The sequence below is a fragment of the Oreochromis niloticus genome, linkage group LG16 (assembly GCF_001858045.2).
Source record: "Oreochromis niloticus isolate F11D_XX linkage group LG16, O_niloticus_UMD_NMBU, whole genome shotgun sequence".
In the NCBI taxonomy this organism is placed as follows: Eukaryota; Metazoa; Chordata; class Actinopteri; order Cichliformes; family Cichlidae; genus Oreochromis; species Oreochromis niloticus.
This window is the reverse complement of record NC_031987.2, coordinates 18,567,241-18,686,077: the sequence shown is the minus strand read 5'-3', so window position 1 is coordinate 18,686,077 and position 118,837 is coordinate 18,567,241. Positions and strand designations below refer to the sequence as shown.

The 118,837-nt window shown below is 41.0% G+C and overlaps 6 protein-coding genes and 1 non-coding gene across 11 annotated transcripts; 4 read left to right on the top strand and 3 right to left on the bottom strand.

Annotated features, from left to right (window-relative positions):
- Positions 1-10,541: 10,541 nt before the first annotated feature.
- Positions 10,542-34,876, bottom strand: dop1b (DOP1 leucine zipper like protein B). 2 transcript variants are annotated; one of them, XM_013264244.3, is made up of 38 exons: positions 34,661-34,876; positions 30,542-30,719; positions 29,907-30,088; positions 29,650-29,820; positions 28,163-28,352; positions 27,949-28,047; positions 27,163-27,286; positions 26,946-27,055; positions 25,404-25,515; positions 25,193-25,313; positions 24,950-25,069; positions 24,678-24,786; positions 24,209-24,445; positions 23,811-24,121; positions 23,329-23,732; positions 22,971-23,242; positions 21,487-21,639; positions 21,223-21,323; positions 20,261-20,451; positions 18,558-20,145; positions 18,343-18,442; positions 18,051-18,242; positions 17,675-17,797; positions 17,453-17,587; positions 17,302-17,357; positions 17,086-17,190; positions 16,840-16,906; positions 16,599-16,758; positions 15,307-15,389; positions 15,112-15,221; positions 14,885-15,034; positions 14,376-14,437; positions 14,041-14,169; positions 13,801-13,937; positions 13,657-13,712; positions 13,423-13,566; positions 13,181-13,313; positions 10,542-11,607 (listed from the first exon to the last, which is right to left on the bottom strand). In XM_013264244.3, exons 2-38 carry the CDS (start codon positions 30,677-30,679, stop codon positions 11,353-11,355), a joined length of 6,930 nt encoding a protein of 2,309 aa, XP_013119698.1. In that variant the 5' UTR covers positions 30,680-30,719; positions 34,661-34,876; the 3' UTR covers positions 10,542-11,352. The 2 variants fall into 2 exon arrangements, 1 of the variants encoding a protein (XP_013119698.1); XR_003216778.1 differs by having other exon boundaries at positions 11,470-11,607; positions 12,642-13,313; positions 34,661-34,875.
- An 11,179-nt stretch (positions 34,877-46,055) lies between these two features.
- slc5a3b (solute carrier family 5 member 3b) lies at positions 46,056-52,560 on the top strand. Of its 2 annotated transcripts, none has more exons than XM_005460016.4 (2): positions 46,056-46,192; positions 48,225-52,560. In XM_005460016.4, the coding sequence occupies exon 2, from the start codon at positions 48,509-48,511 to the stop codon at positions 50,642-50,644; it is 2,136 nt and encodes a 711-aa protein (XP_005460073.1). In that variant the 5' UTR covers positions 46,056-46,192; positions 48,225-48,508; the 3' UTR covers positions 50,645-52,560. The 2 variants fall into 2 exon arrangements, with proteins under 2 accessions (XP_005460073.1, XP_019208659.1); XM_019353114.2 differs by having other exon boundaries at positions 46,105-46,240.
- LOC100710176 (potassium voltage-gated channel subfamily E member 2) lies at positions 46,059-70,008 on the top strand. The gene is made up of 3 exons (XM_003455440.5): positions 46,059-46,192; positions 67,309-67,357; positions 67,998-70,008. Exons 2-3 carry the CDS (start codon positions 67,328-67,330, stop codon positions 68,328-68,330), a joined length of 363 nt encoding a protein of 120 aa, XP_003455488.1. The 5' UTR covers positions 46,059-46,192; positions 67,309-67,327; the 3' UTR covers positions 68,331-70,008.
- Positions 69,838-74,527, top strand: casq2 (calsequestrin 2). The gene is made up of 11 exons (XM_003455449.5): positions 69,838-70,332; positions 71,959-72,043; positions 72,166-72,266; positions 72,367-72,478; positions 72,883-72,956; positions 73,034-73,164; positions 73,258-73,303; positions 73,381-73,435; positions 73,731-73,831; positions 73,960-74,034; positions 74,125-74,527. The coding sequence occupies exons 1-11, from the start codon at positions 70,096-70,098 to the stop codon at positions 74,359-74,361; spliced, it is 1,254 nt and encodes a 417-aa protein (XP_003455497.1). The 5' UTR covers positions 69,838-70,095; the 3' UTR covers positions 74,362-74,527.
- LOC100708288 (vang-like protein 1) lies at positions 74,380-98,952 on the bottom strand. The gene is made up of 9 exons (XM_005460017.4): positions 98,748-98,952; positions 93,034-93,283; positions 91,825-91,996; positions 85,013-85,441; positions 84,444-84,619; positions 83,054-83,187; positions 80,491-80,641; positions 79,386-79,620; positions 74,380-78,155 (listed from the first exon to the last, which is right to left on the bottom strand). Exons 2-9 carry the CDS (start codon positions 93,102-93,104, stop codon positions 77,895-77,897), a joined length of 1,629 nt encoding a protein of 542 aa, XP_005460074.1. The 5' UTR covers positions 93,105-93,283; positions 98,748-98,952; the 3' UTR covers positions 74,380-77,894.
- A 2,094-nt stretch (positions 98,953-101,046) lies between these two features.
- On the bottom strand, positions 101,047-108,606 carry LOC100708558 (helix-loop-helix protein 1). Of its 3 annotated transcripts, XM_019352668.2 has the most exons (3): positions 108,560-108,606; positions 104,425-104,549; positions 101,047-101,871 (listed from the first exon to the last, which is right to left on the bottom strand). In XM_019352668.2, the coding sequence occupies exon 3, from the start codon at positions 101,859-101,861 to the stop codon at positions 101,514-101,516; it is 348 nt and encodes a 115-aa protein (XP_019208213.1). In that variant the 5' UTR covers positions 101,862-101,871; positions 104,425-104,549; positions 108,560-108,606; the 3' UTR covers positions 101,047-101,513. The 3 variants fall into 3 exon arrangements, with proteins under 3 accessions (XP_019208213.1, XP_019208211.1, XP_019208212.1); XM_019352666.2 differs by lacking the exons at positions 104,425-104,549; positions 108,560-108,606 and adding an exon at positions 102,382-104,405 and having other exon boundaries at positions 101,047-102,090; XM_019352667.2 differs by lacking the exons at positions 104,425-104,549; positions 108,560-108,606 and adding an exon at positions 102,382-104,405.
- trnal-cag (transfer RNA leucine (anticodon CAG)) lies at positions 106,431-106,513 on the top strand. Its single transcript has one exon. It is a non-coding gene; the product is annotated as a tRNA-Leu (tRNA).
- Positions 108,607-118,837: the final 10,231 nt, after the last annotated feature.

The window sequence follows — 118,837 nt, the reverse complement described above, 5'->3', positions numbered from 1 at the left end:
AACATAGTTCTATAAAGATATTTCAATGGCCAAAAAGATCTGGATTGGTCATAACGTAGGGGCAATAAGGCAGAGACATAAATGAAAGACAGGTCATTTCTTTATTTTATAAAGAAAATAAAGGTCTTTATTTTATTTTAAATACATGGATTAATCTTTAATAAAGGCTTCAGAGAGCAGATAGACTGTATTCTATTAGAAGAATAGAATGGTACTTTCTTGGATTTACAAAGTTTTTGAAAAAAACAACAACATCTATTTCCGCACAACACCATGTCCTGTTTTATCTAAGACATGAAAACATCAGAAACAATGATTTAAAACATATTCCGATCTACTGAAAGTGGAAATGAAAACAATTGTCTATTATCATTCTGATTTTTATGTAATCATGCGTAAAAACGCAATGCTATATCCTAAAACATCAACAATTTAAAATTATAAATATGAATTCAACACTAATTAACACTAAAACACATTTCTTTTAAAATTGTAAGCTAGACTGTACATTCAAATCTGTGTTATGAAACTTCGCGTGTGCTGGATTTGCATGCGTTTCCCACACTCACTGAAATAGGAGCTCAGGTACCTTTGTAATTTTATGACTTCCCCATCCCTTTCTTTGATCTTGTTCTCAGTTCAGAATAAATGGATTTCAGCTTGTCGTTTTGTTTTTTAATGTACTTTGTGCATTACAGGTAGGATCGTAATTTCATCTACTTTTCTAGTCCCACCGATCACTCAAAGTGCTTTCATCAACAAGTCAACAACTTTATACATTCACACAGCACTCCATTTCAGATTCACTGCTAATATAGAATCAGTGACACCTGCCAGGATTTCGACCAGAAACCTCCTTGCTGTGCGATGTTAAACCCTTTAATACCATGCCAACCTACTGAAGAGCATCTGTCTGTGTCAAGGAATGTACAAAAATGCCTGAACAAATGTATAAAATTTTAAAATATTTCCTTTTTTCTGTAATGTGGTCACTTCACTTGATTAGCCTGTATCACTGTTTTAAAGAGCAAAATGTTGGCAAAAGGCTGCATGAGATTTGTTCATGGTTAACCCAATCAGAAGTTCTAATCTCAAACAGATACTCTTCACAATTCTTTCTTCATCAGCATGTCTTTGGACTTGATAGTCTTTGGACTGACATGCTGATGATGGGCCTGCTGGACAAACAGGATGTCCTGCAGGCCCATTATATAGCCAAAACAAACACAAGACAGGTCATGGTGCTTCATAGGGCTCCATCAGGTCCATCTGCTTTTATCCATCTCAAGTCTTACTGAAAATACTGAAACCTCTCCAAATTATTGAGGTTAAAAACTCCATTCCAGTCAGCCACCACCTCTGCACTGAAACATTTAGTGCATAATACTGTGGTAATCACTGTTTATATGAAACAGTAAGATGTTCTCTTATATTGTGATTTGTCATTCGTAGTCACACCATTATGTAAGGTGCGCGTTATAGTTTCATAATTAGCATCAAATTGAAAATGATGTGAATATATCCAAGTATTGCATGATTGTAACATTGTAAGCATGTTTATATAACACATAACTTTGTCAAAACAGTTTTCTCCCCTCATTTTTAGTCTTTATTGAGCTAGGACAGTGTCTCGACTGTTATAATTGCTGGTTTGATAACAGCCAGAGACATAAATCCTGTTAGCATTGTGTCAGAAAGAACATCTGGTGCAAAACCCTGGCGGCTCAAACATGTGGAGTTACCTGCTGTGGCAACCCCTTGTGACAAGGGAACAGCTGAAAGTCACTCTTATTGAGTTGGACATGGAGGGAAGACAGGAAAGCTGGGATGACACACAGTAAATGGGTAACCTACTCCATCTGGTGAGCTACACCAGCACACTGAGATAGTTTTACAAATGCAAAATAGACAACTAGAGGTTTGCAGTCAGTGTAAAGCCTTACCAGCTGGAATTTCCCCATAACCAATAATATTGGGCAAGCCTGTAACTTTACAATCACGGCTCCACAAACTGTATTTTTAAATCCATTTGATCCATATTTCATATGCCTCGGGGCCACATCAGGTTATTGAGAAATAATGCATTACTGTCTCCCCTGCAGAGTTAAGGCTCCACAACAATTTCCTTTGATACAAATGCGCCAAAACGTGCAACTTAAAGCTGTACAGCAGATGGAACATCCGCAGTCCCTCATTATTATTTCTGGGGACTTCAATCATGCCTCACTATCTGTCACTCTCCCTAACTTCTCCCAGTACGTTGACTGCCATACAAGGGACAGCAAAACCCTGGATCTATTGTTTGCCAACACAAAGCAGGCTTACAGTGCATCCCCCCACTTGGCCACTCAGACCACAACCTGGTCCTTCTCCAGCCCACTTACACTCCTATGGTGAAAAGGAACCCCCCCCCCCCGCGAAGAAGGTGATAAGGGTGTGGTCTGAGGAATGCACTGAGGCCCTAACAGACTGTTTTGAATGCACAGACTGGCAGGAACTCTGCAAGCCTCACGGTGAGGACATCAACGCCCTCACCCACTGCATCACGGACTACATTAATTTCTGTGTTGAGAACACTGTGCCTACCAAGAAGATACAGTGTTTCTCAAACAATAAACCGTGGGTCACCCCAGAACTGAAGGCCCTGCTGAACAAGAAGAAGAGTGCTTTCTGGTCGGGAGACAAGGAGGAACTTAAGAAAGTCCAAAAGGATCTTAAATACAAGATCTGAGAAGGCAAGGAGTGCTTCAGGAGGAAGATGGAAAACCAACTCCAACAGAAAAACGTCAGAGAAGTCTGGAGGAACATGAAAAAAATCCAGGACAATGGAGGAGCCACAGTGTCTGCTGGCCGGGGGTGGGCTAACGACTTGAATCTGTTTTTTAACAGATTTGACAATGGCCCACTTATCACCTCTCCCACCCCTCAGGTTCCATTAACCCCCCTCCAGTTGCTGCCCCCCCTCCGGGTGCAATGCCATTGTCACCTGAGCTCTCTGCTTCACCCCTATCCACACAGCTACCCACAACAAAACCAGCCCCACCCCCCACTCCAGCCCAGCCTCACATCTACTTCACAGCTGATCAGGTGAGAAATCAGCTCAAGAGGACGAAGGCAAGGAAGGCAGCAGGTCCGGATGGAATCTGCTCCAGACTGCTCAGGGACTGTGCAGACCAGCTCTGTCAGGTGGCCCTGTACATCTTCAACCTGAGCCTGAGCCTGGAGAGGGTTCCTGAACCTTGGAAGACTTCCTGTGTGGTTCCGGTGCCAAAAATCGCACACCCCAGGGAGCCCAACCACTTCAGGCCTGTTGCCTTGACTTCTCATCTGATGAAGACCATGGAAAGGCTCATCCTGCACCACCTTCAGCCACTGATGGGCTCAGTGATGGACCCCTTGCAGTTCACCTACCGTTCTGGAATTGGGGTGGATGACGCTGTCATCTACCTGGTACACCGATCCCTCTCTCACCTAGAGCAGGCGGGGAGCACTGTGAGGATCATGTTTTTTGACTTCTCCAGTGCTTTCAACACCATCCAACCTGCACTACTGAGAGGGAAGCTGGAGGGAGCCGGAGTAGGCAAACAGCTGACTGCATGGACCATCGACTACCTTACCAACAGACCACAGTATGTGAGGCTCCATGACTGTGTGTCCGAGGTGGTAATATGCAGCACGGGAGCACCACAGGGCACGGTTCTCTCACCTTTCCTGTTCAGCCTTTACACTTCAGACTTCTGTTATAATTCGGACGATTGCCATCTACAGAAGTTCTCAGATGATACAGCCATCATTGGATGCGTATCAGACGGGAATGATCAGGAGTACAGGGGGGTCATCAGTGACTTTGTTGGCTGGTGTGAGACCAACGTACTCCAAATCAACGCCGGCAAGACAAAGGAGATGATCATAGACTTCAGGAGGAAGTCACCCCCTACAACACCGGTGAGCATCCAAGGGAAAGACATTGAGATAGTGGACTCTTATAAGTACCTGGGTGTTCACCTCAACAATAAACTGGACTGGACTACAAATACAGACATCCTGTATAAGAAGGGCCAGAGTCGACTCCACCTGCTGAGGAGACTGAGGTCCTTCGGAGTCTGCAAGACTCTGTTAAGGACATTCTATGACACTGTGGTAGCATCTGCCCTTTTCCATGCAGTGGCCTGCTCGGGGAGTGGATGCACGGACAGGGACAGGAGCAGGATTGACAAACTGGTGCGGAGGTCTAGCTCCGTGCTGGGATGTCCCCTGGAGTCTGTGGGGGTGGTTGGCGAGAGGAGGATGTTAGTAAAGCTGACATCCATCATGAACAACCCACATCACCCACTGCATGAGTATGTGAGTGGGCTGAGCAGCTCCTTTAGTCAGAGACTGAAACACCCTTGGTGCAGGAAGGAGCACTTTCGCAGATCATTCATCCCAACAGCAGTTAGACTCTATAACTCCTCAATCACAATGTCATAAGTCACTGGACACTGTGAACATCCACGGTCACCACTTCATGCATAATGGACCTTCCATGTGTATGGACATGTGCAGGTATATATGTATGTATATGTATACATATGTATATTTAGTGTGTACATGTGTGTGTGTACATGTCTATAAATAGGAATAGTAGTGGTACAATAGCTATATCAAGCGATATAGTTTATGTCTTCCATATTTCCAACCATATCCATATATATATATATATAGTGTACTATACTGTGTGTGCTACCATTGTATATAGTGTATTATACTGTGTGTGCTACCATTGTATATATGTCTGTGAAGGTTCTCAGTCATCCAGGTCATCGTAGTCAAAGGAGTTTGCAAAGAAAAGCGTCTGGACTTCTTTAAGTTGCTTGAAGACGTTTCACCTCTCATCCGAGAAGCTTCTTCAGTTCTAAGGTCAAATGGCCGAGAGTCCCAGATTTAAACCCAGTGGGAGTATCCCCCCAAAGAGGGACAAAGGACCCCCTGGTGATCCTCTAATCACATGAGCCAATGTTACGGTCCTGAGTCTGTGGACTCAGTGTTTTTCTGTTTGTATTAGTTTTCCTTGATTTCATGATGTGTTTTGATTTCTGTCGCTAGTATCCCTAGTTCCTTGGCATTTCTTGTGTTCTAGTTCTTAGGTTGTGGTTCTGTTACTTTTGTTCAGTTTCCTGTTTTACTTTGACAGTCTGTGTACTATGTCAGTGTGTTGAGTTTTGCCTCCCCTTGTCTTGTCATGTCCGATGAGTCCCAGCTGTGCTCTCCTCCTGTTTCAGATTCCCTAATTACCTCAGTATGTATTTAAGCCCTGTGTTTTTCCCTGCCAGTTGTTGCGTCCTCCACGTTTGTTGTGTGTGTATTCATTGTCGTTTACTTTCAGGTTAGAGTGATTAGCATCACCAGTCTAGTGAGTTTAGTTATTGTTTATGTATCGCCAAGTGTGCCTCACCAGCAAATAAAGCTGCCGTTGAAGTTAATGTTTTGTCTCCGAGTCCTGCACGTGGGTCCAGCCACTGACAGCCACACAACTCATCGTGACAGAAGGACGCAACCATAACATGGACCCAGCGGACTCAGCTCACCTCGAGAGGGAGGTGGACCTCGCTCGCATCCTCGGACTGGTGACTCGCATAAGCCACCCCTCAGATTTGCAGACATTCTCAGTCGGGTTGAATGCCATACAAGCCATATTCGACAGAAGTCCTCAACTGCGCCAGCTGTCTATTGCCTCGGAGTTCAGCCGTTCGCTGACCCAGGCTAAGGAGGCAGTCAAAGCCCGGGAGCTGGCCCGATTCACCCTCATCTCCTCATCCACACTGCCTCAGTCACAGCGAGCAAGCCCTCTCACGCCGCCGCAGCGGACGGAGCTTTTGTCAGCCCCGCTGCAGCAGCCACAGTCGCAGCATCGGACTCTTTCCTCCCTCACGTCTGGTTCCGACCACCCTTCACCTGCCTCATGCCTGGCAGGAATGTGGTCGGAGGATGAGGGTCTGGTCACCGTTGCTCCGACACCTTCCGTTTCCTCTGCCGCTCCCGTTTCCAAGAGAAAGCGGCGTTCTTGTCGTCGCCATCCCTCACCGCAACCCGAGTCCAGTTCCTGCTCTGAACTGCTGGACGTGGTGAGTGAACAGAACAATTCCCACCCAGCTCCTTCCACGCTGGGAATTTTAGGCCCAGAGCCAGTAAAACATGAGTTTGTTAACTCCGAGGCTGTTTACTCTGAGTCTGTTGAATTAGAAACTGATGGTCCTAAGATGGCGGACTCTGAGGATGCCTTTCAGGACTCTGAACATTCTAATGATTTTCCTTTTGTTTCTTCCAAGTCTGAGAAAGTTCCGGTGTCAGATGACCTTATTTCATTAGAGTCGAACGAAGCTTTGTGTTCAGTAACTGAGAAAGGTGTGTCTGAGTTTCATTCTGAAAAGACTGGAGTTTCTGTTTTTACTTCTCTGCCAAGTTATGTCGATCCTGAGCCACCTGTTTTTGGATCAGTTAATAGTACAAGGATGGCTTCGGGAGCACTAGTTAATACTGAGCTTTCAGATGTCATGTGTGGATCTGTTATGGAGATTTGTGACCTTGACAATAATAATCTCACTCAGGATATTAAAAGTCCTGTCCAGAAGACTGTTTGCTGCTCCACACAAAAGACAATCTTTCCAACCACTGAACTAAACATGGACCGCTTAATCTTCCAGCTAAATCCTTTCAACACTGTTCAGGCTACGCCTCTTGAAACTATTGTTGATGTTGCTTCACCCAAGTGCTGTGCGGCTTTCCAGCCAGTTCATTCTGTGACTACCTGTGACAAATTTCATGTTCCTAGAACCTCCCCTGAGTTAAAAATCACTAGCCCAGAGAATGCGAATTCAAAGTCTGTTTGTGTAACTCACTGTGAACTCTTTAACACTGTGCATTCTGTGACTGTCCAGGCTAAGGGCAACAAGGTGTAATCTGCTGTTAACAAGCTGGCAAAAATACTTGGTTTGAACACTGCAGAGTTGGTTGCTCAAGTTAAAGTTTCGGTTCCATGATCATGTCTGTACAACTCTGTGCGCCATGCTTTTCAGCCAGTAGCCCTGGACACTGTGTGTGCAACTTCCCAGGCTGCGTTTTGTAAGACTGTTTAATTTTGCTTCACACCCAGTTTCTTCAGATACTGCTTGTATGATTTCTCCAGCACCTGTGACTGCCCCTAATTACCTCAGTATGTATTTAAGCCCTGTGTTTTTCCCTGCCAGTTGTTGCGTCCTCCACGTTTGTTGTGTGCGTATTCATTGTCGTTTACTTTCAGGTTAGAGTGATTAGCATCACCAGTCTAGTGAGTTTAGTTATTGTTTATGTATCGCCAAGTGTGCCTCACCAGCAAATAAAGCTGCCGTTGAAGTTAATGTTTTGTCTCCGAGTCCTGCACGTGGGTCCAGCCACTGACAGCCACACAACTCATCGTGACAGCCAAGGTGTGAAAACGGGTGTGGGACCTAATCAGCCAGGGTTTCGGGTGAGCTCATTGTGAAACCTGGCCCCACCTTGTCATGTGATTTCCTGAGGTCAGATGGCCCAGGATGTGAGTGGGCATTAAGGCGTCTGGGGAGGGAACTCAAAACTGGATTATAGATGGCAGACAGTTGGTGTCATAAACCACCGCCTCTGTTCAAAGATGGTCGCTCACAGTGGACATAGATGGCCTCTTTCACTCCTCTTTCAAACCATCTGTCCTCTCTGTCCAAAATGTGAACATTGGCATCCTCGAAAGAGTGACCTTTATCCTTAAGATGCAGATGAACTGCTGAGTCTTGTCCTGTGGAGGTGGCTCTTCTATGTTGTGCCATACGCTTGTGAAGTGGCTGTTTGGTCTCTCCAATGTAGAGGTCTGGGCATTCCTCGCTGCACTGTACAGCATACACCACGTTGTTAAGTCTGTGTTTCGGAGTTTTGTCTTTCGGGTGAACCAGTTTCTGTCGGAGTGTGTTGCTGGGTCTGAAGTACACTGGGATGTCGTGCTTGGAGAAAACTCTCCTGAGTTTCTCTGATACACCGGCTACATAGGGGATGACAACGTTGTTGCGTCTGTCTTATCCTCCCTCGCTGGTGTCTGATCTTCTTTTCTGTGACTCTTTGCTGACTTTATGAACGCCCAGTTAGGATAACCGCATGTTTTAAGTGCTTCCTTTACATGTGTGTGTGTGTGTGTGTGTGTGTGTGTTCCTTCTTTTTCCCTTCAGGCTTAGAGGGAACATGTTCTGCCCGGTGGTGTAGGGTCCTAATTACTCCAAGTTTGTGTTCCAGAGGGTGATGGGAGTCAAAGAGGAGGTACTGGTCAGTGTGTGTGGGCTTCCGGTAAACTTCAATGTTGAGGTTGCCATTCTCTTCAATGTGCACGGCGCAGTCCAGGAAAGGCAAACAGTTATCCTTCGCGTCTTCCCTGGTGAACTTGATGTTTTTATCCACAGCGTTGATGTGCGTAGTGAAGGATTCCACTTCTTGTGTCTTGATTTTGACCCAGGTGTCATCTACATATCTGTACCAGTGGCTGGGTACTCCTCCTTTGAAAGAGCCAAGAGCCTTTCTTTCCACTTCCTCCATGTAAAGGTTGGCTACAATAGGTGACACGGGGGAGCCCATGGCACAGCCATGTTTTTGTCTGTAGAAGCCTTCGTTGTATTTGAAGTATGTTGTGGTAAGGCAGAGGTCTAAAAGTGTGCAGATCTGATCGGGTGTGAAGTTGGTCCTGTCTTCCAAGGAGCTGTCTTCTTGTAGTCGTTTTCTGACAGTCTCCACTGCTTCCGTGGTGGGTATGCAAGTGAAGAGAGACTACATCAAAGGATACCATGATTTCATCTGGATCCAGGGTAAGTTTCTGGACCTTGTTGGTAGAGTTCTTGATGTGGTGTGGGGTGTTCCCCACGAGAGGTGCAAGGATGGTAGCAAGGTGTTTCGCAATGTTATAAGCAGTGTTGGTCAAGTTACTTGAAAAAAGTAATCAGTTACTAATTACTGATTACTTCCCCTAAAAAGTAATCCCGTTACTTTACTGATTACTTATTTTCAAAAGTAATTAATTACTTACGTTAGTTAGTTACTTTTTAAAAACACGATTTACAACCTGAATAGGTGATAAAGCGATAGATCTTTCAGCCCAATTCTACTTTTTCTGCATAATCCATCATACAAAATGTAATCAAATGGAAAAGTCTCTTTTTAAAACTTGTTTTTATTAGTTTTAATCTTAACTTTATGCATCAAGCAAAAATTAAATTATATGCAACATTCTCTGACTGGAAGAAATTTGCTTAACATTTAAACCCATTTTCTGCACATTCCAGCATATAAAATAAAATATTTTTTTTGTGTTTACACTCACTCTTTCAAATAGATCCAAGTAAAACACAGCAGAAAATAAATAAAATCAAAGACTCAGCGGTCCTGTTGCTCTATTTTCACCTGTAAAGCAGGACTGGGTTAGGCGGAGGTTTACCCTGGTGCAGGTGTGCCGCAGCGGTCAGTGGAAGAATCCGCGAGTTTCTCTGTGAATTTCACATTACGTCGTAGTACACTCGGTGCTTGCTTGGAAGTTTAGGGGTTTTTTCGCTGTAAAAAGAAGTTTTCTTCCCACGCACAACGGACACTAATGTTTTTGTCACTTTTTATGGAATCAAACTCAAAATAAGGTCAGTACTTCCACGCTTTAAACGCTGCATGCTACACTCTGTCCCGCACTCAATATATTATGATCTGCACATAGCTGTTGTCACGAACGTCGCACTCGCTTACGTCACTGTCATGAGACGTTCTCGCAAAAAAAATCACGGTTTTAGTAACGCAGTAACGCAGCGTTCCTACGTGAAAGTAACGGTAATCTAATTACCGTTTTTGCAATAGTAATCCCTTACATTACTCGTTACTTAAAAAAGTAATCAGATTACAGTAACGCGTTACTGCCCATCTCTGGTTATAAGTGGCTGAGTTTATGCTACTGACTATGGGTCTGAGTGGGACCCCTTCCTTATGGATTTCAGGAAGTCCATAAATGCAGGGTATGGCATCCCCTGGATAAAGGCGGTGATATGTAATGCGGTCAATGATTTTGTCCTTTTCAAGGTCTTGAAGGCAAGCTATAACTTTCTTTTTGTAGCTGCTTGTGGGGTCTCGCTTTAAGGCTTCGTAGGTGGTGTTGTCACTGAGGAGAGTAGTGATCTTTGTGTGATTTAAACCCAGTGGGATACTCCCACTGGGTTTAAATCTGGGACTCTCGGCCATTTGACCTTAGAACTGAAGAAGCTTCTCGGATGAGAGGTGAAACGTCTTCAAGCAACTTAAAGAAGTCCAGACGCTTTTCTTTGCAAACTCCTTTGACTACCATAGTGTATTATACTGTGTGTGCTACCATTGTATATAGTGTATTATCTTACTTTTTTCATTGATTGTACTTATTTGTATTTTTTTTTTTTTTTTGTATTTCCCTCTGATATCTGTACCTGAGCTGAGGTGACGCAAAAATTTCCCCGTCGTGGGATCAATAAAGTCTTATCTTATCAAATAAATAAAGCACTCAATTTTAATGTTTAATTTATTCAATTTTATTTTCACTAAATTAAAACCTGACCTGGTGTTTTAAACATTCAAAATAACTTAAACATTTAGCATTGTGGAAAAAGAGAAGACAATGGTCAGTTGTAAAAACTTTCAGTGAACAACTGCAAAGAAAGGCTAATTTCCCTTGAACACCAAAAATAGCAAAACCAGAGTTTATTTCCCTGTTATACACAAAGCACATTCAGTAACTTAACAATAAAACTCTTAGCATAACTTATTATGAATTTTTACCAAGAGACATTTGGTCTTTACATTCTCTTGAGTCAGAGAGACCTGTGTACAGCTGTACTACAGATTTAAGTTAACCAGTTATGCAAATGAACAGTATTACTCATTAAGATTATTCATAAGGGAACCTGCCTATGGGTGCAAAACGTAAATAATCTTTACGGGCACAATCATTATTATTTTATGCATGCTTTATAAAAACCGTGGGTGGTAACTTTACGTTGGTTTCCATTATTATAATTAATGGCAATTGTTTTTAGTCATAAAGCAAGCAGAAGATGCTAATGGGACAGTCTCATGTGAATCGCTGAGAAAGAAGAATTTTCCAATTATTTGTAATTATTTTCCATAAACAGTTAAGTACCATCATATTAGATACCAAAAAAACGACAGTTGTAAATAACATCCCTTTGTTTTCCAGTGAAATTAAAAAGCAAAATCTCAAAACATTTCCTTTTTTTTTCCTAGTTCACAATACATCGTCATCACTGATTCTGCCTGTTTTACATATTCAGCTTGCATGGCTGGGTTATGAAAGGCTTTCTAGCTCATGAAGTCGAGGAACTCTTCTTCTGTGATGTGCTCCAGCCTCATCAGGACTGCATGTGAACTGGCGGGTGGGTAGTCTGCAACAGGGAAGTAGGTTGCGGGATCACTGGAGGCGGGAGGGCTCTGGAAGGAATGAAAAAGGGTGCGAAGGAAAGGCAACAGCTGGGTGATGGAGGAGAGGGAGCGCTGAGGGAGGAGGGGGAACTCCAAATGCTCAGTAGAAGTTTCCTCACTCAGCTCATCCAGTGTCTGAAATCATGCAACAGGGAAGCATAATCAGAGTGAGATGACTGAACATCACAAATAGCTTCTATTAAACTATTTTTTAAATTAAAATAAGATAACATAAGTTTAAGGTAAACCTCCTCCCTGAAATGTTCACTTTGATTGTGCGATTTTGATTTTCAACTCTGAGAAACTAATGCACTAATTGTGAGGCACTTTTAACCCCTGTTCTGTATTCCTCTTACAACTGTGCCTTTCATGTTTTGTGTTATTTAACACAGCTCTCTTCTGGACGACATAGTAAGCCTGTATGGTTTTGTTGTGGTCACCAGATTTAGAAAATTATTTGAACTTTGTTCCTGATAAAAACTCCAATTCAAGAGTTACTTTGGCATCTGCACTCATGAGCCCCGCTGCCCACAAGACAGAACATCAAACGCCATCTAGGTGACAAAGCCCTTTTGTCATTCATGCATATGCGTCACCAAAAAAGCGTTACTGGCCTGTTAAAAAAAAAAGCTACAAAGCAGGCCTGATATTTGTCACTAAAGCTACAGAATGTGGTGGTGCTGCTGCTGGAGTATAAAGACGCTCCGTCAAGAAGCTGATGCCCACCATCTGTTCATTAATGATGTTTAACAATGTGCTGCTGCTTGTGCTTTTACACTGTTCCACTCGAAATCATGTTGTACATACAGCATTTACATCCAAGTTTGAGATTTGTGAGACTGTGTGCTTACTCAAGAAACATAAGAGACATTTCTGAATGGTTATTATGAAAATCATGGAAAAAGTGGAGGTGTGAAAGACCACAAATATTTGAACTGTGAGGCAGTGATTGTGACCTGGCTTATGACTCGTTAAGCAGGGATTACACGTTCTACATCGGCGAATCCGTTACGGTCTGCTCAGGTCCCACTATGACATAAATTTCGTCATCAGATGTGTGACGGTCTGTGTGCCTGCCTATTTTTTGTGTATTTACATTACAATGCACCAACTATGCATGCACCACAGACGCTGGACTTCAACGAAGTATAACAGGAATGACTACTCACCTGTCCATGTCTGCAACAGAGTATACATGGTGCATTCCTGAATAAGTCGAATGTCGGAAACTTTTTGTGGAACACACCCTCAACTTGGATTTCCCTCTTGGAAAGTCAGAACAGACCAAAATACCCCGAGAACGTAAACAGCAGTAAAACTGTAAACTTTTATTCTGTAGTGCCAATGTTGTGCATTTTTGACTCACTCAATAAGCTATATGCAGAGCACTAATCAGGCTCTATTTATGAATGTGATTTTTAAGCATACACACACACACAAAATAAAAATGCTGTGCTGGTAGTGATGCCTGCATGGCTCTACCCTCCCAAGAACCAAAACAAATCCTGTTTTTCCCTTGTTATTTTCTGGAACATGCTAACTCAGAATGCAACATAATGCGGGCTTAAGCAGGCCTGCCTTCCTTGCATGCTGGAGGAAGATGATAATCTTGTTCCATTTTTTCTCCATTCTAGTGACCCTAATTATGAGTGTTTGACTCCAAAAAGTTCAAAACACTTGAATTTGGGGAAACATTGACTGTTCTTACCCCATAGCGTTGCTGTATTCCTTCTAGTACTCTCACAATGTGTGGTATGCATTCCTTTTCACCTTCTATCAGTGTATTTTCTGGCCCACTGTAGCGGTTTACATCCACCTCAGGGACAAATGCCCAGCGATACCTGTGTGATGAACAGATAGTCATGCAAATTAGTCAAAAACAGACTACATTAATAATTATTAGTTAATCTCACAAAATATCTAAGCATGCTTTAAAATTTCCTCTCTTACATCTGAAAGAGTGGTATCCGCTCTGGGGGAAAAGCCAGCGAGGTGTCCAGAAACTTGCAGGCTGACAGGTACATGTCCAACTCTGCCTGGGAGAAATTAACCTGTCCATTTCTGTCAAGGGTTCCACGCACCACTTTAGCCAGTCTTGGTGATTTACAAGAAGAAAAGCAAAGTTTTTAGACACTCAAAAAGGTGGAATGAAACAGGAATTTGTCAATACAACAATTAACCCACTTTGAGTTGTCTTTGTCCACCTGCAGAGCCTTCTCCAGACGTGTAAAAGTGCGAATCTGAAAAAACAGAGACAGACAGGAAATAGATGCTAAACACAGTTTGCTCCATGTATTAATCCACGTTCTTAGAGAAATTAATTCTTACCAGTTCTGTAACCATTATGGGCCAAAGAGATGTCAGGTGCTGGGTGGAAATCCGCAACAAGAGAACACGAAACATCAGGAACATCTGGGCTGAAACAGCAGGGCTGGGGTTCATACGTAAAGTCTCTGTGAGACGCTCTAGAAGGAAGAGAAAGAACACAACAGTTTAATGCTTGTTTTTTGAGTCAGATTGAGATTGATCACCTTTAAATTTGCAAAATATCCAGTAACAGCAGCTAACCTTGAATGAGGGGCAAATAGAGGTGGTACTGGTCCAGTTCTCCGCTGAACATTGCAAACGCCTGGCGTTTCAGCAGCATGGGTTTCTGGTCAGCGTTAGCAAACAGTTTCAGGGAGCTACTCTGCATGCCTGCAGTGCAAAGAAATGCAGATTTATAACAGCGCTCGTTTAAATTTGTAAACTACATTATTAAAAGTGAAACTGTTCATATTTTTTTGTGTCTGCACATTATTTTGAATCCTTGAGTGTCCTGAACTCTTTTATCACACAATAGCTTCACTATTATACTTTCAGTGTCTTTCCAGAATTAAACAACATCTGGAGGCTGTACTCACTCATGAGGTCTTTAAACATGGTCTTCTCATGAGTCAGCAGGTGGTCAATAATGGATTTCCAACTACAGAAAACACGGAACAGGCAAGCAGCAGACATTAGAGGCTGGTGATGTCAAAGTTTTATGTGTAATATCATTTCAAACTTTTAACAGATTGAATGCTTTAACAATCACATGAAATTTAAACAAGGGAAAAGTTTGTTTTTTCAAATTAATCCAACCTTTTTTATGTTCTTTGAATTAGATGCAAAGTTAAGCATCTGTTTCAAGTCTTAGGAAAGTCTACATGTAGTTAGAATTAAGGTTTGCCCTTGTAAATCTGCTGAAATCTTCTTGCCTAGGTCCACACCTTTGAATCTGTACATCTTGAGGCTTTGTATACAAAATCAAAAAAACTGTACTGCAATAAAAAGTACATAGCTGTTATATGACACTACTGGGGCATCTCAAGGTGAAAGTAAATACTTTTGTGTATTAAAAATTGACATCCAACACACAAATATTACTAACCTGTGTGCACAAGAGGCATCCATTGTGAAGAAGAGGGGGTCCATGAAAAGCTCAAAGACCTCTTTCTTCCAGGCCCTTTTGGTATAGGCATACCCACTCAGACTGCTAAGAAGCTGTGCACCCGCCTCAAAGCTGGGCATGTTGTAGGCACTGCAGGAGAAAAAGTTAAAGTTAAAGGATTCCATTAAGCCCTATGAGACCAAAGGTGTTAACATTGTGCAAGTTACCTGTGGTTCTTCAGGTAGGGGAAAACATAGTACATGAGACGTGAGATGAGAGGAACAGCTTTCTCCTTCTCGTCACTGCGATACACCATGTCCAGAAGCGGTGCCAAGACCTACATGGTTAGAAAGTGTGTTAAATAGTGCCTGAAGCACATGCAAACCATGAATCTGTTTATTTAATAACAAATAAAATCCCACCTCAGCCAGAAGTACAAGAGCCTGCACGCTGTAAACTGAGGGAGCAGAAGAGGAGACCATGGTGCTAGCTTGAGCTGCTGACTCTGGCAAGGACAGAAAGAACAGCAAGATAGTTTGTCAGCTGTACTAAGAGGTGTGTGGGTGCTGTGGCCACTACGCCTGACAATGTGGGTGCTTTGGACCTAGAATGGCAAATCAATGTTACAACAGTATTAAAGTATTAAAGTTCAAAATGAAGTAGACAAGAACCCTCAAGCAATGATTCGCTATCGTGGACCGCAGCCCGTAATGTGAAAGAAAAACGAACACCTGAGTCATTAAAACATGGCCAGATGATGCTCTCCTCCAACTACAGGACTGTTCTGATCTGACAGACTGGTTCATCTTTAACAGCAGGACCTGGAGACCCTAACTGAAAACCTTGGATGACAAGTGAAGTACAGGGTCTGATCAGAACTCTGTACAGCACTGCCAGAGCCAACCCGAGGAGGGGCATCAAACAGGCCAAGGAGGCCTACAGGAGGAGGAGAGAGGGCCTGGAGAGGTACCAGAACTCTCACTAACTACAAAGGCCAGAGCCCTCAAACCTCCGACAGCAGAGGACCTCAACACATTCTTTGCTTGGTTTGAACAGCCTGTAGACAAATGATTATACACCAACCCACCCAATTTCGTTGTACATGTGCAAGGAAAATAAAGGGCTATTCTTCTTCTAAATGAAAACAAACAGAGATGTGGGGTAAGTTTGATACAAAAGGAAGGGGAGTGTTTGGAGTGTGGTCCTGCTACTGAACTTTAGATAACTTATCTACAAGTGAAAAAAAGTGCTCCTTGAAAGACTGCTGACAGGGTGTAGCCCTCCTGTGGCCCTGAACTGGATATAGACTGATAATAAAATACCCATATAACATTTACTGTATGTCTGCACTGCTCCCATAGATTTTGAACGATGATGCCATTTGAGTTTAAACGATTACTCAGTTTAATAAAAGCAGAAAATTATAATAGGCCCCCCTTTACCTCAAAGAAATGTGCCCATTCAGGCAGGAAGCTGGGCTTGGGACATTCAGACATTCAAGGACATTCAGATGTGAAATGCAACAAATAAAAGAAATTAACAAATTGTGAACACAACAGCCTCAAGCTTATTTTATGGTGGTTAGCAATCTCTGCTAGGTCCAGCCTGACTGAGGCCTGCATTTATACCCATGTCTTAACTTTCCTCAAGCAACGGGCAAATGGCCGTATTACAGCCAAGGTGACACATGCATGCATTTGTCAAAGAAAGTTACCACAATGGTCGCCATCCCCGTCACCGTCATCTGGTTCATCAGCTTCCGGGCACACTTGAGGTTGAACTTTGACCTCAAGGCTACGGCTGAGCCAGCTAGTCTGCTCCAGAGATGACCCTGCAATCCCACCTACTGCCTCAAGGATCCTCTGAGTCACCTCCTGTGCAACAATTTAATGATTAAACACTTGCACCTGCTTACTGAGTCAATCCACAGCTCACTTTAGCACACTGCATCTCACCTGCAGATCTCTAGTATCCTTCTTATTGTCCAGGTTAGGGAGCCTGTTGACAAAGTCATTCAGGATTCTGCAAGAGAGAATCTGTTACTAAACATCAAATTATCCCAACTGACTCAAACAAGTTAAATATGAACAAGATTTAATACATCGAAGCATCTACATCAGTTTCTGTGGGAGAATTAATAATCCTACTTTTAAAAAGATGTTATAAATACTACTGGTAGTCAAGTTAAGATGAGAACTGACCCCAGCAGTAAGAAATGTCCAGGGGGGGCCAGGTTAAGCTGAACAGACTCCCGCAACAGACTGAGGAGAGGTGCAATGTTTTCCTGCAGAGCCTGAGCTGAAATACTATGTAGAGAAGAAGAGATGGTTTCAAAATGGGATTATTTTTAGAGCATTTTTCTGATCTATATATATATAAAGCCTTGGTTTGTACTTGAACTATTTTCTTGCTCATACCTCTGGATATAGGTAAAGCTGAACTGCAACATGGGGATATCGACAAGTGTCGACTTCTGATGGAGAGAAAAATGGGAAAGAAAAAAAACGATTCAAGAAATGTACAAATTACAAATCTTAAACGTCTTTCCATGAACCTGTGTTTTTGTACCTGTTCTCCTTTGATCTGATGTGGTTTTTTCACCACCTCTTTGACCAAATGTAGGACAGTGTCTGTGTGCAAAGTGCTCAGTGATTTCACCATCTCCACGATGGTCTGACGAGACTCGCTGGCTACGGGCAAAACCTGAAGGAGAACAGAGTGTGAAGCTGCCACCGAGCGACTCGGATATGAACGCCCTTTCATCGTTTCCACGCACACTGCAGGTCTTACTTTGTTTTTGTGCCTCCTTTTACTCTTCCTGTTACTCCACACGACTCCAAGTGACGCCATTACCTGAACGCCATACTGACCAGTTAGAGGGAGCAGGAACTCCAGTATCCGCTGCCGCAAGACCTAAAAATGGCAACATTGTGACTGGATGAGTTCATGACTTCTTCAACAACACATGCAGCATTAATGACAGAGCTCTGACTGCGATGATGCAGTCTACAGTTGACATAGTTCCAACACTGAGAATGAAACTCAGTGCTGCACAGAAAAGCTTACGACTATTGCCAATTTCCCCAGCCTGACCTTTATAAAATAAAACTAGTATAAAATCTTCAAAATATGCACATGCTCCATGTGTCACACAGCAAATACACACCTTGGTCGTTCTGAAATAAACAGAGGTAGAAGTGTGTCTGCTGCTCTGGCCAGAGTCCGATGCGCGCCGCTGGAACTCTTCCCTCATGACCACGCCCCATAACAATGCCATGCTACTGAGCATCTGCGGCAGCGCCTCAATCACAGCGTTGCGTGCGTTACGGACATCCACAGGGTCGCAGGCTACGAGGGACTGACGGAAAGCCAGAGAGGAAACAGAATGAGCATTAAGTGGTCGTAGATGTAAGAAGTACATACTGTATCTGTGTTTATGTAAGTGCTCTATTTTTTACCCTTTTGTTGTCCAGTAGACAATAATGTGTAATGGTGGTTAGACCCTCCAACAGAGTCAGTGGGTAATCAGGGGCAATGTTCTCCTTCCTACCACTCAGACTGATAAAAAGTCAGAAGAAAGAAAGAAAATGTTGCATTAAATGTACAACTAATATTCAGAAACCCATTCTAGGAATTCCTATGATCATATCCTGTTAAAGTGTATTTAGGTTACCTCTGGTTTGTCTTTCCTCCATCATGCTCATACAGCTTGACAAGCTCGTCCAGGTTTCTGCAGATCTGACTGATGAGCGGAGTGACAATGATGCCTAATGAACGTCCCAAGTATGGCAGAGAGGAGCACAGCAGCGACACCCAGTGGGGGTGCATGGCATAGCCGTATTGTGGCTGCAGAGCCCTGGCTGCAGCAGAAACAAACATCCCTTGGGCTGTGATCGGGTGGCTTTGGACGTACTGGGCTGCTTTGATAGACTGTTGGAAAAGGACTGCAGTCTGCCACTCGCGAGCAAGGGGGGTGCTGGCAGGTGAGGATTCACGATTCTCCCCTGGTTGGCCAGGTGTCCCGCCCGGCCCAGCTGTTGAGGCAGCTCTACCTGACCACACATGGTATTCCAGGACTATTAGAGCCTGGAGAAGGTTGAGCAATTCCATCTGTAATGGGTATTGTTCCTGTCCACTTCCTGTCCCGAGATTCACCAGACTTTCCTCCGACAGGCCTCCCTGCTCCTCTAGCAGCTCCACACCTTTAGATTGTCCCTTGTCTGTCCCCCTCTGGCTAATGTACATAGATGCAGAAAGTGTAAGCAGAGCATACTGCTGCACTTTACAATCAGAGAGGAGTCTGCGGATGGACTCCATATTGGACGCATCCTGTCCTCGCGCTGTGCAGCAGAGCTGGTTCACAATGCGGGTCAACACCGCCACGCTTTTCACCTGAACCTCTCTGTTGCCCTGTAGGTCAAGGGGACTCAGGCTCAGATAGGAAGGGTAATGAGAGCGAAGGAATCGCAGGCACAATGAAACCAGCAGTTCAATGAGCAGGGACGGGGGTGCGGAAGGAGTGGAGGAAGGGGAAAGGAGGCAGCCGTAGAAGTTCTTGCCATCTTGGGCCTGTTGGTGACGCTGCAGAAGGTTAGACACCAGGTTTAAATGTGCAGCGGAGCTCGTGTCGAGCGAGGTGAAGGAGAGAGCATCCACCAGAGGGCACTCAGCACTGCTCCTCATCAAGCTGTCCAGCAGCCCCAAGCCTTGGAGCAGATGGCGCCAACCGCCTGCCACAGGGTACAGCAGCACGTGGCGGAACAGGGAGTCGATGGCCTCTCTCTTTTCGCGTTCCTGTTTTAACAGGCGAGACTTGGCCATGGCCTCCAGCTCCAAGTCCTCCTCATCTTCACTTGACAGTGAATCAGATGCCTGCGTGTGCCCGGACTCAACCCTCCGCAGCCCGTTGACCATGCCTCCTTCCTCAATGCTGGGATATGGAGTCGAGCTTGAGCTGGTGTTCTCTGTGGATACCTGAGCACCGCTGGTGTCAGCTGACTCAGTGTGTTCACTTTCAGCCTCCTCCTGCTCCTCTCCGTCCTCTTCCTCTCCTTCTTCCGTCTCTTCACTCTCGCTCCTGGATGCCACTAAGCTGTCCGGTGGTTTTGCAGGATCTGGGCTGCTGTCCAACTCTGCCCACAAGGACTCTCGGTCCACAATGTTCAGGACATTTAAGGTGGTGACTTCTGTTGCCATTGTGTCCGCTGATCCTGAGGTTTTGCTTGAGCTTCGACTTCTGCTGTTTAAAATCTTCAGATTACCTTAAAAACGATGGACTTGTTAGCTCAGCATAAATGAACAGGACCAAAAGCATAAGACCAACTTCAAAGGTTTCATTTCATCGCCAAAACAACACATGCTGAAGAACGCACTTACCAGCAGTAACATTCTGTTTGATGCTCTGAATGGAGCAGCGCTGAGTGGAGGGATGCAGCAGCAACAACAGAATAGGTTCCAGGATCCGGATGACATCACTGAGGGACAGAGCCCGGACCAGCCAGCACTGAGCTGCTGCACTTATTGAGCCATCGGTACAGCACAGACTGTCCACCACCACACAGAGAGAGCTAAGAGACAGGAAGAAACATGCATTTCAGAATCTTAGTAAGAAACTATGTTTGAAACTTTGTTTCAAAGGGGCAGCAAATCAGAGGAAAGGAATGGGAAGGGAAGTAAACCAAGTGGGTGCAACCAAGTATAAGTTAAATAAGGAAAATTTTGAACTATCGATCATCTAAAGCTGCTCTAGTAGACTTCCAGAATAAAAGCATGGAGCGTCAACGTGAACATAATTGGTCCTCTTTAGGAAGCCACCAGCAACCATTACTCAAACAGTTAATCATTGTCATCAACTGCAAGCCTCTCTCTTTTAATTGAGTAAATCTTATGATCATTCAAGTTCATTTGGCACACGACCATACTAAAAACCGCAGGAGCACTTGAACAACAATATATTTTACACATAAGAATGCAAGAATGTAAAAAAAAATTCAACATCAACACCCACATGACTCACAGAAAACTTACGAAATCCAAACAAACAGGATCCCAGACTGTACAGCTTTCCCACCTAATACCACACTCTCATATTTTACATCGTGCTGCATTACATATTCACATTAGGGAGCTGTCAGTGGCTGTGTAAACACTGTGTGGGAAAAACTAAACTGCCAATGTTCAAGCTGATCTTCCACAGCGGTATTTACATGCTGTTTAACTGTTACTTTTCTCAACCTTGTTGATGCCAAAGAGTGTCAGGTTAATCCACTTTTGAACTAGCACCTATTTCCAGACCATTTATAATCAAACCATCCACTATTTCTGTCCGATGTACTAACCGGTCAAAGGAACGACTGAGGGACATGGTCCTGTTGGTCTGGATCTCCCGGGTGAGGTGCCACAGCACTGTGAAGCGGTGTAGTGCTTCCAGCCTTACTGCCTGAGGAAAGCAAACATACAAAACTTCCACTTATTTGCTCAACTTGTCACATCGTCCATCGGGCGCATTTGCATGATGAGCTAGTTCAACTGAAACATGATAAAAATGTAAATATGTGAAGGGAAAAAAAAATGCAGCGAAGCAGGTCTGCAGGCACAGATACCTTGTCCTTGTGCAACAGTGCCTGACAGATGATGTCCTCACAGATGGATGCTGATGGAGCCAAACAGTGCAGCCTGTAGAACAGTTCCACACAGGAAATGTGCTGCTCTCTCCTCTCCGTGTCCAGCTGACTCCACAGCACCCGAGACACCCTCTGAGTAAAAACGAGCAAAAAGAATCCAAAAATACGTGCTGATGATATGGTGATTAGACTGAATTTCATTCAACGTTTCGATGAGGGTAGCTTCTTGAATTATCTGTTGATTACAGATACTTTGCACAGTTTTGTATTTTGTAATGAGTTCAAGTTGTATCGGTTTCAGTGTTATTTTTAGTCTTAATTATTATTGTATGGAAGACATATGTCAGAGGCAACTCAGTACGAGTATATAAATTTAAAAACCACGTAATTGTTTTGAAAGCAGTTGACTGTCAGTCTTGTACACATCCAAAGCCTCAATAAACACATCCATCAGTGCATCATCGGGCAGGCAGTAATTATGCAGTGTGATAGAAATTAATACATTTCTGTGATACGTCTGAGATCCATGATGGTGAATTGCCTCACAGTTTAAAAAAAAAATATCAAAGGTTGATAAGCACATGGCTTAAAAATCAAAAACAAAAAACAGAGCACAGAAGAGCTCGAGTACCTGGGACTCCTAACATAAGAAAGAAATACAGCCTGCAGTGTTGACAAGTAATGAAAACAGAAATGGACTGGCATTCATAATGAACCTTTCTAGTCACTCAGCTTTAGACTACAAGCTACCCATACATTCACACAGTGCTTTATTATATGCACTTCTACCTCACATCCACAGCTAGTTTGACTCAATGACCCAATAGCCTAACAAGCATGTCTTTGGACTGCGAGAGGATGCCAGCATACACAGGAAACCCACACGGGCACAGGAAAAGCTCTTGCACTTGCAAGTACTTGCACCTCGAAGCTTCTTGCTACAAAACTGACTCTGCAACACCACTCTGTACTGGGGAGTCTGGCTACTGGGTTGCATTTAGGCAGCTTAGAAACAAATGAACACGTGTAATTTATTATTAGTTTATCCAATTATCTCACTCAAATCCAGCAGATTTCTTGAAGGCAGTTTATTCTCTTAACTCTAAGTTTTCCTTCACATTTCCTCCTCTCACCACAGCTGCCCTTACAGAGATTTTGGTAGCTAATAATAAACACTTTGCATCAACTTGAATGATGTTGGTGTAACATAAAAACACATGCAAATGAAGTCTAATTCAGTCTTGTCTTACTATGCCTTACATTGTTTCATTTGACTCATGGCATGGAATTGGAATACATTTCATTATTTTTGCAATTTTATTTATTTATAAATTTGCCTTTTTAATTGTTTAATAATACTTTTACTGCTGAGGATCTTTCATCTGTTTTTCCTACTTTCTTATAATGTAAATCGGCCTATTTACGCTAAGTTAGGTTTTCATACATTCGAATCTTGTTCTAACCTGATAGAAGTCGGTGCCCTCCTCTATGGTGCGTAGCAGGGCAGGGTAGATGGGTGGCACAGTGACCATCTGCAGCCGCCCACTCAGTGGGTTAGACTCAGAGCTCTGGTAGCGTCTCTGCTTGTCCTGAATAACCAGTGCTAAGGATTGGGAGTGGTTGATCAGTTCCAGTAGGGAAGCCACTGCAGTGTGCTGGATGTTGTAGTCTCTGGACAGGCAGCACAGAGTCATTAAGGACCTCAGCCACACTGGGAGGCTGTCCACTTGATAACCTGTTGAAAAAGAAGAGTTGTTAGTCACTTATCCCTCTTTGTAGGATAACTGACAGCGGTATTAACACACACGTCTATGCGCTGACCTGTGTTACCAAACATGTCTGTGTGGAGAGCTAGAGTCTCCTCTTCACTTAGGTAAATGGGGAAGGTAGTGCACTCCAGCAGAAGGTGGCAGGTGGCGATGAAGGCCTGTCGACAGGCCTCAGAGATCTCTGCCTTGCTGCGGGGCATATAACCGGCTGACCAGTCCAGCTGCCCTGAATGCCCATGATCCCTTTTCTTCTCAGCAGAGGCTGCTGTGACCCGGGTGTCAGAAGAGGAACGGGATTTACGTTTATTTGGCGTGAACAGCTCCGTCAGTTTGTCTTTGATTTCACGCCCACCCACGTTCACCAACAAAGACTTCTGATCCACAGAGGAAGCACGTAGGTCAGGATGAGGCTCTTCAATTGGTCCCCTGACATCCTCCACTTGCACCAACAAGTATCTGCGAATATTTAGAAATCACAGTTAATAAAAGCGGCCCGTGATGATCATTTAGACTACAACCGGCTCAGATGTTCACCTTGTGGTTATGAAGGCCAGGATGTCCTGCAGACACTGGGCCATGGTGTCTATACTGCCCCCCCTTCTCCACACTCCTTCGCCTTCTTTGAAAACTCCATTCTCCTCAATCCCCATCGTGACCCCTGGTGGCAGGTGCTGCTCTGAGGGTGAGGCGCTGATGCCTAATCCGCTGTCCTCAGACCTGAGTGTTGGGTAAACACCGTTTGCGGTCTCTGCCTCAACGGCTCCATCTCTGTTTATCTCTTCATCCTCGTGATTCCCGTCAGCCTGACCGGGGGAGCCGCTTTTCTCTCCTTCATTCTCTTTATCCTAGACAGAGTATAACTGACATGATGAGGCACAGTCAAACTTCACGGGTGTAATTTTTAAAGAGACACAATATCTTGGATCCCAAACCTGAGTCTCTGCGGATTCCTCTTTCAGTGACTGTAACTCTGTCTCCTCTGCCTGCGCCGCTGCCTCAACATCCATGTAAGCCACAGGCATCTGGATCTTACTGAGGACCTTGAAGCATGCGCGCAGTCCCTGTGTGACGTCTTCCAGGCAAACAGCGTCGATGTGACTGCACAGGGTTCGCAGCATGGTGCCCAGCATCTCAGGGAGATAATGTGACTGGATGTCTGCATGGAGCTCCTGTTGCAAAGCACAAACATGATGATTGTGCTGTTTATGAATGGGTGTATGCGTGAGACTGACTTGCGATTGCTTTTTCAGTGAATTTCTGGCAAATAATCCAATCAGTTCTAAAATACCTACTGGCTGATGCTGACTCTGATCTAAAATTCAGATCACATCTCCCTGAGCTGTTGATGACAGCCTTACAGAGCTAGATCAGCAATGATGTGCAGATGTTTGTGCCATTTACCAGAGGAAGAACATCAAGCAGGAAAATGATGAGGTTGGACATCTCTGAGACGGAGGGAGCGGGATGACTGCGGTCCTGTTCAGGAGGCGTTGGTGGGTCATCCTTGTTGCTGGAATAGAGCGAGAAACAACGATCCTTGTAAGGTGATGTTGGACAGCAAAGAAGAAATCTTCACATACACTCTGCATATAATCTTGGCACTTGTTATTTGTTTGACTCAGCCTTTGGCTTTTTAGAATTTCCCATTTAAGAATTCGGCGTCATCCTCGTACCCGAGAGAGGCGCAGAAGCGTCGAGTCATGTACTCCCACAGATATTCGCTGTTCATGGAACTCACGAGCATGTTCACCGTCTTTATGATTTCTGATGCATTCTTATTCTCTTTTATCTTACTGTGGAGGGAAAACACAAGAAAGCATGTTTTTGGATTCATCTGGGCATTTGAAGTTTTGTCACATGCTCTTTAATCAGCAGTGAACATGCAGTTCATGCGCTTTACCAGTTACTGCTCTTACCTAGCTAGCTGGCTGCCTGAGAGTCCTGAGCTGGTGATGGTTTCCTCTCCCAGCATTTCTCGACAGTAGCTGTAGAAAGCTCGGACCACCTCCAACAACACACGGCTCAAGACAGGCGGACCTGAGGAGAAATATGACTATTATCAAATAAGTGGCCGATAAAGTAATTCAGAATTTCGACGTTTTTGTGTACTGGACACATGATCCTTACCTATCTCCGGTTTATCGAGCAGGCTGATAATGATGCGAAAGGGCCTGAGGTAACTAGTCACATTTTCCGGGTCACTATTCACATCTTTCTGTTTGAGGATGTTAATCAGAGCCTGAAGTCAGAGACATAAACAAATGAGACTTAGAGAAACATATGACAAACATCTATTGATGCACAGTTTAAACAGGTTACCTCACCTGTTTAAGTCATGTGGGAAAAAGCAGATGCTTAACCGACGCACACCTTTCTTTGATGGAGAACACATATGTTATTGCTACTTAGTGAGAGGTTTGAACAACATGTGACCTGCAAATCAAGTCATGTCAGAGATAAACCGCAGTATCTCTTACTCTTATTCTGTCACCCCTTGTTTCACTATATCAAACTCTGGAACAGGATGGTCCAGGGTGCAATTTGAGGGGAAAAGAGTAAAAACGCATGGAAAAAGTGGTTTTTGTCCTTGAAATAATTCAGGAAGCGCATGGCGCTGTAACAGCCTGTGAAGCCTGTTAGCACATTTATCATTTACTGCTTTTGAATCATCATTTTCAATGAGATATGAACTGAATAACTTTTTCATTTAAAATTAAGTAAGTTACACTGCTTAATATCCTCAGTCTCTCTTGTATAATCCTTTTGTTCCTTTCCTCCTGGGAACACATGGGATGAAGTAAAGATGATACAAATGTATAAATGCTATTTTTACTTCTAAGTATTCACCCTCTCACAAACCACGGCATGAGCAGGTGTGCCACTTAGCTTCAATATTTAATGTAAAATAATCTTAAAATGCATAACCAGAAAAAACCCAAAAAGGCCACTACAATACAATCCTACTTGTCAGACTAAGAAAACAGTCTGTTTAGATGATGGACTCCTGCTTTCCTTTCAGTGCTGAAAACTCCAACACAGTTTCAGTCTCAGTTGTAACATTGACCTCAGCTGACTCGGTGGCTCATGACTTTATTAGTACTATACATCAGGCTAAGGGGAAATCACACCCGAGTGAGACCTTCAACACATGTAAATAACAACTTTGCTCCAAGTTTCACTACAGGAATCTCTGCGGTGTACCAGCAGAAGCAGTTTGAAACTACTAAACCTCCATAAAACAGTCAAACAACCACTCTGTACTCATTCTTGCTTCCTTCTCATGAGTAACTTCCTCTCATTTATGGTTATTTTACAGTTTGTAAAATACACTACACATCTGCTTTATTGCAGTTAGTTAAACAGAAGTTATGTGGAGGACTGTTTGCAATCATTTTTAGAAGACTCCATAAAAAACTGTTTAACACAAGACCTAACATGCCGGTCAGTGATGGTTAGATGTAATTTGTGATATGGTTGTGGTACAGTAAGAAACATCCACACCACCTGTTTATTTTTGTTTACCCCCAAACTTTAGTCTAAGTAAACCAGCTACTGGATTCAGAAACATATATTTGATGTTTAAACTAAAACGCAAACATGCATACAATATTTTTTGTGTATTCTTGATGTTTTTTTCTGTGCCTATTTGCTATTAAATGCATTAGCTACCTTCACAAGGAAATCCCTGGAGTAGGTGCTGAAGTAAAATGCTGTATGCTCCTCCATGGTGGTGGAGAGCTCGGGATGTGGAGCTACCATCCCTCCTTTTATATCCGTCCCTGGAAACGACACACATATAAAGACGAAAAGTATAAGTGAACCAGGAAATTTTGCCAAACGGTTGTATGTATGAATTTTCACTCCGGTATATTCTGATGACAAGGACCTAGAAGCCAGGCGTAGAGGCGTCTGTTGAGGGACATGTCTCTTCTGAGCAGCGTGAGTGAGGCTGCAGAGACGACTGTGATCATGTCTTCAAAGCTCAAAGCAATGGTGGGCTCTGCTGGGTTCTAGCCAACAACAGGAAGATGCACAGTTAGCCAAGTAACAACAAAAAAGTCCTAATACTATAACAGTATTACCACGAACATGATACACATGTTTTGGTATGCTCTGTCTTTTATTTTAGAGTCTGAAAAGTCGAAAAAGACATCACAGGGTGCAGTTCACGCTGGCTTTCCCCCCCCCGCCCAACCCCAAATCTAATATATTTGTTTTTGCCTTACATCTGTGTTGATCATGAAAACATTCATTGATTGTAATGCTTGAAATTTTCAGCCAATGCTGGATCATGAGGATAAAGGAGCATCATGTTTTACAGTTTAACTCAATTATTTCAACTTAATTATTTGGAAGGAAAAACAAATCACTAAAATGCCAACATCCGATGGGCTTTTTCCACAAGTGAACGGAGAATGAATACGACACAGACGCGTGCTTGCTGTGTTTAGATAACTGGATTAACTGACTGTCTCGCCGGACTGTTAAGCACTGGTGCACAAAATGCTGTGATAATGAATAGAAACAAGCCTGGTTATAAACAAATTGTTTTCTTTGGACATAAAACTGGAAACGGGTCTTAGATTAGGATAATAAATGCACTTAGTTTGCTTAGTGTTAAAGATATAAAGTAAAAAAAAACAACAACAAACAAAACACAAGGAGTGCCTACCAGGCATGTTGCAAATGGGAAAAAGTAGAGCAGGATTTCAAGTGTGTTCCTCTGCACCAAGGCATTTGAATCTTGCAGAGATAGACAAAGTGACTTCACCTGGAGACAGAAAGAAGTTCAGACATTCGGTAACATGAATTGTAAAAAATAAAAGGGGAGAAAAGTGACATGAATTGTAGCCATAAGTAAGGATTTCGTGTGCAGAGGCACTCACCACTACGCGCTGATCGTAGCCTAGCATGTACGCTTGTTGGCTCAGTGAGGCCATGCGGTCAAAATGTGTGACTATAAAGACGGACGCAGGCAGCCGCACCATAGGGGTGACCAGCATGCTCCCCCACAGGGCACCATAGAAGACCTGCTGACCCACGAGCAGTGACAACTTGACCAGCAGAGCATCGGTCCTTGACAAGCAGAAGGGCACAAAGTGGAGATGACTCAGTGACACGCACAAAGCAACACGTACAATTATAAATCTATACTTCTACACTGCAGTCAGTGATCTCACGTCAGTGGGTTGTCAGTGCTGACCAATGATATCCACTGACTGAGTATAGAAAGAATGATTAGTCAGGACACGGTCCTGTGGATCCCAGTGACTCAGAACATAATTTTCACTTGTGAAACTTTTGCTGCAAGTCCTGAATAATTTTTGACAGTTTTTCCTGTCTACATGCAGTGCTGTGTACATTAGTGCAAAACAAACAATAAAAAAGGCATTTATGGTTAGGCTAAAGCTGAAATGTTGACAATGCATGTCTGAGTGAGCAAACAGAAAAAAGGTAAAGTGAGGACTCGCTCTACTGCATTAGGTCAGCATCTCAGCTGAGAAGCAAAAGTGTTATGACAGCATGCATAAAGAGCAAACTTTAATTACTTAATTTTTATATTGTTTTGTTTTTTTGAAGAGCCATCCTTGCGCTCACCACTTTCAGCATTCCTGCCATTTTTGGATCAGTACTTAAAGATTTATTTATTTGTTTTTCATGACCCATGCTGGATTTGATCCGCTGTATCGGGACGGCGACCACGTTCAGCTTGAATCTCACGTTGTAGAAAAGGAGACGGTCACAGGTATCCATATAAAATTGTGAGGGACTGTGGTTAGTGATGATTGTGTTGGTGTCTCCAGAAAACTATGAACAGGATGCAGGATGGATGAATTGCAAATTTGTTCCTAAAGAGGGATCAGATTGGAACTTCCAGGCAGTGATCCAAATGTAGCAGGAGCGCTGGGAGCGGTGAACAGCTGCACATGGAGGGAAATTTCTAAGGAACAACAACCAAACTTAAATCACATATGGGGTTCTTTTTCATTTTTTAAAAACTTTATGATTGTAAAATATTTGATAGCATCTCATAACATAATTCCAGAATTATACTAAAGCTACCACCTTATTCACGGGGCTCGCCACGATGGCCAGATCTGGATGGTTGGTTTGGCAGATAAATGCTGTTCCATTTTAAAAGCAAAATGTGTGGTACAACAAACACCATGAAAAACCCTGAAAATGTCTTTGTTCCTTCACTAATCAATCTGTATTCAGTGTTTGGAACAGTACTTTTTTCTAGACTTGTACCCACACAGGTGCAAAGGGATGTCTTGAATTTCTAGTTTCATCTTTGGATTTGGTGAGCTTGCAGGTATTAACAGCATACGTGGAATTCAGTCATAATAAACTGTCTTTTTATGTTACGTACCTGTCATAGACCTCCAGTCCTTCTTCCAGGCCTGGTAGGAGACCTGTTACGAAAGCCTGAAGACTGGGCAGCAAAGCCTTCTGCAGCGGGAGATAGTAACGCTCATACAGCGTCAGCAGGACGGGCTTTACTGCCATGGCTGCGTGGGCCAAAAGTGGGAACAATCCTGAACTGAAAAGCACAAAAACACACAGGCTCAAGTAAACTTATGAACTCTTTATGTTTTTCTTTAAGCATCAAAGGTTTGGTTTTTCTACCTGTAAATGAACAGATCCTTGGCCAGCCATTTTGTGCCAATGATTTTGAAAATGACCTCATAGGTCTCCAGAGCCTTGAGGTGTACACCGCTGGGCAGGGCCGGGTGTAAACACTGAGCCAGACGCTTCCCTATGATCAGCCTCTTGGGCAGGAGGGAGTATCGCAGATTAGTCTGTAGGGCCTGTTTCAAATGCAGAGAAAATAATAAGAAAACTCTTTAGATGACGGAGAACACCGTTAAGAGGAAATGTGAGAACCTGTCAAAACACGACGACTAAACTAAACCCCCACACAGATTACACTTCAGAAAAAGGATTTTGTGCTTAAAGTCATTTACAGTTTTAAATCGATCAGGTAAATTTCTCCCTCGCATTCCAACTGTTCGACATCAGCACACACAGACACTCCAAAGTCAACATCTTGCTGTACTGAAAAAAAGGACAGTAGCTCATTTATTACTAGTTATAAAGCTGTTAAACACACAGGGAGAGTTTTTATGTGGGAAATGAGAACTAATGCATAACTATAGGGAACTGAAAGACAGGTAGCAGAGGTGAACCAAAAATGTCAAGACCAGGAAGACATGAAAAAAAAGAAGCTAAAAGCATGTCATCTCTGCACATTCAGACTGTACCTTATTGAGCTTTCCCAGGGACGAGATGAGATCTGCCCACTCACTCGAAGACTCAAAGTTTCGCAGCGCTTTCTCGATGACTGCCGCATAGCTACGATAACGGTAGTCATTCTGAAGTTCCAACTCCTCAGGGTCCATGATACTTTAGTCTGATCCCAGCATCATCAGCATAATATCTCTGGTAAAAATGGCAAATGAGAGTTTTTGAGGTAAAAAGGTAAAAAACAAAAAAAAAACAGTAGCAGCATAAATGTGTGTGAAACCTGCTGGATGTCCTCAGCCTCTGAGGCTTGTTTATTCCAAATAAAATTATCCAATTAGCTCTGTTCACTGACATACACGAGCTCTGAGGCAACGAAGACAAATGCCCTCATTCATGACTGCTCAGTGTTTGGCTGTCTGACCTGTCTCTCAGTCTGAGGAGGAGGACTCTTTCTAACACGAACTGTGCAGCCCTGCGAGCACAGCCGCAGAAAAACAAGCAAAGAGCTGAGCTTAAAAACACACAAAGAGATGCACTTTGCGTCTCTCTTGTCTACAGGAAAATTTAGAACAGCATTAATTGATTTTGGGGCCTCTGGGGAAGCAAAATAAAAACGGGGCAACATTGCAGCTCGCTTAGCTTTTAGGCTCAGCACAGAAAACTTGCTAGCAAACAGTGGCCTGCAGACACAAAGGAAGATTAAGATTTTCTTTTTTTTTAAGAGTTTGATTTTGGACCACCTGTTGAATAAATACACTCATCTTTTAGCCGTGTTTCAGTTTCCACCAACTTTTGAGGGAAATGTCTGGCCCTTAGGTTGATTAATGCTCCACCGGTAAAGCCCAGTTATTACCTGCTTTGTTTTTGAGGTAAAGACAGTGGCTAGTGAATACGTGTGCATATTATGTATTCAGATATAGCTAAACAAAGGGATGGGTGGGGGAGCAGGAAGACAGGATTAGAGAAGCACGGGCATCTGGACTCCCTGTGCCTGATCTAAGAGGGCTTTACCACTGTAAACACCCTCCTGAGCACATGCTCAGGACGGCAGTTCATCCACGGGGAAAATCACATGTCATTTGGCAGATTTATAACCTAGAAAAATGTAGGAATTGATTGAAAGAATTCAAATCTAATAAAAGACAAAATGTTAAAGCCTACCAATACTACTCTGCCTACAACAGAATATTAAAAGGACACCAGTGAAAAAGAGACAAACCCAGCTCTAGACTGAGTGAGTGAGGATGTGAAAGAGTTGAGGTTATTTCATGTCCAGAGGAGGCCGTGATCACCTGAGACCCTGCTTTCTCATATCGTCCTGACAACGAGCCTACTCATTTATGTCCTCTGTAATTGACGTTTGTTTTTCTGTCTATATCTTTTGACTTATTTGAGCCACCCTACTAAGTCCTGATGTACTAAATAGAGGACACTCTGGGCTTTCCATTGATATCTCATGTGTTTGGGTGGCTTTTTTTAGCTCCAAAGAGGAAGGAAATGACAAAAACAGTTCAATGGGAAGATTCCCCTTTCCTCGGTTCTCAGGAGGATATGGGCATATTACATTTTGGCTTCTCTTCACTTCATACTTCGTTCTGATCAGTAAAGTGTTTTACACGTTGTTGGACAACAGAGTCTTCACTGTGTAAGGCTATTAAATAAACCCACTGCCCCATATTTAAATTAATTTCTGGAAACAAAGAATAAAAACTTTTTAAAGTCTCTTCTTTGAACATTTAGCCAATTAAAAAAAAAAATACACACAACAGACAAAGAGAAAACACTGGCCCCTCCACAAACGTGTGTAGGCTAACTGGCCAATAGATTTGAAAAATGAGTAAACCTTATCCTACATATACAAATATTGGTGTCATCCTTGAAGTTTTGGCCTTACAAAGAAAAAACCCCCTGGTTGGTGATTTTTACAATTAGTTTAATAAAGCTAAAAATGCATTTCTTCTTTAAACTGCAAAAAACAAACAAAACCCAAATCTTTCAATTGTGCCTTTTTTGGTCTCTTTAAAAATGCTCTTGGATGAAACTGGTGAATTCATCTATCCACCCATGCTCCTCATCTTATCCAATTTAGGTTTGAACGGTGGGGGTGTTTGACCCAGAACCAGCGGTGGGCAATTAATTTTCCAAGATGCCGCATGAGAAACTGGGTAGATCTGAGCTCACCTTATCAGTGTGGCCCTCCACAATAGTCCCAGTTTCTCATGAAGCCCTTTCGCAAAATTGGTCCCGATAGATCACCACTCAGCCACAGGGCTAACACAGAGACAGACAACCATTCTGTTGTCCATATTCACATCTGCAGCTAATTTAGAGTCATCAGTTAGCCTAACATAAGAGTGTTTGGACTGTGGAGGATATATGCAGGCACAGAGAGAACATGCAAACACAAACCAGCGTCTACATATTATAGTTGTGTACTGTAATTTGGGAACAGTCACAAAAATATGTGGAACGGAGTATTAAAAGACTGAAGTCACTGCAGCCATTGTCTGTGCTTCTCATCTGAGCTTTTTGTGGTCTTCAATGTTTGTTTGTATTTTGAACTCTTCCTCTTCTGTGTGAACTTTGAACAGGAAACGGAGTGACAGCAAACTTCTCAAATAACTGTAATTCTACCTGTGCATTAGATCATCTTGGTGGAATGGAATGCAGGAATGCACTGTCCTTGTGCATTCCCACAATTGCCTCCCTCTGCATAGCCAAAACGCTATGCAAAGTGCCCCCAGCATAGGATCTTCCATCAGTCTAATGTCATGCAAAAAGTAGTGACACGTTTTAAATACATAGTGTCCTGCAGTGGTGCCAGGTTTGCTAAATGACCTCAGACATTGCAATTTCTGTAGTGCGGATTCTTACTGCTGGTCATAAAAACATTGTGTACATCTGTGACAAGAAAATACAGGCTGTCATGTATTAATCTAAAAAAAAAGGGGTCACATCTTCTTTTTGTGTTTTTTTTAACTGTAATGTGCTATGAATATTGAAGAAGAGCCGGTTCAAAAATACCCAGAGCATTCATGCATGAGTGTGTATGTGTGATCAATGACACGTGCACGTGACACATGTCAACTCTGTTCACAAAGACTTTTCTTGACCTATGCACCAGCACCACGGCAACTATGAGGTTAGACAGTCTTTCATCAAGGCTTACTCGCGAAACCAGCACTGTTTGTAAAATCCAGGCTATCATCCCTGTCACGGGTGGATTGGACTGATGATATGTTTCAAAGTGGGGGTTTTTCTCCCCACTAACAGAACTTATATAGAAGGGTTTCAATTAAAAGACAAATAACTCTAAACACTTTGACCAGTTTAACATGTTTTTAGTCATACTTCTGCCTGCAAATACCCTGAGTGTGTGTCTGTGTGCGTGTGTGTGTGTGTGTGTGTGTGTGTGTGTGTGTGTGTGTAGCGACTGGGGAAAAAAAAGCATTCTAGAGAATCACAAGTGACAGCTTGATAACCAAATTGTGCAGGCCGGGCACAACAAAGTTTAAATTATCACTTCCTTATTCTAAGTATCGGCAAAAACAGCAAGTGTGATAAACCCGTGCATTTCTACAGGAGCAAGAGTGTGTGTGCTTTGAGTGTGTGTGCTTTGAGTGTGTGTGCTTTGAGGGTGGACGCACGCTCCAAGGCACACAACAAGCCCCGTCAGCTGACTAACACCACCACCAACACTGCCACAGCAGGCTTTAACGTGATGGTGCTGGCGCATATGATGATGATGATGATGATGAAAGAGGCCGTGGATGCAGCACGAAATGTGGCCAAATAACAGTTGGCTGCAGCAGCCTTTAGCCTGTAAGTACACTGTAGCATTAAAGCCTACAGATTATGTAACAGCACGACTTCAGACCACAACCTGCATGATACTATCACTACCTCACAGGCTAGGAAATATATTAAAGAGTAGTCAGACACGTTTTTTCCCCACAGGTAAGCAGATAAAAATCCTAAAAATAGGATTTTCCTATTTTTCCTAACGTCACAGGAAAATCACATTTGTTTTCTTTGGTTAGGGTTTCTTTGGTTACAATAACAGAGCGCATAGTGTTAAAGCAAAAAACCCCGCCGCAAACAAAACCAGCTAGCTACGTGGTGCATGAATGACTCACCGACAGAGAAAGCAGCACGAGATGCGCGGGGTCACGCTCGCTTCTCAGCACTCAGACACGAGCGGCAGACAGTCCGGTCCTGATGGTGCATCCTCCAGGCAAAAGCCGCTCACAGAAAAAAAAGGATGTGAGCGTGAAAACAACCACAACCGGAGCAGCAGGGCTGAGTCTCGCAACGGGGCGGGGATCTCCTATGGCAGATCAGCTGATCCAGAACCAGGCGCTCACTTCCTCAGAGAGAAGAAGAAGGGGTGGGAGCCGGGAAAGTGTAGTCGGTAAATGTAAATGTTTGCCTTCTTGCTGCCTTAAAGAAAAGTCAATACACGACAAAATGTGTGCTAAAAGAAGCATAAACTAAACACTTTGTGCAGTTGTGAAATTGAGATGTAGACGGTAATGAAATTTCCTCACCCCCCCTCTGCTTTGGTATGTTCCAGGATGTGCAGTGTTTACAAACCTCTCACCTCGCTGTCAGATATCTGACCACGGGGTGCTTTCGGTTAGGCCGCATTGCTAGTGAAGGTTCCTTAAATGAGTGAAGTAACCCGGAAGTATCTGCGTGGCGGCCATAATAAATCTCCGAGTGTGAGAGTCAGTGCGTCCTTTATCATTCCTCATTTCATGCTTCTCATCCCGTTGTTCTCCTGTATAAAGAACATATATTTATATAAACTCTCTAAATTAACTGATCAAAGTGTGCTGAAAATTCTGCCTTGTTTATTGTAATGTCCAGTTTTGCCAGTTTTATCATTATTATTATTGGGATCAGCTGGGATGGATAGAGAGAATTTGACTTTGGTCATGGAAAGCCTAAACAAGAAGGAAGACAGGAGTTTACAGTGCATCATCTAAGTTTTAATTGTATTTTATTTTGGGGATATGTTTAGTCGCGCAAAGCTCGGGAGAAGACAGTTCAGTTTATTTCTGCTCTGTTTCAGCAGAATGAGGAGCAGGAATAAATAGTGTGAAAAATGAGTTAAGAGTCAGAGTTTTGGCACTGCGCTCCCAGTTTTGAGCCATCCACCCAGTGTGCCATTTACGCAGTCGTTCTGATAACATCTCTCCCTCTCACTTCAAACACAAACAAATACGCCTAGTAGCAACTATCACAACCACCATATTCACAAGACATGCTATTTTTAAGCCTCACATTTCACGCAATTTACAGTAAATTGCATGTTGCATATTTTAATAAATTACATTTGCACAGTTCATTTGAATATTCTCCTCTTGCAAGAAAAAACTTGTACAACTAAATAATCCAGAAGTCCAGCCACAAAAATATCCCTGTCCACAACTTTCACTCACAAAACTGACACAGTGCCTCTTTATTAAATCCAGTGTTTTTAACAATAAACAAAAACCCCATGCTCCTTTAACATTCCAAACTTTGTAATAAAGGTTTCGTTTGTTGTTTTTTTTACAGGCTGCTCTACTTACTTTACATAAATAACATAAAACAGGAAGGTAAGAACATGTTGTGGTGAACTAAGATGCGCATTTTGTAGTCCAATTTCTGCACATTGTAGTTTCAACAAGAAGAACATCATTCGCACTCCTTATCTTTTCTCACACCACCAAACACACCAAACATAATTAGGAAAGGAAACAGCAGATTGTTTTGGAATGCACCCCATTCATGTTGGAGCGTGTTCCCAGATAGTACAAACACTACATTATAAGTAAGATTACTGCAAATTAAGCATTCTAAAACACGTAAGTACTGGAAACAAAAACATATTTTATTTCTTATACACAGGCTACTCTGTAGCAGACATAATGTTGGTGCTTACTTTCCACACAGTACATGCATTATCCTACTTTTATAGAAGAGCTTTTGTTTACTAACTTTCCATAAATATATTGACCAAATTAGCTGGTAATTCATCAAGAAAACATGACGTGCACCGCCATCTGTGCAGATATGGTGCTACTGTACTGGAAGCAATGGGGTCAGTGCAAGATCTGTTGGACACACTGTGGAAAAACTGTTTTTTTGTGTTATATCCTGGAAAAAACAAAACAAATGAAGATGCTGATATCAGTGTATCTGAGACAGCCCAGTAATACAGTATACAGATCAGATCCAGGTTCTAATGATAACTGTCGTGAGTTCGTATGCAGTGCGTTTCTTTTCTGTTTTTGCAGCTTTACTGTAAGCACTGCTATATTATGTTCAGACTGTTTCAAATTCAGTGTAGTGCGAAGGACATTTTCATGTTGAAATGTAGTGAAAGCTGATAACAGCTGAGCAGGCTATTTTACAAATCGAAAAAAAATATTAAAATAAAAGTGCCCTGCTAGGGACTTTCATTTTACTATTATGAACTGCCATAAACACCAATATATATCCAGCTACATTATTACCTTGCTTTTAACTTATAACAGTAAATATAACTAATGTTATATTCCATTTAGGTGCCATGGCCCTGACATAGGCTCTTTTCACAGAAAACACTTTGACCTCTTACAGCAGAAGCAGGACAGATGTCTGTATAATGAATGGTGGCTGATGCTGTGATTTAAGGGTTTTGTTATTGCATCCAGGCTCACTGTCACTCTGACGTGCCCTTTTATAAGACATGACATGACATTGTAGTTGCTGGTAATATGCTGATATATCATTTTTTACAAGTTATAGTTTTTCAACTGCATGTTCCAACCACAACACCAAACTATATAGTTTCATAAACAAGCAAGTTTATGAGTTTCATCATAAACGTGACTTTCACTTGCCAAGGTACCTGTCAAGCATTATTATTATTATTATTATTATTATTATTATTATTATTATTATTGTCCAGATAAGAGGAGTAGGCTATAATTTACAATCCAATATTATTTCAACACAGACTGAGTTATATCTCCACACTACACATGAATCTGCGCTAGCCTCTCAGACCAAATTTAAGACCTTTCTACGTCCAGCTGTTAGATCAAGACAACCCCCCATCTTACTGGACAAATGGACCAATTCATAAAATTGATGTATTATATATTGCATAATAAGTCTTAACTGTGACTTGTGCAGTTATATAATGGCACTGCTTTTGCAGATGCTTCCACGCATTGAAACCTGTCAAATCGAGTTTACGTCTGTAGATGGAGCTCTTGTAACTGTAAATATCTTTTTTTTCACCTGCCGCTAATGCAACTGTCACCTTACTCAAAGACCATGACAATGCTTCACGCAGAACTACAAGTGAAGCATTTTAAATACTACAGTTTCCTCATATTGCAACATTGAAACATGACACATACAACATGCGTGTGACATAGACAAGCACCACACCCTGCACTATCTCTGACGTCCCAAGTTTTAAACAAAAACGGCAAAAATCTTGTACTGTGACAGAAAGATGAATGTTCGGATCATTCTGATAAGTTTTTGAATATGTGTGAGTTGCTGTAATCGGGCACAGTTGTAATGAGAATGCTCTCTTGTGCACTTAAGAGTGGTTCAAGTTTGAAAAAATTCAATGTATTTATAAAACTAAATATGTTAGCAGCCCTATTAGTTTTACCTCCATGTGCCAAAATTTAGTATGCAGATGTTTCACAAAAAGTCAGTTGCTTTGTCATTTTTATGCAACTTTTTCTTCCGTTTTGGCCATTTGCTATTTGTTTGACTCCTTTTCGGCTGTCTTATCTGTACAGGAAATCTGAAATGTTTTAAATTCAGTTGGGGTTACACAAACACGTCTCCAGGCTACTTAAAAAGAATGTGACTTTCATTGAATGGAATAAGTTAGGCTTCATACAGTGCTTCATGTACACTCTGCTCTAAACTTCACACATGTGATTACAGTCCAGAGCCTGAAAGTGGCTTTCTTATTTGACAAACATCTACACATCTCATACAGGACAGCGGATGTTCTCCGATGTCACATGGCAGAAGATGACTTGTAAGTCCATTGGGCAACATCTGATAAGAATCCAGGCCTGGACGCGTCTACACGCATGCAGTAAAACTTCAACTTTAACTATGTGGCCTGATGTGTGTGAAAGTTCAAGGACGTAATCATCACCGTCTAGACTTTATTCTTTCTCATGTAAATGTCAAATAAAATACATTTAAAGCAGATACACTTCTATCATTTCTTACAGGTTTTTGGGATATATTTTTTCAGTAATATCCCTCGCGATGTAGAAAAGAAGAAGTTTTACACTATTTGAAATAATAATGATAATTTAAATTGTATTGTTTAGGCAAGGACTGGAGGATGAACACCGAACACAGAAGGAATAGAGGTGGTGAAGTTTAAACGCTTGGGGTGACTTGTGACAGAAAGATTGCAGCAAGAGTTTAAAGATGCTATAAGACCATCCTATGTTCATTGGGACTGACCGAGATGGGCAGGATTAGAGATGAGTACATCAGAGGTACAGCTCAGGTTGGGTTTGGAGATATGCAGAGGACGGATAGTGGATACTCTATATGAAGGATGTTGACGATGGAGCTGCCAGACAAGAAGAAAAGAAGAAGAGGACAGAGAGGATTCATGGATATGGTGAAGGACGAGGTGCTTGATGTGACAGAGGAGGATGCTAGGGAAAGAGTGAGATGGAGGTAAATGATCCGCTGTGGCGACCCCTAAAAAGCGCAGCTGAAAAAAGAAGATACAAATTCCTCTTTCTAACACAGCGAGCTATAAATAGATGAATACTGACCATTCTTTGCTTAAGACAGTTCACAGTTTAGAAATAAGGTGGATCTTATCACCACAGTTACTTGTACAGTGAGTCTGAATGAGCTGAAGGTCTTGTTTTCATGTTATGTGGAAACCAGTGTTATCAATAATCACTAGATTTGGAGAGTATGTCTAATAATAGAAAAGATTTATATGGGTCGAGTGAGAAAACCCAGTATTGGAAGTGCTTGCTCACCGTGCCCCAAAAGTGGATCAGTGAGTGATAAACATCTTATTTGCTTTGTACACACAGTTCATGCCAAGTCCTGAGAATTGGCCAGGCTATTTTTAACACAAAGATTTCTGAGGACGTTCAATTCACGATTCAATTCGATTCAATTCACAATTCCCCACAAGGGTCGTTTGGAAAGCTTCAGCAGTGTTTGTTGAAGCTCCTCCTCGTGGATTTTGAGTTCTGCATTTTGGGTCATTGTCCTGCTTTAGCATTCACCCTGCATAGTATTCACATACATAGTATTTCCACCCCCATGCTTACTAGTTTTCATGATGCTACTATCAACAAGTGCTCTTCCTTCTTTCTCTAAACATATCTTTCATGACTCTCAAAGAGCTCAATTTGAACTTTATCTGTCAACAGCACTTGTTTCCAAAATGACTCTGGTTTATTATTGCTTTGAACGCTTCAGACACTGACTTTTGCGAGGAGACCGCAGAGAAAGTTTCCTTTCCTCCTCGACATACATCCCCATTGTGCAGCCTTTGCCAGCCCTCCTGAACATTCCTGCATTGGCTTTGCAGTCACTTGGGTAACTTTGTGTTGCCTTTCTGCTCAGTAGGCTTGCAGTTGTTCTTAGTCCTCTGAATCTCGTGTGGATCCCCTTAACTGGTAACTATTAATGACAGTTAACTTCATTTTAGATATCTAGTCAAGCCTAGAAACACCCAATGTAGATGACTGTTGCCATGAGGTTTAAAGAGAATTTAGCAGGCTCTGAAAGCCTCACCAGCTGACTCCTATAGACATTTTTAACAGGCCTACCGAGTTAATGAGGTTTTGTGTGTCTTACAAGTTGAAGGTCCAAACTTTTGCATTTGTCACAAATAACTGAATTTAAAATTATGTTTAAATTAGAATTTGATTAAAGGTCTGGTGTAAGTTTGCTTGAATTTACAAATATGCACTCGGAAATGAGCAAATTGAGTATTTTGTGCACAAACCTTTAAATGCTCTTTAACTAATGAATTCATTAGTACTAATGCAGTGTGTGGAAACTTGAAGATCTCTGTTACTATGGACATAAATGCAGATGCATATTAAACTTCATAATGAATACTTTCTAAACTGCACTGTTTAGCCTTTGTAGTTCTGATGCTCTCCGAATTCTTTCAGGTTTCAAATTTGTGAGCCAAGTTAACTAATTTAAAAATAGTTTGGCCTCTGTACTCAACATGCTTTATGACAAAAACAGGGATACTATAGCTATGTTTCTACTCTAAACACAAAAGTTGTGCTACAGTATTTATGATCAGCCACACCAAAGTTGGACAAAGAGGAGGGGAAAGATTTGATTTATTCTTCTTGTTAGTCTTCTGCCTCTCTTTTCTTTTTCCTCTCTGTTTCCTGCCCTCACAGTCTGTTTCACTGATGACTGGTTTCTCATTAATACACTGTTAAAACCTCACATATATTGTGTAATTTCAGCTTAACTGATATTACATCTGCTATGGATGAACTTTCCTAAATGGCACATTTGGGATAGTTCTGTGCTTCCTGGCCTCAAGGTGGCTCCACAACTACACAATAGATTTAAATAGAATAGAATAGAACACAATAGACAACACAGAGTAGTATAAAATAGAACTTTATTGGGGTTTTTTTGTTTTTTTTTTAAAGAAAAGGACAGTTTAGCAGCTCTTGGATTGCCAGCAAAAGAAAAAAAAATCCAACAAAGTTAAATAAACTAAAACATAGCGAGGTCTGTAACATGATAGTAATAAATAGTACACCATGTTGTCCTTCCAGGTACACCTGGCTGTCTTTGGGAGTCGACCAGTCTGAATATTTCTGAGGAAATGTTAGTCATTCTGATAGCAGACACGTCTCTGTGATCTTGATTAACTGAACTAACATTTTACACATACAATCCTTCCACATACCACACCCAAGATACAGGTGCCTTCTGCAAAAGAGGTCTGTGGTCTGTCTTTCTTAGAATCTCTGAATCCGAAGAAAGATGTTATCATAAAAAAAACAAAAAACCATGAAAACAAACTTAGAAAGTACCAGCCTCAGTCAAATCAAATCAAATGACTTTTTATTGTCACATCACAGTGCTGAGTTCCTTACGATTACACTTTAACTCCTGAGTTAACATTTGTTATGACTTTGACCATGAATTTAAACAATACAGCAGCTGCTGAGACGAACAGCGTCAACCTTAGATGTAGACACCTGCCAGGCGAAGGACTTTTCTTTGGATATTGTGTCCTACATTTCTCTTAATGTGCAGTGTTGGTACTAACAACAAATTCGAGTGACCTAGATTACACGAGACACCAGAGGTTTTCCCATAAATACATTTTTGGGTTAATAAAGAAAGTATTCACAGCCGTAACGATCCAGCACAATCTCCCAAAGTGCTTGTTACTGGTGTGAACGTGAGTAATTCTGCACCCCATTTCTCCTTCTAACATTTCCTCTCTTTTGCTTGAACATTGAATGAGGTAGGGCAGCAATGTGTGGATAGAATGAACGACAATGTTAATGCACTGCAGTGTGAGTCATATCAAACCAGTTAGGCGGGATAGTTTTTGTTTTTTTTAACAAGTTTTTAAAATGGCTGTTGCAAAATAGTGTACACATATACTTCTAACCTTCAGCACTAATCCAACAATACTAGGAAGTCAAACCTACAGTGCAGGAACAACCACTAAATAACTGGGACTATAAAGTGTCTTGCTACTCTCCATTTGTAATGCCTGTCTTGTATAACAATATCTAGATGATTGCAATCTCATTTGGCTTTTAAATGTGGAAGGCTTGCAAAGTGAAGAGTGTATCTTCGTCTTTTGTTTCTGTGTGCGCAGATGTGCTGTTAAGTGCAATGAGCCTTTTCTGTGTTTGATCGATCTGCATGCTGACTTCAAACTCTGCATCAAGTCTTATTCAGAAAAAAACAAAAGTGTCTTACTATTGCTAATAGGCTGAAGTTCCATCTAATAGATGGCAAAAATAACAAAATAGGACTTATTTGTAGTCTATTTATAGTCACTTCTATCTTAATTTCACATTAATTGATCTCTATACTAGTTGCAGGTTTAAGAAAAATTGTAATCTATAATCGCTTTGTCACTCTTTGGGATTTAAAATGCCACGACGACAAGCACAAACGTTGTAAAACTGCCACTGATATAGAAGCTAAAAAAAAAGCATCACAATAAAAATGTAACTACTGTTCATATAACAGATGACCCATTACATTGCACACCTACTGTTCTTTGACCTGAAAATGTTTTGAAATATAGTGATTAAAACATGCACTTTAATGGGCAACTGACCAGGCTGTTATTTTAAGGTTCAGTACTCATCCTAAGCAATTAAACCACTTCAGGGCATAAAAGCCTGTTTATAAATAACCTCACAAGCAACAGGCCACAACCAAAATTGTCTGTTTGTTTCTAATTCCTACTTTAATCCCCCCCCCCTACATTCGCAGCTGTTCAATCTAATTCCGATCAACACCACAGGTTTTATGACTGCGACGATGAAGCAATACAGAACGGCCGGCATACACTGGAAACTCAAAGAGCGTCTCTTCAGATCTCTTGGGAGAGGCTTGTAAAGGATTACTCATTCAACACATGACACTGAGTGGCATTATTTTGGCATAAATATAAAAAAAATCATATTGGTATTTCAAACAAAAATGTTTTGGGACACTTCTGAGGTGCTTTTCGTGGGAAAATTTAGATAAAACAATTCAAAACAATAGAAAAGAAAGGACACTAAAAGTGAAGAGAGGAAAAGAAAATCCAATATGTAGGTCAAAGGTTAGAGAATTTTAAGATCAAAGTGCAGACTCTTTCACTGCTCTCTGAATAGATTTTAATGTTTTGAGTGGGATGGATTAATGAAAAGGCTTATTTGAGTATATATACTTCCAAAAGTGTGTATTTATTGAAGTTCAAGCAAAGCATCAGCATCAGCTGCTCCTGGTGGTGTAATAGTGTGGGGGATATTTTCTTGGCACACTTTGGGTGCCAAAGTAACAACTAAGCCTCATTTAAACACCACAGCCTATCTGAGTATTGTGAGAATGTCCATCCCTTTATGACCACATTGTATTAATCTTTTCATGTCCCAGCAGGAACTCACACCATATCACAAAGGTCAAATCATCTCATACCAGTTTTCTTGAACATCAAAATGAATTGTCTGTACTCAAATAGCCTCCACAGTCACCAAATGCCAAACCAATGTGTTTCTAGCACCTTATAGAATCCATGCCATACAGAAAAAAGCAGTTCTGAAGCCAAAAAGGGGCTGAACCCAGTACTGGCAAGGCAAAATCATTCATTCATCCATACACATTAGTTTACTGCAGTAAAGTTTCCTACCTCTTCCTCATCTCTTCAATCAGTGATGCTTACTGGGTACAAAAACCATGAGGCAAATAAATTAATTTACTATTCGTCTCCCATATGACTTAAGACTGTAACTAAAGAAAAAAGGGGAAAAGGAGACCCTCTCTAAAATCAATTAAGCGCTCAGGTGATAGTCTGGTAGGGAATATAACTAGGTTTTACCAGCAAAATAAAAAAGCATAAAGTCCAAAATAGATTAAATTAAAAAAACAAACAAAAACACACACACGCTCACAAAAGTCAATCAATTCCTACTTCCTGGTGAAATCGAAACACACCGCTTCCATAGAGCAACATAGTGTCGCGCAACAAAAACGCAACCGAAACAAGCACAATGCCTGCTGGGAAATGTAGTCTTTCGCGAAATGGAATTTTCCAACATATCTGCGCGAGATGAGTGAGTGGAAATTTACTCCGTTTCCCTCCCTCCACAGTGTGCAGAGCTGTGTCTGCCGCGCAGGATGTTTTCTTGAAACTCAACCAGTAGAATCATATTCTTATCTGTCTGCTGAGGCTGTTGATGGTTATTATCATGGTCAGTGCAATATGCCTGGTTACAGCAATATCTTTTGGTTTATTATTGTTATAATATTGTTATGCTCTACAACCTTCTGGTACATTCTTTATATTATTTGCTCAGTAGTAGTGCCAGCTGTTTTAACAGAACCCAAGCTGTGCGGTTGATTATAGTGAGTCTTTTACCTTGCATTGCAAGCCTATTCTAAAATAATCTACACTATGCAACACACACACACACACACACACACACACACACACACGGTAAAATCTGTACTGAAAAACTGGAGCATGCAAATATTTGCAGGTGGTAACATTATTGCACACACCTACTTCACATGCACACACTATTTAGGGCCCACTCAACACAAGAGGTGCTGCTGCCTGATAAGAACAAGACACTTGCTTTTCTCCCAACTGGATGTAATGTTATTATGATTGTTTTTAGAGAGCAAAGCTCATGTGGCTCAACTCTGTGTTGCAATGCGGTGATGGCACAACAGTCACTATAAATTAGGTGTTGATGATTGCTGGCGTTTTCTCTTGTTGCTCTACAATGACAACTATTTCCTCCTGATTGCAAGCCCTATGCTCTCCAACAAATAGCTCCGTCCGTGCCAGGTCACTTGGAAAATGAAAACATGTGTTGTTGCAACAGCAAAGCATGCATAACTTTATTCCTCTGATGGGCATTGTTGTTGGCATGCGGGCCAAAAATTCCTTTCTGGGGAGACTTCAGTAAAAAAAAAAAAAAAAAAAGTCAGAAGACTGATTTAACCATTATTAAAATGAGCATTAATTGGCTGTTTCTGGACTTTTCCAGATTACCAAGGCCACTAGCAATCTCATTAGGAGCTACACTTCAGTGACCAGGCAATGAATGGGTTTCGAGCAGTTTCCCCGATTGGCAGCAGCTCGGAGACCTTCCAGGTGTGTTATTTCAGGTTAAGCAGCCACCTTGGTATCTTCCATAATCTTATATGTACCCGTAATTATAATTACGGGTACATATAAGATTATGGAAGATTTGGCAAGCTTAGGGATACTTTGTCTGATCAGCAGTGGAAAGTTACTAAACATTTAGACAACTTTACCCAGTTAGACAAACCAGTAAATACTAACATCTATTCTTCATTTTCACGTTTAAGTAAACCTTGCTTAAACACTTTTTAATTTTCACGAGTTCGTAAAAATGCATATGCCTAACCTACTTATTTTGTTTAAGGACAGGCAAATGATCTTCCTCATTCAAAGCACGCTGAGGAAAAAGGTGGGCGTGACCCGCGGACTCTTCACTTCCCATTAAATCGCTCAGTGTGCACCTGCCTATCTTCCTAAGCTTACATAAACAGACAGGTGACCAGGAGAACCAGTAGCCTAGTGATAATAAGCCGGAGCAATTTCTAGTAGGCGGTATTTTGCGCCGTGTAACACGTCACGGGTCTGCTACACGTGTGGGGCGTGGAATCGAGCGGATGCCTATAAGGAGCAGGGGCAGCATTGTTTGACGGGCATCACAGCTCTCTGTGAAAGTCGGAAGAGACACGCCGGCAGTTAATGTGAAGTCCACAACCTGGAGAGGAGAGCTACGTGAGCCGAGGAAGCTGCGAGCCTTCAGTACGAAGACGCTTCTTCACACACATCTCCGCCTATGGGGTGTGGAGAGAGACGGTTGTGCATCTCGTTGCTTTTGGCGCGTTCGCGAACACTAGCGATCCAGGTACATGTGTAGCGACTTGTTTTGACTTTTTTTTGGTCAGCGGAACCGGTGAGTGTGTGTGTGGAGGCTGAGCTTTTCTCAATAAACCAAAATATCCGAGCACGTGCCAGCGGGAAGTCCATTGAGGCTGCTTTTATTCAAAGCTACGCCAGGTCTCATTCAATGGGTTGCCAACTGACTGTTGAGCCACCAGACTCCTGTTTTACAGGGGGAAATGACGGGTGTTTTAAAGGGTAAAAAGTGTGAAGGAGTACGCGTAAGAGCCGTACGAGTGTGTTTGGAAACGCGTCCCGCATCTCGAGGATGGCTAATGATGACGACTGCTATCTCCTGGAAGATGCGCAGTTTTTGCAGGCGGATGAATGAGTGACTGTTCTAGAATTTTCCCCCCACCACTTAGGTGCAGTCGGGACTACATGCCTGACCGTGGTAGACTGGTGTCGCCCTCCTCTCTGTATTCACAAAGGCACTCTCAGGCTGTCAGGCACATCTGGCCATTAATTAAAGCAGCATTGTTCTGTACACTAACTATCCATTATACCACAGCTCTCCACGATGGCGTCAGTCGGCCTTTGCTCCAAAGCCCTTTATCTCTTACTGTGTTATTAGACATTTAAAGCAGAGGTGGCACATTTAGTGTCTCCCTGTAGGCTGCTGTGACCGCTGGCAGAGAGCGACATCCATCTGAAATCCGGCTGCGCAAAGTAAGCTACTCAGCATAAGTTTAGTCCTTAACGACTCCTTAAATAAATTGCAGCTTCTGTTTATCCTCAGGGTTTATAAATTTTTATTGTAATTCATATTCCCAATGTGGTACTGGCACATGCCAGGGCACGTTTGTCTTGGCGTGCTTCTCTGCTGTCAAGTAACTGCTATGCACTTGCACACTAGACCTTCTTAGAGAGAAACTGTAACTACACAGATTTATTAATGTGTTATGTCTGTGCTAAAGTCTGCCCAGTGGCATTATTTAACCCCATGATGTCAGTATTTGGGAGCATGCTGAGCAAGTCCCCATCCTGGCATACCGGGGTGACGGTGATCGAGCTTGACTCTTGCATTAAAAAATGATATTGCAAATACAATTCTATTTGTCTGCTGAATGAATGCTATATTTCAGAGTCAGTCTCATGGGCAGTTTGTGGTGAACACATGGAGCGCAGGCCTTGATGATGAGATGGTAAAATGAAAACAAAGGCTTCTTTTACAGAGAGGGATGGTTATGCATAAAGCATGGTTGTGAAGTCCGATGCGTGGGGCTATTTTCTCCCATGCATGGCAAGCTGAAACCTCAGGAGGGGCCTGGCAGCCAAGTGTGTGTTTGTATGTTTGTGTGTGTGTGTGTATGAGACTGACACAAAACAGATGTGCTCTGACATCCCCATGCGTATTACTTTTTGCTGACACAAGAATTTTATTTTAATCCATCCGTCTTGTAATCTTGTGTTCCTGCAGAATTTGGAATATTTAGCATATGCAGAATGCAGTTAGCTATAAACTTTTAGTGGCTCAACTTTTGGTGCAGTTAAATGTCCTTCTAATTTCAGGAGTGGAATATGGCAATGCCAGTTTAACAGATTCAGGTGTGTGTCCATAAAAGCAGACATTGTGAATCGGTCCTTGTTTTGTGTGTTAATGGTACACAAGTCAAACTGCACATTTGGTAGCGGCGCAGCGGCATGGTCTTTGCTACATTTCATGATGTCTTACATAATGCTTCTTTGAAGGTTTTATAGTTGTGCGGCTTGAGTCCTTTTGTGTTTAAACAGATTAACGAGGAAAGTCATAGGAAGTCTAATCCCACTGGAAAAATACTAGAATTGCAAAGCTGGAAATGAGCAATAATATATTGAGCTTCATGTAGTTTACTGAGCGTATTTTCATATATTTTCTTTTATTAGTGATTTTTGATAATTTTATTTTTGTTGTCAAACGTAACACATTTCTGTAAAATTTAATTTAATTTATTTTTTGTCCCCACTACACTTTAGATCAGACCTCTAATGTGGTGTTTTTCTTTGCTGTCTTGCAGGAATTTTAACTCTTGGCTTTTCTAGACCAGAGACGTGCAGCATCCTCCGCTTAAAAACTAGAACGACCTCAGTGCCGGTGGATAACCCCATCCAAGTAGTGTATTTGACCAGACAGTGGATCTTAACAACTTCCATCCAGACAGCAAACCAAAGCACAACATTTCCATTCCCTTTTTTTTTTTAAAACAAGTGCAAAATAGCTATATTTCCATTTTTCTTTATTTTCTTTTGTTTTTTGAAAGTTTCCTGTAATACATTTTTTTTTTAACATAATCTCTAAAAGATGGCTGGTGGAATGGAAGCAGCAGACATAGCTGTGGTGGCACTGTATTTCGTCCTGGTGCTAGCCATCGGGTTTCTTGCCATGTGGAAAGCCAATCGCAGCACTGTGAGTGGCTACTTCCTGGCTGGACGCTCCATGACATGGATTGTGATAGGTGCCTCACTGTTTGTTAGCAACATTGGTAGTGAACATTTCATTGGCCTGGCTGGGTCAGGAGCAGCAAGTGGCTATGCTGTAGGAGCGTGGGAATTTAATGCACTTCTACTTCTGCAGCTGCTTGGCTGGGTGTTTATCCCTGTGTATATCCACTCGGGAGTCTACACCATGCCAGAGTACCTATCAAAACGCTATGGTGGCAAACGACTGAAGGTTTACTTTGCTTTCTTGTCTGTGCTGCTTTACATTTTTACCAAACTGTCTGTGGACTTGTATGCTGGAGCTCTCTTTATTCAGGAGTCCCTTGGATGGAATCTCTATTTATCTATTGTTCTGCTTATCAGTATGACTGCTCTGCTCACTGTCACTGGTGGATTGGTGGCAGTGCTCTACACCGACGCCCTTCAGGCAGTGTTGATGATCAGTGGAGCCCTTACCTTAACCATCATGAGCCTGATCAAAGTCGGTGGGCTAGAGGGTGTCAGAACTAAGTACATGCAGGCAGTTCCTAATGTTACCGCTATACTAGCCACTGGAAACTACACATACTCTCCTTCATGTCGCATTGACCCTAAACCAAACTCGCTGCGCATCCTTCGAGGTCCCCTGGATGAAGACATTCCTTGGCCAGGTTTTATTTTTGGACAGACGCCTGCATCTATTTGGTACTGGTGTGCAGACCAGGTCATTGTCCAGAGAGTACTGGCAGCAAAAAACATTGCTCATGCAAAGGGCTCAACACTCATGGCTGGATTTCTCAAAATCCTGCCCATGTTTCTAATAGTCATTCCAGGAATGATATCCCGCATCTTGTTTGCAGATGAGATTGCCTGCATCGGGCCGGAGCACTGCATGGCTGTTTGTGGTTCCCAAGCTGGCTGCTCAAACATTGCCTACCCGCGTCTGGTCATGGCGGTGATGCCCGTGGGACTCAGGGGTCTTATGATGGCAGTCATGATAGCTGCCCTGATGAGTGACCTTGACTCGATCTTCAACAGCGCAAGCACCATCTTCACCTTGGACATCTACCAGACCTTTCGGACGAAGGCATGCCAACGCGAACTGTTGATTGTGGGCCGCATGTTTGTTGTGGTCATGGTGGTCATCAGTATTGCCTGGGTGCCTGTCATTATTGAGATGCAAGGTGGACAGACATACCTCTACATCCAGGAAGTTGCTGGCTACCTCACTCCACCAATTGCTGCCCTTTTCCTTCTAGGTGTATTCTGGAAGCGATGTAATGAGAGAGGTGCATTCTGCGGAGGCATGACGGGTTTTACCCTAGGTACCATACGACTGATCCTGGCATTTATCTACCGCCAGCCTCGCTGTGACCAGCCAGATAATAGGCCTGCCTTCGTTGTTCGAATTCACTACATGTATTTTGCTGCTGGGCTGTTCTGGATTTCAGGGTTGGTGGCAATTGTGGTCAGTCTCTGTACTTCTCCACCAGATAAGGAGCAGGTTCGCACCACCACCCTCTGGGGGCTCTACAGCATTGAAATGACTCCCCCTAAGAACAGAGAGGAAACGTACCGGCTGACTGAGAAGAACCACTGTAATGGTGACACAAGCCTGCGTAAAGAGCTGCCCCCAGACGTTAAAAAAGAGAGGTGCGTGGACGGGATGGATATCAAACTTCTGGTCCCTTCCACAGACCATGACCCAGCAACGCCAAGTACAGAAACTTCCCCTGCCACCACTCCTGGAGCCCAGATTGGTAACAGAAATATGGAGACTATCAGAGCAGAGGAAGGCTGCCGCAGTGGTGCAGAGACGAGCAGGTGCATGCGTTTGCTGGACTGGGTTTGCGGCTATAAGGGAGAATCGCAGAGCGCTCAGCAAACAGGGGCGAAGGAGGACGCGAGAGCCATCGCAGAGATGCTGTACGAGCCACCTCGAGTCAAACTTCTCCTCAACCTGGGCTTGGTCTCAGTCTGCTCTGTGGGCATCTTCATGTTTGTTTATTTTTCACTGTAGTCACACCCTACACTGAAGTAACAGGGACCGAGTGGGGTGGGAGGTGTTTGGGGCTTTTAGAAAGAGTTGAATTTTCAGAGATTTATGAAGCTCTGTCTGTAATATTTACAGTTGTATTTTGTAGCTCTCTAACAGGGATCTAAGCTTAGTGTAATCATTTTTTTTAAATGATGAAAGCTTCTCCACATTTAAAAAAACAAAACAAAACAAAAAACTATGACTTCTCTATGACTCTGAATCTTATTTGACACTAGCGTGTCCATTTTGTACAGCGCTTATTGTTAATCCTGCATTCAAAATATCTACTGGGATTTTTAGACTTGTTGTACTCTAAGTGAATTCAATATTTGCCTTATTTGACATATGCACTTGTCTTTTTTTGTATTGTGAAAATAAATGTATTCTGTGATTTTTAAGCTTTTTATTTTACTCTTGTTCTCAGTGACTGTAGCATTAGTTGCTGGTGTAGCATACATATATCGGATATTAACAAATATCCGTTTATTTTTAATTTTTTCTTTTTATTTGTTTGGTTGAGGGGCCATTATGAACTTTGGGGGGGGGGCGAAAAGAGAAGAGTTAATGCTGCGAAGCATTGCATTCGCTGCTGGTATTGCATATTACCATTATATTTATTGCGATTATTATATCTGTTTGATTTAGCCTACTGAAGGTGTTGCATCTAAATTTAGTGAAACTTACAGTTAATATTTAATGTTTTTAATATATACATCTTTTGCAGTAGAGCGAGAAAAGAGAGGAGAAAGAAGCACAAGACTAATAATGTTATTATCGCTACTATCATTTCCCCTTGCAATGAATAACGTGATGTAAATGGTACATTTGAATTGGCTGTTTACTATGTTGTCACTGATGACCTAAATCGGGGCATAACTGGAGCTGTCCTGCTATTTTTATTTTACATTTCCTAGTAGTGCGTTTTCTTTTTTGTTTTCATTATTTTCATTGTTAATTTTTATCTTTCTGTGACTGTATTGTGTTGAAAGTTTAATGCACTAATATTGTAACAAAAAGTCACAAGTACCAACAATGAGTTTATCAGATTGTGTTTTATGCAAATTTCATTTTGTGTTCTACATTACTGAAATGTGTCTCTATTGCATTATGTCCACATTGTGTACAATATACTTCAGGGCTCACTGCATCACCTACAATGTACATTTCTTCTATAGCAGGCTATCTGTTGTGTATCTACTGTGTGTTAATGTATTTCTAGTGCACTGCAGTGCTGAAATGTCATTTAATCTTGTTTGAAGTGCATCTTTTATGAACCTCCTACCGAATGTGTCTTAGTGTGCAATGTTAAAGTGACAAAACATCGACGAACACAGACTTTTAAGTTTTTTACATACTGAAACTTTGTGCAGTAAATACCACATTTCTTTTTTTTTTTTGTTTTTTGTTGTTGTTTAAAGCCATTTTCAGGATTTTGTTTTTCTGTTTCTTAGCAAATGACATTTCAGACATTTGTTGACAAAGTAGCACTTTACTGGACGAGCTTACTCGTGACATTATTGAGAGTAATTCAGCCAGGGTGCTTGAAATCCTTGACCTTCTAGATTGTGGTCATTATTCCCACAGTGTAACGTGTTCACGCATCAACACCTCATCCCCAGAAAACAAAAATAAGCGAAAAGTACTGTGTTTGTATGTATTTTTGACACCAATGTTGAATGACCTCAGTCCAAAACGTCAGTTTTATAATGTGATAGGCCAATCCTTATCAGTGTCAGGCGTGAATGATGCATAACATGGAGGATGGTTAAAAGACGATTGCTGTATGAGTATGGGGAAAGAGCTTTAAAACCCTTTCTTTCTTTCTGAAAGACTATACATTGTTATTTTTATGGATTTTATTTTTAGAGATTGAAAATAAAGTTTTCGTGGAGACTAAAGTCAAATGTGTTTTCGTTCTTCATAGTCAGAGAAATGAAATGAGAATGAAAGAGTAATGAAGTCACCATAAAGTCATTTCTGGACAATAATAGCATTAAGTTGAAGTATGCAGCAAACGATTTGTTTGCTGGTGGTGTTTGCTGTTATTGCAGCATCATAGGCACATTTTGTTGCAGTGTAATTATCTGCTGGTTCCAAGATACAAGAAGTCTTAGGCATCTGTTTAAAAAACAAACAAACTGCTAAATGGTTTTAATTCAGATTAGATTAATTATGGAGAGTGCAATTCCTCTCTTGTGGTTCTGTTGGTACTGACTCTCATTATAACTTCTGAATAACTGCATTGTGTCTAAATGACATTTTGCAACTTGCTGTGATTGAGATGTTTTCAGAACTGCTGAAGAGATGAAGGATTCCACGTTGGATTTCTATAGTAGCAAACTTTCCATCCCATGTGTGTGCAGTGTTTATATATGGAGGGAGCTTTTACTTATTGTTGACCAGGATTATATAAACCCTGGCAAGCCTCTAATAATCTCCTCAGGGCCAGACAGGGATTGGGTGATTCCAGGCCCACAAGATTCAACCAATCAAAAGGCCAGCATTGGTGGCTTACAAATCTCCACTGCTTACTAGTTTAGCTCCATACATCCTTTTATCCTCTGGCAACCAAACCGCACACCTCTGTAATTTTCCACAATTAAGGGTGGATTAAAAGTTACCTTGTGAAAACAGACATTCATCATGCAAATTTGCTTGGCATGAAGCCCAGATGTCAACAGGCAAAATGCAATATCGTACGGTTAGGTAATCTGTTGACTAATACGGTGTGTTTTTTAGAGTGACACAGTCATCACTGCCATTAACTGCTTCTAGTCAGAGGGCGGTATTTAGTGGCCATGATCTGTGTTTCAATTTAGACAGTGACTCATATCAGCGATGTCCTGTGACTCCCCATAGCAACAAGTTAGAATGTAGCATTCACATTTCAAAGGCAGCTGTGTGGGTAGCACATTGGAATAAAGGAAGACAAACACCGACTTTCCCTGGCAGGTTTTTCTGAAGGTGCCTTGACCGAAGCATGTTAATTAATAACTTAGAATTGTCACCTGAAACCCTGCCTGCAGATTCTCAGTTGGTTTTGGGAAAAGCATTGTTTTGTTAGAACTGTGTCACAAGGCTGACCTCAACAGGAAGACATGATTAATGTTTATGGATTTTTCATACAAGGATGAGGACCATGAGTGTCTGAGCATGTATAGCATTGTCCTTCATTTGCCTCTTATGAAAGAAAACACCATAAACAGTGCAAAAAATGGTTTAGTGAGCTGATCAGGCAATTCCTCCTCTATGGGTACTGGTGTAGCAGTTCATTTATTTTGAAAGTAAAGTAACTAAGAACATTTGCTGAAGTACTGTATGTAGTGATAAATCTGAAAATGTTGCCTAAAGCTTTTTAGTTCTAGGCCACTTGGCTTATTTTAGGTTATTTTAGGTGAAAGGTGTTTAAACTATTTTGTGGTTGTTACCTTGGAGATGGACTTGACAGAACATGCCAGGACTGCATTGTCTTGAGAAAAAATGAATACATGGCATGACTGAATAGCTTGTGGACCCACCTTTAAGAGCAATAACTTAAAGTACTCATTTTCTGTATGTGTTTGTCACTCTCTAAATTTGCATACTCTTTTACAGCATTTCTTCAGTTTATTGAGGTTTTCCAGCATTCATTTATGTAGAGGTCTTTCAATTAGGTTAAGGTCTGCACTTTGACTGGGCCTTTGCAACACCTTGATTCTTTTCAGCTGCGCTTGGGATCATTGTCCTGTTGCATGACTCAGTTTTGACTTAGCTGTCTTACAGACGGCCTCACATTTGACTCTAGAGTATTTTAGTTTTCAGAGGAGTCACGCGCAGCTCAGTTACTGCAAACTGTTTGTTTTACAGCCACAGGATCCTGTGGCTGTAAAACAAACGCAACTCATCAGCCCTCCACCAATGTGCTTCACCGCTGGCATGAGGTGTTTGTCCTTATATGCTATGTTTGGTTTTTTCCACATGTGGTGCTGTACATTATGAGCAAACATCTGCTCTTTAGTTTAGTCTCCAAACGGACATCGCTCTAGAAGTCATACTTGTGATTTTTGTAATTCTTTTGTGTTTATTGCTTTGTGTGTGTGGATGAATGTCTGTGTATATAGTGCATATGGTCCCCCTTGTTTTACCGTGTAACCCTTTGTTTCCTGTGCAGCACTTTTGTTCAACTTTGTTGTCTTTAAATGTGCTTTATAAATACATTTGGATTGGAGTTTTTTTCTAATTGTACTGTCATGAACCTGTTGAACCTGAATGCCAGGTGAAACTGTCAGAACTTCTACTGTCACAGAGGTGCTCACATTCACAGCTGATCACCTAATCAATGTGTTTTATTTGCAGCACATGGCTGGTATTTACCTGCTTAATTCCAATTGAAGCAGTAGGGGGGAACTTTTTGTTTTAAAAGTATTGCACAGTATTTTTTTTTCATATGACCTTATATTTTTCCCCCACTCTACCATAATATATACACTCACCAGCTACTTGATTAGATACACATGTTCAACTCCACATTAACAGAAATACGAACCAGCCAGTCACAGGACAGCAACTCAATGCATTTAAACATGTAATAATGGTGAAGACTGCCTGCTGAAGTTCAAACTGTGCCTCAGAATGAGGAATAAATGTGATTTAGGTTACTTTGAACAAGGTTGCTGTTGCCAGATGGGCTTCTCTGAGTATTTAAGAAACTGCTGATCTGGGTTTTTCTCTCGCAGTCACCTCTAGGATTTAAAGAGAATGGTCCAGAAAGAGAAAATATTCAGTGAGAGGCAGTTTTTTTGGGTGAAAATGCCTTGTTGATGGCAGAGGTCGGAGGAGAATGGCCCGACTGCTTTGACCAGTGTACCCATCTTCTCATAGCTGATTCCAGAAAGATAATGCACCATGTCACAAAGCTCAAATCATTTCAATCTGATTTTTTGAACATGATAGTGAGGTCACTGTGTTCAAATGACCTACACAGTCAACAGATCTCAATCCAACAGAGGACCTTTTGGAGGCAGAGTGTTCATGGCTGAAAAATAAAAATGATTGGCCAGCTGTGATGAATTGTCACTGTGTGATGAATAAAGAAAAAAAAGCAGATAAACCTAAAAGTATTCATTTTCTTTACCAGACATTTTTTGTTGATAATAACTTAGTTAAATACACTTTGAAGCTAATATTATGAATATAAATGCATGGAAGTTGCAACTGCAATAGCTCTTCTTCAATAATGTCACCATCATTATTATCAGTACTGCTACATCCAAATATCCCCATTTCAGACACAATAATACTTGAAGATCCTCTATTGTCACAATTTGTCACAACCCGGCTCATAGGAAGTGACAAACAAATGGGAGACCACACACAGGCTTCTAAAGGCTGTAAAACATATTTAATGAAAATAAGGTAAAGTAACTTAAACACAATGTAAAGGACATAACAGCCATAACTGAAACTTCCAAACGAACAAGACGGGAGCCAGAGACAGAGCCAGTCAGAGCAAGAGAGACCCAGCTGGTTCAGTCAAAGTGTCTTTTATATGCACTGGGACTGGCCTACTCAGGTGTGCTGCATCTGTAATTGGGTCAGCTCCACCTACCTGCAGGAAACAGGTAACAGAAAAAACAAAACACAAGGCCAGCCCACTGGCCGTCACACTCCCCCCCATAGAACAGGGTTTTACCCTGAGTTGACAAACACAATCATTTACATTATGAATTTGCAGCTAGACGAACATGTACACATGTACACCCATGCAACACCTTTCTGCATGCTCAAAGTCCTTTCATCTTCAGCACATCTCCAACCTCAGCAACCTTGGTACCTAGGAGCAATTTAAGAGGAAGGAATAAGACACTGGAAGAGACATACTTCAAAGCATATGAGGAGTGAAGCTGCTGGTTACAAAGGGGCACGGGACAAAGCATCTGCCAAGACATTATCTTTGCCCTTAATGTGCTGGATGTCCAAACTGTAAGGCTGCAAAAAGAGAGCCCAGCGCATGAGCCTCTGACTTGGGTTCTGCAATGAGTTCAAGAAAGTGAGAGGGTTATGGTCAGAAAATACCTCAATAGGCTGAGCAGAATCCAAATATACTCTGAAATGCTGCAAGGCCAAAATTAATGCCAAAGCTTCCTTTTCAATGACTGAATAATTCAGCTGATGGGAGTTGAACTTCTTGGAATAGAAACTAACTGGATGTTCAGTACCTTGCTTGTCAGCTTGGACTAGAACAGCACCTGCACCAATGTGGCTTACATCCACATACAGCTTAAAGGGCTGATCCAGACGAAGTGCTAAAAGCACAGGTTCAGAGCACAGTAAAGCTTTTACATCTCGAAAAGCTTGCTGGCATGCTGCAGACCAAATAAACTTTACTTTGGCCTTCAACAAATCAGTCAGAGGAGCAACCACTGTTGAAAAGTTTCGACAAAAACAACGATAATAACCGACCAGACCCAAAAATCTCATGAGTTCTTTTTTGGTTGCTGGAACAGGGAACTCTTTGATGGCCAACACCTTTGCATCAACCGGTCTCACATAACCTTGGCCCACAACCTTACCAAGATAGGTCACAGTTGCTTTTGCAAATTCACATTTTGCCAGGTTGATCCCGGACGAGCCCCCATTTGTCACAACCCGGCTCATAGGAAGTGACAAACAAATGGGAGACCACACACAGGCTTCTACAGGCTGTAAAACATATTTAATGAAAATAAGGTAAAGTAACTTAAACACAATGTAAAGGACATAACAGCCATAACTGAAACTTCCAAACAAACAAGACGGGAGCCAGAGACAGAGCCAGTCAGAGCAAGAGAGACCCAGCTGGTTCAGTCAAAGTGTCTTTTATATGCACTGGGACTGGCCTACTCAGGTGTGCTGCATCTGTAATTGGGTCAGCTCCACCTACCTGCAGGAAACAGGTAACAGAAAAAACAAAACACAAGGCCAGCCCACTGGCCGTCACACAGGTGAAACTGTCAGAACTTCTACTGTCACAGAGGTGCTCACATTCACAGCTGATCACCTAATCAATGTGTTTTATTTGCAGCACATGGCTGGTATTTACCTGCTTAATTCCAATTGAATCAGTAGGGGGGAACTTTTTGTTTTAAAAGTATTGCACAGTATTTCTTTTTCACATGACCTTATATTTTCCCCCCACTCTACCATAATATATACACTCACCAGCTACTTGATTAGATACACATGTTCAACTCCACATTAACAGAAATACGAACCAGCCAGTCACAGGACAGCAACTCAATGCATTTAGACATGTAATAATGGTGAAGACTGCCTGCTGAAGTTCAAACTGCGCCTCAGAATGAGGAATAAATGTGATTTAGGTTACTTTGAACAAGGTTGCTGTTGCCAGATGGGCTTCTCTGAGTATTTAAGAAACTGCTGATCTGGGTTTTTCTCTCGCAGTCACCTCTAGGATTTAAAGAGAATGGTCCAGAAAGAGAAAATATTCAGTGAGAGGCAATTTTTGGGTGAAAATGCCTTGTTGATGGCAGAGGTCGGAGGAGAATGGCCCGACTGCTTTGACCAGTGTACCCATCTTCTCATAGCTGATTCCAGAAAGATAATGCACCATGTCACAAAGCTCAAATCATTTCAATCTGATTTTTTGAACATGATAGTGAGGTCACTGTGTTCAAATGACCTACACAGTCAACAGATCTCAATCCAACAGAGGACCTTTTGGAGGCAGAGTGTTCATGACTGAAAAATAAAAATGATTGGCCAGCTGTGATGAATTGTCACTGTGTGATGAATAAAGAAAAAAAAGCAGATAAACCTAAAAGTATTCATTTTCTTTACCAGACATTTTTTGTTGATAATAACTTAGTTAAATACACTTTGAAGCTAATATTATGAATATAAATGCATGGAAGTTGCAACTGCAATAGCTCTTCTTCAATAATGTCACCATCATTATTATCAGTACTGCTACATCCAAATATCCCCATTTCAGACACAATAATACTTGAAGATCCTCTATTAAAACCAACAACCTGCTCTTAAATTAAAGCCACAGACTGGGATTCCAGCTCTCTGGTTTTGTTGTGATTTCACATCACTGCTGAAATACACAAGACACCATTTGACCCTAGTCATTTAAGCTAGTTGATTTCTTGTTGCCATATATCATTCCAGCTCTCTTACAAACAGTTTTTTCTCCTCAACCAGCCCTCACTCGACTCATACCCTCCCTCGTTCCCAAGAGGAAACTAATGATATTGTCCTTGTGGAAAAATACTGGCATCCAGGCCATGCTTTGTTCATTGTCCATATTGGACAGTGAAAACACAAACAATAGTCTGAGACAGATGCTTGAAATGAACGTATTAGATAGAACGGGTCATGCAATATGCATTACAAAGTGTCAACAGCTACATGTAATAACCATCAAGTAATACATTTGTCATTACAGCACGTATGCAGCTTCATAAAGTTTATTGAGATATTAACAGTTTCTTATAAATTGGATAAAGAATAGTCACAGAACAAAAGGATATATTTTAGGACAGAATAAGCAGAACAACACAGCAGCTTCAGAAGACAATAAAGTGCTGTTTATGGTCCTGAATGGATGATTAGGAGAGGTTTTCCCAGTTAAATATAAAAACTTCATTGTAATGCACTTCTTTAAAGCAAACATGAAGCTGCAGCAGCTGGTGAGCAGTATCTAAAAGTCATATCCGTAAGAAACAGGAAAAAATCCTGTTAATAAATGACATTAATATGTATGGAGGAGGATATGTACAGCCATCTGTAAAGCATGGTGGGGGCTCTGTCATTGTTTTTGGCATTATTTCAACCAGTGGTGTTGGGGAACTTGTCAAAACTGATGGAACAATAAATAGGGAAATGTATTGTAAGATTATAATCAACCACATGATACCATCTGGGAAAACTGTGATTGGCAGCGGTTTCATTTTTGAGCATGACATCGATTCCAAACTCACTGTGAATGCAGTAAAAACACACCTAGACAGAAAAACACACAATGCAACACTATCAGTCATTGGTTATGCTCTCCAGAGCCTGTACCTCAACTTTACCTCAACTTGAGGCTGTGTGGGATCATCTCGACAGAGAACAGAACAAAAGGCAGCCAACATCCAAAGAAGAGCTTTGATTGTTCCTTATAAAACCCGGAGAATTATTCCCGAAGACTGCTGTAAGAAATGACAGTAAAGCTAGCCTAAGAGAGAAGGAGAATGGTAGTTATAAGAAATTATAATAGAATTGCACATATTTTATAAACTGAATTTACATGTTTCAATAAATTGCTGCACCTATTTCTGATTTTCCTTGCAAAATATTATAAAATGAGGTGTGACTCTTGACTTTTGCACAGTATTGTATGCAACAATGCTGATATAGATGGGACACCTGTGATTATATAACATTAGATGATATATCTTTTTGTGTCAGAGCAAGACAAAACTAAAACAAAATAGATGGCACGATAGGTTGCCACCTGTGCAACAAAATAAGACAAACAAACAAACAAATGCCATGAAGCCACTCCTTTGTTCAAGCACAGGTAATCCCCTATATTAAACCTCCACCTGCTTCATGCTTTAGTTGAATTAAGGTATGTAAGTCTCTACGAGCCTGAGTTTCTAGCAAATGCCCCCTGGCTGGTGGCTAAAATTCACACTGTATTGCCAGCTGTATTCACTCACCCATCCAAATCACTATATTCAGGTCTTCCGATCACTTTCACGGCCACAAGTGTGTAAATTCAAGCACCTAGGCATACAGACTGCTTCTCCAAACATTTAGGTCGCTCTCAGGAGCACAGTCGATTCCAGCATGGCACCATGATAGGATGCCAACTGTGCAACAAGTACAGTCATGAAATTTCCTCACTGCAAAATATTCCACAGTTAACTGTTAGTGGTATTACACCAAAGTGGAAGTGCTAGAAATCTCCAAACTTCATGTAGCCTCCAGATTATTTTAACAGTGTGTAGAGAGCTTTATGGGTTTCCATGGCAGAGTAGCTAAATCCAAAGGCTTGCATCATCAAGCACAATGCAAAGCGTTGGATGCAGTGGTGTAAAGCACGCTGTTGCACGCGTCGAGGTCTGGCAGTCGGCAGGAGAACGATATTTGTCTGACTGCATTGTGCTCGGCCCCTTAGTTCCAGAGAAAAGATCTCTTAATGCTTCAGCGTATCAAGACATGCTCTTAACTTTGTGGGGACAGTTTGAGGATGGCCCTCCTACGTGACTACGTACCAGTGCACAAAGCAGGTCACATAAAAACATGGACGAGCAGATTTGGTGTGGAAGAACTTGGCTGGCCTGCATTCACCAGTCTCGCAAGTTTCATATACATTTGAAAGTAGACGAGCAAATAGTTTTGGTAACAAAGTGCAGCTTCTAGGGAGCATTTGGCAAGTTCTAAATGTCTTTAAAGTATCAGCTTTAGATGTTTTCGATACCTTTGTTATTGACATCTAAATAATATATTCCCACCTGCTGTGCTGTGAAGTCCCACTTTTAAGCAATTTCCATTCATTGGAGCCCTTTAGAACCTCTAAAGGCCCTCTAAAGCAGCTGCTATTTCCTATCCACATGTAAGTAAAGGAGGCCGTGCAGGCCATACCCCCTGTAACCTCTGCAAAACAATAAAAGTAAAAATGTGTCATATACACACCCCTGTACAGTTATCAGGAAGAAGTAGTTAAACTGTAGACACCAAAACTGTGTTGTAAACGTGTTTATCAGTGCATTGTGAACTTTTAACATGTGTCTAGCGAGGACTGACTTCACTTTCACTGCAGTTTTTTAACTTTTCTCTGTTAGTAACATTTTTCTGCACTGGATGTCGCTGCTTAGTTTAGATAACATGGTGTCTAAATCTGCTGAGGTTTACATTGGCTGATGGTGAATGAACAATTTCTGAATGAACAATTTCTGAATGAACAATTTCTGGTGGCCCTTTTGTCTTCGTCTGATCCTCGCTCTAAGTCAGTAGCTGAATCCGGGCGCATGTGGACGTTGCATCTTGTTCAGTTTAGATGCAACAGCTCTGCAAGCTGAGTTTATAGGGCTCATGTTTCACAATGCCTTTATCTCTGCTCTAACATCAGGGAGGCAGCAACGACAGAATTATTCATGAAACAGTTGAGTTTGACAGAGATAAGTGGCAGAGACTTGTGGGTGGTCGATAACCCTTTTCTTTATTACATTCAAATCTATTCAAAACTATTATTGCGTCACTGGGAGCTGGTACGTAAAAATGATGATCCTACCTGTCAAAATATAAATGAGTACTGCTAAAATAAATGAATCACAAGTTAATACAGTTTCTTTCAATTAATGTAGTATTAGTATAAGTTATATGCAGAGGTTGCACTGTCAGTGAGGCGTGCCACTTCTGCTGGGAAATGCAAATCTGATGGAAGTGGTTTTTTATTCCAGTAACCTCCAAGTATGTTCCAGGAAAGGCAACCCAGCGGCATTCTTTTTTTTAAATATAAGACTTCACAAGATGGTACGATAAGCTAACTTAACCTGAATACATTCAGTCAGCTATTTAGTGACTCCTGTCCTTTAATAGTAAACCCAGTTGACCAATTTCAATGTCAATCAGTTCACATGATGTCTTCCAGTGCAAAAACTTTCAGGGCTCTCAACTTTGTAGGACAATTAATGGTCACTGTTAGCTGATATTTAAGATCACATTTTATTACGTGTTATTTAAACATTTTCTAAAGTATACAAGTATCTAACGAAAGCTTTAAATATTTGTTATTAATACTACTTTGAGTGTGAAATGAACATGTTGCAATGAGCTGAGCTAATGAGATAGCTGCAAGTTGTAAGTTGTATCATGCGCCCTTTTAGGTCACGTTGCTATCCAGACACTTTGAAACATCAAAAACGTCTCTGTTGTTCTTTCTTATTGAGGTGACAACGGAAGCAGCCATGTATGCAATGTGCTGTGACCTTTGAAATATACGGCAAACACATAGTCAATGCATTCCTGACGTTCCAAATGCACCGCACCGACTAAACTATGGCGGCATGCCTGGGATTCTGCATTAATCCATGGAATAGGGCTTCAATGGCAAAAGGAAATATTTACCTCTTTTAGAAATAACAGCTGGGAGACTAGTGTCTAGGGCCCCAGCACAATAACTGTGAATCGCTGAAGCCAGCGAGGTCTTTTCCTATCTTTCTGGGTCAAATTGACCCGTGACAACAACATTCTTGATGAGTTACACCTCAACAACACAGCTGCTGATAAAGGCTTTGCTCAGAGAGAAGCAGCAAGTCATTGATATGATGTGCAAAAAAAAAAAGTAGAGCAGCTTAGTAAATACACAACCAGCTAAATCCTTATCAATACCGGTCAATGCTGTATGTCATTATAGAGAGATAAACAATCCTTATCACTCTTCTTACATTAGTATTATCATGGGACAGTAAACTCACTGCAATAACTTCAGGGAAATAGGTGAGAGTGTATGGAAATATTTAAGAGTGTGTAATATTCCAGGCCTTCTTTTTATCTTGGGTAACCCCTCCAGGGTTAGAACTTTACTCTCCTGCCATGTGTTGCATTTCTTTAGTACAGGCACGTGCTGTAATAGAAAAACAGCAATTTTCCATATGGTCAGCACTGTTACCAAAGTCTGCTTGCAATAGAAGTAAAAGCGACACATCATGTTAGCAATTATTGCTAGGCCAAGCAATGTATTTTTCCTTCTGTTAGCATGCCGAGTCATTTGATTGTTAAAAATTAAACATCTTAACTTTTATTTTACTAATAACATATCCCAAGCTTTGGCCCGCTGCAGGATGTGTGCATGAAACATTTTCTTTCAAAACAGATTAAAACTTCTAATTCACATTTTATGGCTAGTCCTGTCTAATTTGTGGAGCATTAATTTAAGTGATAATATCATCATAATTACTGGACCCCATTACCCAAGAGACATTTATCACACTGTATCTCTAGTTAGACTAGCAAACTGGGCATCCATCACGTTAAACAGCTTTAATGTCTTCATTAATAAAGCGTAGGCTGTTATTTAATTATTTTGTTTTTCATGCTTTATTGTTTCACAGCCATAAGTGTCAGGCAGCTGCCCCCTACAAGAGGGGCCGTTCAGCCACTGCAAACAGATGAAGTCCACACTTCTTTATTAATTACAGCATCAGCTTTCCTGTTGACTTGCGGTTTCATTACAGACTGAACTGCTGTGCATCACATGACCAGTATGTGGAACGTTTTCATTGGTAATCCGTTACTGATTTTCGCTTTTACACATTCGCCTAACAAACAGTTTTCCATCTGAGCTGCTCGGTTCATATGCAGTCAGCTTAGTGCACGTTTAGAAGCACGCACAGAAAAAAGAAGGGATCCTAAATGCTACAAAGATAGCTTCAAATGAGCAAGTAATGCGTCACACACATGCAGGAATGCTTTCTTTTGAGTCAGAATGTAATCAAATCATGTTTTTAACATCAAAATGAGGACTCAGAAACACAGGGAGATCTCTGTTTTGAACATATTCATGTTATCCTTTACTTTTTCTGCCCTAATGTGCACTTGCATCCTCATGTAAACACAGTGTGACTGCTATCTTTTGCAGTATCTCTTTACAATTGCACCAAGTCAATGAGATAGGAAGAAGGAATGCTAACGTAAGAATGCTCATGTGTGGAAAAGTACTGCAGCTCCAGTGTCAGGTGAATCATGATGGAAAGACATGAAGGCTCAGTGTCAAGCAAGTTCAAACATGAGCTACGTCAACATGATTAAAAGGCACAATTGCAATGTGCATCAAGGTGCCCTCTTTCTTAGAAAGGTATTATCTATTGAACTGCTACATACCTGATCAACTGAAAAGACATCAAAGTCTTGATTGTACTTGTCGATGGTTATATAACCATGAACAATGACTCATGTGAGCCACAGAATTTGCAAACCAACACTTCATGGTAAAGTGCTGCAAGGACCCCATGAACATACACACAAACTCTTTTGAGGAAACTGAGTGTGCTTTTTTTGAATGTCATGCTGCAAGTATTGTGACAAAGAAGAATGATCAGAATGTAGTTTTAGTGTGTGTGTAGTTTGTGTGTTTTTTTTTCTTTTTGCATTTCTAAATCTGTATTTCAGAGTTTATATAACTTTCTGGCCTACCTACACACTATGGTTCACTGCATCCGGTGGCACTGCCCTCTGTTTTGCATATGTCACGCTCGCCCTTGGGGTTTCTTTTGCCGTCCGGTCCTTCCGTGACCACTGACGTTTAATCCAGCCAGGCCAGTCATAGTCCTGCTGTGCGCTTCTTGTTTAAACCCAGGATGAGCTGTACTGATGTTCATAATCTTGTCACACTTAAAATTGACTCAAACAGTTGCCCCTGTTGCCCTTTTTTCGGATCACGTTGTTGTACATTCCACTCATCCTTTTACTAATAACTCAGGGAATCTCAGTTTGTCTGTCTGGCTCTGTAATTAATTTATCTCAGTGTTTTTCAGTCTGCCTCCCTTTAGAAGCCAAAAAACATGTATTCAACACAGCCCTGGATTTCTAGAAAGCACTCAGCACTCCATGTCAGAGGACCCATATCAGTGCAATATTGAGTTTGATATAATCAGAGGTCATTTTAGGGGTTTTCTTAGCTTTCATGTCAGAGTATTGAAGCAGTTTTTCTTCAGTGCTGCTTGATTGAGACCTTATAAATGATTGCCACACTCCTCTTTGATTCATAAACCCGTTTAGTTGACATGGTTTATAAATAAACCTTTGCTAACTGAGATATCTGCATTTGCTGCCTGTGACAGTAAGTGAGCCTGCAATTTTAGAAACGCATGAACATAAAACACATGAGAATGATGGTATCATAAGTAAGATTTATATAGATTATAAGTTACAATTAAGGATTTATGGGTAACGATTAATGTCACACTCACTAGTGTTGCATTAAACCTTGCAAGTCAAAAGCTAATCTGTCAACTAGTCTTTAGTTGCTTTGTACTCCAAAGCATCGTTACAACAGGTAATTGATAGTAATATACCACAGACTCTGAGTGACTTATATAATGCCCACCTGCTGTATGTTTGCATTAAGTGCAACAATCAAACTGTTCGTATGACTGTATGGTATTTTTTTCCATTCATTTCATACATAAGGTGGGTGAGATAACAACTCTCTCGAGGCTGATGTAGTACTCTTGCCTTTTATTGCGAAAGCATCACATGTGGTCTCCCACTGTCCGTCCATTTCACCACATATTGTGTTGTAAGGAGCTTTCATCAGACTGAGCCAACTGGAAAAATTCACCTGAAAAGTGTCTGAAAACTGACTAGAGTTAAGAGAAACAAAGGAAAAATCCAGGGTCAGCGTGGAAACATTTGGACTTTTTTTTTTTTACTGTGCAAAATCTCCTTTTATCCGACTTGCACATGAAAATTTCCATCAGACATCAGCCTGTAACTTTTCCACGAGGAGAGCATTAGCAGGAGGACCTACATTTGCAAAGCAGATAAGGCTCAGTTTCTATTTTACTTTTTAAGACTCTTTTCCCCCCTTTTTCTTTCTTTTTGGCACACTGGTTGAGGAATTTTGCAAGACATATTCCACAGAATCTCTGTCAGGTTACAGACTTACTGTTTTCATCTTTTCTGCTTCTGTTGTCTCTCTCCTTTAGGCTAGAGACAACTCTTTTCAGTGTGTCTCGTTGCACTAATGCTCTTTGTGCATAACCTTCCATATGCCTTAAGTTTTGTGTTTGCAGGGAAGAAAGTCAGCATGCTATCCAACTGCTGGTCCTGCAATGCAAAGCATGAATGATCTGGAAATGATCAGATATAGTGGGAGTCATTCCTTACCGCAATGTGGCTCTGTGGGGCAAAAACACCAGCCTTTCAAACAGTTATAAAGTACGTTATCAAGAATTCCTTTTTACACACAGACACAAAGCTGGACTGTCCTTGAGACAGACAATGGACCTCTTATTGCTCTTGACAGCTTGTACCGGAAAATTTACTTTAAACAAGGACTTCATTTTAATTCCTTCGTTTTTCGCTGAATATGGAGTCAAGCAGTGTTTGCAATCTGATAACAGATATACTGGGGTAATTCATTAAAATATATATATATACACACATGTGTATAGCTCTTAAATGTGTTGCATTATGTCTTACTGCCATCTAGGGTAAGCCTGTTTAAAACTGCTTTAGACTGGCTATCATTCAATTTTATACTGCGCTCCCTCTATGAGGGCAAATGAGGAATTACATTTCAAACAAGTCAGGCCAAAGAAATAACAATAAAATGATGTTATTTCTTTTTATTACATGGTAATTAATGGGCGTATAAATGTGTGTTTTTCACCTTTTAACCACTATCAGCACTCTTATGTCTCAAGTATCCAAAGCAAATATCAACATTTTAATATGCCTTATTCAAGGTCATGCCTCACTATCGCACACACACACACACACACACACACACACACACACACACACACACACACACACACACACGAAAGATAAAGACAGCAAATAAAATATAAGCAGCGTTCTGTGAGCTAATTACTTCGTAGGTTACTCTGACCGGCGGTGCTCCTTGTGCTTTCTCCCTGTTTTTCTCTGCTTTCATTCCAAAGTGATTTTCGGATCAGTTCCATGATGTGGCCTTCTCAAACATGGCAAAAGGTTGGTACAGTAGAAGCTTCAATGTTTATAATCTTTGTCACTCAGTAATGTTAAATTGTTAAATCTATCTCTGTATATTTCAGAGCAAATTTGTCTTCAAGTGACAGTAAATGAAATAAATAAAGGAAAAATAACGCACTGTTACTTGTTGTGTGTTTTTGAGCTCTGAAAACTCATTTTCTCACCTGATAACAAATGTGTTGTTTTGTGTATTCAAAAGGGCACATGAAGGGTGCATGTTTTAGTTGGTTACCAAGAGAAATGTCATTTTTCTATGCTTTTTCTTTTATAAGCAATTAAAGAAAGAATTTCAGTGTAACAATAAAAAACCTAACATCATGTTAGTTTGATGAGACTTGCAGTGTTTTACATTTTACGCTGATAAAAAACAGTTTAGTACTGTTGACTCAAATCAAATGAATTGAAAGTTCAACTTTGAATGAAAATTGAATGAAAGAATACCCAAGAATATCTTCTTTGCTGTTTTTTCTTTCTTTTCTTTATGTTTTTCTTTATTTTTTTGTGTCTGTGTAATGCACATTTTGGATTTCCAGAATTTAAAGCAAACAAATGAGGCTATAAAATACATTTTCCATGTTTTTTCAATTTTTGATAAAAATCTTGTGGTTCTTTCGACTAGTTGAGTGAGACTAATTGGTCAAACTTGACCCTTCATCTTGAGACGTCCCTTACCAACGCACTGAGTCACTTCCTGGATAACTGGAGGCGCAATGTGACTGCTGCAGGCAACGCTCTGGACAAGACTCTGGCTGAGGAGAACTTCAGGGACGTGATCTGGTATCTCGCCGTGATGATCGGCATGTTTGCCTTCATTATTGTGGCCATGCTGGTGAGCACAGTCAAATCTAAAAGGAGGGAGCACTCTAACGACCCCTACCACCAATACATCAAGGACGACTGGACTGCTCAAAAACAGCAGGGCGATGTCATAGCTAATTTTGAGGCTAGATAATGAGGGCAAAATGAGGTCACAGCAAATCTCTGCTGTGAAGACCAACAGAAAGTCATATAAAAAAGAGCCATCATTAATCAGCTACCATTACTAATGAGCACAACAGCAGATTTTGTGGTTATTTCCTGATATCCTACTGCTAACCTGTTAGATGAACTTCTGAAAGACTGCTTATATGTAGATGTATAACAATGCAATACTGGAAATGTATTAGGGAAAAAAAATGTAGATTATGACATGTTGCGCTTTGAAGCATATAAAGATTTTGCAGTTTGAGCTCTTGTTTCTTTACTCTTACATATATGCATGCACACAAACATACCTTTAGATAAGACAGAGAGGGAGAGAGAAAGAAATAAAGAAAAAGAAAAGGGGGAGGTACACAGAATAAAGATTTATAATTTTTAACCACTGTGATGGCTGTGATGTAAATTTCCAGAAGTATTTCTTGGCTGCTATGTTTTATTTAGTATTGTGCACAAAAGTTGAGAATTCCTTGCATTGTGTAGCCAGTGCTGCATGTGTCCAGATGGCACCTATTATCTCATTTTCTTTACTAATCTACTCAAATTACAGTCAGTGTTCCCTTGTTGTAAGTAAGTATGGGCTGTGAGTTTCGGGCAGAACTTTACTTGATAAATGGCGCTCTAAAAAAATGTAATTGAAGTATCAGAAGTCTAAGGTTTCCAAAGCAGCAAAAGTGCATAGCGAACATAAAGACATTCTGACATTCATGCACATTTTTCAAAGATTCAGCTTTGTGTAATCACACCTGCACATGCATTCCTGCTGTGCTGCGGCCAAAAGTGCTAAGAAAAGGTCTGTCATCAGCCCATACATATTTTGGCCTGAGGAGGGCAGCAGTACCTCTATCCCGAGATCTTACAAGCACCTATAGTACTTCAAGCAAGAGCATGAATGCAAGACACCAAAGTAGAAGTGTTTCTAATGCTTTTTTGTGGTTTCAGTGGAGTAAAGATGGAGTTTACTAGCAAAATTGTGTTAAAATCTTTTGAGGTACATTTAGTTATGAGAAGCCAGTGTGACATAACAATTCAATCACATTCCAGCCAAAACAAAAGCTGTTATATTATCAACACACTGGACAGCAGCACAGTGACTGTTCTGTTATTTGCTTGTCCTTTGCGCATCTGTTGCCAGATTCCATTAAAATACACCAACATTTTCCACTGTAGCACCAAGCTCCTTGTGGACTTTTGGTCCTCATCGATATCTCAGAATAACTAAACCCTCAAATCTCTAGTGCTCAGCGTGCTTGTCCCACATTACTAACTCTCCCAAAGAGACACCACAGTGAGCAAGTACTGTAACTCATTATTAAACCCCGACTGTCATCCTTCGCTATCCTCTGTTCTCAGTTTGCTGTTCTATTTTTAGCATTCAAACAACTGGTCTCCTAAAAATGGGCCTATCCTGCATGAGTAGTGGAAGGGGAGTGCTGCTATGTATGGTATCCACCCCCAGTGTCTTGCAGCCCTTGCAGTACTCCTCTTTCGCCTTTGTGTCTGCAGGCGTGAAGAAGTAATGACGAAAGGAGTTTCTTGGCCCGGAGGATACGTTAAATTTTTGGATTTCTTTGGACATCGGGGGATGCCTGCAAACTGCCACTGACGGACCAGCAATATTTCTATTTCTTACATTTCCTCATCCTTTCATAGGCCTTATAGGTGACCTTTCTGACCGTGCACTTTCTTAATACTGTGAAACTAAATCATACTCTGGGGGTGTGTGGTAACTCTGGACCATGCTCTCCCTGTGGTTGTTTTTGCTCCCCTGCCTAAACTTTGTGCCTCAGGCCCTGTCTGAGAAAGGCCTGGAGTTGCCACAGTATGACGGAAAAGACCGTGTTCTTGATATCAATGACAAGAACTACAAGAAAGCTTTAAAGCAGCACAGCATGCTCTGCCTGTTCTACCATGAGCCCATAGCAGACAGCAAGGAACTGCAAAAACAACACCAGATGACTGAGTTGGTGCTGGAGGTAAAGTATAAGGAAGAAGAAATCAGTGCATGCAGTGCCGAAAAAGATTTGAAAGGTCAGGGTGAAAAGTGCAGATAACTTTAAAGAAAGTTGAGTTAGCACTGAAGGAGATGCAGCACAGAAAGGAAAGCTCATATGATTTGGTGGGGTGACAGTGGTGTGAGACAGAGGGCGCTCATAATCCCATCAAACAGACTCATAAATGACTCTATGTTAGTGCTACAATAAGCAGAGAGGGACCTGGTGAGCTATAAAACTCCACAGCTCTCCATTTTAATCTCTGTATATATGAGCTTCCTCAAGGTCATTGTGTGCACAGAAGTCCAATGAGATGCAGTGCTGCCACTTCAGGTTATTTCAGCCAATTCAGTGTGTGCCTCCTTTTCACAGAAATGCATGAAATTTATTCTACTCGTGATTCTTCTTTGCTGGCAGAAATAGTCCAAGAGCTCATTTATATAATGTTTTTAAGCCACACATCTGAAGGGCGATGCGACCTTCTCTTCTTTGGTATATTAAAGGTATTTATTTGATTGAGTAAGCAGCTGGAGACACGCCTATATAAGAGATTTTAGTCCGTCTGTCTTTGTGAATCCTGTATGAAACTGCTCATTCTACCTGTCTCGTATTACACATGGTGGAGGACATGTTGCTCTTTGAAATGTTAAAGGCAACCTGAGCCCATACGTGCAGTCAGAACAGGTAGGCCATGTAGCTACTCAATAAGGCAAACAGGACACCATGCACAGTTTATTTGTAATAGCTGATCACAGTCTACTGGTTTTAAGTAAGAAGCTCAAGTATGCCACATATCAGCTTATTTACCCCCAGTATCTACAATTTGTAGTATCCTGAGGTCTGTCCCCATCATGGACAAAATACATTTACATAAGTCTATTTTTACTTGAGTATATCCAAGTAATGACACTTTGTAATGTCACTATATAACAGGGGAAAATTAAAATATAAATTCCCAGAGACAGGATTAAGTTGTGGCACATTTTGTTTGTGCATGTAAAAGTAAAGAAAGTTGTTGAAATGAACTTTAAGTCAGGGCAGAAGAAAGAGCGCTTTGAAAGACTGGCAACCACAGCTCTCACCCTGTGACAGCTGGGACAGACTCCAGCCTCCTCACAACCCTGAAGTGGAAAAGTAGAAGAAAATGGATGGATGGATGGACATGTGAAATGAAAGTGCTTATATAAGTAGATTTTTCTGCCAAAAGCAGACGTCCTTTAGAAACATGTAATAATTTTACCAATTTTGATTATTAGTTAATCAAAGTATTAGTGAAGCTCATCCACCTTATTTCACACCACACTTGCCAGGCCAATCATACGTATAAACTTACCTGGCTATATTTAGAACAAGGCAGTCTGAATGATTATGTAACCGTATCTCTGTGTGGGCAGCTTGGACACCTCTGTCATATTGCCAACTTTGGTCATGCTGTAAAGCTTCCATTCACAAACAGTCCCATTTAACATTTTAACCCAACCTGCATTACTGTTTCCAGTACTCAGAAGCCAAAATGAAAGTTTCTTTTTGTCTTGCCTATTTATGTGCTATGTGTTCAGTCCTGTTCTTACAATTTAGTCCTCTGTGATGTTTTTGTGTTGGTTGCAGCTTGTAGCTCAGGTTATGGAGGGGAAGGACATCGGGTTTGGAATGGTTGACTCCCACAAAGACGCAAAGATAGCAAAGAAACTGGGTGAGTATTGGTAGTGGTACAGACTTAGTCTTTTATTTAACCTCACAGTCATTTTTGCTAAGAGTCGGACGACTTTAGGTGTTTAAATGAATCTAATGTCTTATCATTTCTTCTGATCGCAGGCTTAGAGGAAGAGGGGAGCATGTATGTTTTTAAGGCTGATAGAGTGATCGAGTTTGATGGTTTGCTTTCTGCTAACACTCTGGCCGAGTTCTTGTTGGATGTAAGTAAACTTGCTTAAGGGCTGATTCCCAGCTGCTTGCACTAATCACCACCAGTCACACCCTACAATCCTCTCCTCTTGCTTTATGTTTTTATTCTAGTTGTTGGAGGAACCAGTGGAAATCATAGGAAATGCTCTGGAGCTGCGAGCTTTTGACAGGATGGAGGAAGACATACGTCTCATTGGTTACTTCAAGAGCGAAGAGTCTGAGCGTGAGTGTGTATATTTGTAAAACTCACCTTGTTAGATGGATCTGTGAAGGACTTTCTGTGGCCCATGCCCTTCATTATAACATGGATTTTTAACCCACTCGTCTCCATGGATTTACAGATCCATTTTTACCGCTAATGCACACGCAGCTGCCACTGCCTGGCCGCCCTTTCACACGCTGTGGAACAACTGAGCGTAGTATAGTTAACTTGCAGATACATCCCATCTGACCAGCTGTGGGAGCGATAAGCTGAGGTCAAAGTTCAGCTATTTCCGCTCCCCGTTGTGGAAATGTCAAGTACCCATCGGCCAAAGAAAGGACAAACAGATGTACGTCCAAAAAATAAGAAAAAATCAGTTTAAAAAAACTAACTTGTTCTTTGTTCCCTTTTCTTTTTTACCTTAGACTATGAAGCTTTTAAAGAAGCCGCTGAGCAGTTTCAGCCCTACATCAAGTTTTTTGCAACATTTGAGAAATCTGTAAGTTACAAACAAACACATAAGGCAATGAAACACTTGCATGTGTAGTCCTGACAGGTCAGTTTTTGTTGCTGTAGGTGGCCAAAGAGCTGAGTCTGAAGTTAAATGAGGTAGACTTCTATGAGCCCTTCATGGAGGAGCCCGTGTCCATCCCAGGCAAACCTCACTCTGAGGAGGAGCTGGTGGAATTTATAACTGAACACAGGCGGTAAAAAAAGATTAATGTCACACTTTGTGACTTTAGTAAAGTATAAAGATATGTTTTCATTCTAACATCGAATGTTTTTTTCTGTGCTGTCAGACCAACACTCCGAAAGCTGCGTGCAGAAGATATGTTTGAGACCTGGGTGAGCAAATTAATCATTTTAATTTTAGTTTTCCCAAACGCTTTAAAGAAATTCACATTTTGGTCTCTTTCTCTCAGGAGGATGATATTGAGGGCATTCACATTGTGGCCTTTGCAGAAGAGGAGGATCCTGGTGAGAGCATATTACATAACGATGGACCGCTGTTTTACTCGAGTGTAAACATGAGATGCTGAGCATATTTGTTGTAGATATGGGAGGCTAAACTATTCAGTCCTCAGGGATTGCTTATGTAAAATGAAAATTGTAAAAGGTATGGAATTTAAAATGAATAAATACATATAAATAAATGTAAATAGTGCCCCCAAAACACTGACCATATGTCAGCCTATAGAGGTAGATTCTTTTCAGATTCTCAGAAAGTTTTAGGATGTTTTTTTAAATTTTCTTTTTTCTTTTTTTTTTTTAGATGGTTATGAATTTTTGGAAATCCTAAAGGAGGTGGCCAGAGACAACACTCACCTACCTGAGCTGAGCATCGTCTGGATTGATCCCGATGACTTTCCACTGGTGAGAAGAAAGAGAAGCAGACAAATAAGAGATGAAACAAACACACGCACAAAAAAGGGAAACCTGAAAATGTAGATTATTTTCAGGCCTCATGCTCTCTCTCTTTCTGTCCTGCTGACTCAATTCAGTTGATCCCCTACTGGGAGAAGACCTTCAAGGTGGATCTGTTCAGACCACAGATCGGAGTTGTTAATGTTACTGATGTAAGTCCCTGACACCGACGACACATGCTGTGCTCAGTTTTTACGGGCACTGTTTGATCTGTGTGTGTGTGTGTGTGTGTGTGTGAGCAGGCAGACAGTGTGTGGATGGAAATGGATGATGAGGAGGATCTGCCCACAGCTGAGGAGCTGGAGGACTGGATTGAAGACGTGCTCTCTGGCAAAGTTAACACTGAGGATGATGATGACGACGATGACGACGATGATGACGATAATGAGGATAATGATGAAGATGACAATGATGAAGATGACGATGATAATGAAGATGATAACGAGGAGGAAGATGATGATGATGATGATGATGAGTAATTTACAGTGTTATCTGAGTATCCACTGTTTCTTCTTCAGAGTGTCTAATGTGGATATCAGCGCATCAGCTTTATGCTACAATAAGTTAATTTTTTAAAAAGGTAATTTTTGCACTTAATGTGTGCCTGCTATTAATATTAAAAAGAAATAATATCCATAAATGTCATTTTTGACTGAGAAGATAACTTTCCCTGTGTCTGGGTTCTAGGTGAGGATCTTAGAAAAGATTTTAGAAGAGACAAAGGAACAAAGGGGTGCAGGCTAAAAAACAAACACACATATATACAGCAGGTGAAATAAGTCCCGAACAATCCACCCAACCCACAGATGCAATGAAATCAAACCATAGATGTCCATAAATTAAGTTATGTGTAGCAATGAGTAAGGAATTATGGTATTGCAAACATATTATGTTAATTATGCCAAAAATACACTTCACACGAAAGCAAATTACATGAAATTTCCTTATTCACATACAATAATGCTACTATTGTATGTAAATATGTATGGTTAACAAGTTTGTCAGACCACCTGTCATAAAAGAACAAATATTTTGGAAATATCTCCCTCAAAAAAGTGATTTATTTGGCAGATAACTGATCATAACTAATAATAAAGTTTTTATAACCAAATTTGAGCTGGTAAACGTCTCCTAGAAGAATTTAATCGAATTTAATCGCCATTCAACCCAGTAAAACACATTTTAGGAACGTAAAGTAACTTTAAGTAACTGGAAAGTAAGTAACTCTAACTAATCTGATATCTGAATCAAAAATAATAACGTGCTTTATGTTTTTTTTTCTGCTTTTATGTAAAGCGGTACAAGAACAATTGTATTTTAGCATTTCAAGTATGAAGCTTGCAGACTCTGGTGGATTAACCATTACAGAAACCTTAAAAAATATGTTTTGGTAATTACACAACGCTGTTAATTTAGGACAGCTGTGGCATTAACCTTAACTGGGTGGTGGTCTAATAAATTTAAGCATTTTTTACACAAAGAATATTACAAAAATATACACATCTTGCTGCATAATTAATATAATATGAAATCAAAGTAACTGTAAGCCTTAGATGCCACATAAAGGAGCCAGAAGTAGTAGTAGCTTCCATAACTAAGTAACTGTAAATGTAGTTAAATCTTTTAAAACTTCACCACCGCACTTATTAATCGTCACTACATGGAAGTAGAACAACAATCAAATTCCCTGAAAACATCAGTACAAATATTTATTTGTTCATTTTTATTTTATTTTATTTTTTGTACAAATGTGACTTTGACACCGCTGCATTAATGTTGAATGTTATGCTGTATAAAAGGAGACGGGGGCAACTCACGACCTGTCAGCTGCATCACATTTGGACATTTGGGAAAGCGATCTCTGTGTTTTCTTCTTTTCTGTTTTACTCTGTTTCTTTCTCACACACATATGCTGAAACACACAAACTTGAAAAACCCCACATGTATGCCGAGCACATCCTAAATATGTCAAACCGAGGCACGTGTGTAGTCGTACAAGAGAAGGTATTTACAACCACCAACACCCCTAAAGAGTCCAAAACAAAACTACACCCTCTGTAAGCACAGTAACACTCTTGTAAATATAAATTTACAACACATCAAGCCTTATAAGTAGAAAAAGTTTAAAAAATACACATCAAATATCCTCACTCATTAACAGCCTAGAACAGTGTTCCAGTAGTTGTAGGCAGGTGGCAGTAGTGAGACACCCTGGTGTCCAATACTGGCAGCACAAATACTGATACTGAGTTGAGTTGTTCACAATAAGTTATTACTCTTGTTTTTTTGATTCCTGAATGCTTGCAGAAAGAAATAATGCAATATTAATTTTGGAGTGGGTGATTTAATTTGTACATTAAGTACTTAATCTTTTGAAATTGCTTCAGAAATCTGATTTTAGGTAATCCTTTAGGTTGTGTGTTGCGTTAAGCTCGTGGCTGATTATCGGACACTGGCCAACAAGATTTACATTACATGGAGCGATGATAATAAACCAAATCGAGATGAAAATCAGGGCCATATGTTCTGAAATAATACAGCAGTGGGTAAAATTTTAACTTGAAATGTGATTTCTATAACCTGTCCAAATAATATTCTGCTGGCTCACACATCGGATCAGCGCACACTGCACACACTTACACATACATAACAAGTATTAAGATATGTTCCTTCCCTAAGTACTGACTAAACTGTCTGTATGCAGTTGTAGTGTAAGTGGCGTTTATTGAAGACTGCAACTGGCAAAATCAAAAATAAATAAATCTTTAAATGCATGAAAATATTTAAAATAAATGGATTTTTTAAATGAATTATGAATGATAACAGTTTTCCAATTTATTTACTTTTGTGTGTCATGTTAACTTTTACTTTTATTAAATACATATTATTTTACATATTATTTCACATGCCTTATGAATACAAAAGGCTTAAAAAATACACATGAAATATCGTAACAGTATTCAGGTGTAGCCATCCGCCCAACTCTGAATTGGATAAGTGGTTACATTTTTTTTTTATGGATATTAGTTTCTTTATTTAGGTATTGGAGCTGGGACAGGCTCCACCGCTCCCACAGTAGGACAGTCAGGTTTCTATATTTGTCTGCTTTAATTCTTTTTATAATTTCAGCTTCACTGTGCAAATACATGGCCCATCCGATTGGTCGATCAATGCCAGTACACAAGAAACCTAGCTGTCTCTCATCAGCTAAGTACAGAAATTTATGACACCTTTTTATAAATGATGGCCTATTTTGATTTTTTTTAATATTAATTACGTTTAACAAATCCATTTATTTATGATTTTGGCAGTCTTCTTCTGCATTTTTTTAGTACATGAGACTTCTTTGAATGATCTGACAATTACAAACACGTCTATCTACAGTCCAATTATCGTAACAAGTACAGCGCAGACAGACAGGGTAGAAAAAATGTTTGAAATGATTAAAAAAAATCATTCAAGTGATAAATGATTTTGGTATAAAAAGTCTGTAGGGATAAAGTATATTCACGTATAAATACTGTACATACATTTCCAATACAAGACAATTAAATAATAACTGCTTAGACTGAAAAAAGAGAGGTTCAGTTTATATCAAATGTCTTGGAGAGAGACAGACCCCAGTGTACACTACGATAAAAACCACACTGACACACACATTTGCATTCTAAAAATCTCAACCGCTCCTATGCAGGCACGCACCGGCACATGCACGTAAAGGAAGCTAAACGTTTGTGAGGGTCATCTGTAGTGCATAGAGACATAACTGAACTGTGTTCTGCAAACGTCACGACAGAGAACATTTCAGTGCATTTCTCCTCATTTTCTGTCTTTTATCATCTTTCAAGACTCCTGGGACAAAGACAAAGACATAAATACTCTATATGTGAGAAAACTACATAAACATAGGTACAAAAAACAGTACAAAAAGATATTTCTTGAAAAAATTCAGTTGAGTAACTGCAACAGTTCTGCAAGTCCAGAGCAGCAGCGCTCGTCCACTCTGCCGCCGTTAAACTGAAGTTTCTGATTGGAGCAACAGTAAAAACTTGTGCGACTTGGGATCGATGTACTCTTCGGTCAGTCGGATATAAGGGATGGTCTTGATGGTGATGGCTAAGCTAAAGTCGAGACACTTCAGAAGGAACTCTGTCCCCTGTTTAATGCCGCTGGTCACAGATGCTTCGCTCACTAAGGTCCACTGATCAGCCATCCAGCGCTCGGGGCCGTACTGCAGGGTTGGACCAGGCACCAGATAAGCCTCAAGGAAGGCCTATGCACACACAGAAGCAGCTGATTATATCAAAGTACCCAAAATGAAAAACAAAACAAAACTGATGTATCAAGACAAAACTTGGGATAACATCAGTTTATTAACAATCTCCTGACCAATTAAACCATTTCTAATATCAGTGAACCAATAAAAGTTGACCTCATGGCCCTTCTTGAATGACAGCTTGCCCCTCTTTCAGTTTCATCATATGATAATAAATAAATTAATCAATAAAACTGAAATTAAATGGATGCAGAAGGGGGATTTAGCACAGAATGCATTTAAATACAAACTAATAAAACCCATTTGACTGATGTGACACGATTAAGTAATACTTGCATTTACTTTAATGATACCTGATGTCATTTACTCAGTTTGAGTCGCAGCTTGTTAGACATAAAAATGAATGTCATTACAGCCTGTCTTCCAACGTTCCCTGCCTACATCCTCCCTGACACTGTCAATAAAGGTTAGGTTACATTTATATTACCTGTGTGATGCTCTCTTTTGTTTACTATCACATCTGAGCAGTCACAATGATATAATTGAATCTCAGCATGATTCTAGTAAGTTTGGTAAACACTGCCTTCCTATTCTTTTGGCTGCTTCCTGTAGGGGGAGCAGCAATGGATATATCACCCCATCCTTTGCATCCTCCTCTGCAGTTTCTCCTTCAATACATCCACAAATGTTCTCTGTGATCTTCCTGTTTTCCTTTTAAATGGTAGCTCAATCTTCAAATGGTAAATGGTAAATGGCCTGTATTTATATAGCGCTTTTCTAGTCCCTAAGGACCCCAAAGCGCTTTACATATCCAGTCATTCACCCATTCACACACACATTCACACACTGGTGATGGCAAGCTACGTTGTAGCCACAGCCACCCTGGGGCGCACTGACAGAGGCCAGGCTGCCGGACACTGGCGCCACCGGGCCCTCTGACCACCACCAGTAGAACAACAACATCTTTGTCCAGTATATCAACTATTCCTTCTCTGCACAAGTTTTTGTCTTCAAACCGCTTGATCTCTTGCCTCTAGCTCCAAATCCTGTTTGTTAGTGCCACCATCTCCACCTCATTCATCACAGCAGCTCTCATTATCATCTTGTAAACCTTCACTTTCACTCATGCTGCTACCTTTGTGTCATAAGTCACACCTCTTTGTAAACACTGCCTTAGTGTAAAGCTATTGACAACAAATCTGCTGTTATGACAAATTAAAAGCTGACCTTAGGACTCATATTATTGACCAGGCAGAAAGCAAGATGCTTCTGGATGCTCTCCATGCTGTGGCAGTGTTGCCTCCTGGTGGTGCGGAGGTACTTCTGCAGGGCCCGAGCCATAGAAGGAAATATAGCCAGAGCTGCCTCTCGCACATCCATAATGTCAGACGGTGTTGCACGCTCGTCTTCTTTCTTCATGCGGCGGACATGTGTGAACGCCTCCTCAACAGCAACTACCAGCCTGACAGAGAAATATCACATTGCATTTGGCTATGTACAGCTGTTTTTACTGATCATTAAGACAGATTAAATGAAACTGCAGACGTATACATCAGTTCAAGTAACGGTATTTAGACGTACTGTGGAGGACTTTCCTTACAGTTTTTATCATACATGGCCCAAGGGAGAATAACGCTTCAGCAATATGAAGGAGGAGATTTTAAGCAATGGTTTTTAAAATTTCTTTTTATAAATATTTAATAATAGAAGAATACCATCTTTTTTCTGTATATGAAGTGATAATTAGACATGCTGCTCCAGCAGCTTTTGAATGAAGGAGACAACATTCAAGTTGTGCTATTATGAAAGTGTTGCAGAGTTTGAGTTTTGCCTGAAAGTGGCATGTAGTTTTTTAGTCATCCAGTTTACATAATAACGTGCATAACTAAGTGCTTTCTCACAAGCCTAGACCTCTTGGCAGTTTTTTAACTACACGCATGCACCAGCCATCCCAGTATGTGCAGCTTCCCAAGTTTGATTTCTGCTTCTGTGCTGAATCTATGTGGAGCCTACGACAAACCATGTGCAAGTGGCTAACACTAGATTTATAACAGTTCTGTTGTGCCCCTGTCGCTTCCAAAACAGTAGTTGGCGGTAAGGTTTTTCTCTTGAAGTTGATTTATTTTCTTCCCAAGAAGAAGTAGCCAGAAACACTTAGAGGTAAACGGGCCATTGAAGTTTGTAATGGGCTGGCATTAACATGTGCTGTGGTTGCATTTCTAGGGAGGTGGATATGTGGCTACAGCGTAAGTTACAGCATAACTCTGGTACAGATTTAATGCAGAATTATTAAGCCACTGTAACATTGTGACACTTTGCTCCCATGACTCACCTGGCTCTACGTTTACGGACTCTTCTTTCATAGTCGGCTTCCTCGTAGTACAGCTCATTGTGGGCGCTGTCTTTACGTTTGCCGGCAGCTGTAACCATAGCCCGTGACTGATTTCCATTACTTGGCTGAGCCCCTGCTGCATTCCCTGGGGCTGTATCCGAAAGAAAGGACAGTAGTAAATTGGTCAAATCAGCCTGACCTGGGGGAGGCAGTCTTTAATGGGCCAGTCCCCCACCAGTGATTAATGGACTGTATCTCAATCTGAATGATTGAGGGAAAAACTCATATTGAAGGAGAAAATCTTATTATTAGTGGTGTAAAACAGCTGTGAATCTACCTTCCCAGCCAGTATTATTCCCATCTTATCCTCCACTTAACTGTGAGGAAGATTTGATAGTTATCTGGGTCGTGTCGCCAGTCTGAATCACAGAACATTCTTAATTTTAGCACTGAGAAAAGAGGCAATTTCCACTGGAGGTATCCACATTTCTGCACACACTCTATGATGCAGAAACCTTTTTATTGAGGGTCTGGATTAAATATTCATTATTTTACACATCAAAGACCATGTGTGAATTTACTGGTTTGTGTGGCAAACCCATAAAACTAATGGGGCTTATATAGCAGTATATTAGAGATCCTGTGGTTTCACTGAGGCGGAGTAAGATCTGGTCCATATTCATGAAGATCACTAAATCTGGGGGTGGTTATAGATGGTAAATGCTGCAGGTCAGACAAGGATATAAATTATTAATCTGATCTGCATGGGCGTGTGTTTACGCTTGTGCGTGCAGGTGAGAAAGAGAGACTGAATTTAGTGATGAAATATGGATGAAAAATCCTCCCAGTGCGAGTACTGTGGAGCAAATGCAGTCAGATCATTTGCAGAAGAAGCACTGTAGATACTTGCCAATGAAAATACGAGTAAACATCCTTATACATCCTGCCCTACATATTTGTACTATTTGTACTATGAGAAGAGTGACTGACTGATATAGTGTGAGGAAGATGTGTAGGAGTTGACGATGGGAAAAAAAGGGGAAAGGAGCTGGAGCTGGAGACAGTGTGAGCAGGAGGAAGGAGAGATGTGGGAGTATGTGAGAAATGAGCGTTACACTGATGAATTATTTAAGGCTTGGAATTCCACGGCCGCCTAGAGACCTTTCCATTGCACTTTGATAGGAGAGGGGGTGGGGTGGATGAAAAGCACTGTGAGGACACGGTATCCAACACTGCATCCCTGCTTTATACATCAACAAATCCAGCGCTGTGCAGTCAGTGGGAGATTAATAGGTGTTGAGTGGAAGAGCCTTTTAACTCCAGGAAAGAGTGTGATATGTGGCATTAGAGGATGTGTGCAAGGAAGTAATATATCAAGAAAATTGTAGCATATACGTGTCTAGAAGGGTGCTTTTTTTCCCTGCAAATGCAATATATGCATTATGTTAGAGAGGGAAGCTTCAGAGTGTAGCTTCACGACTGAAGCGTGAAATTAGTGTCTCCCTGCGATGGTGAGGGCTTTTATCTGTACTTACTGTCAAAAAGGTATGTTCTCAGTTTGTTTTTCAAAGCTGCTCATTGAAACCAGAGTATCACAACACGCAGAACGAGGAGAAGACAGTTAAAACAAGGGAAAGGGAAAGTAACGGTATCAACAAAGGGACATCAGCAGAAATATTACATGCGGTGCACAAAAAAATTAAAGGAACACTTTTTATGCGAGTGTAGCATCAAGTCTAGTTGATTAGCAAAGTGGGTTGTTAATCAGTTTGAGCTGCTTTGGTGTTAATGAAATCAACAACAGGTGCACCTGTTACATTTTTGAAATTAAAATGTAATTATTATTTGATGGTTCAATAAGGTCTCCAACATAAAAAAAAGTATTTAACAGGCTAGGCAATGGGCCATGACTGCTACTAGGTATGGGGGTGAAATACTTGGAACCACTGTCAAACCCTGTGCTGGTGCAGTGGGTGCTGGATTCCTCCTGGAGCACTACAATGCCCAGCCCCATGTGCCAAGAGTATGCGGGGACTTCCTGGACAATGAAGAAATTGATACAGTTGACTGGCCCCCATGCTACCCTGACCTAAAGAACACAATAGAGCACCTCTGTGACATCATATTTCAGTCCATCAAACATCACCAGGTTGCACCTCACTGTCCAAGAGCTCAGTGATACTATGGTCCAGATCTGGGAGGAAATCCCCAGGACATCATCTCTTTCCTCTCATTAGGAACATGCCCCAGTGTTATCAGGCATGCAGGGGCCAAACAAACTACTGAGTTCCATTCTGCAATGTCATTTTGGCAAAAGGATTAGCCTGCAGCATGTTTTTCTTTGAAACTTTTATTCTGGGGTGTCATAGCCTTCTGTAGGTTGATAATTTTCATTTTCATCAAATGATGTGTTATCTTTTATTTCCTAACACGTTACCCAGTCCATGTCAGTATAGCTTTTTTCCCATTGAAATCTGATGTATTTCCAGAGTGTTCCAATAATTTTTTGAGAAGTGTAGTACAGGAAAAGAAATAAATAATTGGGACATATGAGGCAACTAACCATCTACATTGTAGACCTTTAACCCAGCCAGGTGTTTGGCAGCTCGGTGTTTGGAAGCAGAGAGAAGGGCTGGGTTATGGAGTGGAAAATCTCTGTAGTAATACTCCAAAATGGACAGAGCGGCCCTTTGAATGCTGTGTGAGGCAAGAGAGAAATAAGAAAGCTTAAAGACAGTACAAGACAGTAAATAATCCCCCTGAACCTGGTGAACGATGTTCTGAACGCTGACAAACAGCCCTCTAAACAGTGATTAAATTACAAGATAATGCCGTCACTTAGAAATTCAATAAAACAATTTGAGAACAAACCTTACCACAGATGTGATCTATTTTATTTAATAGAATCATCTTACTGGCCAAACTTTTGCATCTACATTACCAACGATGCACCTCAATTGCTGACAGTTCAGTGGGAGAGTCTGTTGTTTTATGCCTCAGTGCAAGCATCTGACAAAAGAAGAGCAGGCTACTGAGGTCTGGTGACCTCAGTACTTTATAATCCCTCATCCCTGGCTTCTTATTTTAAAGATTTTATTTTGACTTCATTTGACAGAGAAAGATTTTAATTCTTTCCTCCCATAAAGACGACATTTAGCGACCTCACCTGTAACGTTAAAGACACCTCAATATATGCAAAGAGAGCAAAGAGAAACAAGGCTTACTGCTAGTTGGCATCCAAGTGGGGGTGTAAAGAGTTAAGAGGGACTCAGCCTTTATACAAGCTGCACCACTGTACCACGTGAACTGCTGAGCTACTGAGAATTGAGTCATCGACAATTCAATTTTCATATTTGTCATCTTCAACCAATGAAGACTCAACTGACCTCACATGAAGCCATTTACAGTGTCACCAAGTAAGCCACCACAACCAAGTAAGCCATATAAATTACTGGAAACAGTTAATACAGTATGAATCCTTTTCTTTCTCCTCTGCAGGTCCTAACCTCTAGTTTACCATTCCACAAATTAGGAATCAGAAGAACGCCCATTATTAACCCATTAAACTGTTAGCCTCATTACACAAGCATAAATACTAATGTCTCCTAGTCTTGTCATAGTAATAAACTTGTCCGAAGAAGAAACAAAGACAATCATATGACGAGTTGCTTTTTCTCATCTCTCCTTTCCGAACTCCTAGAATAGCACACTAGCCGAGGTCACCGTAGAGTAACTCAATTACTGCTTGTGCCTGTCTTCCCTGCGGCCATAAGCTTCCAATTACACACATACATCAACAAGGAGAGTGTGGCTGAGCACCGCTGTGTATCTTACTGTGCACAATGCAGAAAGGTTACATCCGCATGCGAAAGTGTGAAACTATGTCGCTCAGCCTTGTGTTTGCTTTAGGAAACACACACAAAGCTAATACGGTGCAACTGCAGCGTGCGCACCTGAGCTGTCCTATGTTGTAGTGACGAGTCTCTCCATCTGTGGAGCGGATGACACACACGCTGTAGCAGGGCTGGAGTTGGCGGAGTTCCAGAAGTACGACTGCCAGGTAGTGAACAAACAGCTGGGAGTCCACGAGGGACACAGCAAACTGGACGATGCCGTGGTAATCCTCGTCCTGCTTGGACCACATCGCAGGCTTAATGAAACTTTCATTCTCATTAGATAAAAGCTTAAAAAACCAACAAATTTCAGCTTTATTTAAGACTAAATGAATTAGATTGAACTAATACTCGGCTACATGCAAACAACATACCATAAAAAACAAAAACAATATGTCCCAAAAACCGAATCAATCAACCTTTATCTAAGAGCCATTTAACACCATTAAAGCAATAAAGGAATTAAACGCAGAAAAAAAATGGTGTATTTGCATGTTCATTATTAGTTAAATGATCTAGAGATTGACTGATGAAAAAAAAGTTCACTGCTTAATGTGCAATATTAAGAAAATACATTACAGTAGAAGTATATTTGTGAAAGCCATAAATAAAATACATCTCAAACCCACCTGAGCATCAAGGATCCGGACCCCATAGAAGAGCCAATAAGACATGGTGAGCAGGAGTGTGAGTGTGATGAGGAAGGCACGATACACACACACTCTTGGCAGGCAGGCCCGGCTGGGTCGCAGAAACAAGGCCCAAACAGCTACCAGGAGGATGAGGAGCTTGAAGGAAATGGAGAGGAAGAGCCCCTCGCAGGCTGCACCACAGACCTGCAGCCTGTCGGGCCACATTACTGCTGGAAGAAGCAGGAACACCAAGGGCGTGGCGAGCACCAGCAGCCCCACGCATGAGCCCACAGCCAAGGGAAGGTAACGGCGAAAGCTTTGGGTCCGGTCCTGTATTCCTTTCCCCAGGCCCACCACCTCCTCCTGGGAAACACTGAGCTCTGATGTTCCCGTGACAGCGGTGGTGGTTTCTCCCCAGTTATCATCCTGAAAGGATGTAAAGAAATACATGAATTCATGCCACAGATGTACATTTGGGTCTGCTTGATTGTGTATGCTGTCAATTAAAGTGTTTACCTATTTCAGGTCATTTATTTAGAGACTGAACAAGTCTTTGGAAGTTTGCCTCTATACATCAAAACTGGTCTGACACATTTCAGACCTTCGTTTTTAATTTAAGGGGTTTAACAAAAAGAGTTACAGAGACATAGTCCACCACTGTCAGAGGTTCAAAAGTAAACATTATTGTATATATGCATAAAAATGGGTAAAACTGCTAAATAATACTTTTGTTAAACCCCCAGATTTAAAACTAAAAGTCTGCACTTTGAACACATCTTGATGATTTGACTTAAAATCCAGTGTGGTGGTAGTAAAGAGGCAAAATTCCCCAAAAATATGTCCAAAAAATGTGTATCGCCCTAACTGCATCTAAATGAAGCAACTCAAATGATATCACCAAATGCATTAAAAATGACTAAAGCTTTATGAATTGATTTGTTTGTGGTGCTAGGTGGATACACTGGGTTCATCAGCTTCATAAACAACATCCCAGCAAACACTAGTAAAACAGCAACATTGTGAAACTGTCGGACTATCAGTCCCTCTTTTACCGACCTAAGAAATATTTATAATATTGTAAGTGCATGCGTCTTTGTTTGTTATTACACTAACTTTTGATGGACAGTTGGTCGACACATCAGGTACACAGACTTGTACAACTAATGTTCTTATTTGTTTGTTTTGTCAGTGATAAAAGGATAATTCACAAAAAAAGTATTTGTAACAAGCATGCATCGCTCTCATGTCCACAACTAATGTACATAGAGGACATCACGCAGACACTGCCACCACATTCACTCTTTTTTCTCAACCATAATAATGGGGTGTCTTCAATATTTGTTCAAACAACAAAATATTGCATATCATCCAATATCAAAATGTTTGATGGATTCTTCCATGGATAGGGCAGAAATGAGCTGAAAGACACTAAAAATGCTGTGGAGAGCCAAAGGGGAAAAACAGATTTGGGTTTATGTTATTATTTCATAAGATTCACACAATCCTTTGGTTCACTGTTTATCCACTGAGTGCATCTTTAAAATAGATTTTGTTTAATGCTTTGGACACCAAACAAATTTATGAGACTAATCTGTCAAAACCTGGAACCATAAAATAACACAAGTCGACAAATCAGAGTCAAATGATGAATGTGAATCAGACAGATAGTGCTTCCATTTTCCCACTGACTTCTTTCTTGGCCCACAAAAGCCCCACAGAGTCTATGCACCATGAATGCAGCACATCCTTAATTCTTTTTTCTTTTTGAGGAAGTCATTATAATGGCAAGCCTTTTAAATTCTGTTTGAAGTAATAAAGGATGACAGGATGTGCATGCAAGCAAAAGGATGCACAGTGCTCCAATGAAGACACACACACACACACACACACACACACACACACACACATGCACTGAATCACAACAGCAAAAGCCAAAGCTTTCCATGCCCATCATCACAAATTAGCCTGTTTTTTTTTCTTCTTCTTAACTACCATGGTCATTTTAAGCATAAATATTTCTGACAAAGAGACACAAAGAGAATAAATTAGTGACAGGTCTACTCTAAAGAGACATTTATTTTTGTTTGCCTGTCATTAATTCATGTAATTAGCCATTCATTGTGCTCCAGAGTGTCACTGCATTGTACCTCCCGACAACCAATCAAAGGAGCAGCAGCTGCAGCGAGAGGGATGACGGCTGGAAAATTGACAAGCTGAACAGATAAGCCACCCTGGCTTCACACATGTGTGCGCACACATCCACCTAAACACCATCAAACAGTGCTTAGATCCACACTGAAGCCACATGAGCCTCATGGAGCTGCTGTTAGCAGCACAGCTCGTTGTCATATACTCTTCACCTGTCTAGAGCTTGTGATTCCAACTATATGCAAGATCCTTTCCAGGCTATTAAAGTTAAAAGAAGCCTAAGTGAACCCCTTTGGAAATCTTACTTACTTTGCATATTTTAAAAATTGTAATATAAATATGAATTTTGCTTCTCCAGCACAGCTCACAGCCAATTAGCTTAGCTTGCTGGAGGAGGAGGAGGAGGTGGAGGAGGATGCCAATGGGAGCCAGAAGATGAATGAGCATGATCAGAGAGGGAAGCAATGCCACAGAGGGATGGCAGCAGGTTATGAGCAGAGAGAGGAGAGGTTGGGCTGGCGTCCTGAGTGTGTGTTTGCCAGACTAATGTGAGAAACAAGAGGTCAGCTGTGCACCGTAGGTGTAACATCAGCTTCATTTAGTGCCAGATCTCATTTGTATTCAGCCCACACGTCTTCTTTTTCCCCCCTCAATTTCTTTCTTAAGCCAACCCCCCACTCCCCAGCCTGCATCTGTGAACAATCAATGTCATTCCACGTTCCACTGTGACAAATGAACAATTAGGAACACAGAAGCAACATCTTCCTGTTTGAACACAGATGCTGAGTAGTCACTTAGCTGAATTTGAAAGTGTCCAATTTTCTCTCATTGTTGTGCTCTAATCTCACTAATCTGGTGTTTTTCTTATAAACCCAAGGATGTCAGTCTTTCAGTCATAATTCTGAAAGTTCCAAAACAAACCTCTTCTGGCGCACTTGAGAAATGCTCGGTTGTTAAAAAGATGACAATTTTAATGGAATTAAGGGTACTGGCTGATGATGGGCTTATGGGATGAAGACTTAGCTCAGAATTTCTCATTTTTCATACTTGTGCTGTATGCATGTTTTGTGTTGAGGTGAACAGCCTCTACCTTTAATATTTACAATAAAAAGCAATATATAGAGTAACTTGTGTTAACATTTTGAAAGGAAAAGAACAAATGAGGAAAAGTTAGCATAAAAGAGGTTTGTGCAGTACTTTTTCAACACTGGGTGCTTGACTGATCTTCTCATGCAGTTCTCTCCAAAAACAAGAAAAGAAAAGCTCATTTCCCCAAATGCCAAACAATTTCTTTGAACCCTTTGTGATCACAGAGAACAGGAGGAAACAGATCACAAACAGAGACCAGACTGTCTGTGCACCTCCTCTTCACCAGATGTTGGCTAAGAGGCACTGCTTTGCTTTTATTTGTAGAGATTTACTCTGTTTTATTTTCCACTTATTTAGACATTGAAGTGCAGTTGCGGGTAAGAGATTAAAATGTGCTGGCCAAGTGTGTCTTAGTGCACTAACCACTTAAACATATGCATTTTATATTCTATATGCGAAATGCATGACTGAACCATTTCATTCATCCTAAGGATCCTCCTGCCAAGGCTTTCGTGCTAATGTGTCATTTAGAGGGAGAAAACGGAGCATTATTGAGTGAGCTAATATACTGCTAATACCTATCATTAAGTCTCAGTGGATTCATGCTGAAGATTAATGCTAACTAATCAGATCAGAAAGAGAAAGAAACCAGGAGAGACTGACACAGGGAAGGTTATAAGAGCAAGAGAGGAAGGACGTGACTGCCGCCTGCTTCCTTGGCAGTGTTTTTAGTCTTTTTATCTGGCAGAGGGTGAATATGGATTATGCTACACAACACAGAAAACAGTCTGCCAGCTACAAAGCCTAATCGCTTAGCAGCACTAGCTTGGGTGAAGGTTAAAATAGGCTTTGTGAGACACGCCTGCCAGGTTTCCTTAAATTTACTGCATTCCTTTTAGGAGTAGGAGCTTTTGTGTTTTTACCTCACATTACATGCATTGCTGGTGTAGAGGCTATGAGTAGGTGAGTATTTGAGAAAAAGGGCAAAGGAACAAGTTTATAAAGCGAGACTACCATACGCTTTGGTGTTGCTAGAGCTAACACTGTGAGGAAATTGAAACTGCTCCCTCTTGGCAAAGAGTCACAGTGTCTAACAAAGCAGCATGGCCAGTCTCAGTAACAGATTCTCAGTGACTCACTCTTGCACACACATACACACACACACACACACACACACACACACACACACACACACACACACACAGAGAAACTGTGCTCCAAGACCGTATCCTTATGTCACAGGCATGCGTGTAAACATGGAGGATTATTCATATCAGCTTTCCTCCAAGTGGCGTTTGGCCGGATGCTAATGCTAATCCCAGTCTGTGAGAATGTTTCCCCTGCACTGGAGACTAGTTAGTGTTAATATGCGGCTCCGCCATCTGACAAAGCTGCTCCAAAAAGCATGGGTTGGTGCACCGTGGTTGACGGTGTTTGCAGTAATGCTGGTGCTGCCACTGGTGTGCGGACACAACCGTCTGCAGGGGTACTGCAGTACAATGGCAGATTACCTTACACTGCTAACAATGGATGCAGGCAAGGAGCTGACAATCACATGCCAGTGTGGAATGCACCTTTCCAGCCAAAAGGGGATGCTGAGCAGAGATAGCAAAATAGGTCAGGCTTCTCCAACATGGTCAGAAAGTCAGACTGAACGCATGTTTATTTTCCAATCACATTAAATGGGCTAATATTAGGAAAGTATATTTTGTCAAGGTAGCTTGCACTACTGATACGATGCTTTTCTGCAGCTATTTTAAGCATGCAAGTTGCACAATAAACCAATGAAAAATGCACTCATTTTGGGTTACTATGTATTTCAAGTGGGTCAAAGACACTGTAAAGGCAGCCCCAGGCTAGCAATATCTTTAACTCGTCTTCAGGGAAGAAGGCACTTTCTTTATCGCTCTCATTTTCTTCGTTTCTGCTTCTATTTTAAGCTCATTTTATCTTTCAGTACTGTTTGCACGATTCTCTGCATTTAAAGTAAAGTAAATAATTTTATTCAGGTGGCAGTTAGCTTAGCATAAAGACATATTTATATATATTTATATATTTTTTCTCCTATGTGAAGCTTCTAGAAAAGCTTAGTTGCAATCTCACAGTGATGATAAGACTACAGGAGGTCACACTCCAGGCTCATAGAAGCACTCTTGTTTTCTGCTATCTACAGGCAGACAGGAGGCGGGTATCAGTTTTATGTCTTGTTCCTCATTTATGTCTTCTTCAGATTGTGCTTGTTTGGTGAAAGCTGTTTGACATAACTTTAACATAAAACACACAAATCTATAATCCATGCAAATCTATATGGAAGCTTTTTTCTGCCACTTAAAAAAAATGCCAGGATGTGGAAACCTAAAACTTTGGGTTATTGCCTCAAAATTTTGAATTACTCATTGATTATCTTGAAGTTTTTAAATGCTTCTAAATTGAAATTTTGACATATGTGACTCAGAATTTAGAGTTATTGTGTTGAAATTTGACATTTACAACATACATAATAATTAACCACTTACACAAGCATAAATTACTCTACAGATATACCTGTGCTGATATATACACATATCAATGATATTTATTGTAAATAACACTATGTAGGGATTAAACTAATATATTTTTTTAAAAGCAGCATTAGCCACATCTTCTTATAGCTTGGGGGCAATATTTCACAGGCGATCCATATTGCTAATATACAGTCTGAAACGCGGTTCCAGAACATGTTTTAATAGTAATTTTTTGAAATCCTGCTGCTCAGAGACAGGAGGATGCCTGAGGCGTATTACGCTCACCAGGCACCGTCAGCATGGAAAGAAATCGCATTAACTCAACGTTTGACTACTTCTGTTCTAGCAGCAGAGGGACCGCAATGCATGATGGTCTCAGTGCATGGATCTAGTGTACATTGTGATGATTTTAAAGCACTCTGTGTAGTGGAGGATAGTTCAGAATTAGAACAGCCCTACAAAATGGCTAGTAGATGTTCCCAAAATAGCCAATAATCTCTGCAAGAAAGAAATAACTCATAAATATCCACACAGTATTATACTCTAATGAATCTTTAATCCTTGAAGCCTTAGTTAAATATCTGCCCTGCATTTTAAGCCTCATATCGCATCATTTTGTGTCTACATAAACCTATTTTGCTTGTAGCAGCAAAATCAGCTTTTGATGCTATACTATGCCTTGATTTCAAAGTCATTAGGCATTACAGTCAGTATGTAGGCACACACACACACACACACACACACACACACAGACACACACTCACACACAGACACAGTAACGAAGCACCGTCTGTACAAATCCACCCAGGCCTATAAGAGAGATGCTAATCCTCTGACCTATCTGATCCCTTGTCGCCATTGTTAGCCTATCATGTGTCGGTCAGCCAGCTGTGCGAGGGCGAGTTTATAAGTTCGGGACGTAAAGTTCATGCATGGATTACTGGGTCTTGCTTTTTCTGAAGGAAACTGATACTAGCTGCAGGTTTAGTGTGCTTTCCTACAAAACAATGCGCATCTTTCACAGTTTCACTGTTGCTGTCAGTTTTCAGTTTTGAGTTACTCCAATACCTGCGCCTCATCTCCTTGCTCTGCTGCAGGTGTGGGCTCTCCAGGCAGCGGTTCTCCGTTATGAACCGGGGAGTCCTGGGAAGGCGTGTCGGGGGGATTGATGACCACAGATCTCTCCGAGCGGCTGCTGTCTTTACTGCTGCTGGCTTTGTGTCGCTCACAGCTTCGATCTCTGGAAAGTGAGAACAAGCACACATGGTGACCACTTTGATAAAACAACAGGAAAACATAGGACTGAAACTGGAGACTAAGATATTACTGCTACTTCACAGACACTGCTACTAAGTGCCATCACAAATTACTAATTATTTTAAATCAACAGTCCAGAACAATTTTCACACTTACTCTACACTGTCATAAAAATGACACTCTCCCATTTTAAAAGACTGAAATAATAAAATTTCATATATGTCCATATAATTTCTTTAACAGAAATGTAAATTAAACAATCATTTCAGGTCCCTATTTTCCATTCATTAATATGATTCAGCTTGGGATAAGAAACAAATCATTGTTTCTTATCCCATTGATGATTAAAACGAGTCCAAAAGAAGGAAAAAATTCCAGTTTTGTTCCAGTTCTGAAAATGTGCTTCTTACTTAATATTTGAACTTAATATTTGTGAGGTTTGGACTCCTTGTTGGACAATCTTTGGCTTCTGGACCTTGTGAGCAGTGGTTTTTATCAGCTCCTGACATTTTTTAGAATAACTTGTTAATTCTTTGTTAATCAAAAATCAAGAAAATAATTTGACGGTTTCTCATTAATGGAAGCTAGTAAACAGTGAAGTGCATTAATACTCCAGCAGACAATTATAGGCATCAGGAATGAGGGGGAAGATAAACAAATGATTCTCTCGTTTGCAGAGCACACAGACTCAATCACTGAAATAGGTTAGAACCGCTCAGCTGTGACGACCCTAATCCACAAGCTCTGTCCGTCTCAATCTCTCGCTTGTTCTCTCTCTCCAGTCTCTCGCCTCATTATTTCACAACCAACATGTGGCCCACTCAAACGGAAGACAAACAAAGCTACAAAATGTTCACTGAAGGCATTCCAGTAAAGAAAAATACCACAAAAAAGCCAGGGAGTGGGATACAGCATGTGATCTGGTAGAAACAAATTCCTGTCATGGGAGTGCCGGTTAGACAGATACAGCAGAGAAGCAGACAGTCAGATGGAAAGGCTGACGACAGACAGGAAACATACCCATGCCGGTTTGATCTCCCGGAGCGACTGGAGTGATAGGAGTAGCCAGAGTGGGTCGACTCCGTGTCCATACCGACGCAGTTCAGAGATGGTGATTGGACAGGGGGATGAGGAGAGACTTGCCGTGTGGCAGAGAGGGTAACTTGGCAGCAGCGCTCAGGAGGACAAATGGGTTGCTATAGAGACAGGCTTCAAAAATCCACGACGAATGACAACTATCTTTGATTGCTGCTTCAGTGACCACATTGACCTGAGGGACAGATAAATAGCACAGTATGAAGGATGCACCAAGGCTTGCTCGCGACATCAAACAAACAGAGCATTAGATGTACAAGAAAAGCTTCTGCATCTCTGATTCTCATCATTCGACACATTTAAAAGCAGACAGATTAATATATTAGCCATTATGCTCTGCTGTGTTGTGTGTATATACTTCAGATTATCTATGATTAATGTATTAACCTGGGATATTTATTCCAATCTAACTTGATATTCAGCACACATACTGCATGTGCTACTACATCCTCTTAACAGCAGCGGTTCAATTTTTACAGCATGCCACGCCCTATTATCTCCCCCACTATTTTCCTATCTCTCTAATGTGTCTCAAAGACAAGCAAACATGCAAAAAAACAAAAAACAAAACCCCAAACCAAAAACCTTTCCTCTGCAGTCGTTATAAGTTTGCTCTGAACTTGGAAAAAGTGCATTTTGTACCCTCTGCTTGGAATTATTTACAAGACGCACTTTATTTGGAAACTATGACTTAAATCCAGCCATTCAAATGCCACATATAAAACATGTTTCATGAAGAAGCTTTTACACAGTCGTTCTGTCTTTTTACAAGTCTCATTTTATTTCTGTGTGGATGTGTGTTTTTATGGCTTGTGCCTAAATACTGCCAGTTTGGCTTGGTCTCGCTTGTAAATCACCCCCCAAAAAACATAATTATGCATCTCAGGAGAAACAAAAACATTAAGGTTGTATAAAAAATATGGAATGGCACAGACATACATTAAGAGGTGTAGGTAACAAAACAGAAAATAATTAATGTATCAGAAAAAAATGCCCACTTGTATGAGCTCTTAACACTCATTAGGATTAGGTTTTCTTTCAGTTACATTCTAAAAAAACCCCTTCAGTAATAGAAGAGGCAACCCCCCCCCCAAAAAAACCAAGTATTTTTAAATAAAACATTCCCTTTGTCAACGTACAGTATAGATAAAACCTGCATATTTACATAAAAAGAGCACATTCAGGTAGATCATTTAGTTCTAATCTGTACTATAACTGATCTCATAATAACTGCATTTTATTTGATAGCCAGTGATTTGGAAAAGAGAACTCTCTCCATCCTGCCATTAATAACAGGTGCTGAATCTGCCAGACTCACTTCCTGTGAAACAAATGTGTGATGTATGCATGACGATGTCTCACCAAGCACGACCATTCATTTAGACCTCAATCTCAACCCTGTCTGTCTCCCAGCTGTTGTCCTGACAACCACCTGCCAATCAACTTCCCCATCACCATCTCAATTTACCAGCTGAGACTATTCTTCCCGTCACTTACAGGCTATTTGTTATCTCTACAGCAAATGATGCATACTAACACTAAAACAGCCCATTCTGCATATTAGGATGTGAATGCTCCAGAGATCATGCTCTGCAGGTTTAAGAGAAGACACTGCTGTGCAGCAGATTTCCATTAAGAGGGTTTAAATGGTTTTTCTTTCCCTCAGCTGCCTACGATTTTCCATTAAAAATGTTATACAGTGCATATAAAGTCTGTATGATTAATATTACAACCTATAGAATTACTTTTGTTAGATAAATACAATCTATATTGTTGTTCTTTGGGCTGTAGACTGGCTCCATAGTGTAGTGTGTTACATAAAAAATTCCCTAGTTTGATTCTGGGAGAACCCTTTTGGGGCTGCGTGGGGAAGTGCATCCAGTGCAAAAACTCTGCCAAAGCAGACATGTGGAGCTACCTGCTGTGCTAACCCCCTGTGAATAAGGAAGCAGTTGAAGCTAGTGCAAGACTGTAGTGTCTTTTATTACTTTAGACATCAACCGTGGAAATGTCTGTCTTACATAAAACTACTCGCGGCAAAGTTTTAGAATTATTTTGAGCAGTTGGAAAGAGATAGGAAAGTTGGAAAGTGGACATTTATCCACAGCTCCCATAAACCTTGATGACAGGGTTATTATGTAAATTAGATTTTGGGATGAACTATCAGTTTTAGTTGGGATGAACCAACCTGATGCAAAATGATGGCTTAGTGACAAAAAAGTAAAATTTTTCAGAGAGTGACTGCATCAGTGGAGGCTGATGAACGCTGAGGGAACATAATGTTGAACAAGGCAGAGCAGCACTTACAGAGAACGTCAATAAATAATGCACTTGAACATACTGTAACATGCTACTCACAGAATCAAAGTCAGTGGTGCAGTATCAAATTTTAAACACAAGCCTGACTTTTAACAGGATTGTCATATGTCTCATCTTTAACCCACATCCGGAGCGTCCGCTGTTACCTTGGCAACACTGGAGGCAGGAGGCTCCATCTAACAGCAGTAATCAATCTGCCCTGCTGGGCCTAAATTTGTGGATGCACTTAAGTGTGTATGTGAGAGTGACGTTGGGGTGAGGCACAGTGAGAGGGCATAAAGAGGAAACAATAGCCTTCCATCACACCCGTCACTCGCGTGGTTAACCGAGTCCCGCCTGGTGATTTGAATAAAAGCCATTAACCCCCTGAGTGCTGATCTCTGGGCGCGTGGCAGTGGTAAGTGGGGCACAGAGATCCCGCTGAGAAGCCACTCATCCACAGGACGAGCATGAAGAGGCACAGTGAACCAGGCCATGTGGAAAATCGCAGCCACGGGGTAAGAAAAACTATCAGTTACAAGCCAACGATAACTATGAATGAAACATGCGGGGCTAACAACGCGCATTAGAGACGTGCGCCTGTCTGAGCTTCCTCCGAGACTGTCCCAAAAATGCAGTACTCCTCCGAGAGGGAGCCTGTGCGGAAAATCGACTCTCCAGTGAAGCACAGTTGCATCACTGCAGACCGTTCTGGTTGGCTGCACAGAGAAGAGATTCACCAGGGCAGAAACTGACACTAATGTAAAACAAACATTCGTTAGGGTGTTTGTTTAGTGGAACGAGGCTGATGCACAGTGGGAGCTACTGTAATTACAAATGGTCAGGCTCAGGGGTGCACACACACGTGGTCTTATTGAGTAATTTTTTACTCCTATTATAAAGACAAGGCATAAGCGCACTTCACTCTTGCAACAAATAAGCGTGAGGCTCATTGAGGAAAAGCTGCAACGTATGATAAGTAAAATGCGTTGTAGCATTTTTTCCACTGCTGATTCAGCTTATAAGTATAACATGAGATTTTGACTGTATAGTAATTTGCCCTCTAAATCGAGCTGAGAAGGAGGGGTGTGGCATTGAGATTCCATTAAGGTATCCAATGCAGTGCTGGCACCCGAAATGGCACAGATGAGCCTCATAGCTCAACCAGGGCACATGCTGAGGCCTGGTTACCATGGCATCTGTGCCCTCCCTCACACCTATTAGCTTTCATGCCTTCCTTCCTTGATGTGCACCCTGCCCCGGTGGCATTATGCCATAATCTTCCAGATACAGCAGCTGGTAATCTGATGAATTTCTTGTATCAGCTGTTTTGCAGCTTCAAGGCAAACAAACTACCAAACTCCCATCGACTGTTCAAATATACAGTAGATAGTAGATTTCTGGGTGGATATCAAGACAGATGTTCAAAACAGCAGTTTGGCTCATAGCACATTTAAATGCCTTTTGGAAGGTAATCATATGTTTTAAGGTGTTTCAGACATTTATCACAGGATCTTTGCGAAATTAATGTGACACTACAGATAAATATCGGCCACCGGCATGAGTAAATGTCATCTTATTTACTTGTAAGAAGACATATGGGTCGATATCAGTGTTGGCTCACTTATAGATCAATACCTAACACACAGTAGGTATATTAGAGCCTGATCTTAGCTTAGTATAAGCTAAACCCATTTCATTATTGATTCACTGTTATATTAGATCACTGGTTTGCAGGAATTGAGAGCAAATGCCAAAAACATTTCATTTACTGCCATTTAAAATATGCCAAAAGCCACATTTTAGGACCTGAAACAACCAAAGTGTATATTATATTACTGTTTAAAAATGCATTCTTTTAAAATGGCAGCAGAAACAACAAGTCCACACATGCACAGGAATAACACAGTCCACTAGGTTGTGTGAAACCTCTCTGAAATCAAACAAAGGGTGACAGAGTGTGAGCCCGTGTAATGTATAGCGGTTAATATCTTAAATCCTTTCGTGGACTACAGATAACCCACAGGAACAGCTGCTCAGTAACATATTACATTACCACTGGGCTAAAATCACATAAAACTGAGTCAAATATGCAAGTCATGACACTCCCTTAGAAACGCCCCCCCCTTTTTTTTCTTCTTATTTTGTGCCCCTTACTACTAGGATTTCTGACGTGATCAGGAGTGTGTTCCTGAGTATTTTTCCACAAGTATTTGTTAAATGTGTGCAGAAGCAAACCTGTGACCTTTCAGTGACTGGATATAGCTACTCCCACCCTGCTGCCCATTGTAAAAGGAGAAAGTTAAGACCTGACACAGTTCTCTGGAATGCAAACTTTAGTCCCCTCTGATCCGCTCATGTGGAACTAAACAGAAGTACAGTAGAAGAAGAGAGGGAGGGAGAGGAGGGTGGTGCGGGCTGAGAGGGCTGTTGAAGAGATACCTCAGTACATTCCTACTTTAAGTGCAGGGCCTTTATGTCTCCAAATGCACAACTGTAAACTACACGGTAATATATTGCGCACTACCCCATGCTCCTCCATTACCTGTCTTTAGCCTAAAGGTAGCTCCAGTTCTTGTTGCACTTCTGACACACTGCCCTGTCGGGCAGATTTAAAGGAGAACAAAGGCCAAAGCCTTGCCAACATCACTTTTGATCATCCATGGGAAGAACTGATAGCTTCCATGGGTTGACTCATCTATTCAGGGAAGGTTCCCAGGCTGGCAGTGTCCTCAGGCTCTCTGCACAGGACCCATCAACACTGCTCAATAATAAATAACTGTAGGTGCTGCACGGCTTCACTGCAGCATCATGACTTTGACAGACAGATAGAGAAGACACGTGAAGCTGCTCCAGTCACAGTTAACACCTCATCCAGCTGTGTGCTCTCCAGACAGCTGCTGCTGCTGATGGAGACATCTCCAACCCCGCTTTTAATATAAAGGCTACTAGGTCGCACAGAACAAGGGGAGCCTCTTCTCTATTACACAGCTGCAGCTTCTGTTACAGCAGATCTCCTTTCAGTCTCGCCCTGAACCCCATTAACCACACAAGACTAAATCACTTCAAATAAACCATGCAATCTGGATGATCGGCTCAAATAATATGCTTACATAAAAAGCGATACTAATGTAATAGAAATAAAAAGGAAAGCCATGAGCTCCAGATAGATTCGGGTTATGTGGCTGCATCTGTCTGGCGAAAAGGAAACCATTTTCCCACGACGGCAGCATTGAACTTCATCAGTGATTCCTGCGTGCTGGTGTATCTCCGGATTTTTTTGGCAAGGGCAGCCAATACCCGGTGTGATGAACATCACAGCCATGGATTCGTTTACCTACCTTTATCTCAGAAGCGTTTCATATTCCTTCACCTGCGTGTCGGTGTCAGCGAATCTGCCGCCGAGGAGCTGCAGCTGCTCCTGCTGCTGTGAGGCGCGTCTGCACGGAGAGGCAGCTCACAGGATCCTGGCCATTGTGGTTCGCAGGACCAGAAAGGGAGGCAGCATGGGTGTACAGCACGCTTTTACAGCGCGTTACAATGAGTATTTTCCGCTCTCACCCGCAAGAGGTCGTCCTTTACGACTGCTGTAGAAGGGTCAGGGCCGTCAGTGAGTGTAACTGATGTCTAAATGTGATTTGCTACTTAACTTGACATTTTTTCACGAAGAAGCTCACGTGCAACTTCTCTAATTAGAAAATGAAAAGATTAAGCCCCGCCCAAACTATCCTATATTTAACCTGTCAACTAAAATAGTAATTATTATTATTTTTTCATTATTAATAGATGCGTTTGAAGCCAGTCATGTTTCGCTGTGCAAATGAACACAGTATATTCGGTTGTATGCACTTTTTATACTACACGTCTCTGTAAAAACGTTGTAAATTGAAGACTGAAAATTTTGATGGGGAAACTGACAGATAGGACTAGGAATAGGACTACATTTTCTGTCTGTTAAGGGTGTCTTTAATAGCATAACAGAATTAAAGAAACATCCAGAAATATCCACCCAGAATTATTTCAGTTATTTTACCTATTATGAGCAACCCGTAAGGCTGACCATTACTCTGAAGATCCACTGTTAAGGGTTGGATCTGTTTAACTATGATCATGGTGAGACCTTTGTTAATTCATCTCATACTTTGTCCTTATCTTTAATTAACTTGTATGGGCTTGCTTTTGCGACACATCAGCTTAACACATGATATTAATTGTAGAAGAAAGAAGGCTTAAAGGTAGGGTTAATAGGGGTATAACACCTGCACCTGATTGTGTCATCTCATTAGTGCCATACCAGGGATGTAATTTCTATAATAGCTCGAGGTTCTGGTGTCATAGCTGACACTTCCAGGGCCCTGGCGCCTCACCTCTGATCTCTGCAGACAGAAACTGTCGGTGGGTTCTGTAGTGGATAAATTGCCAGAGGAAATCCCATCACAGGCTAAGTGACAGAGACAAAAGGTAGAAGGGAACATGCCATTTTTCACTGTTATTGAAAGAACCACCTTTGCAATCTGAAAAAAAGGGAGATTTTCTTGATCCCCTGCACAACAATAGCAATAATCAATAAAACACAACGCAATGGTGCTAGTTTTTACTTAAGTCCTGACCTTGAACACAGCAGTTGACAGGAGATACATTTAGTTGTTTCTCTCTTGGTTTTTTAAATGCATCACATCTTCGACAGGCTGAATTTCCCTTATGGCTGAGACTTTTTCTGCATGGATTACACGGTAATTAAAGCATATGCTATTGAGGAATCTCCAGGTGCTGCTGAGTCTCTTGAGATATCTTATTAAACAAACATCTCTCAATAGCTCAAGATACTCAAAACCCGTAACTATGATGTCAAATATGATCTATATAATATGATAACAAAAGATTTATTTGGGCCTGCTCAATAACCATATTTTAAAAACTGACATCATACCACGAAGAAATCGCTTACCGTATATATAGTTCTCTAAAACACCAGCAGAGGGCGACGTTGCTCCTTTCAAGGAAAAATAAACTGGATTGAATTCTGAAATTAACAAACTCAAATTCGAATACATGTGCAGGAGGAATTGCATTAAACTTATAATTAAATTAAATATATTGTATCAAAATTCTGTGTGATCAATAAGCCTTTGTTTCACCATTTGACCAACATCTCTAAACACACACAAGCTTTGCGGTTCTTTGCTCTATTTGCGCCGAAATCTGACATTAAACTGAGCCCCGTGTTCCCTATATTCTCAGACGCATTGTGTTCGGTGTGTAGACCAGTGCGTGTAATGTGCTGCATGCACAAAGGACTCTCGCTCTTGCTGCTGGAGTGGACATGAACAATACCTCGAGCCCCATGGGCCACATTACAGATTCGCATAAATGGACGACAGGAGGAGCGCAGGCAGCCTCAGACTAATGGAGAGGAAAACCACAGGGGCGAGTGAGCTGAAAGCTACATCCTGATGTCATCCGGTATTTGGGCAGAATGTCAGAACCTTAAAATGTTCGGAAATCTGTTTTGAATGCCCATAAATTAGACCTGTGTCTTCGTTTAGCCATGACTAAGACAAAGGTGTCAACTTCTTTACAGACGCTACAAACAACCCTCTAAAAGAAAATATAAACTCACATTTATTTCTCAGCGTTTTGGTGAAACTTTATTGTTTCTGAACTCTTTCGGATTCAAAAATATTACAAGATGAGTTTGAAAAACAAGATGAGCTTTTTTACTGTTTATTTTAAGCAAATATGATTTGAAAGGAAATTCCAGCTGCCATTAGTAGAAGGAACACAGAACACACAAGTGTTTTACAGTTACATATTATATTATATATCTCTACAACTTGGTGGAATAAAAACTAACCCCAAGCACGATAGTGCTCCATAAGTTAGTGAATGATATACAGAATGCAATATGTGTATAGAGAAGGTCCCAAAGCATTTTCCATTCTTCGAGTCGTTTTACGGAAGTTAAGTCTCCTGTCCTGCAGCTCATCCTCATAATGAAACAGCGTCATGCAATAATAATGTCAGCGTGGTATTCCATTAGGATACAGACCAGGGATTCCCCAAATCTCTTGTTCTTTAGTGGCTGGTTACGCACTGTCACACTTGTCCTAAACGTCCAGCACGTGGTCGAGATATGAGATGTAACAAATCGCGAGTCGCAAGATTTCAATCTTGGACAACTTTTTGTCTGGCGGGAGCGTTGGGAGCAGTTTCCTTAGTTCTGCAAAGGCCAGGTTGAAGGCTACGACACGAACCCGTTCCCTGGTGGCATGCGCAGATCGATATTTAGCTGTGGCTCGCCTCTTGCGCCTCTTCTCCTCCCTGGAACGCGCTTTAGCCTCTCCATCCTGGGTTCCAACCGGCATGGACCCACACTGCGCACCGAGGGAGTCCAGAAGGGTGTCCGTGTGTCCCCAGGGGAGATCAGACTCCTGATGATCACCGCTGAGCATCATATCAAAACCTCTGTTAAAAAAATAGAATAAAAATACTTCTAGGCAAATGAACTGAGGCAATAGTGTAATTTTATAAAACATGCACAAATCATGGATGCAAATCTGAAAACATTTTATGTTCTTCTGGCTATAATGGCAATTAGGAACAAATGCAGGGATATGAGAGACTCCTGCTGCCCTTCAGTGGAGAATCTGTAGTATTGCCACTATAGCGACGCTGTCCGAGGTACTGAAACATCAAGACAAGAAAAACAAAGCGAAGCAGCCTTTGTTAGTTTTACAAAAAACAGCTGGTATAATAAGAATAACACACATTTATGATATCTTTCTTGAAGATAATATTTAGTAGAACAGTGTGCAGGAGGAACCTCGGATTGTTTGTGTTTTTATATGGTAATCTTTCAACTTTCTTGCAGATTGCGGCGAACCAAATCTAAAAAAATAAATAAAATAAAACGGAAACCGCGCAGAAGACCTTGGAGTAACGACCGTGGAACCAAAAAAACAAAGCTGAACTTACCTTGTGCATTCAAGGAGCAGGCTTCATCTCATTCAATATCAAATATTTAAGCTGCAGGTAAAGTTATCTTGCCAACAGCCTTCATGGTGTCTGACTCTTGATTTACCCGAGTGGAGAAAAATAGATGAAACCTGGACTTGAAGTGGAGTAAAAATCAGTCCTCCTGGTCTTTTCCTTCCATCACACTGTCACTGTTGTATGGCTCCATTCAGCAGCAGCATTTTTTGGTCTTCTTCACCCCCCACCTCCCCTATGCTTCCTCGCCTGTCTGTGCGCAGGATTACTCGTCTTACCATACGGAGCTCAGTGACGACAAGCAAAACGGATGACGCTGTCTTCTTTCACTTTTATTAACCAGCAGGTAAAAATAAAACCTGCCTGCGTTCCCTGTTTTATCAGATTTGTTTTTGCAGACGGTTCATTTGAAGGTTAAAATCCAGTCAACTAAATTTAAAGTCCACTTGACGTGAAACTTCTGCTAGTGACGTCACATTCCCCTGGCTCTTATTAGCAGAAGGTTAAGTGAGCACCTGTGTCTACACAGAAGGAAAATCAGAAAGCCGGTGGAATATCTGCTGTAATAGCCTTGACCTGATGCAAGACTGAGTCATATTTGTGAAACTGGAGAGTTAGAAGTTGACGAGATTGCTAGTAGAAAGCTGTAGATCTGCAAACCAGTGTGCACAACTCTTTCTTTGGACTAAGGAGGGGGGAACGTTTTTAATTTAATACATATGAAAACCTAATTTCATGCAAGTTATGCATACCATGCATTGATATCCATTCTTATATTGAGGATTAGTTTTTGTTTTTTATACCTCGTCTAGTCCAGTGTGCTAGTTGCAGAGCTGTGGCTATGACATTTTGATCTGCTCATTTCTGGAAATGTCAACGCTAATCATTACTAACATAATCACTGAGAGTAAATCACCACTGAGCCTCCACCTCTGTGTTGGTAGTGGAAAATGTTTCCTCAGACGCTGTCAGAAATGGCACAGTAAATGCTCAATTGGGATCGTGTGAAGTTATTGAGATGGCCTTGGCACATGGCTAACGTCATTACCGTTCTCTCGAAGCCGCTGTATGACCATTTATGTGTTGTCGATTTGAAAATGGCATGGATATGATGCTCATCACAGGAAAAAAAGAGGCGCACGTTATGACAATGGTTTCTCAAAATTGCAGTGTTGGCAAACATCAATATTTATGTGGCCTTTTCAAAGAGGACTTGACGGACATGATGGCATCCTTTGCATTTCTTTACAACGCTTAGATCTAATGTCAATATATCATTGACTTTTTCTTTTTTTTTTCTTTTCTTTTTTTTTTGCAGGACTGTGAGCACTTTGAACATCTGAATGAATAAATTTACCATCATTGCTGAAGCAGTGATGATCAGCTCTGCCTGTATCTGGCTGTAGCTGTAATCTTTCTGTAAGTTTTTATTTATGCTGTGATATCCTATGAAATATAAATGCTGGCCAGTCTGGCCCGCTGGCAAAATCACGCAATCTCTTTTGCCATCATCATGAAAAACCAGTACACGGATAATTTTTTATTGATCATGAATAGTAGGAACATTCACAGTAGAGAAGGCATGCAGCAGCTGGAATAAAAGACCATTTTATATACAGCTCCTTGTAATTATCAGTGTAAATACGGTTTAATCAATCTAAGATAAAATCATACATAGCCTTGTAATGACTTGCTTCTTGTATACTGTAGCCTAAAAAATGCTTTGCTCACAGATGTCTTGCAAGGTTACATCAGGCTGGCTTTTGCAGATATATATTATATATGCACATGCTCTGTTTCTGTGCTAGTTTTTCTGTTCTCTTTTACTCATTGACCTTCATTTGTCTTCTTCTTTGACTGCACAGTTTGGCTTAATGTCAGTAGGTAACATCAGAAAGTCAAGGATATACTGCAGATTCTGGAGAAGCTCAAACAGTTGCTCAGACAATATATATATTTTTTAAAATATCTGACACCAATGCAATATAATAATTAAGCAGAATTACTAAAAAAAAGTCCATACTGAACCTTAGTCAACCTTATTCAAGTCAAGCAGCTGTGACAATAAAGTCCAACTGGTCTTGTATCGTCTCCTCCTTTTCTTATTGGTTCTTCTGGGTTTAGCTTCTCATCTGTCTCAGTCTGGACACCATCTGTTTAAAGGACACGGACACAAGCCTCATATTCACATCTCCTCCTTCTCATCTGTTCATAACACTCACGTAAACCCGGGCATTATGAACATGCATTTGCAAAATCTTTGCTTACACACAATAAAAAACCAAAAAACCAAAATCAAACTAAATGTCCTGTTTTTGTCAAAGCTTATATTTTTACTGTGGAGAAAATATGCCCTGGTGTTTCCCCCCCCCCTTTATTTTTATTACTTTCCAGAACTTTACCTCCATCATCATTTGTCAGCTTCTATAATGAGTTTGCAGCAAACAGCACAGTAAATGTGAATGAGTTAAAGTAGTTAAGGTTTATTGTGTTCCCTATTCCTCCCACTCAGTCTGGTTAACATCTGCTGTCATATTTCGTTTCTGCTGATTTGGACTTTGGTGGCATCTAATCAATCAGCTCAGTCCCCATGGTGACAGGGAAGGAAACAAAGAGGGCAACAGAGGAGGGGAATAACAACAGTGAACAAAAACAACAGACACAGAGAACTCTGATGTCTGAAGACAACATCAACCTGTGAGCAAATTGTCCGAATTATTATCAAGCTTTGTTGTAAAATTTAAGCTGACATTAAATAATTAGTAAAATAGTAATTAATACAGAGAATGTTCAATAGAAAAGAAAATACTAATGTATTAACAAGTCTTCCCATGTCACACAGAGGTGTGCAACATATTAGAGATAGAGGGAGACATTAACCATAGAGAACTTTTTCATGCTTGTGCTATAACATCAAACAAATATCCGGGAGGTTTGTGTGTCATCCACTCGACAGAGAACACAGCGCAGTGTTTCCCTGCTAGACACTGCCACAGTTCAGTGAACATCTCTTCATGGTGTTGCCTTCAGGGGCTTTGAATTTGGAAAAATCTATTTGCTTGACAAACATATAATAAGTGACTTATTATCCAGATTAAAAAAAAGTACTGAGGGAGGATCAGGAAGGGGCTGGGCGCGCGCGCTAGCACACACATACGTGCGCGCGCTCGCTCGCTCGCTGATGTACGGAAACAGAGCAGAGGTGTGCCTTTTAAGAAATGCATCACTTTACAAAGGCACAAAATGTGAAAATATAGATTCAGAAATGGCAACATGTACTTGTGAAGAAACTGCACAACATACAACAGAAAGGACATTTTATGACAAAAGAAACAAGAACCAACAAAGTGATGGTGCACAAAATCTGCATACATACCAGTTTTTGCTCTTTTTAAAAAAAGAACTAGTTTAGAACCAAACTTCTTGCAAAGAGAATCGTGCACTGTTACTAACTCTGTGTTTCTCAGTATGACTCCTTAAAAGGGAATTTTAAGGTTTAAAGTTTCACAGTCAGTATAATATTGCTCCAGGACACCCCCCTGGATCTTTTCCTAAAGGCTGATGCAGCAAACCCATTTGTTTCCCTGCCAGGCAGCAGTGCTGAGGTGGTGCCAAAAGTCTCCCAGTAAATCCCGGACTTGTGTTTACTTCTGGTCATTGCAGTGATTAAACCAGTGACATTAATCTGTGAAAGGTTGCAGTTTGCATGCTTCACAATGATTCTGTTCTGTCAGTAGCAACAAATCATGACTCACCATCTGGATGCCCATTACTCACTGTTGATTTTTACAGTTTGTGATTAAACCATAAACTGCATCAAATCAATGTGTTGGGTCCAAGAGAACCGAACAATGTCGCCATCTAGTGGTAAGTCGCAAGTACTCAATACGATGGAAAAGTGGAGGGAGCATGGAGAATTAATTGTGTTATTCAAATATTTGTAATCCATATTAAATATATTCAGTAAACCCACTATATGAAGTATGACCTAAAAATAACACAACAAAACAGTTTTTCAATAACATGTCGCACAAGTCAGGATGGCCGAGCGGTCTAAGGCGCTGCGTTCAGGTCGCAGTCTCCCCTGGAGGCGTGGGTTCGAATCCCACTTCTGACATCATCTGTTTTCTGTAAATCTGAACAGTTTCCATTCTGACAACTGCGAGGCTTAGAAGTATGAAAAGTTTACAAAACGTCATATCGAGTTCCTGGTTGATGTCATATTGCTCAAAATGAATCCACTAGAGGGCACACCTGGCTCTTTTCAGTCTGTACATCCAGTAAAGTGCCATAGAAGTCTCAGCGAAAAAAAGTAGAATTAAAAGAAGAAAATCAAACTGTTGGTTTTTAAATGAACTCTTCAGACTAAGCTCAGTGCCTCGTACAGTGAACCATGAAAAGCTTCTTGATTTGAAATCACACAGAGTTTTTGGAGTGATCGAGCTGCTTGTTATTATTTATCAGTAATGTCGGTGAAAAATAGAATTAATTATTTTTGACAGTAGTGAGTTTACTTGTGAAATCATATCGTATGTATTCAAAGGAGTTTGCAAAGAAAAGCGTCTGGACTTCTTTAAGTATATCGTACTTATGTCGAGCTAAAGAGTTTCAACTCCTCTTATTTCTCAAGCATAAGGCAACTGCTTCTCTCAGCACACACGATTTTCAGTCCAATATGAATGAGTTTTATATTTTATTATAATTTTTTTTTTTTTTTTTTTAATTTTTACATCTGTAGTTGTGACTCCATAGCTGCTGTTACAAACAAAAACAACTTTTTTGGTGGAAACGTGTAGATCTGGTTCCAGATTGGGCACAAGCACCAAATATATTCCCAATAACATTTATTAAGCTATTTATTTACATCTATCTATTCTTTTTTTTATATCAATATTTTAATACTGCTATATATCTTTAATTTGTATGTATGTGTTTTTACTTTAGAGAAATAGAAATACAACTGCAACACTTTGCATTGTCCACACGATGGCACTGTAACTCACCTTTTTCTGTTAATACCCACATAGATAAGATTGATATGTAATTATATTTGCTTCTTTTAATGCCCATAATTTACATGACCGCAGGCTAAACTACAATCTAACGATGGTTTCATCTGTGTGTAACTATGTGTTTTGAATCCCCACTGCAACGTGTGATCAACCACGAAAACCCACTCCTGGTAATTGTGCAATTGTAGGTTGAGAGGATCACTCAGCCGCCGGACTCACGTAAGCACAGCAGAGCACACAATGTTGCAACAAAACAGCCTGGGATCGAGTAGCTGGATGTATCGCTGTAAAAACATACCCCCCAGCAAAACACATGATCCCTGTCTGTTACAACAAACGTACAAAGGGAGGGAATGCTGTGACAAGCTCAGTGAGAAGCACAGTCAAGAACAGCACACTAGAGTGAAGTTTAAGAAACAGAAGAGCCACAGAGATGACATAAAACGTCTCATAAACACTAAAATGCTTCGCAGTTTTCCACAAATATAAGAACTGCTTTGACAAATGTCTGCCAGTCATTAAAGATGAAGTCAGGCTCAATAAACTAGAAAAAAAAAGACAGACCACAGAATGAAAGATAGCTGACAGTGCTTAGGCTATACTGTATGTCTCATTCAAGTGGCATGCTGCTATGCGTTAATATGCAGCAGTTGCTCGTTACCCACCTCCTCCTAACAGTGGCTGGGATAGAGAGACTTAGGACTGCCTTTGGTCCCAGATGTATGCCAGCTCATGTCTGCCTTTGATGCCTTGTGCTGGCTCTAATTTTTTTTTTTTTTTACAGGGCAACTTTCATGAGTGGGCTTCACCTCCGGCAACTGTTTCTTTGCAGAAAACTAATGCAAAGGAAAACAGTGCTGGAGACCAGTAACAGTAGAGTGAGAGGATCACTCAGCCACATCTGTTTCATGTGGCTTGAAGACTTCAGGAGTGGCACACCATACTGAAAAATCCCGAAGACAAAGAAAGAAGCACACACGCTCAAACATCTACAGTTGCTGCACAATAGACCACACATGCAGAAACGTAGACACACATGGGCTCTGTCTCTCTCTCTGGGTTGGCCCAAATAGGAAAAGACTCACATTGTCTTGAAGTAGAAGAAATACTTGGATTTTTTAAGTTTAAAATAGGCTAAATCTCCAACTTACTTTCAGTGAATCCACATAAAAGTGCTATCCATTCTCAGTAACAGATATATGGAAATAAGAGGCATGAGAATTAATCCTGCAGTGGCAGCTGGCTGATTGATGACCTCGATTGCTAACTGAGAGCACCTTAGTGCGGCAGAGCTAGATGGGCATAGAGAAACAGCTTGTTAGGCTTCACAGTAGCCTGAGCAGCTTGCTCACATCAGTAAGCCATCATTCATAGCTGACACTTTGCCTCAGAAAAAGGAACTGTCTTTGTCTAGCTTTTCCTGGTAATTGTGGAAAGTTTTGCTTCTGATTAGACTTAATCTAATCTAAATATTTCTTTTCTTGGCAGCTTGGAAAGCCTTGACTGTGTGTGCTCACTAGAGCTTATTCAGCACTGCCACCAAAGATGCTGCTGTGCAGGTTTTAACAGTTAGGAGCTGCACAGCAGATGTAACAGAGCTGGCATGGCATGACGTTTGAAGTCACTGCTACTGCTGTGGACATCAGCGGTATAACTTCGGGTTGCAGGAAAAGTAAAGAATCACAAACACGTCTGTTATGCAGGGAAAACCTGCGTAACTGGTATGGGAGGAAGGGAAACTGACATGAAAGGGCAGGATTAATTCAAAGAGGAAGAGCTTTATTATTTTTCAGGTAGAGCCTGAGTGCCTGAGAGCATTTGTGTTGCCCTGTAAACACATGTTAAACCTAGTTGTAAACGTTTTTTATTAAATCCTCAGTTACTCATTCAGTGTTCTTGCAATCATGAAAAACTGGATGGATCAGGCGCTTAGACTGCTTAAAAGAATCAAATACCAAGGGAGCTTTCACAGTAAGGGCTCACAAGAGATTTTTTAAGTACTGTCTGGTTATGTGGAATATTTTCCCCCCACTGAATCTGTTTACTACTTATACAGAACAAGAAAGCCATTAGGTCTTTAACCTCTGGGAGTTCTGAGTAAGGGTTTAGTGAAGATGGCACGCATATCTTTTTTTGTCTCTTCAGAAAGGCATCCTGCACAACTGTGGCACCCAGGTGCTCAGATTTTCTGGGATCCAGCTCGTGTTTCTTCTGAGCCCCGCAACACTGTGCCAAAGGGCTTGCGTGCATGACTGCAAGCCTTCCAGGGAAAAGAGCCACTCTTCTTTTACTCACTCCTTTGATTAGGAAAAGGATTTCCAGCTGAGGCTCGAGGTCCTTGAGAAACATGATAGCAAAGAGTTTAGACTAACAGTGGAGATCCACCTGCGCAAGAAGCTAATAACAGTGTTTGTTTAGTTAATACCAAATTAAAGCTGCTTCTATTCTGAATTCATTCAGTAGAACATTTTATTTTCCAGTTAGACTTCCTACATGGTAAATATTGTCATTAAGGCCTAGAATGCCCGCAGCTTGTCTTGTGTTTGAGGTATAGCCAGGATATCATAAAAACATCTGTATGATGTAAAATATCACAGGCCGAGAAGGAAATTCAAAAATTTTGGCAAATGTGTTATATAGTGTATAATTTCAGCTGTTTTTTTTAATATAAAAAAAAGTTGCAGAATATTTATCAGAGAAAAATCAGACACCAGATGAAAACTGACTTTATGAAGTAATCCTATTTGCCTTTTACTGGTAAGCCCACTCCCATTTACGCTGCTCATGTGGTGAAGCTTGCGCTTTGTCTCGTTCTGGCGTTTTTGTGTAAAGCTTCGACTTGTATGTTTGGGTGACCTGACTGAATGTTATTTTGAACAAATCAGTCGTCTTGCATGCCATCTGGGTGAAGCTACGGTGCAGTTTGTAAACAAGTGCTCTGGTGAGTTAAGGGTCCGCTTCCATGCAGGAGCGAGCTCTGTGAAGACGCATGAGTGGCTGAGGCCTTTTCCCAGAGAAACAGCTTTTGTTTGGGTATGGAGGAAATGAGACGGGGGGAGGGGGGATGGAGGGGGGGAGGCACACTTAAGGAAATGGCCTTGCACTCAGATGTGCAGACCACAGCCTGTGACATGTAGGGACTGGATGGCGTGCATATTTCACAGCTTAGGTTTCACAAGGTCACTGGATGTTTGTTTGTCTTAGTCGGGTCCAGCCTCATAATCACCTGTCTTCATAGCAGGAACATTTTCAGATCATTTCCTTTTTTTGTTGTAAAAAAACAAAATAGAAAAAAATGCTGTTGAGGTAATTACTAAAGACGTCATGCAGGTCAGTGGAGGTTTCATTATTTTTGTTATAGGTTGCTGGGAGTGGACGTTTATCAGCTAACTTCTTTTTATCACATAACATAGCAAATTTGACATATGTAGCTCATTATGGCCTAATAATTAAAAAATATGGCAATCTTCCATCAGTAAATCTAGACAGGAACATGAGAAGATTCTGAGGAGCGCTTTTTCTGATGATGTCATGGTCCCAGACACAAAACTATATAGTGTTGGAGTCTGAAGTGTTTATGTATGTTAGGGCTGTACCATGCTCTGTGATCTGGTGTCCATCCTGCTCTCCCATTGTCCATATCAGTTCTCCCACCCTGTCTGCATTGAAGGCCATTTTTGGCTGGTTCAATGGGAGGAAGTGGGCACCATCTTATACCAGTGATTGAAAAGTCTCTGGAAAAACAGTGCTGGAAGTCCAAATGCAGATATTCATTCAGACATAAATAACAATCTAACGTTGTGGTCTGAAAGTAGATCTGGTGGACGTAACATGTCCCAGGCCCTCTTTATGTGCAGTATATGGAATATATTTTTTTTTAATTGTACAAAAGCAAAAGAGTAAAAACCACCATGTGCAGTCTGGTGTTATAAGGTGTAGTGTAATTTTTATTTTCTCATCAGTGAGTTCCTGGAATTTTCGTTTGCTGCCTGGCAAAAACTGACACATGTAAAACAAAGGAAATAACACATTAATTAAGAGGCATTCAAGGAGCAAGTTCCTTTTTTTAAAAAAACAGAGGAAGACTCTAGTTAGACGTTCCATCTTTATTCCAGACCATTCAACACATTCGCACTTCTTATCAAATGAGCTGATTTTTTTTTCTGTAGCCTTCTTTACAATTCAGCTTATTTCTGCAGCCCAAAGAAAGTCTGTAGATTTAAGACACTTCTGCATTGGCTTTACCTTTTAGACCCAGAAGCTCCATAAAATTTTATTTGCAGTGTATGACTGGGTACTCATCTAGTGTCATTTTTAAACGTACATGGTTTGTGCTCCGCTGTAGCCGGACATCGTATAAAAACTCACAAATGTTTCCAGGAGGTGAGAACAAGCCACACAATGTTCACCCAGTACAAAGGACAACTGCAGAGCTACTTTTTCTTTACTCTTGTTTTTGAGTTTTTGTTTTGAGTGACTGATTTACTTTAAGCACAAAAATCTTTTGATTAGGTTAAAGAAAAGATCATGGATTGGGTTAAAATATATGCTTTGACAATGTTAACTGCATGTTAGAACGTCAACTTCCTTCAACTGTAACAAGCTTCTCTCTCATTTTCATTGTAAGTGGCACTGCCAGTGAAGACACCGGCTGAGACCTTTGGCTGTAGTTTCACAGCATCTATTTCAGTCTCTGAGGGACTAAGTAGTAAGTAGTACACAAAAGAAGTTCTTTGAGACTGTCCTCACAGTTGTAGTGAATGTGTTTATTTTGACTGCACACTTCAAGAAATGTATTTCTCAAAAAGTTAAAAGGTAAATATGAAGAATTTGCAGTGTAAAGTAAACACTTTCTTCTACTCTAAATCACAGAGTAAATCTCTGTGAGCCAGATATGACTGTTTGTTCTTTGTTAACTTTTGGGAGTTTTGATTAGGTCATAAATCGGTCCTTGTGTTTGCACCAGATGTCACAGGGTTAACAACAGGCCAGGCTTTAAATATGATGACTCACAACAGAGAGCGGACAGAGAGTGGGAGAGAGAGAGATGGTAAAATGCAGAAGAAATACGAGGCAAATTATTTATATCATCCATCCTCTCAATCTTTCAAGGGTTACATTAAAATCCAATCGGTTATTCCTCGACAAAGAAAAATGCAGCTTGTCGAACTTTGCCTGCGTGTGAGAGACTGAATCCATGTGTGCTTGTACACGAAGAAAAGCGAGGCGCGCTTCAGGCCACTTCTATTAAGATTGGCAGCAGGAAAGGTCTGTAATGAAGAACTACCGGCGTTAACTTTTATGCTTTGACTTTCAGCTGCCCCCTTTACCTTCTCATCACAGAGTGCCCATTGTATGTTCCCCATCATTATGGAACTGAGGTATTTACTCTGACATCTGAGTACAACCACCGGCCCAAAAGCCACACCAATCAGGGTAGCCTTTTAAACCAAGTTTTTCTTGCAGCATGTAGATAATGTTGTTGAAAATTACAAATTCAGATCCTGTGAATAAAAAAAAAAAATGGAACAAATGTAAATCTCTCAGTTCCAAAAGCAATATCACAGCCTGTATGAAAAGAGTTCAATACAACAGCTGTGGAGGAACAGGACCAAAACACTCTATATAAAGGCCTGAAAAGGAGGGAAAAAACACAGGTGAAAAAATAATAACAAAAACACCACCGCCTTCCTCTTTTCATGAACTTTTGCAGGATGTGTCTTTCATCCCTTGCTCACTTTATCCTTATCCTTTGTGTTAGTCTTCTCCTCTCACCTATGTTAAAACTCGCAGGAAACTTTTACGACAATGGGAAATTTTACACATTTTTTTTTTACAAATGAGTGATTTGAATGTTCATCTGAGATGTTTTTCTCTGGGGATTTAACCATAGATTACCACATATAAACAGTCCCACAAATTAGGCTCCTGACAGGCATTTTTACTCGGGTCAGCTGGCATTGATAGGGCCCAGGCGAGCCTGCACTTTGCAACTCTGTAACTCTCACACGGAAGGCCTGCCATCGTGTGTTTTGATGAATGAATGGACATGAGGCTATTGGCTTCGATTCAGACTCTGATGTATAGAGTGCCTGGTACTGAGAGGCTGACGTGAGGCAGCAAAGCTGTTTTGTATTTACAAGCCAAGGTTGAGTGTGGCTGGGAGGTTCTTGGAGGCTGGTTTGGAGTGTCAGAGTGACAGGGTTAAGACTCCAGTCAGCCATTACGCTCCCTCTTTAAATGCTTTTCTGTATTCTAATGAGAAGCAGATTCTCTTGGAGCATCTTCACCTCAAACTGCAGGGTGATGATAAAAACAGGCATACGATGAACACAGCACACCCTATTCCTCATTTCTGTTTGGTCCCTTGCGCTGATGTTCAGTTTTGTTTCTATTTGACTATGTTTTCTCTCTTTTTTACATTTCTTGGTTGTGTGGGATTTCTCCCTGGGATCATTCTGTCACTGCTAAACATCAATAAAAGCAACGAAAGACTGCAAATGGCCTCATATGTTTTTGTCTGAGAGCAAAAGCTGAAACTAGGCTCTGGCTTACAGATGAGACTATGAGGAAAGGCTAGATGAATGAGGGTGCTAATGCTAGTGCCCCTCTCTAGCAGCCCAAGGCGCAGAGGGTTGGACTCCAGATGAGGCCTGCGTTGCCACATCCTGGCCGTAATCCCCCTGCAGTCCATGTTCACTTGTGTGCATGAAATCTGTGGAGAGACCAGGAATGGGAACCACCTGGGAGAGAGACAAATGGCTTGAGGTAATTTTCCAACGCATGTTGCTCTTGTGATTTTAATCGATCACTCAGTTTTTTTTTCTTTAAAGGACATGATATTTATACTGTACCACCATGTAGATCTTTTTTTTTCTTTTTTCCCTCCATTTAACTGAGTCAGACTTCGTTCTGCTAGCATGTTTACCTACATTATTTATTCCATCATCATGTTTGAGTGCTTTGGAGTCGTGTTTATAGCCAATAAAACCCACAATGTTTGGTTTTCTCCCAGTGCCTCACGCTCACGTAAAACCTAACATGTGCTGTGTTTGCATTGGGAATGTCGCTTTGTGTAGGTCACCTCGGCATGTTGATGCAACGTAAAAGTTTGAAACTTGTTATAACACTGTGAACTTGATCCCAGGGACCGTACGTCAGCACCAAGGCTTTCATGTACAACCATAAGCTGGCAAAGACACCTATAAGTATTGAAATATTGCTGCAGGCTTCTCCAAAACAACACCGCATTCCAGAAATCCTGATGGTCCATTTTTCATCTAATGTGACAGGACAATAGGGGTGAAAGTTACCTACAATTTCTGTGAACTTTGTCAGCAGGATCGAAAGGCAATGTGTTGCAATGCACATATCAGGATTGTCAGGATAGGATTACCAGATTAGCTGTAAACCCTGGGGTACAAAAAGAGACGGACACCTTCTCCTGCAGCATGTGGAGAGATTCTGTCATTCACTAATCCATACTGGACATTCAGTGTCCCCTGGGGCTACACTTTTCTTCGCCTATTACCTATCTCCTGCATGATCTCAGTGACCTGGCTCATAGTAATGAACATGAGCAGTTTGCTGTGTGTGTGCAAAGGAAAGAAAAGGAGTGCGGGGGGTGTAAAAGGCTTGGGGAAAGCAGAATTTGCTTTTTGTTTGAATTACCAGTGCGTGCAGAGATGATGGACAAAGTCAATGGAGTATATGAGCCGCAGCCGGTCATGGCCAACGACTTAGCAGGAAGGCACTGACAGATTCAGTGAGGTAAGGGAACGTAGAGCAAAAAGAAAGCTCTTCCAGAGAGCCAGAGAAAAACAATGGGAAGAAGTTAAGACTTCAAAGTGACAGCTCTGGTCTCTAATATTAAAAAAAAAAGGATCAGTTTACTGTCTTGGAAGCGATCAATCCACAGAGAATTATCTTTACAGTTCCTGTTCAGGGTTTTTAAGTTTTGTACCATCTTTAAACTGATCCCTCACAAGTATGCTGCTTTGTTTCTCTCTTATTGTTCTCTTCAGAGCCATTTTCATCACAGGAGGAAACGTTTTTTCAGCAAAGAAGCTCCAAAAACCCCTCACTGTTTGCTCAGAACACAGATATAGTAACTTACCAGTGAACATAATGGATCTTTTGGCAGCTTAAGACCTATTTCCCCTAAGAGCAAAAAGGAGAGTGAATACATTAACCAGATGGCCAGGATTAAAAAAAAAAAAAGCTTACATAATCAATTGTTTCAGGCAATTTTAGGAATATTTTTGCATAAATGTTCGGCACAGAGACTTTTTACTTTTTCTTTTTCTTTTTTTTTTGACATCTGAGCAGGTCTCAGGTTTCGCCTACATTCATGGAGCTGTTGTAAGGTATGCTCGGTCGGTGTGAGGAATGCCTTGATTGCCACATTTCCTGACAGAGACGCACTGTTTCTGCCAGACGCGCACCTGCACGAACAGATCCCAAAAGATCACCTCATCAGAAGCACCGGTAAAAATGTATCTTTTTGAAAGAGAGGGGCTGCAAAAACCCGAGACAAAGTCCAGCTTAATAAATAACTTCCAATCTTTTGTCCTTTGAATAGTTTTGTAAGGTTCAGTGGTCACCCCTCCCTCATGTTCATGCACTCCCTGACAAGCTCCATCCTCCTCTCCTTGTGCGAGCTGCTTTCAGCTTCACTCACGCAGGTCCTTCTCGGCTTGAAAGATAAATGTAAATGAATAAGTAATTAAGTGAAAAATGAGTGAGGTTGGAGCAGTGGATAAGCTGGAATGTGCGGGTGTAGAGAAGTACACGGGGGAGCCTCTGAGCAGGAGGGGAGGTCGACTGTAACAATGTGGTGGGGAGAAAGTTTGAGAGGTACCCTTTGAACGGACATTTGCAAGAAAAAAGAACGTGTCGGTCAAACCCGCCACCATGAAGCAGGGCTAGACAATGCAAACAGCCGTCATTTGCAATAACTGATGCAGTCTTTCTCCGTTTTGTTCCTCCTCACTGTTTTCCCTCTTGAGCATCCCTATCTTTTTCAATCCACTTATCTCCTGACAGTTTATTCTGCTTCATCTTGATTTAATTGAGCAAATATCTCTCAAAAACTGTGCTTGAATGATTGAAAACAGTAAGCCTTTATCAAAACAGATAACTCCGGATGTCTCTATTTAAGCCTGTGCAAATGAAGAGTCAAATGCTGCGTCTCAGGAATTTTGGCAAAGACAAGCCGATTTTACTTAACCTTTTTCCCTTAGCAAACAAACCTGTCTAAAAGAGTTTTATAGTCTGTATAGCATGAGAAGGAACGATTAATCGTGGACTCCACGTGTAGCCTGGTACATGCTAGGTGTGGGATTAGTGAATCAGACGTGGAATAACACAAGCATTAAAGCTGAGGTAAGTAATACTTGACCACTTGAGGACAGTGGAAAAAATACACGTCACTTATAAACTAACAACTACTGTGTCAGTGTATTATTTAAAAATATGGCTCCTATTTACTTACTTTAGAGATCCAGAATATTAACCACACATCGTTTTAGATACAGGCCTTTCCCTTAGTTTACCAGGTTTTCTGGACTTGATGATGAATACTTTATGCTTTCTTCTCAACCAAATGAACTTCTGAAGGAAATTCTCTTAGATGTTTTCTCTCTCTTTCTCTCTCTCAGACATATATATGCAGTAAACATCATGGCAGCGGCTAAAATTAACCGAATGAAGACATGAGCTGAAGATGTTTTTAAGTAAATAAAGTCAAAATGTCTCTAATGTAATCTAAGTGAATTCTTTACTCATTACACCTTTATTAAGGATGTTTTTTGTGGCAGAAAGCATGTTGAAAGCAGAAAGTACACAACACACACTCACACACACACCCAGCCACCCCTGCTGTTCCCACTCTGGCTTCCCTGTGAATGAGGACAGCAGAACAGAGGTTGGCAGCAGTCTGCGGGGCTACGGATGCTTATCAGAAAGGCTTACAAATCCCCCCCGATGCTCCTGATATGGAGGACAATGGGTATGCGTGCGTAGTGGGAACTCTCTTTAAAGCCTTATTGAAACTGACTTCACTACTTTGCTCTTTACTGAGGTCAGAGTAGCCTGCTGGCTGTATTTCATTGCTGTATACAAGGCATGCAGTCATAATAAACTTTAGCCCAATTGGTGACCCAAACAGGTCAACAATATCATTTTCATAAAGAAATAGGCTGGACACTCTGTACCTGCTTAAGTCAATACTTCCCTCATTAAACACAACATCAAAGACATTACTTCCCTCTGAGCTCGATCAAAGTATATTATTATGATTTGACAAAGCAAATATCCTTTTGCAGTGGACTCCTTAGATAAATCCCACAGTTTCTGACTCTCTTTGTGGTCCCGTCTTTGTATTGAACTTGGGGTTAATTGCTCTGGTGGTGGCAAAAGCAGCTGTGAGGCCACCAGAGTTGCAGGTGAGCAGAAGCTTTCAACAAACACACGAACCTCCCACGCTGCTTTGTGGCGTTTTCAAAGAACATTCTTGAAATGAGACAGCGTAAGAGTCAAATAAGAGGATAAAGACTGAAGTAAAACTGAAAAAAACCTTTTGCAGCTGATGCTAGTTCTCTGGGTTTAAAAAGGAGCATTGCATTTCATGAATTCTTTACAAAAGCAGACAACACCCGCAACACCCCTTTGCATCCTGATTTGGTCGGATTGTTCAAAATGAACCTGAAACACAGAAATTACTGGACAAAAATGTAACTGTCATTATTCAGAGGGTGTTTTCAGTTATCTTTGTGGGGCTGAATGGTGGGTTTGACCCATGTCTGGGTTTTGGGTGGAAGCTGAATACAGTAAAATTGATTTACTGAATGTCTGCAACTTTGGTTTCATATTTAGTTGACTAGGGCGGGGTGCCGCAGGGAGTTGGCCTCATATGAATATGTCTGCTGAATATAATGATTTTATCCTCAGTACTGGGATGTACTTGTTGTAATTGTTTTATACATAAAAAAACAGTGTAATTTATTTTGCTGTATGAATTAGTGTAAAATGGGAGTTTTGAAATAATAACAAATATGTTTTAATCATTTTTCCAATCATATCATCATGTTTTAATGATTTCTACCAGTTTTCTTTCCATTAGAGACCATTCTTTGTACCAACACAGTCTCACTGCAGTTTGTGAAATTGCTACTAAAACAAGTGAAGGGCTTTTACTTTGAAAGAATGATTAAGTCTACTGTGGGAAGTTGGAAAGTTGGCGTAACACATGGGACTTTAACCCAGGACACTGGGGTTCAAATAGCGTATGATACCATTGTTTTTAGACTTCCTCTGTTATTTTGCCTTCACGCCAACAGCCATTACCTCTCGTTCATCTCGTTCTTGGGAGCATGATATCTCTTCTGTCCCTTGAAAGGATTTTTTCAATTTTTTGAACAAATGTTCCC

Bases quoted from the DNA above. Each gene is read 5' to 3' on its own strand.
- dop1b (XM_013264244.3), bottom strand. From the start codon at position 30,679: ATGGACCCTGAGGAGTTGGAACTTCAGAATGACTACCGTTATCGTAGC. The intron at 27,056-27,162 runs GTCCTTGTCATC...TGTCGTTTCCAG, and splicing joins CCTCTACGCCTGGCTTCTAG to GGACGGATATAAAAGGAGGG. The intron at 25,314-25,403 runs GTAAGGATCATG...ATTTCTCCTCAG, and splicing joins GCTCGATAAACCGGAGATAG to GTCCGCCTGTCTTGAGCCGT.
- slc5a3b (XM_005460016.4), top strand. From the start codon at position 48,509: ATGGCTGGTGGAATGGAAGCAGCAGACATAGCTGTGGTGGCACTGTAT.
- LOC100710176 (XM_003455440.5), top strand. From the start codon at position 67,328: ATGATGTGGCCTTCTCAAACATGGCAAAAG. The intron at 67,358-67,997 runs GTTGGTACAGTA...TCTTTCGACTAG, and splicing joins CTTCTCAAACATGGCAAAAG to TTGAGTGAGACTAATTGGTC.
- casq2 (XM_003455449.5), top strand. From the start codon at position 70,096: ATGCTCTCCCTGTGGTTGTTTTTGCTCCCCTGCCTAAACTTTGTGCCT. The intron at 70,333-71,958 runs GTAAAGTATAAG...TGTTGGTTGCAG, and splicing joins TGACTGAGTTGGTGCTGGAG to CTTGTAGCTCAGGTTATGGA. The intron at 73,832-73,959 runs GTGAGAAGAAAG...GACTCAATTCAG, and splicing joins ATCCCGATGACTTTCCACTG to TTGATCCCCTACTGGGAGAA.
- LOC100708288 (XM_005460017.4), bottom strand. From the start codon at position 93,104: ATGGACACGGAGTCGACCCACTCTGGCTACTCCTATCACTCCAGTCGC. The intron at 83,188-84,443 runs GTGCGCACGCTG...TGCCTCACACAG, and splicing joins TACAACATAGGACAGCTCAG to CATTCAAAGGGCCGCTCTGT. The intron at 78,156-79,385 runs GTCAGCTTTTAA...GTGTGTGCATAG, and splicing joins TCAATAATATGAGTCCTAAG to GCCTTCCTTGAGGCTTATCT.
- LOC100708558 (XM_019352666.2), bottom strand. From the start codon at position 101,942: ATGTTTTATAAAATTACACTATTGCCTCAGTTCATTTGCCTAGAAGTA.